Source organism: Dendrobates tinctorius, unplaced genomic scaffold, assembly GCF_039654945.1.
Source record: "Dendrobates tinctorius isolate UK_male_01 unplaced genomic scaffold, ASM3965494v1 ptg000251l, whole genome shotgun sequence".
Classification (NCBI taxonomy): domain Eukaryota; kingdom Metazoa; phylum Chordata; class Amphibia; order Anura; family Dendrobatidae; genus Dendrobates; species Dendrobates tinctorius.
The window spans coordinates 4,936,310-5,074,496 of record NW_027361918.1 but is presented as its reverse complement, the minus strand read 5'-3'; the positions used below and the strand labels follow the sequence as shown (position 1 = coordinate 5,074,496).

Here is a 138,187-nt window from a genome sequence, read left to right as displayed (position 1 = left end):
TTATGCTGCATGACTTGGAGAAGTGGTGTTTATATGACGGGTTTGGTGGATTTATCTGTGACTGTTGCTTGCTTTGTAAGTGCAACAATTCCCTTCACCTCCTCTACTTTGGTTTTCCCCATCCTCCACTCCCCGATGCATTCCTCTGTTATATGTGAGTGAATATTTGTATGCCTAGTATTTTCATTTATCCTTTGTTTGTGTTTCTTTGTTTGTTGGGTTGGCGTACTGTGGTGCACAGTAGCCCCCCTCTTCCCTGGGTGGGGGAAGAGAACAGACAGAGGGCTAACTCAGGAGATAAGGCAAGGGTGGAGGCCCCGGCATCTTCACCTTCAAAATTATCCCAGAGACTATATTCATATACATAAGCTAGCACTGACAGGGGTTTGAATTACATAGGGGATAGAAGTGGCTAACTGAGCTCAGCTGAGAGCCCTGACTCCCAGAGCTCCCAACATGGCCGATTAACCCCTGTCCTGCCAAACGAAATTAACACATTTTAAAAAGAAGGTGAAGTGCTTCTTTTCAGCGCAGGAGTAGGAGCAATCTGACACTGCGATCTTCTGGCTCCTCTCTGTTGCGGTAACCTCGAGACAGGGAAAGTGGGAATTAGAGGACAGAAGAGCCTCAAAGGATGAACGAGGGGTCTGGAGGAAGAGAACAGAGGAGACTGGAATATGGAATATGGGACAGAGGAGTCCAAAGGAGTACAGTGGATTCTACAGGAGGACAAGAGAGTCTAGAGGAGGGGATCGATGAGTCTCTTCTGTAGTAAGACAGTGCTCTGGAGGAGGACAGAGTAGTTTGAAAGAAAGGACAGGATTGTGGAGGGAGTGAAATAAATATTTGAAGGAGGTGTAATAGGAGTGAAGATTATGGGGCAGAAGATTATGGGGAAGGCAACAGAGGAGTCTATAGGAGGGGAAAAACATGAGGGAACAGAAGTCTGGAGGGAGTGAATTGGAAGAGGACATAGGAGATTGAGAGGATGACAGAGTGGTCTGGAGGAAAAGAACAGAGGGAAGAGGAGTCTAATGTAAGGAACACAAGAGTCTAGTGGAAGAAGGAAAAGTCTGGAGGAGTGGACAGAGGAGGACAGAGAATTCTAAAGGAGGACAGATGACTGTGTTCTGGAATGAGATGGTCGTCTTGAGGGTGAGAGGAGTGTGAAGGAAAATACAGGAGTCTAGAAGAGAGCACATACAATTCTAGAAAAGTCTAGTCAGACACAGAGCAGTGTGGCGGGATGGAGTCTGGAGGAGGAGTCATAGTAATCAAGAGGAAGGGACAGAGGAACCTGGAGGAAAATGGAGAGGTCTGGAGAAGGGGCAGAGGAGTCTGGGCCGGTGCAGGAAGATCTAGAGGATGACAGGGAAGGCAGAGGGAGGAGAGGAATAAGTCTGTGTGGGAGAGAGGGTCCCCGCCGAGTGTCCGGGTCGGAACCAAGGGGACCGTCACCTGGGTTCTGGGGGAAACTGTTTCCGGGGAACAGAGTTCAGGGATGGACCGTGGAGACTGACAGGTGGGCTGGAGGAGGAGCCAATATAAAAGGGGCGGGGAACGCGAGTCACAGTGAGTCAGCAGAACGAGACAGAAGGAGCAGGAGACCGTGGGATCGACTGAGAGCCAGAGCGACTCACCGGAGCCAGGAAGGAGGCCAGAGGCAGGAGAGATACCCCCTGGACATCAGTGGGACGGCGCTGAGACGACCGTCCAAGAACCGCTGCCCCACGTCGACCACCGGGATCGCGCCACTGGAGAAAAATTTTACTTAAATGTGGGTCTCTTATTATAAGGAGTATTGCCCCCGCGGCTATTACGCGGTAGCCGTCATCGCCTGCCCTGAGGGGTATAAGCCTCCATGAAAGGATGAGGACTCCTGGGTCTCGAGCATCAGGGACACTGAAGGCCCAGAGGTATTTTTTGGCATCCCAGGGACTCCACAGCTGTGAAGTCCCCCTGTTATGGCGAGACATCGGCCTGCCAGGAGGTGGCCCGGAGTACCTACTATATTGGACTGCCAGGACTGCAGTGCACTGTTGCACTAAGAGGGGACTGTTCCACATCCCCCATGGAAAAGAACACCCTACTCCTGGTGTAGCCGGGATGCCTATCAGAATTGTTGTTCTTAAAGGAAGGGAGAACACCCTTGTTCTCATCTGGTTAACCTTTTGTTAGTGTGTTGTATAAAAAAAAAATCTGTTTTGAAAAAACACGCATTGCAGCAAATATAAAAATGTGTGTAGTGAATTTTAAATGTTAAAGTGTTGTTTATTTTTTTTTTAAAAATGTGTATTCAGCAGGTCCCGGGTATGTGGAGTATGCCGACCCTGACTCAGTTAAGTTGACAGGACAACGGGACAAGAAGAAGACAGACGGACAGGGTACCTGAGTAAGAGTCTGTGTGACCAAGAGTCTGTGTGACAAAGGGGTCTGTGTGACCAAGGGTCTGTGTGACCAAGATTCTGTGCGACAAAGGGTCTGTGTGACAAAGGGGTCTGTGTGACAAAGGGTCTGTGTGACCGAGAGTCTGTGTGACAAAGGGGTCTGTGTGACCAAGGGTCTGTGTGACCGAGAGTCTGTGTGACAAAGGGGTCTGTGTGACCCTGATGACGACCTTGACTTGTTGTTAAAGTGCCAGGCCCCTGACACCACTTATACCCCAGGATGAGATTGTCGAGGACGACAATGGTTAAAGGAAGGGAGAATGTGGGGAGGTTGGCCTGACCGATGTATCTGCTTTCAGTGAGAGGCAGAGGGAATAGCTCAGTGCAGGAATAGAAGCACTGAGATGAAGAAGAATAGGGTGTCGTACTGAGTGTGACCATTAGAGGGCAGTGTGGAGCACAGAAGAGAGTAGTTATGTAACTGCCACAGGTCAAGGTCACTCTCATTGGTCAAAGGTGACTGTCAGGTGACAGTGGGCAGGGCTACCTAGGCTGGTAGTATAAAGGCTGAGGGAAGGTTCCAGAAGAGTCAGTCAGCCAAGGGAGCTCATTGGATAAGAGGTTCTGTTGCACAGGGAAAGGCAGTGGAGAACCTCAGAGAGAGCCTGACAGTAAAGACGGTCACGGGGGGTGACCCAAAAGTACAGTGGCATCAAACGGAGACAGTCTGAGCGAATTAAGGGACAGTGTACTCTGAACGGTGAAGCGCTGTGGTGGAAGTGCCTAGGGCAGCCACAGTGAGGAGAACCGCAGAGGACACCACGACGGTGACACAGAGCAAGTAAAGGTACCCGGGTCTGTGTGAAAAGAAATTGTCAAAAGTCCTGCCATGAACTGTGGAAGTCGTCAGGAGGGTGGTGAATAAACACAGACCTGTTGAATGTAAGCTCCTGTTTCAGTCTCCCGTCTGTTTGCGTCAAGAAGTGGGTCACCCCCCCAATTCTGTGGGATCAGCACACCTCTCCCGCCTATCAGCAGCAGCACCACCGCATCATCGCCTCATCTCCCTCAGCCCTGCCCTAACCCTACAGGAGGACAGAAGGGTCTGCAGATTGACAGAGGAGTCAAGAGGATGGAAGAGGAGTCTGACAGGGGAACATAAGAGTCTGGATGAAGGGACATACGAGTCTAGAGACGGACAGAGTGTTCTTCAGCTTGACAAAGGGGTCTGGAAAAGAGGATAGGAGTATAGAGGAGAGGCAGAAGAGTCTGGAGAGGGACAGCAGAGTGTGGGGTGACAATGGAGTCTGATTTAAGTTTCCAGGTAGCCTCATCACAAAAAGTTGTGCTCTGTCAAACTATGACCCCAGGTGTGAACTAATGATGATATTCATTACTTTAGGAATAGGGGCATCACAATAGTGGGAATGTGATGTAGTTGCACATTGGTCCTGGAGCATAGAGGCCAAAAGTTCCCATTGACCCATATGATTGACCCATATGAGTGGACCAAGACTATTACCTGTGATAATTGGGGCCCTGTAGGAGATTCTGCCAATGAGCTTGTGGGTCGCCCTCACACCCAGGGCTGTGGGGTACTCGGTACCGGGCCCGATGAGCTTCAATGGGAGATGTCACGGCAGCCGGGACCCGGCCCGTGGCCCTGGGCGCCCATTGTAAAAGGGGTTGTTTCAGTGTGCTTATGGTAATGAAAGTTTATAAGTGATTCGTGACGCCACCTGTGGTATTCGGCAATAGAGATGTAAGCCGACGCTGCAGACAGATCCTCTGGGACAGATGGTGTGGTGCAGCAGTGATGTTATAGCCCTCCACAGGCAGGGCTGTAGTCCCAGGGCAGTGTAGGTGAAGTGACACTTAGATGATGTAGTGTCAGGCGCGAGGGATGTAGCGGTGCTGGGCAGGTTGGCGCAGGAATAAGTGGAGGACACCAGGGCATGTAGTTCCAAAGCTTTACTCACAGTCAGTTGTGAAAACAGGTGCCCGCTTCCGTGCCGTGTCCTCCGGGTTAGGGACTCAGTCAACCTCCAGGCCAGATGGAATAATCCTTTCCAACACTCCACCAACATATGTGCCTTTTCTGAACGTCTCTGTGGCATCTGCCTGCGGTCTGGACTGCAGCCAGACAGCACCCCGAGAAACCCTGATACCCTTTACCCCTATACAGGGATCTGGATTTATAGCAGAGCCCAGGAGGCGCTGTCTGAATAGGAGCAATGACCAGAGCAGGACGGTCGCCAGAAAGGTGTTCCAATACAGGACACAGAGGCAATGATATCCGAGACTAAACCAGTCAGGCAGAAATGGTATAAAAACAGTAGACAGTAGCAGAGTCAGATTCCAGGCCGAAGCCAGAGTCATAAACCAGGAGGGCAGCAGAGGTACAGAATCGTTAGGCAGAAGCAGAGTCAGAAGTCCAGGCCAACGTCAGAGTCATAAACCAGGAGGGCAGCAGAAGCACAGAATCGTTAGGCAGAAGCAGAGTCAGAATCCAGGCCGAAGCCAGAGTCATAAACCAGGAGGGCAGCAGAGGTACAGAATCGTTAGGCAGAAGCAGACTCAGAAGTCCAGGCCAACGTCAGAGTCATAAACCAGGAGGGCAGCAGAAGCACAGAATCGTTAGGCAGAAGCAGAGTCAGAATCCAGGCCGAAGCCAGAGTCATAAACCAGGAGGGCAGCAGAGGTACAGAATCGTTAGGCAGAAGCAGACTCAGAAGTCCAGGCCAACGTCAGAGTCATAAACCAGGAGGGCAGCAGAAGCACAGAATCGTTAGGCAGAAGCAGAGTCAGAATCCAGGCCGAAGCCAGAGTCATAAACCAGGAGGGCAGCAGAGGTACAGAATCGTTAGGCAGAAGCAGAGTCAGAATCCAGGCCGAAGTCAGTGTCATAAACCAGGAGGGCAGCAGAGGTACAGAATCGTTAGGCAGAAGCAGAGTCAGAAGTCCAGGCAAAAGTCAGAGTCAGTCAAACAGCAATTCACACAGTAACACGCAGGGGAACCAAGAATATATCCGGCGGCTTGCAAGCCCAGTCCCAAGGTATTTGAGGGATCAGGTCCTCCCTCACAGGCTCCCGGGCTGATGATGTCATCAGGACCACCCCCAGGACCAGACCTGATGATGATGCACCAACCCCTTCATGACTGACAGAGGAGCGGAGTCTGTGTCCACTAGACGCCTGCGCAGAAGCCCTTTCACTGTTGCCGCCATTACTCGGGCGCGAGCCACAGCGCCTCCTAGTGGCTGAGGGCGGAACAGCAGGCCCTGAATTCGACGATGACATGTCAGTCCGGCGCCTCCTGGTAGCCGAGGCCTGGACAGCAGGCCCTGAGCCCGAGGGCGGCGTGACAGTCCATCGCCTCCTAGTGGCTGAGGGCGGAACAGCAGGCCCCGAGTCTGACGGAGATGTGACAGTCTCCTCTTATAGCGCCTTTGAGTGAAGTACTCCATGTCTGAGTTACACTGGAGTTCCTCCTGTCAGATGTTCCTATGAACTCTACTTGTACAACAGACGGCTGTAGCCTGCTTCTGGGACTCCTTGCTAGTAAGTCCCGGCTCACTGATATGTTGCTGTTGTGCCCCCAAGTCTTGTGTGGGAATAAAGCGGTCACTACTTCTATTCCTCCGATGTCTGCTGCAGGACCATTAGTATCCGTACAACCTTGGGTACCGGACCTTGGTCTTGCGCTGCGAACTGTCCTGGGCCTCCCCTGTCTGAACTTCTATGCAACAGCAACATGGCCCACCCCCCGAGGGGTTCGTATACTGGCTTGGTATGGAGGAGTTGGAAGAAGACGCCGCCCCCAGAAGGAGGAGCGAAAGCCAGTGGCGGTAAAAGAGCCGAGGTGGGAAGAAGAACGCCAGAACGCCATATTGGAAGGAGAAGGGAGGAGGCCTGCGGAGCGCAAGGAGGTTGAGCTGAATCTCCCCGGCGCAATGGCTGAAGGCTCTGACCTGGCTTCCAGGATGGACTGTCAACAGCTGGAGGAGGAGATTGCCCGGCTGACTCGCGAACTGCTGCTGAAGCAGACCCAGATCACTGTGGCCTGCTGCAGCACTTCCTTCCTCCATCCCTCTCCCGGGGATCTTCTCTGTCTCACACTCTGTCCTTCTACATCTTCACTCACTGACTGAATGAATGAAAGACTGACTGACTCAACTCTTCCCGCTCTTTTGGTGCGAACTAAACTCCACCCACCTCCCAGCACGTTTCATGTTCCAAGCAGGGAGCCACCAAGGGGTGCTATGCTACACTACTTTGTGGTGAGGGGTGCAGGTGTTGGAGTGTGGTCAGGTGTTTCCACCTTACCTGGATGGTGGGATACCACACCTCAGGAGGAGGTGCAGTACCTCTGTGGCGACTGAGCCTCAGGGGCGCCACACTTGCACCACAGTCTATGCTAGGTGAAGAGGATGGGGCATCAGACTGCGCTGCTCGCCTGTCAGGATGATGGACCAGAGGAGTCCCAGTGGAAGTAATAGAAAATAGACTTTATTTCTACGCGTTTCGTGGTGATCACACCACTTCGAGCAGCGCAGTCTGATGCCCCATTCTCTTCACCTAGCAAAGGATCATCACATCGGGGCTTGCAGCAGCCGCCAATGCTAAGTGCAGTGGTTGTGTCTCACACAGCCATAATAGGTGAGTGAATTTGATTATCCCTCACGAATATTCATTTTATCTCCGATAAGACCCTATGCACGCTCTATATTCCTTCTAGCTACATTATACCACTGCCTAGGAATATACTGCACCCCAGGGCAACGCTGCTCCAGGGCAGATTGTTGGGTGCCAGTGCGGCCCAAGCTAAAAAAAAAAAAGAAGAAAAGCTGAAGAGTGGAGACATTGTGTGAGGAGATAGCGGACACCTCCACAGTCCTTTGTGTCCGTCATCTTCTGGGCTGATCTTGTGATATGTTCCCCCAGACAGTGGAGATGTTCCTGCAGAACTGTGACCCTCTTCACAGAGATGACAACCTTCGGGTCATTCATCCTTTTGCCGTTTTGCTTCATTTTATGAGCTCCTCTGTCTTGACCCGCTGGGATCGAGCCTTCGGTGTTTTCTCCGTATTGGAGGAAATGTGGCGGTAAGGTCAATCTTCTACCACTGACATACAAGAAGAATGGAGGATGGCAGAATCCCTTCCTCACCTTGTGTAATGCCGGCGACTGGAGGCGCGGATGTGAGAAGAGGCAGCTGTGGGAAAAGGAGAAGCAAGGCTAGCTGGGGTCTGCCGAGGAGCCGCTGATAGTGGCGTTGATGGGCTTATAAATATGGATAAGGCCCGGTGCAGATAAGCAAATTTCTTATCATCCAATAAAACCAGATCCATTATGCTAACCACGCACTGGGCAGAGATTGACCAGGCTGTGATCATAGTGTGGTCCGATTCCCACTGATGAGAAGATGGAGAAAAAAAAAAGTCTCCATCTTCTCCATTGTGTCACTGCAGTCAGGTGTGTCATCAGAGTGGGGTCCGATGTTTTCCACACATGGCCGAGTGTGACATGATAACTGGATCAAACTCGGACATGCTGCAATTTTTTCTTGGACAAACACTATCTGAGGATGATATCGGACATGTGCACAAACCCGTAGAAGAATATTGGTCCAAGCGTGATCTGATGTTTTGTCTGATTGCACTCGGACTGTTAATATGGCCGTTTGCATCTGCCCTAGCATTGCATCGTTCATACCATGTGTGCCACCTGCTGGGCAGTGTATAAGGACAACATCAGAGAGAAGAAGAAAGAGCACAAAGACTGCAGAAAAATAGTGAAAAGAGGCAGGAACAACACACAAAGGAGGAGATGCTACCAATAGGTGGGATCAACGGAAAGCAGGGACATTGCAGAGAGGTGGGAACAGCATACAGCCTCCTTCACCCCCCCAGGTTTTAAGAGCCACAAACATGGACACACGCACACCCATTGTATGTAACAGTGGTGCGCACATGTCAAGTTTTACACATGGACCGTGTGTCCATGTGAAAAACCTGCAGACATGTCCTGTTTTTTACATGCACCATGGACGAAATGAGTGCCACACATGTGCACACATACCGGCGCCTGGGAAAAGCCGTACAGTTCGCGCTGTTCCCAGGCGCTAGCGGCTGAAGGCAGCTCTCATCGTTGTCGCCTGATCTCCCCGAGATCAGCGCAACCAGGCGACATTGATGGGAGTCGTATTCAGCTCCCGCTGTGTACATTGTGTATTAAATAATAATAATAATAATAAAAAAATAGTGTGGGCTCCTGCGTAATTTTCATAACCAGCAAAGGTGGTTGATGTTACTATTCTGGGAAAGGGGCCAATATCCCCAAAAGTTCCCAGACTGTTACTAACAGCTCACAGCTGTTTGCTTAGCATTTCCTGGTGAATTTACAGGGAACCCCAGAATAAAAATGACGTTGGGTCCCCCTATAATAACTAACCAGCAAAGGCTAAACAGACAGTTGGGGGTTGATATTAATAGCCAGGGGAAGGCATATGGATATTGACCCCCTCCCACACTAAAAACCATCAGCCCCCTGCCTCCACAGAAATGGCGCATCCATTTGATTCCCCAAAACTAGTGCTTAGCCTCGCTCTTCCCACTTGCCCTGGTACGGGGGCAATTAGGTTAATAGAGTTGGGGTTGATGTCAGCTGTTTTATGGCCGCTGACATTAAGACCAGCGGTTAGTATTGGAGAGGCATCTATTAGAAGCCTCCATTACTAAGCCCACAGTCAAATGCAAAAAAGACAGAGAAAAGTCCTTTATTTGAAATAAACACTCCTCAATCTCTTTTACCCCTTTATTACTGTAAATTAAAAAAATAATAAAGCACCATTTTCCTCACCTGTCCGACAACAATCCATTTGTCCTCTGAAGAGCCCATCCCTCCTACATCATGGTTGCATGGCTGAGCGGAGACAGGATGCGACTGCTCAGCCGTGATTCCAGGAGACACTGAGCATGAGAGCGCAGCTTCAGTGACCTGTGGGTTGGTTCTGACTTCTCTTCACCCCGAAAACTATCTTCTAAACAGGAACCTGACGTGTGTGTAGTGCTGTGGTCTTCGTTCTGTACTCACTTGTCATTCAAGAGTCCTTGTTACCTCCACGTCCTTAGGGCCAGATACAGCTGCACACACAATAGGAGACATTTTGTAGGTTGTAGGTTCCGGAACTTTCTCCGATATACTTCTGGGGTTAGGCTGTATTTCCTGATCAGGGCCTCTTTTATGGCCTCATAGTCCCCTTCTAGCTCTGGTGGGAGACCAGCAAAAACTTCCAGGGCTTTGCCTCTCTACCCTGGAGTTAGATACTGTGCCCACTGCTCACTGGGTAGATGGTATTGCCTGCAGGTTTTTTCAAACCCCACAAAGAAAAGTATCTAAGTCCGTATCCTTCTCCATCACAGGGAAGTTTTCCAGACATGGTTTCCTTGGATTTATATCCTGGAGAGAGGTCAGCTGCGGACTGTTACCCCTTTCTATTTGAGCCATCTGAAGCTTGTGTGAGAACTTGAGCTCCTCCTCACTATGCTCCGTTCCATTGGCCTCAAGGACACCGCTCTCTCCTGGTTCTCCTCCTATCTCTCTGACCGCTCCATTACTGTATCTTTTGCCGGTTCCTCCTCCTTTCACCTTCCCCTTACTGTTGGGGTTCCTCAAGGATCGGTTCTAGGCCCCCTCCTCTTCTCCTTGTATACTGCCCCTATTGGTCAAACAATCAGTAGATTTGGTTTCCAGTACCATCTCTATGCCGATGACACCCAATTATACGCTTCTTCTCCTGACATCACGCCAGCCTTTCTAGAAAACACCGGCGATTGTCTAAACGCTGTGTCTAACGTCATGTCCTCCCTATATCTGAAACTGAACCGGTCAAAGACTGAACTCCTTGTGTTTCCTCCCTCTACTAATGTACCTATGCCCGACATTGCCATTTCTGTGTGTGGTTCCACTATTACTCCCCAGCAACATGCCCGCTGTCTTGGGGTCATACTTGACTTCGAGCTTTCCTTTGCCCCCCACATTCGATCTCTGGCTCGCTGTTGTCATCTGCACCTCAAAAACATTTCTAGAATTCGACCCTTTGACTCTGCAAAAACTCTTACTGTTTCTCTTATTCATTCTCGTCTGGACTATTGTAACTCCCTTCTAATCGGTCTCCCTCTTACCAAACTCTCCCCTCTCCAATCTTTCTTGAATGCTGCAGCCAGGATCATATTCCTCACCAATCGTTACACCGATGCCTCTACCTTGTGCCAGTCATTACACTGGCTACCCATCCACTCCAGAATTCAGTATAAACTTATTACCCTCACCCACAAAGCCCTCCATGGCTCAGCACCACCCTACATCTCCTCCCTTGTTTCAGTATACAATCCTACCTGCACCCTCCGTTCTGCTGATGACCTGAGGTTAGCATCCTCAATAATCAGAACCTCCCACTCTCGTCTCCAAGACTTTACACGTGCTGCAAGATATCTATAAACAGAAAGATAGTGAGGAAACACTTAGCTAACCTAAATGAATTCAAGTCTCCAGGTCCAGATGAATTACACCCCAGAGTACTGAAGGAGATAGCAGAAGAAATTTTTGAACCCCTCTCCATAATCTTTGAAAATTCTTGGAGAACAGGAGAAGTGCCAGAAGACTGGAGAAGAGCAAATGTTGTTCCTATCTTCAAAAAGGGGAAGAAGGTGGACCCAGGCAACTATAGGCCGGTGAGTCTGACTTCTATACCAGGAAAGATCTTTGAACAAATTATTAAACAACATGTATGTCAGTACCTGGATAAGAATGAAGTGATTAAACAGAGTCAGCATGGGTTTGTAACTAATAAGTCATGTCAGACTAACTTAATTTCCTTCTATGACGGTATCACTGATTGGGTGGATCAAGGAAATGCTGTAGATATAGTATATCTTGACTTCAGCAAAGCATTTGACAAAGTCTCTCATACAATCCTTATTGAAAAAATGACTAAGTATGGAATGGACAAGGCAACTGTTAGGTGGATTCATAACTGGCTTAGTGATCGGACCCAAAGAGTGGTCGTAAATGGCTGCACATCCAGTTGGAAGAATGTCTCAAGTGGGGTACCACAGGGCTCTGTCCTGGGCCCTGTATTGTTCAAAATCTTTATCAACGATTTAGATGAAGGAATTGAGGGTAAACTGATTAAATTTGCTGATGACACAAAGCTAGGAGGGATAGCTAATACTAGAGAAGAGAGAGAGAGGATTCAAAAAGATATAAATAAACTGGAGAAGTGGGCAGCAACTAACAGAATGGTTTTTAACAGGGAAAAATGCAAAGTACTACATCTGGGCAATAAAAATGAAAAAAGCATATACAGAATGGGAGGAATAGGGCTAAGCAACAGCACATGTGAAAAAGACTTGGTATACCCAATAGATCACAGACTGAATATGAGTCAACAGTGTGATGCAGCAGCAAAAAAGGCAAATGCAATTCTAGGATGTATTAACAGAAGCCTACAGTCTAGATCACGTGAAGTCATTATTTCCCTCTACTCCTCTTTGGTCAGACCTCATCTGGAATATTGTGTCCAGTTTTGGGCACCACATTTTAAAAAAGACATCAACAAACTGGAGCAAGTTCAGAAAAGAGCGACCAGAATGGTGACCGGTCTGCAAACCCTGTCTTATGAGGAAAGGTTGCAGGATTTGGGAATGTTTAGTTTGCAAAAGAGAAGACTGAGAGGAGACTTAATAGCTGTCTACAAATATCTAAAGGGCTGTCACATTGTAGAAGGATCAACTTTATTCTCATTTGCACAAGGAAAGACTAGAAGCAATGGGATGAAACTGAATGGGAGGAGACACAGATTAGATATTAGAAAAAACTTTTTGACAGTTAGAGTGATCAATGAGTGGAACAGGCTGCCACGAGAGGTGGTGAGTTCTCCTTCAATGGAAGTCTTCAAACAGAGGCTGGACAGACATCTGACTGGGATGATTTAGCGAATCCTGCTTTGAGCAGGGGGTTGGACCAGATGGCCCAGGAGGTCCCTTCCAACTCTACGATTCTATGATTCTATGCACCAATTCTTTGGAATGCACTTCCCAGGTCAATACGATTATTCCCCAATCCCCACAATTTTAAGCTTGCCCTGAAAACGCATTTATTCAGACTGGCCTATCGCCTCAACACATTAACCTAATCTATCCCTGTGTGGCACAGCCAAAAGTTTTACCATAACCAGGTTCCCCGCATCATGTTCCCACATGCTTTATGCCTCCATTAGCCCTCTGCGTCTGTACTGTTACACACTTAACATTATGGTTGGTCCATACAATCAGGGCAACTGTTACCACCCACCTCTCGTGTCTCCCTCTTTCGTCATAGACTGTAAGCTTGCGAGCAGGGCCCTCATTCCTCTTGGTATCTGTTATGATCTGTGTTATTATTGTTATGCTGTAATGTCTATTGTCTGTACAAGTCCCCTCTGAAATGTAAAGTGCTGCGGAATATGTCGGCGCTATAGAAATACAATTTATTATTATTATTACGGACATTTCCATTTCTTTATACACCGTATTGAGCAGTCCGATTCTCAAACAGTATCGGATATCTGGTGTTCTTATTACTGTCACATCTACACAGAGTCAGCGTGTGTCTGTGACATATACGGAGATTGACAGTTTCACCAACAACGTATACAGCTGTACACCTCTGATACAGTACCTTATATCTGCTTGATGGATTACGGTGAAATACATACTGGGTGAGCGTCTGTGACTCACAAAATATATACGGAGATTTCACTTCTTACATACACCTTACAGAGCTGTACGCTACACATACAGTACCATTTCTCTGCTGGTATTTTTGGTACATTTTCCCAAACATGAGGATGTCTGGTGGAAGAGGCCGCGGATGTGAGCGGGGGGCGCAGCTGGTACTGATGGTGATGGTGGTGGTGGTGCATCGGCTGGTTCTGGCAAAAGCACAATAGCAGCTAAGGCAGGAGGTGTTGAGCCTGCATCATCATCTGGCACAAGAAGGCCTTTAAGGCTCCCTTTTCTGGGAGTAGGTAAACCGTTTTTAAAGCCGGAGCATCAGGAACAGGTTTTGGCTTACATTGCCGAAACAGCCTCCAGCTCTATTGCCTCCCCTTCTGAAGTTACAAAAACTGCAAGCACAGAATCGTCAGTGCAGGCCTCTGGTCAGGAACAACACCTTTCATTGTGTCCTTCACCCACAATAAAAGTGAAGGATGCTGCAGCACACACTTCAGATTACTCCATGGAGCTCTTTTCACATACCATTCCTGGGTTATCAAGTCAAATTCTGAATTCCCCAGTCCAAAATGAATATGACATGGAGTGCACTGATGTACAGCCACTGCTAGATGAATCTGCTGGTACATTCACCCACAGCACTACATTGCCCTCGCAGTCTACTGAGCCCGAATCGGACCCTGATGAAACTCAGGTGCCCCTTCCCGCTTACTATACCACCTTACACGGTGACACAGAGGAAGGTGCAGATGACATTGAAGACATGGTCATGGATGACCCAGTTGTTGTCCCGGATTGGCATCCATTGGGGGAAGAGGGTGCTGGTGACAATAGGTCAGAACAGGAGAAGGAGCCGCAGCAGGCATCGTCATCGCAGCAGCGGTTATCCGGCAGGCCCGTAGCTGTCAAAAAACTTGGCAAGAAAACTAAAAGAGTTGCAGGACAGCTTGGCCAGACGGTCAAATTAGCACAGTGTGCAAGCCCTGAAAATTTGTACCATAGTAGGATGAGTGCAGTGTGGCACTTTTTTGAACAAAATCCTACTGATGACGCAAAGGTTATCTGTAAGAAGTGCGCAAAGACCTTTAGCCGAGGGAAAAATCTAAGAAATTTGAATACCAGTTGCATGCTTAGACATTTAACCAACATGCACTTGCAAGCGTGGACGGACTACAAAAGCTCAGGTAGCACATGTGCACCTGCTCCTACTGAAATTAGCCGGCAACGCTCCATCGCTTCCCCCACTGTAAGGCCACCGCTAAGCACACCACCATCAAGAAATGTTGAGGTGTCGTCGCTAGGCCAAACCAGTCAGGCAATCACAATATTTTCGCGAGGAAACACTGAATCTAGGCCATCAACACCCTCACCATCACCAACCCCTTTTCAGTCCGTCATGTCCAATACTAGTTCCCCCATATGCAGCTCTCAAGTCCAGCTCACCCTACCAGACACTCTGAGTAGGACAAGAAAGTACTCATCCTCTCATCCGCGTACACTGGCTTTGAACGCCTACATTGCCAAACTGATCTCATTAGAGATGATGCCCTTCCGTTTGGTAGAAAGCGAAGCTTTCTGAGAGATCATGGCCTACGCTGTCCCATGCTATGACCTACCCAGTCGGCACTTCTTTTCTCGAAAAGCTATCCCTGCCCTCCACCGGCATGTGAAAGACCGCATTGTCCATGCACTAAAACAATCAGTGAGTGGAAAGGTGCACCTCTCAACAGATGCATGGATCAGTAGGCATGGCCAGGGCCGTTACGTGTCCATCACTGCGCACTGGGTTAATGTGGTGGATGCAGGCTCCACAGGGGACAGCAGCGGTGGAACAGTGCTGCCTAGCCCACGGTATAGGAAACAGTTGGCTGTAGGCGTTCGACCCTCTTCCTCCTCCAGAAGCGAAAGCTCGTCCACAGAGCGCAGTCGCACGAGCACTCCATCCACATCTGTCAGTGTTGCACACAAGGTGTCCCACTATCGAACAACTAGTGGTAAGCGGCAGCAGGCTGTTTTAAAAATGATGTCTTTGGGCGACAGTAGACACACCGCGGAGGTACTGGCTGACTACTTGAAATCGACAAACTGAGTCATGGCTGAGCAGTCTACATTTTGAGCCAGGCAAGGTAGTCAGTGATAATGGGTGGAATTTTGTGGCAGCCATAGCCCTTTCAAAACTCAGACACATACCTTGCCTGGCTCATACCTTGAACCTGGTGGTGCAGTGCTTTCTAAATAATTATCCGGAGATAACAGCCCTGCTCCATAAGGTGCGAAGACTGTGCTCACACATCCGTCGCTCAAACGTCCACTCCAGTCGTATGCAGAAGCTGCAGCGATTGCTCCACCTTCCCAAGCACCGCCTAATCATAGACGTTGCTACAAGATGGAACTCCACCATGCACATGGTTGAGAGGCTGTGCGAACAGAGGCAGGCTCTAATGCATTTGTGGGAGGATACATGGGCAGGCAGTTTGAGGGCAGACATGGAATTGTCGGGTGTGCAGTGGTCAAAGCTGAACGACCCTTGTAAAGTCCTTCAGTGTTTTGAGGAATGCACACGGCTGGTAAGCGCAGACGACGCCATCATAAGCATGAGCATCCCACTTATGCGTCTGCTCATGCAAACTTTGACGCACATCAAGGATCAGGCGTCTGCAGCTGAGGAGCAACTGGAGGAGGAGGAGGAGGGAAGCCTTGATGACAGTCAGCCATTGCCTGGTCAGGGAACTGTCGTGGACGAGGTGGAGGAAGAAGAGGAAGATGAGGAGGAGGATGAGGGGGATGATTATTTTGGGGAGGAGGATGCTTCTCAGGGGGCAAGAGAACATGTGGGCGTGCCAAGGTCAGGTACAGGGTGTGGGCGTACCAAGGTCAGGTACAGGGTTTGTACGTGACTGGAGGGATGTGGATTTGCTAGAAAGTGCTCCTCCACCCAACACTGGCAGTGCAGCATTGACACCTGGAATATTGGCCCACATGTGTGATTATGCCTTGCGGATCCTAAAAAGGGACCCCTGCATTGCCAAAATGATGAGGGATGACGACTACTGGTTGGCCAGCATCCTCGATACACACTATAAAGGCAAATTACACAACATCATGCCACAGGAGAACCTAGAGCTAATATTGGCTAACAAACAAGCAGCTCTGGTAAACAGGTTGTTTGAGGCATTCCCAGCACACAGCAGCGGAGCTGGTTCTCACACGAGCCGTAGTTGGCACAATGGAAGAAGTGTTTGTGGTGCACACAGCCGAAGTGGCGTTGGAGACAGGGGTTTCCTGACCATGTTGTGGTCTGATTTCTCAAGTCCCACGCACACGACAGCTAATACAGAATCGATTGCAAGTGACAGGAGACAGCAGTTGTCAACTATGGTTATAAACTACTTCTCCCATATCGAGGTTCTCCCACACAGGTCATTCCCCTTTGACTATTGGGCCAGTAAACTGGACACCTGGCCTGAATTGGCACAATATGCCTTACAGGAGCTCGCTTGCCCTGCTGGTAGTGTGCTATCCGAAAGAGTCTTCAGTGCTGCTGGATCAATCCTGACAGAAAAAAGGACCCGTCTGTCGACCCAAAATGTTGATGATCAAACCTTCATTAAAATGAACCACGCATGGGTTTCAAAAGATTTTGTCCCACCCTCCCCTGATAACACATAGGTTGCCAGAAAAAAGGCTCGCTTTTGTCCTCCTCTTCCTCTGGCTTCTCCAATTCCTCCATTTGCAGCAGCTGAAAGTCCAGCCTACACATCAACATATGCCATTTTTTAAACCACCCGAAATGGGCGGCCCCCACCCCAGCCCCGGGGTCAACACCTGCTGCACCCGGGCAAGTGCTGTTGCCCTGAACAGGTGTGTGGCCTCACCCTTGGGCGACGGCACTGGCACAGGGCCTCTCATAGTACAATAAAGTGTCTCTGACGGTGGGAGGGCCCACTCGCCGTCAGACACACTGGCGTACTATGAGGGGCCCTGTGCCAGTACCGGCGCCCACGAGTGGGTCCCCCCTGCTTGCTCACGGACACAGCACTTGCAATACTTACCTCTCCCTGCTCCACCACTGTGTAGTCTGGCCAGTTAAATCCGTCACAGGGACGGCCACGACAAATTTGGTGTACTGATCGATGATGGTTAGGATGTAGCTATGGCCTGTCCTTCTGGCCTGTACCTTCAGATTACCAATGGCTACCATTTGTAATGGACGTCAACTCCCAATCGGATGCAGTGGTGCTTTATGATCACCTTTCACATTTTTCATAGTCACAGACGTGTGACATTCCTGCCACCATTTTTCAATGTCTCCTCTCATGGCAATCCAATAGAATCGCCTACGGCCTGTGGCTTCTGTGTTTTGCACTCCAAAATGACCAGACAGATCATGATAGGCAGTGAGGACCATGTCTACAGCTCTCCCTGTGATCACAATTTGACGGAGACGAGTTACGGTGATGGGATCGACGCTACTGCGATACAGCAACCCTCTCTTCACTAATTTGCATTTTAGCTGTATCCACAGTAAAAGTTATTGAGGGTCAGCATCGCCTCTGCGAATTCTCCCGCATTCTCCCGTAAAAGCCACCAAGGACACAGTTGGGTGCAGTTTCTGAGTTTTTCCTAAAAAGTTTTGTGCACAAGATGACCCGATTGGTACGGTGTCATCCGAGGGAGGTGTCCGGCGAACTCCAAGGTAGATCAGGAACACCTGTTCAAGACTCCTCCTTGTGTATCCTTTCTAGGCCGTGTCTCTGCGCTGATCTCTCCCTTCCTTCCTGCTGTGCGCCTTCGCAAACAGTGTCCCAAGCCGGCAGCCACGGATTACACCGGGCGACGTGGGTCAGGTTCCTGGGTCCTTTATTCCAACTGCTGACTTTTTGACTATTGAATGTGGCTGCGACTGAAGCACTTAACCCCTTAACTCCCAAGGTTGGTTTGCACGTTCATGCCCGGGCCAATTTTTACAATTCTGACCACTGTCCCTTTATGAGGTAATAACTCTGGAGCTTCCATGGATCCCGGTGATTCTGACATTGTTTTCTCGTGACATATTGTACTTCATGTTAGTGGTAAAATTTCATTCATATAACTTGCGTTTATTTGAGAAAAAAGCGAAAATTTGGCGAAAATTTTGAAAATTTTGCAATTTTTGAACTTTGAATTTTTATGCCCTTAATTCACAGAGATACGGCACACAAAAAACTTAATAAATAACATTTCCCACATGTTTACTTTACATCAGCACAATTTTGGAACCCAATTTTTTTTTCTTATGAAGTTATAAGGGTTAAAAGTTGATTAGCGATTTCTCATTTTTACAACACCATTTTATTTTTACGGACCACATCACATTTGAAGCCACTTTGAGGGGTCTATATGATAGAAAATACCCAAAAGTGACACCATTCTAAAAACTGCACCCCTTAAGGTGCTCAAAACCAGATTCAAGAAGTTTATTAACCCTTTAGGTGCGTCACAGGAATTTTTTGAATATTTAAAAAAAAAAATGAACATTTAAATTTTTTTCACAAAAAAAATACTTCAGGTTCAATTTTTTTCATTTTACCAAGGGTAACAGGAGAAATTGGACTGCAAAAATTATTGTGCCGTTTGTCCTGAGTACGCTGATACCTGATATGTGGGGGTAAACCACTATTTGGGCGCATGGCAGAGCTCAGCAGGGAAGCAGCGCCATTTGACTTTTTTGGCTGGAATTGAGATCGGACACCATGTCGCGATTGGAAAACCCCTGATGTACCAAAACAGTGGAAACCCCCCACAAATGACACAGTTTTGGAAACTAGACCCCCCAAGGAACTTATCTAGATGTGTGGTGAGCACTTTGAACCCCCAAGGGCTTCACAGAAGTTTATAACGCCCGGGCGTGAATATAAAAAGATCATTTTTTTCCACAAAAATGATATTTTTGCCCCCAATTTTTTATTTTCCTATGGGTAACAGGAGAAATTGGACCCCAAAAGTTGTTTTGCAATTTGTCCTGAGTAGACTGACACCCCATATGTGGGGGTAAAACACTGTTTGGGCTCATGGCAGAGCTTGGATGGGAAGGAGCACCATTTGACTTTTTCAACGCAGAATTGGCTGGAATTGAGATCAGACGCCATGTTGCGTTTGGAGAGCCCCTGATGTGCCCAAACAGTGGAAACCCCCAATTCTAACTCCAACCCGAACCCCAACACACCCCTAGCCCTAATCTCAGCCCTAACCCTAACCCTTACCCTAATGGGAAAATGGAAATAAATACATTTTCTTTTAATTTTATTATTTTTCCCCTAACTAAGGGGGTGATAACGGGGGGTTTGATTTGCTATTTATGGCGGTTTTTATGTTTGGCGGCTGTCGCACGCTAAAAGACGCTTTTTATTGTAAAAATAGTTTTTGCATCACCACATATTGAGAGCTATAATTTTTCCATATTTTGACCCACCGAGTCATGTGTGGTCTTATTTTTTGCGGGACGAGTTGACGTTTTTATTGGTACCATTTTCGGGCACGTGACATCTTTTGATCGCTTTTTATTCCGATTTTTGGGACACAGAATGAACAAAAACCAGCGTTTCATGAATTTCTTTTGGGGGGGTGCGTTTACACCGTTCCACGTGCGGTAAAATTGATAAAGCGGTTTTATTCTTCGGGTCAGTACGGTTACAGCGATACCTCATTTGTAATTTTTTTATGTTTTGTCGGTTTTATGCAATGAAAACAATTTTATATAAAAAATAATTATTTTTGCATCGCTTTATTCTGCGAGCTATAACTTTTTTATTTTTTTGCTGATGACGCTGTGTGGTGGCTCGTTTTTTGCAGGACAAGATGACATTTTCAGCGGTACCATGGATATTTATATGCGTCTTTTTGATCGCACGTTATTGCACTTTTTGTTCTGCGGTATGATAATAAATCATTATTTTTTGCTTCGTTTTTTATTTTTTAAGGGGTTCGCTAAAGGGGTTAACTAATGGGACAGTGGGTGGGTCATTACGGACGCGGCAATACCAAATATGTGTACTATTGTTTGTTTTTATTTCCAAAAAATGAATTTATTGGGGGAATATTTATTTTTTTTAATTTATTTAGCGATTTTTTTAAAAATTATTTTTACACTTTTTTTTTATTAACTTTATTACATTGTCCCAGGTGGGACATCACTGTCACATCACAGATCAGCGATCTGTCACAGGCAGTGCAGAAGGCTTCCTCATGCCTGCGCTTTGCAGGCAGTGAGAAAGCCAGCTTCCTGCAGGCCGCCGAAGGTCCCAGTCGCCATCTTGGATCCGGGGAAAGAGCCCCCCGCAGCAGCGCTGCACATTGCGCTGCCGTGGGGGGCTCAGGGAAGCACAGAGGGAGCCCCCTCCCTGCCGATGCTTCCCTTTAACCCCTGGCACACCGCGATCGTGTTTGATCGCGGTGTGAAAGGGGTTAACGTGTTGGGGGCGGTCCGTGACCACCCCTAACACATTGTGCCGGGTGTCAGCTGTGATAATTAGCTGACACCCGGCCGCGATCAGTGGTGCTCCCCACGTGGGCGCCGCTGATCGCTGTGACGTACTATCCCGTCTCTGGGAATTAAGTCCCAGGGCACATGGACGGGATAGTACGTCACATGACAGAAAGGGGTTAAAGTTACCTCAGCCTCCGTCTTTCTAGCTGAGCCCTGTATTTCTCCACTACCTTCAGGAGCCACCTTCCCCGAGGCCTGGTCCTTCGTTCTCCAGAAACGGGCTTCACAGGTGGCTTATTGCACTTCCCGTGCCCCAAGGACCCCTTCCTTCCAGTCTAGGAGCTTGGACAAGATTTTTCTCTCTTCTCTGAGCCTCAGCCCTCTCACAGCAATCCTGCTCTTACTCTGTCCTGTCACCGACTGACAATTCTCTAGAAAGATCCATTTACCTCAGACTAGCTCCACCCATCAAATGTCAGCTTGCTCTCTCTGATTGGATGCCCACAATCACTCCACTACCTAAGCTCCTCCCACTGTACCTACCTTCCACACTAACCCCCAACACCCTTTCCTAGTCAGTCTGGGATGAGGCCATCCTCCCGCCGGGTACACCCAGAAAGCACTAACTAGTGTGTGTGTTGAGTGCAGGGTTAGGAGTCCTGAGTGGTGATCCCTCCTTACCTGAGGATGAGGTGCAGTACCTCTGTGGCGACTGTACCCTCAGGGGCGCCATAGTACCCTTTCTCAACTTTCAATATTGTTGTCGGCTCCATACTGGGCCTGAGAGCGTCTGTGTTTGCCTCCTGAAATGTATACGGAGATTCAGTATGTTTAAACTATACTATATATACCTTGTATCTAGTGATACTGTACCCTTTTGCAAATTTTTATATTATTGTCTAATCCATACTGAGCCTGTGACCATCTGTGTCTGACTCATGAAATATATACGGAGATTTACAATTATCTCTAGACTGTATAGAGCCCCGTTTCCAATGCGGAAATATTATGAAGTAAATTAAGGTTTCCAAGCTTCAGTAATAAGAATTGATGTTGTTGGCATTGAAATGGGCACTGTAGGTGAGTTTCCTGTCCTCCACTCCCTGCCGGCTTTGCTTCTCCATTGACTTGCATTTGGTTTCGCGTTTCAGTCGGCCTCCGACTTTTCCCTATAGTCGGCCGATTTCGTTCAACCCGACTCGACCCGAAAAAAGGCAAAGTCGCTCATCTCTAGTTGTAAGTCCTATTGTAAAGTAGAGTCCATAGGCTCCTCAGCACTGGCACCTCCAGAAGGTATCTACGGTGTAAGAGCTGGCATTGCTGGGTCTCTCTGAGGTGGACTCTCTCTTGGCCAGATGTTTCAGTACTTTGCTCCATGTCCTGCTCGACCAAGGCGCGTATCAGCAGTTCCTTGGATTTGTCGGCTGCCTCTATTCCTCTCTGCTCACAGAGGTCGGTCACAGCCTCTCTGCTCTGCTTCTTGTACTGGGCTGCCATATCGATGAACAGCCCCTTGCCAAATAAAAGATAGAAAAACGGGGAAGGGAAACTGTTTGCAAGTATGTCTAAGCACCGAGCTGGACCTTGTAGAACTGGTGCACTCCTCGTAAGGATACCAGTTCTTTAGTACAGGGAATAATTGCTGACACCATGCACTAATGCTCTAATAGAAATACATTCTATCCCACCGCTGCCACCAATTTGTCACGTACCCGCTTCTAGCACGAGACTTGTTGTTGCGCCTGCAAGGGTTAATCCATCTCCTCTCAGTCCAGCATTCAACCTCTGTCCTATGCTGCAGTGGGAGCATAAATCACACCCCGACACAGACCACACACCCCACCCATACACGCTGCCACCACTCACCGAACACACGGCCGATGAGTCCCGGAAATACCACTACTGGCTGCCAATCACCAGGAGCGCACACTCTAAGGCCATGGATTTTTTAGAGCAACAAGGTTCAGACTTATTAAAGTTTTAAACTTTAATAGAAAAGGTACAGTGCTTACCATACAAGGATATAAAAAATATGGAAATAAAAAGTGACATACAAATATGCAAAACAGTTGTAAAAATAAAAGGGAGAAACTTACAGAAAGGTCTACACTTTGTAGTCTGGCTTCTGCTCCCCGGGGGGGGGATATGAAATGGATCACATCAGCTTGGCTGCCCCTCAGCTGTGAACAGGTTTCTATGGGTAAAGGCCTAATTTATAGATTAACCTGCAGATCAGATTTCTAGACCAGCCTCTCATGTTAATATTCTAATCCTTGGTTTGTGACTGGATCCTGGCTATTTTACCCATGAATACATTGTCTTTCTTTGAACTCTATTAGTGTGACCTTTCTCATAGATATAGTGTCAGGCTGCAATTGGCGTCTCTCTTCAAAAGAGTCAGGTGTGAAATGTTTCCACTTGTGTGCTCTCAGGAAGCCCCCTGGGGTTGGAACCAGAAAGACTGTCTCTTTCTCAGGGTAACATAGGTCATGACCTTTGTGAGCTGCAGCCTAGAACAGATGCTAAGTTACTGCTGGTCATACATCCACACATTTCACTACAGACCCTGTGATCAGGACTGTGCTCTGTGGCTACAGACAGTGTCAGGTCGGCGCCGTTATACTGATTACACTGATACCTGTCAGCAGGATTGTGCTCAGTGACTACAGGAAGTGTCAGATCAGTGCTGTTATACTGATTACACGGATACCTGTCAGCAGGATTGTGCTCCGTGACTACAGGCAGTGTCAGGTCGGCGCCGTTATACTGATTACACTGATACCTGTCAGCAGGATTGTGCTCCGTGACTACAGACAGTGTCAGGTCAGCGCCGTTATACTGATTACACGGATACCTGTCAGCAGGATTGTGCTCAGTGACTACAGACAGTGTCAGGTCAGTGCTGTTATACTGATTACACTGATACCTGTCAGCAGGATTGTGCTCCGTGACTACAGGCAGTGTCAGGTCGGCGCCGTTATACTGATTACACTGATACATGGTGATGAAATCCGTCTTGTGGTTGTTGTGTGATCTTTATTTTCAGTTTTGAGTTAATGATACGCTCATGCTCCAGGGCGAGGCTGTGGGCAGGACTTCATGTGATGCTCTGATTAGGTATTCATCAGTATGGCTTGACAGGTGACTGATCACTCACTGCCCCGCCCCCTATTTTACATAATATATATACAGTACATACTGAAAAAAGAAACCTTCTGCAGGCGGCGCTGGCTGTGGCTCCTGATCTGCAGCATAATCACGTTGTGTGTATAGAATTAATATGTTTGAGGTTATCCTGAGATTCCAAACAAAAAATCCATTTGATAACTGTGCCGGCCGCGCCTGCACAGTAGCAGCTATCCGAGTATATAGAGGTGATCCTACAGCCGATACTGTGCAGGTGCCATCTTGCTAGAGAGAAAAAAATATTTCCTCCTCCAAGATGGCGCCTGTACTGTAGCAGCTGTAGGATCACCTCTATATACTCGGATAGCTGCTACTGTGCAGGCGCGGCCGGCGCCATCAAATGGATTTACTTTTTGGAATATCAGGATAACCTCAAACATATTAATTCTATACACACGACACGTGATTATGCTGCAGATCAGGGGCCACCACCTGTCTGCAGAAGATTTTTTTATGTACATATAATATTCATTATGTTACCTAGGGGGCGGGGCAGTGAGGGATCAGTGACCAGTCAGCAGACTGCATTACGAATACCTAATCAGAGCACCACATGAACACCCCCCCCATAGGCCACCCACAGCCCACCCCAGGGCACGAGCATATCATTAACTCAAAACTGAAAATAAAGATTACACAACCACAAAACGGATTTCATCACCAGGTATCCGTGTAATCCGTATAATGGCGCTGACCTGACACTGCCTGTAGTCACTGAGCACAATCCTGCTGACAGCTATCAGTATAATGGTGCTGACCTGACACTGTCTGTAGTCACGGAGCACAATCCTGCTGACAGGTATGAGTGTAATCAGTATAATGTTGCTGACCTGACACTGTCTGTAGTCACTGAGCACAATCCTGCTGACAGGTATCAATGTAATCAGTATAATGGTGCTGACCTGACACTGTCTGTAGTCACTGAGCACAATCCTGCTGACAGGTATCAATGTAATCAGTATAATGGTGCTGACCTGACACTGCCTGTAGTCACTGAGCACAATCCTGCCGACAGGTATCAGTGTAATCAGTATAATGGTGCTGACCTGACACTGTCTGTAGTCACTGAGCACAATCCTGCTGACAGGTATCAATGTAATCAGTATAATGGTGCTGACCTGACACTGTCTGTAGTCACTGAGCACAATCCTGCTGACAGGTATCAATGTAATCAGTATAATGGTGCTGACCTGACACTGCCTGTAGTCACTGAGCACAATCCTGCCGACAGGTATCAGTGTAATCAGTATAATGGCGCTGACCTGACACTGTCTGTAGTCACTGAGCACAATCCTGCTGACAGGTATCAATGTAATCAGTATAATGGTGCTGACCTAACACTGTCTGTAGTCACTGAGCACAATCCTGCCGACAGGTATCAGTGTAATCAGTATAACAGCGCTGACCTGACACTAGTCACTGAGCACAATCCTGCTGACAGGTATCAATGTAATCAGTATAATGGTGCTGACCTGACACTGTCTGTAGTCACTGAGCACAATCCTGCTGACAGGTATCAGTGTAATCAGTATAATGGTGCTGACCTGACACTGTCTGTAGTCACTGAGCACAATCCTTCTGACAGGTATCAATGTAATCAGTATAATGGTGCTGACCTGACACTGTCTGTAGTCACTGAGCACAATCCTGCTGACAGGTATCAATGTAATCAGTATAATGGTGCTGACCTGACACTGCCTGTAGTCACTGAGCACAATCCTGCTGACAGCTATCAGTGTAATCAGTATAATGGTGCTGACCTGACACGGTCTGTAGTCACGGAGCACAATCCTGCTGACAGGTATGAGTGTAATCAGTATAATGGTGCTGACCTGACACTGTCTGTAGTCACTGAGCACAATCCTGCTGACAGGTATCAATGTAATCAGTATAATGGTGCTGACCTGACACTGTCTGTAGTCACTGAGCACAATCCTGATCACAGGTATCAGTGTAATCAGTATAACGGTGCCAACCTGACACTGCCTGTAGTCACTGAGCACAATCCTGATCACAGGGCATTTTAAAAGCTTTTTTTAAACACTGTTGGGTAACACTGGCGTCATCTTTCCTGAATATCTTGAGTATACTCCCAAGTTGTGGCCATTTTGGCTTAGTCTGATGACGTACTCCTGGGTCGTGGCCATTTTGGCTTAGGCTGTGTGCGCACACAGCGTTTTTAGCAGTTTTTTTAAGCGGATTTGCCAAAAAATCCGCTCAAAAACGCTAAAATAAGCTTCCCATTCATTTCTATGCATTTTGCACTTTTTGATGCGTTTTTTTTACTGCGAAAAAAACGCTTCATGGTAAAAAACGCATCATGCTCATTAATTTTGCGGATTTTTCCGCATTTCTGGCTATTTCTGTGTGTCAGGAGCCGCGCGGAAAAAAAACGCATAAAAAACGCGCGGTTTCTGGGAAGGGAGTCCGGTTTTTAAGCAGAAATTTTCTGCTACGGTGTGCACATAGCCTTAGTCTGTTTGATGACGTACTTCTGGGTTGCAGCCATTTTGGCTTAGTCGTGTGTAGCTGGATTTGTCTTTTCGAGCCTTCAGGTACCTTATTACAGAATAACAGGGCAAATTTAGGGTAGCGACCTCTGCTGCTCAGATAGGGGCATCGATTAGGGTTTTATAGGGATACTGCAAGTGCCCTTATTACTCTGTTCAATCCTCTTGTTCTCCCTCTTCACACGTCTTGCTTTGTGGTGTTATTTGGGTATTTTTAGTGAGTCTGTATAATATCTACAGATTTTTAGAGGTAATTTCCTGTTACACATACGAGAGGTGTTCAATGATGTATCTCCTTGAATATGAAAACATTTTTCAGAGAACATTGACCTCCCTACTTTTCAGTGTAATCCTTCTCCCACTTTGCCTGCAGTGATCGGATGGCCTCAGACTAGGAGACTATTCCCCGGGTCTGGCCTGTAGGGTAGATGGTGAAGCTCGATGAAGCCACATTCCCGGAGAGCATCTTGTGGTTTGTGAGTCGGCACACTGTCGTGAAGCAGCAACACCTGCTGACAACTTCCCACGGCATTTCTCTCTGCCTCACGTAATGCCTTCACTGTTGAAGCAGACGTGTCTACAGTAATTGTCTTATGTGGCGTGAATTCTAGTAACACGCCTTCTGTATCTCAAATGTTCCCATGATCTTTCCAGGTGACTGCTGGACAGAAGATTTCTTTAGAGTTGGTGACCCCGTGTGCCTCCATAGCTGGATTCTTGTTTGGTCTCAGGATCATGGTGGTGGAGTCACCTAAAATAATTTGAGAATAGAAGTCTCCTGGATTTTTTTTAAGCAGGTCTAAATTCTCTTGGCTAAATTGCTGACATTTTTTTCTCAGGCGTCAACATTGGTGGCACTGCCCAGAACCTGACCTCAGACATCAAAACATCATGAATGATAGCGGAAACCGTGCCAACTGCAATGCCCAAATCATGAGCGATAACACTAAATATGACGATGATCTTCCAAAATCACGTCCTCCACCTTACGGCACATTTCCCCCAAAGATGCTTCAACAGGTCGCCCTGAACTTGGGGTCATTGGTAACTGATTCTCTACCCCATTGAAACGGCTTGGCACAAAAGTTTATTTGGCAGGAGGAAGGTGCATCGTCACCACATACAGCAATCAGCCCTCCATGGATGTCTTTACATTTCTTACAAAGGCAGAAATGTAATCAAGGAACGAAGCTCCAGATCGCTCACGTTCTTGTAGAGCCGCAGTGTACTACACTTTCCATCCTGTCACTTCCATCAGACTGAAGTTCCAGTGTCGGTTACTTGTCCGGATGTGTCCCAAGATGTACAGAGAAGCTGATAGGACCCGCTGGGGTACATAACTCATGAACACCCCTCGTGCGTGTATATATCCCATACCCTTATATCGCTTATCCTATTATCTCTGTGAATTCTTCTTTAGAGATCCTGCTCACGCTTAGAGGCCACTCGTCCTCCTTTTCTTGATGTTCGAGAACAAGTTGGACTCCATGGACTTGTGTGCTAATTATTACCATAAATAGGGTCCAGCGTTCCGTATTGGCATCGTCACCATTTGTAAAGCACTGTAAGTTGGACAATGCGCAGAACGCCGTCTCCTCCACCCCTGCGTGGATTTTCATGGAAACTCTGACAATTTTCAGCAGGTAAATAGAACAAACGTCAACTTTATTTACAGGGAAAAAAAAAAAAAAATAAAAAGTTATTAGTTACACATAAAAATGACGACACAAAGAAATACAGGTTAGGTTCATAGTGTGCAAAGCTATAGAGCGCCGTCTCCACCGCATGGCTAGCCTGGGGTCCAGCAGATATCACCGTCGTGTGCCCTCTCTGCACTAGAACCGCCGCTCCGACGGTGGACACTGCTGACCCCAGAGACAAAACCACATAATACGATCCGTGTCCTCCCATGGAGAGGTCTCAGCCACACAGACAACTCAGACCTCCGCCAGTCACCAGCGACTTTACACAGCGGTACAACGCTGGACCCGTCACGGCTGTAAACACTACACATGAAGCTCGAGCACTAGGAGGCTGCAGCCAGTGAGAGCGGCTGCATGAAAAGCATGACAAGGCAGGAAGCCATGGTCCCCCGTCCTCTGCTGCGCAGCAAAATATGATTGTCCCACCACCCACAGAGAGAAGACAGCAGAGTGCGGCTAACCCTCCAGAACATGGTACTTCCACCATCAGATACATTACTCACACACCGCCAAATCCGCAAGGACGGCCATTCTGTACGACTAACAGACTACTACTGCGTAAACCGTGTCTAGCCAGGACATGCCAGAGAGCTCAGTCGCACCACTCTCGACCTCTACAACCAGCCCAGGCAGTTCAAGGATCTTAACCAATCTGACATCTGCCAAGTTTGTCCTAAAACTGCAGAAACGCTGCTGTGACACTCTGTTTGTAGCCACGATAGCCCCATGTCTGCGATCAGTCCACCATTGATCTCTACGTCCATCCAGAAGAGTCCAGAGCCGGCAACCAGATGAACTGCTGTGTCTGGCTAGGACAGTCCAGAGACCTCTAGATTGGGGTTTGACATCTTCCTGCGTCCCGCACAGTTCCTGGCCGCAGGGAGGTGGAAATGTTGACAGAGGAGGATGATATTCCAGCTGCAGCACGGTTTGGGTAGCTGTCCAGCCGGCTGAAGCTACTAATTGCTATGACGACACCGTAACAGCCATCACATTCCCATTCCGAGCAAAGAAGAATTTACTGAAGGCTTCTTCAAGTAGACCAGCGAGTCGGCTCTGGTCGGCCTGAAAGGTGAAGACAAGATTAGCACCGGGAGCGTTGCACAGTCCTGTGCCGACTCCATAGACGGGGCTCTCACCTCACTGACAAAACCCAGCTGCACCAGCTCCATGGCCAGGTCTGGGATGTGCTCATCTAAAAAGAAACGGGAAAAACATGATGACAGCGGCCAACCCTACAGAACAACCCTGCCCTCAGCTCCATACTCACTAGGTAGCACGTCACAGCTTAAGTGTCTGTTCAGCTTATCCTCCAGCTTTAGTAACAACGTCACCTGAGGAGCAAAACCAGATAACACTGAATATAAAAGAAGATGGAGGAGGAAGCGGGAAGAACAGAGTGAGAGGAGGGAAGATCATCAGAGGAGATGGAGGAGGAAGCGTGCAGAACAGAGTGAGAGGGAAGGTCTGCAGAGGAGATGGAGGAGGAAGCGTGCAGAACAGAGTGAGAGGAGGACGACGCGGGAAGAACAGAGAGAGAGGAGGGAAGGTCTGCAGAGGAGATGGAGGAGGAAGCATGCAGAACAGAGTGAGAGGAGGAGGACGGGGGAAGAACAGAGAGTGAGAGGAAGGAAGGTCTGCAGAGGAGATGGAGGAGGAAGCGTGCAGAACAGAGTGAGAGGAGGACGACGCGGGAAGAACAGAGAGAGAGGAGGGAAGGTCTGCAGAGGAGATGGAGGAGGAAGCGTGCAGAACAAAGTGAGAGGAGGACGACGCGGGAAGAACAGAGAGAGGAGGGAAGGTCTGCAGAGGAGATGGAGGAGGAAGCATGCAAAACAGAGTGAGAGGAGGAGGATGCGGGAAGAACAGAGAGTGAGAGGAAGGAAGGTCTGCAGAGGAGATGGAGGAGGAAGCGTGCAGAACAGAGTGAGAGGAGGAGGACGCGGGAAGAACAGAGTGAGAGGAAGGAAGGTCTGCAGAGGAGATGGAGGAGGAAGCGTGCAGAGTGAGAGGAGGAGGATGCGGGAAGAACAGAGAGTGAGAGGAAGGAAGGTCTGCAGAGTAGGTGGAGGAGGAAGCGTGCAGAACAGAGTGAGAGGAGGAGGACGCGGGAAGAACAGAGTGAGAGGAAGGAAGGTCTGCAGAGGAGATGGAGGAGGAAGCGTGCAGAACAGAGTGAGAGGAGGAGGACGCGGGAAGAACAGAGAGTGAGAGGAAGGAAGGTCTGCAGAGGAGATGGAGGAGGAAGCGTGCAGAACAGAGTGAGAGGAGGAGGATGCGGGAAGAACAGAGAGAGTGAAAGGAGGGAAGGTCTGCAGAGGAAATAGAGGAAGACGCGGGCATAACAGAGAGAGTGAAAGGAGGGAAGGTCTGCAGAGGAGATGGAGGAGGAAGCGTGCAGAACAGAGAGTGAGAGGAAGGAAGGTCTGCAGAGGAGATGGAGGAGGACTCGGGAAGAACAGAGAGTGAGAGGAGGGAAGGTCTGCAGAGATGGAGGAGGAAGCGTGCAGAACAGAGTAAGAGGAAGAGGACGCGGGAAGAACAGAGTGAGAGGAAGGAAGGTCGGCAGTGGAGATGGAGGAGGAAGCATGCAGAACAGAGAGTGAGAGGAAGGAAGGTCTGCAGAGGAAATGGAGGAGGACGCGGGCATAACAGAGTGAAAGGAGGGAAGGTCTGAGGAGGAGATGGAGGAGGAAGTGTGCAGAACAGAGAGTGAGAGGAAGGAAGGTCTGCAGAGGAGATGGAGGAGGACACGGGAAGAACAGAGTGAGAGGAGGGAAGGTCTGCAGAGATGGAGGAGGAAGCGTGCAGAGCAGAGTGAGAGGGAAGGTCTGCAGAGGAGATGGAGGAGGAAGCGTGCAGAGCAGAGTGAGAGGAGGAGGACGCGGGAAGAACAGAGAGTGAGAGGAGGGAAGGTCTGCAGAGATGGAAGAGGAAGCATGCAGAACAGAGTGAGAGGGAAGGTCTGCAGAGGAGAAGGAGGAGGAAGCGTGCAGAACAGAGTAAGAGGAGGGAAGGTCTGCAGAGGAGATGGAGGAGGAAAGGTCTGCAGAGGAGATGGAGGAGGACGCGGGCAGAACAGAGAGTGAAAGGAGTGAAGGTCAGCAGAGGAGATGGAGGAGGATGCAAGCAGAATAGAGAGTGAGGAAGGAAGTTCTGCAGAGGAGATAGCGTGTAGAACAGAGTGAGAGGAGGGAAAGTCTGCAGAGGAGATGGAGGAGGAAGTGTGCAGAACAGAGAGTGAGAGGAGGGAAGGTCTGCAGAGGAGATGGAGGAGGAAGCGTGCAGAACAGAGTGAGAGGAGAGAAGGTCTGCAGAGGAGATGGAGGAGGAAGAGTGCAGAACAGAGAGTGAGGTGGGAAGGTCTGCAGAGGAGATGGAGGAGAAAGCGTGCAGAACACAGGGTGAGAGGAGGGAAGGTCTGCAGAGGAGATGGAGGAGGAAGCGTGCAGAACACAGGGTGAGAGGAGGGAAGGTCTGCAGAGGAGATGGAGGAGGAAGCGGGCAGAACACAGAGGTGAGAGGAAGGAAGCGGGCAGAACAGAAAGTGAGAGGAGGGAAGGTCTGCAGAGGAGATGGAGGAGGGGAGCGTGCAGAACAGAGAGTGAGAGGAGGGAAGGTCTGCAGAGGAGATGGAGGAGGAAGAGTGCAGAACAGAGAGTGAGGTGGGAAGGTCTGCAGAGGAGACGGAGGAGGAAGCGGGCAGAACAGAGTGAAAGGAGTGAAGGTCTGCAGAGGAGATGGAGGAGGACGCAAGCAGAATAGAGAGTGAGGAAGGAAGGTCTGCAGAGGAGATGGAGGAGGAAGCGTGCAGAACAGAGTGAGAGGAGGGAAGGTCTGCAGAGGAGATGGAGGAGGAAGAGTGCAGAACAGAGTGTTAGAGGAGGGAAGGTCTGCAGAGGAGATGGAGGAGGAAGCGTGCAGAACAGAGTGAGAGGAGGGAAGGTCTGCAGAGGAGATGGAGGCGGAAGAGTGCAGAACAGAGAGTGAGGTGGGAAGGTCTGCAGAGGAGATGGAGGAGAAAGCGTGCAGAACAGAGTGTTAGAGGAGGGAAGGTCTGCAGAGGAGATGGAGGAGGAAGCGTGCAGAACACAGGGTGAGAGGAGGGAAGGTCTGCAGAGGAGATGGAGGAGGAAGCGGGCAGAACACAGGTGAGAGGAAGGAAGCGGGCAGAACAGAAAGTGAGAGGAGGGAAGGTCTGCAGAGGAGATGGAGGAGGGGAGCGTGCAGAACAGAGTGAGAGGAGGGAAGGTCTGCAGAGGAGATGGAGGAGGAAGAGTGCAGAACAGAGAGTGAGGTGGGAAGGTCTGCAGAGGAGATGGAGGAGAAAGCGTGCAGAACACAGGGTGAGAGGAGGGAAGGTCTGCAGAGGAGATGGAGGAGGAAGCGGGCAGAACAGAAAGTGAGAGGAGGGAAGGTCTGCAGAGGAGATGGAGGAGGGGAGCGTGCAGAACAGAGAGTGAGAGGAGGGAAGGTCTGCAGAGGAGATGGAGGAGGAAAGGTCTGCAGAGGAGACGGAGGAGGACGCAGGCAGAACAGAGTGAAAGGAGTGAAGGTCTGCAGAGGAGATGGAGGAGGACGCAAGCAGAATAGAGAGTGAGGAAGGAAGGTCTGCAGAGGAGATGGAGGAGGAAGCGTGCAGAACAAAGTGAGAGGAGGAGGATGCGGGAAGAACAGAGTGAGAGGAAGGAAGGTCTGCAGAGGAGGTGGAGGAGGAAGCGTGCAGAACAGAGTGAAAGGAGGAGGACGCGGGAAGAACAGAGTGAGAGGAAGGAAGGTCTGCAGAGGAGATGGAGGAGGAAGCGTGCAGAACAGAGTGAGAGGAGGAGGACGCGGAAAGAACAGAGAGTGAGAGGAAGGAAGGTCTGCAGAGGAGATGGAGGAGGAAGCGTGCAGAACAGAGTGAGAGGAGGAGGATGCGGGAAGAACAGAGAGAGTGAAAGGAGGGAAGGTCTGCAGAGGAAATAGAGGAGGACGCGGGCATAACAGAGAGAGTGAAAGGAGGGAAGGTCTGCAGAGGAGATGGAGGAGGAAGCGTGCAGAACAGAGAGTGAGAGGAAGGAAGGTCTGCAGAGGAGATGGAGGAGGACACGGGAAGAACAGAGAGTGAGAGGAGGGAAGGTCTGCAGAGATGGAGGAGGAAGCGTGCAGAACAGAGTGAGAGGAGGAGGACGCGGGAAGAACAGAGTGAGAGGAAGGAAGGTCTGCAGTGGAGATGGAGGAGGAAGCATGCAGAACAGAGAGTGAGAGGAAGGAAGGTCTGCAGAGGAAATGGAGGAGGACGCGGGCATAACAGAGTGAAAGGAGGGAAGGTCTGCAGAGGAGATGGAGGAGGAAGTGTGCAGAACAGAGAGTGAGAGGAAGGAAGGTCTGCAGAGGAGATGGAGGAGGACACGGGAAGAACAGAGTGAGAGGAGGGAAGGTCTGCAGAGATGGAGGAGGAAGCGTGCAGAGCAGAGTGAGAGGGAAGGTCTGCAGAGGAGATGGAGGAGGAAGCGTGCAGAGTGAGAGGAGGAGGACGCGGGAAGAACAGAGAGTGAGAGGAGGGAAGGTCTGCAGAGATGGAAGAGGAAGCATGCAGAACAGAGTGAGAGGGAAGGTCTGCAGAGGAGAAGGAGGAGGAAGCGTGCAGAACAGAGTGAGAGGAGGGAAGGTCTGCAGAGGAGATGGAGGAGGAAAGGTCTGCAGAGGAGATGGAGGAGGACGCGGGCAGAACAGAGAGTGAAAGGAGTGAAGGTCAGCAGAGGAGATGGAGGAGGACGCAAGCAGAATACAGAGTGAGGAAGGAAGTTCTGAAGAGGAGATAGCGTGTAGAACAGAGTGAGAGGAGGGAAAGTCTGCAGAGGAGATGGAGGAGGAAGTGTGCAGAACAGAGAGTGAGAGGAGGGAAGGTCTGCAGAGGAGATGGAGGAGGAAGCGTGCAGAACAGAGTGAGAGGAGGGAAGGTCTGCAGAGGAGATGGAGGAAGAGTGCAGAACAGAGAGTGAGGTGGGAAGGTCTGCAGAGGAGATGGAGGAGAAAGCGTGCAGAACACAGGGTGAGAGGAGGGAAGGTCTGCAGAGGAGATGGAGGAGGAAGCGTGCAGAACACAGGGTGAGAGGAGGGAAGGTCTGCAGAGGAGATGGAGGAGGAAGCGGGCAGAACACAGGGTGAGAGGAGGGAAGGTCTGCAGAGGAGATGGAGGAGGAAGCGGGCAGAACAGAGACTGAGAGGAGGGAAGGTCTGCAGAGGAGATGGAGGAGGAAGCATGCAGAACACAGAGGTGAGAGGAAGGAAGCGGGCAGAACAGAAAGTGAGAGGAGGGAAGGTCTGCAGAGGAGATGGAGGAGGGGAGCGTGCAGAACAGAGAGTGAGAGGAGGGAAGGTCTGCAGAGGAGATGGAGGAGGAAGCGTGCAGAACAGAGAGTGAGGTGGGAAGGTCTGCAGAGGAGACGGAGGAGGAAGCGGGCAGAACAGAGTAAGAGGAGGGAAGGTCTGCAGAGGAGATGGAGGAGGAAGAGTGCAGAACAGAGAGTGAGAGGAAGGAAGGTCTGCAGAGGAGATGGAGGAGGACACGGGAAGAACAGAGAGTGAGAGGAGGGAAGGTCTGCAGAGATGGAGGAGGAAGCGTGCAGAACAGAGTGAGAGGAGGAGGACGCGGGAAGAACAGAGAGTGAGAGGAAGGAAGGTCTGCAGAGGAGATGGAGGAGGAAGCATGCAGAACAGAGAGAGAGGAAGGAAGGTCTGCAGAGGAAATGGAGGAGGACACGGGAAGAACAGAGTGAGAGGAGGGAAGGTCTGCAGAGATGGAGGAGGAAGCGTGCAGAGCAGAGTGAGAGGGAAGGTCTGCAGAGGAGATTGAGGAGGAAGCGTGCAGAGCAGAGTGAGAGGAGGAGGATGCGGGAAGAACAGAGAGTGAGAGGAGGGAAGGTCTGCAGAGGAGATGGAGGAGGAAGCATGCAGAACAGAGTGAGGAGGAGGAGGACGCGGGAAGAACAGAGAGTGAGAGGAGGGAAGGTCTGCAGAGATGGAGGAGGAAGCATGCAGAACAGAGTGAGAGGGAAGGTCTGCAGAGGAGATGGAGGAGGAAGTGTGCAGAACAGAGAGTGAGAGGAGGGAAGGTTTGCAGAGGAGATGGAGGAGGAAGCGTGCAGAACAGAGAGTGAGAGGAGGGAAGGTCTGCAGAGGAGATGGAGGAGGAAAGGACTGCAGAGGAGATGGAGGAGGACGCGGGCAGAACAGAGAGTGAAAGGAGTGAAGGTCAGCAGAGGAGATGGAGGAGGACGCAAGCAGAATAGAGAGTGAGGAAGGAAGGTCTGCAGAGGAGATAGCGTGTAGAACAGAGTGAGAGGAGGGAAAGTCTGCAGAGGAGATGGAGGAGGAAGTGTGCAGAACAGAGAGTGAGAGGAGGGAAGGTCTGCAGAGGAGATGGAGGAGGAAGCGTGCAGAACAGAGTGAGAGGAGGGAAGGTCTGCAGAGGAGATGGAGGAGGAAGAGTGCAGAACAGAGAGTGAGGTGGGAAGGTCTGCAGAGGAGATGGAGGAGAAAGCGTGCAGAACACAGGGTGAGAGGAGGGAAGGTCTGCAGAGGAGATGGAGGAGGAAGCGTGCAGAACACAGGGTGAGAGGAGGGAAGGTCTGCAGAGGAGATGGAGGAGGAAGCGGGCAGAACAGAGAGTGAGAGGAGGGAAGGTCTGCAGAGGAGATGGAGGAGGAAGCGGGCAGAACAGAGAGTGAGAGGAGGGAAGGTCTGCAGAGGAGATGGAGGAGGAAGCGGGCAGAACAGAAAGTGAGAGGAGGGAAGGTCTGCAGAGGAGATGGAGGAGGGGAGCGTGCAGAACAGAGTGAGAGGAGGGAAGGTCTGCAGAGGAGATGGAGGAGGAAGCGTGCAGAACAGAGAGTGAGGTGGGAAGGTCTGCAGAGGAGACGGAGGAGGAAGCGGGCAGAACAGAGTAAGAGGAGGGAAGGTCTGCAGAGGAGATGGAGGAGGAAAGGTCTGCAGAAGAGATGGAGGAGGACGCAGGCAGAACAGAGTGAAAGGAGTGAAGGTCTGCAGAGGAGATAGCATGTAGAACAGAGTGAGAGGAGGGAAGGTCTGGAGAGGAGATGGAGGAGGAAGCGTGCAGAACAGAGTGTTAGAGGAGGGAAGGTCTGCAGAGGAGATGGAGGAGGAAGCGTGCAGAACAGAGTGAGAGGAGGGAAGGTCTGCAGAGGAGATGGAGGAGGAAGAGTGCAGAACAGAGAGTGAGGTGGGAAGGTCTGCAGAGGAGATGGAGGAGAAAGCGTGCAGAACACAGGGTGAGAGGAGGGAAGGTCTGCAGAGGAGATGGAGGAGGAAGCGTGCAGAACACAGGGTGAGAGGAGGGAAGGTCTGCAGAGGAGATGGAGGAGGAAGCGGGCAGAACACAGGGTGAGAGGAGGGAAGGTCTGCAGAGGAGAAGGAGGAGGAAGCGGGCAGAACAGAGAGTGAGGTGGGAAGGTCTGCAGAGGAGATGGAGGAGAAAGCGTGCAGAACACAGGGTGAGAGGAGGGAAGGTCTGCAGAGGAGATGGAGGAGGAAGCGTGCAGAACACAGGGTGAGAGGAGGGAAGGTCTGCAGAGGAGACGGAGGAGGAAGCGGGCAGAGCAGAGTAAGAGGAGGGAAGGTCTGCAGAGGAGATGGAGGAGGAAGCGTGCAGAACAGAGAGTGAGAGGAGGGAAGGTCTGCAGAGGAGATGGAGGAGGAAGCAGGCAGAACAGAGTAAGAGGAGGGAAGGTCTGCAGAGGAGATGGAGGAGGAAGCGTGCAGAACAGAGAGTGAGAGGAGGGAAGGTCTGCAGAGGAGATGGAGGAGGAAAGGTCTGCAGAGGAGATGGAGGAGGAAGCGTGCAGAAAAGTGAGAGGAGGGAAGGTCTGCAGAGGAGATGGAGGAGGAAAGGTCTGCAGAGGAGATGGAGGAGGAAGCGTGCAGAACAGAGAGTGAGAGGGGGGAAGGTCTGCAGAGGAGATCGAGGAAGCGTGCAGAACACAGGGCGAGAGGAGGGAAGGTCTGCAGAGGAGATCGAGGAAGCGTGCAGAACAGAGAGTGAGAGGAGGGAAGGTCTGCAGAGGAGATGGAGGAAGCGTGCAGAACAGAGGGCGAGAGAAGGGAAGGTCTGCAGAGGAGAAGAACAGGTGGCGTAAAAGGAGGCAAGAGCCAGGAGGAGGAGGAGGAAGCGTGCAGAACAGAGAGTGAGAGGAAGGAAGGTCTGCAGAGGAGATGGAGGAGGACACGGGAAGAACAGAGAGTGAGAGGAGGGAAGGTCTGCAGAGATGGAGGAGGAAGCGTGCAGAACAGAGTGAGAGGAGGGAAGGTCTGCAGAGGAGATGGAGGAAGCGTGCAGAACAAAGGGCGAGAGAAGGGAAGGTCTGCAGAGGAGAAGAACAGATGGCGTAAAAGGAGGCAAGAGCCAGGAGGAGGAGGAGGAGGAGGAGAGTAGGAAGGCTGAACACATGGTAAGAGGAAAGAAGGTCAGCAGAGAAGATGGAGGAAGATGCGAGCAGAAAAGAGGGTGAGAGGAGGGAAAGTCTGTGGAGGAGATGACTGGAAAACAAAATCTGGCGGAAAAGTGTAGAGAGTGAGGGCAGTAGTATATAGAAGTGTAGATATAATCTCTGGAGAGTGAGGGCAGGAGTATATAGAAGTGTAGATATAATCTCTGGAGAGTGAGGGCAGGAGTATATAGGGGTGTAGACATCGCCTGTGGAGGGTGAGGGCAGTAGTATATAGGGGTGTAGACACCTCCTGTGGAGGGTGAGGGCAGGAGTATATAGGGGTGTAGACATCGCCTGTAGAGGGTGAGGGCAGGAGTATATAGGGGTGTAGACACCTCCTGTGGAGGGTGAGGGCAGTAGTATATAGGGGTGTAGACATCGCCTGTGGAGGGTGAGGGCAGGAGTATATAGGGGTGTAGACACCGCCTGTAGAGGGGGAGGGCAGTAGTATATAGGGGTGTAGACATCGCCTGTGGAGGGTGAGGGCAGGAGTATATAGGGGTGTAGACATCGCCTGTGGAGGGGGAGGGCAGTAGTATATAGGGGTGTAGACACCGCCTGTGGAGGGTGAGGGCAGGAGTATATAAGGGTGTAGACACCGCCTGTGGAGGGTGAGGGCAGGAGTATATAGGGGTGTAGACATCGCCTATGGAGGGTGAGGGCAGGAGTATATAGGGGTGTAGACATCGCCTGTAGAGGGTGAGGGCAGGAGTATATAGGGGTGTAGACACCGCCTGTGGAGGGTGAGGGCAGGAGTATATAGGGGTGTAGACATCGCCTGTGGAGGGTGAGAGCAGTAGTATATAGGGGTGTAGACATCGCATGTGGAGGGTGAGGGTAGTATATAGGGGTGTAGACATCGCCTGTGGAGGGTGAGAGCAGTAGTATATAGGGGTGTAGACATCGCATGTGGAGGGTGAGGGTAGTATATAGGGGTGTAGACATCGCCTGTGGAGGGTGAAGGCAGGAGTATATAGGGGTGTAGACATCGCATGTGGAGGGTGAGGGCAGGAGTATATAGGGGTGTAGAGACCGCCTGTGGAGGGTGAGGGCAGGAGTATATAGGGGTGTAGACATTGCCTGTGGAGGGTGAGGGCAGGAGTATATAGGGGTGTAGACATCGCCTGTGGAGGGTGAGGGCAGGAGTATGTAGGGGTGTAGACACCGCCTGTGGAGGGGGAGGGCAGGAGTATATAGGGGTGTAGACATTCCGAGGAGGGTGAGGGCAGGAGTATATAGGGGTGTAGACACCTCCTGTGGAGGGTGAGGGCAGGAGTATATAGGGGTGTAGACATCGCCTGTGGAGGGTGAGGGAAGGAGTATATAGGGGTGCAGACATCGCCTATGGAGGGTGAGGGCAGGAGTATATAGGGGTGTAGATATTCCGAGGAGGGTGAGGGCAGGAGTGTATAGGGGTGTAGACATCGCCTGTGGAGGGTGAGGGAAGGAGTATATAGGGGTGTAGACATCGCCTGTGGAGGGTGAGGGCAGGAGTATATAGGGGTGTAGACACCGCCTGTAGAGGGGGAGGGCAGTAGTATATAGGGGTGTAGACATCGCCTGTGGAGGGTGAGGGCAGGAGTATATAGGGGTGTAGACACCGCCTGTGGAGGGTGAGGGCAGGAGTATATAGGAGTGTAGACATTCCGAGGAGGGTGAGGGCAGGAGTATAAAGGGGTGTAGACATCGCCTGTGGAGGGTGAGGGCAGGAGTATATAGGGGTGTAGACACCGCCTGTGGAGGGTGAGGGCAGGAGTATATAGGGGTGTAGACATTCCGAGGAGGGTGAGGGCAGGAGTATATAGGGGTGTAGACATCGCCTGTGGAGGGTGAGGGAAGGAGTATATAGGGGTGTAGGCATCGCCTGTGGAGGGTGAGGGCAGGAGTATATAGGGGTGTAGACACCGCCTGTGGAGGGTGAGGGCAGGAGTATATAGGGGTGTAGACATTCCGAGGAGGGTGAGGGCAGGAGTATATAGGGGTGTAGACATCGCCTGTAGAGGGTGAGGGCAGGAGTATATAGGGGTGTAGACACCGCCTGTGGAGGGTGAGGGCAGGAGTATATAGGGGTGTAGACATCGCCTGTAGAGGGGGAGGGCAGGAGTATATAGGGGTGTAGACATTCCGAGGAGGGTGTGGGCAGGAGTATATAGGGGTGTAGACACCTCCTGTGGAGGGTGAGGGCAGGAGTATATAGGGGTGTAGACATCGCCTGTGGAGGGTGAGGGCAGTAGTATATAGGGGTGTAGACATCGCCTGTGGAGGGTGAGGGCAGTAGTATATAGGGGTGTAGACATCGCCTGTAGAGGGTGAGGGCAGGAGTATATAGGGGTGTAGACATCGCCTGTGGAGGGTGAGGGCAGGAGTATATAGGGGTGTAGACACCTCCTGTGGAGGGTGAGGGCAGGAGTATATAGGGGTGTAGACATCGCCTGTGGAGGGTGAGGGCAGTAGTATATAGGGGTGTAGACTTCGCCTGTAGAGGGTGAGGGCAGGAGTATATAGGGGTGTAGACATCGCCTGTGGAGGGTGAGGGCAGGAGTATATAGGGGTGTAGACATCGCCTGTGGAGGGTGAGGGCAGTAGTATATAGGGGTGTAGACATCGCCTGTAGAGGGTGAGGGGGTGTAGACATCACCTGTGGAGGGTGAGGGTAGTATATAGGGGTGTAGACATCGCCTGTAGAGGGTGAGGGCAGGATTATATAGGGGTGTAGACACCGCCTGTGGAGGGTGAGGGTAGTATATAGGGGTGTAGACATTGCCTGTAGAGGGTGAGGGCAGGATTATATAGGGGTGTAGACATCGCCTGTGGAGGGTGAAGGCAGGAGTATATAGGGGTGTAGACATCGCCTATGGAGGGTGAGGGGGTGTAGACATCGCCTGTGGAGGGTGAGGGGGTGTAGACATCGCCTGTGGAGGGTGAGGGGGTGTAGACATCGCCTGTGGAGGGTGAGGGGGTGTAGACATCGCCTGTGGAGGGTGAGGGGGTGTAGACATCGCCTGTGGAGGGTGAGGGGGTGTAGACATCGCCTGTGGAGGGTGAGGGGGTGTAGACATCGCCTGTGGAGGGTGAGGGGGTGTAGACATCGCCTGTGGAGGGTGAGGGGGTGTAGACATCGCCTGTGGAGGGTGAGGGGGTGTAGACATCGCCTGTGGAGGGTGAGGGGGTGTAGACATCGCCTGTGGAGGGTGAGGGGGTGTAGACATCGCCTGTGGAGGGTGAGGGGGTGTAGACATCGCCTGTGGAGGGTGAGGGGGTGTAGACATCGCCTGTGGAGGGTGAGGGGGTGTAGACATCGCCTGTGGAGGGTGAGGGGGTGTAGATATCGCCTGTGGAGGGTGAGGGGGTGTAGACATCGCCTGTGGAGGGTGAGGGGGTGTAGACATCGCCTGTGGAGGGTGAGGGGGTGTAGACATCGCCTGTAGAGGGTGAGGGGGTGTAGACATCGCCTGTAGAGGGTGAGGGTAGTATATAGGGGTGTAGACATCGCCTGTAGAGGGTGAGGGGGTGTAGACATCGCCTGTGGAGGGTGAAGGCAGGAGTATATAGGGGTGTAGACACTGCCTGTGGAGGGTGAGGGCAGGAGTATATAGGGGTGTAGACACTGCCTGTGGAGGGTGAGGGTAGTATATAGGGGTGTAGACATCACCTGTAGAGGGTGAGGGCAGGAGTATATAGGGGTGTAGACATCGCCTGTGGAGGGTGAGGGCAGGAGTATATAGGGGTGTAGACACTGCCTGTGGAGGGTGAGGGTAGTATATAGGGGTGTAGACATCACCTGTAGAGGGTGAGGGCAGGAGTATATAGGGGTGTAGACATCGCCTGTGGAGGGTGAGGGCAGTATATAGGGGTGTAGACATCATCTGTGGAGGGTGAGGGCAGTAGTATATAGGGGTGTAGACATCGCCTGTAGAGGGTGAGGGGGTGTAGACATCGCCTGTGGAGGGTGAGGGTAGTATATAGGGGTGTAGACATCGCCTGTAGAGGGTGAGGGGGTGTAGACATCGCCTGTGGAGGGTGAGGGTAGTATATAGGGGTGTAGACACCGCCTGTGGAGGGTGAGGGCAGTAGTATATAGGGGTGTAGACATCGCCTGTGGAGGGTGAGGGCAGTAGTATATAGGGGTGTAGACACCGCCTGTAGAGGGTGAGGGCAGTAGTATATAGGGGTGTAGACACCGCCTGTAGAGGGTGAGGGCAGTAGTATATAGGGGTGTAGACATCGCCTGTGGAGGGTGAGGGCAGGAGTATATAGGGGTGTAGACATCGCCTGTGGAGGGTGAGGGCAGGAGTATATAGGGGTGTAGACACCGCCTGTGGAGGGTGAGGGCAGTAGTATATAGGGGTGTAGACACCGCCTGTGGAGGGTGAGGGTAGTATATAGGGGTGTAGACATCGCCTGTAGAGGGTGAGGGCAGTAGTATATAGGGGTGTAGACATCGCCTGTGGAGGGTGAGGGCAGGAGTATATAGGGGTGTAGACATCGCCTGTAGAGGGGGAGGGCAGTAGTATATAGGGGTGTAGACATCGCCTGTGGAGGGTGAGGGCAGTAGTATATAGGGGTGTAGACACCGCCTGTGGAGGGTGAGGGTAGTATATAGGGGTGTAGACATCGCCTGTAGAGGGTGAGGGCAGTAGTATATAGGGGTGTAGACATCGCCTGTGGAGGGTGAGGGCAGGAGTATATAGGGGTGTAGACATCGCCTGTGGAGGGTGAGGGCAGTAGTATATAGGGGTGTAGACACCGCCTGTGGAGGGTGAGGGCAGTAGTATATAGGGGTGTAGACATCGCCTGTAGAGGGTGAGGGCAGTAGTATATAGGGGTGTAGACATCGCCTGTGGAGGGTGAGGGCAGGAGTATATAGGGGTGTAGACATCGCCTGTGGAGGGTGAGGGCAGGAGTATGTAGGGGTGTAGACACCGCCTGTGGAGGGTGAGGGCAGGAGTATATAGGGGTGTAGACACCGCCTGTGGAGGGTGAGGGTAGTATATAGGGGTGTAGACATCGCCTGTAGAGGGTGAGGGCAGTAGTATATAGGGGTGTAGACATCGCCTGTGGAGGGTGAGGGCAGGAGTATATAGGGGTGTAGACACCGCCTGTAGAGGGGGGGAGGGCAGTAGTATATAGGGGTGTAGACATCGCCTGTGGAGGGTGAGGGCAGTAGTATATAGGGGTGTAGACACCGCCTGTGGAGGGTGAGGGTAGTATATAGGGGTGTAGACATCGCCTGTGGAGGGTGAGGGCAGTAGTATATAGGGGTGTAGACATCGCCTGTGGAGGGTGAGGGCAGTAGTATATAGGGGTGTAGACACCGCCTGTGGAGGGTGAGGGCAGTAGTATATAGGGGTGTAGACACCGCCTGTAGAGGGTGAGGGCAGTAGTATATAGGGGTGTAGACATCGCCTGTGGAGGGTGAGGGCAGTAGTATATAGGGGTGTAGACATCGCCTGTGGAGGGTGAGGGCAGTAGTATATAGGGGTGTAGACATCGCCTGTGGAGGGTGAGGGCAGGAGTATATAGGGGTGTAGACATCGCCTGTAGAGGGTGAGGGCAGGAGTATATAGGGGTGTAGACATCGCCTGTAGAGGGTGAGGGGGTGTAGACATCGCCTGTGGAGGGTGAGGGTAGTATATAGGGGTGTAGACATCGCCTGTAGAGGGTGAGGGGGTGTAGACATCGCCTGTGGAGGGTGAGGGCAGTATATAGGGGTGTAGACATCATCTGTGGAGGGTGAGGGCAGTAGTATATAGGGGTGTAGACATCGCCTGTAGAGGGTGAGGGGGTGTAGACATCGCCTGTGGAGGGTGAGGGTAGTATATAGGGGTGTAGACATCGCCTGTAGAGGGTGAGGGGGTGTAGACATCGCCTGTGGAGGGTGAGGGTAGTATATAGGGGTGTAGACATCGCCTGTAGAGGGTGAGGGGGTGTAGACATCGCCTGTGGAGGGTGAGGGTAGTATATAGGGGTGTAGACACCGCCTGTGGAGGGTGAGGGCAGTAGTATATAGGGGTGTAGACATCGCCTGTGGAGGGTGAGGGCAGTAGTATATAGGGGTGTAGACACCGCCTGTAGAGGGTGAGGGCAGTAGTATATAGGGGTGTAGACATCGCCTGTGGAGGGTGAGGGCAGTAGTATATAGGGGTGTAGACATCGCCTGTGGAGGGTGAGGGCAGGAGTATATAGGGGTGTAGACATCGCCTGTGGAGGGTGAGGGCAGGAGTATATAGGGGTGTAGACACCGCCTGTGGAGGGTGAGGGCAGTAGTATATAGGGGTGTAGACACCGCCTGTGGAGGGTGAGGGTAGTATATAGGGGTGTAGACATCGCCTGTAGAGGGTGAGGGCAGTAGTATATAGGGGTGTAGACATCGCCTGTGGAGGGTGAGGGCAGGAGTATATAGGGGTGTAGACACCGCCTGTAGAGGGGGAGGGCAGTAGTATATAGGGGTGTAGACATCGCCTGTGGAGGGTGAGGGCAGTAGTATATAGGGGTGTAGACACCGCCTGTGGAGGGTGAGGGTAGTATATAGGGGTGTAGACATCGCCTGTGGAGGGTGAGGGCAGTAGTATATAGGGGTGTAGACATCGCCTGTGGAGGGTGAGGGCAGTAGTATATAGGGGTGTAGACACCGCCTGTGGAGGGTGAGGGCAGTAGTATATAGGGGTGTAGACACCGCCTGTAGAGGGTGAGGGCAGTAGTATATAGGGGTGTAGACATCGCCTGTGGAGGGTGAGGGCAGTAGTATATAGGGGTGTAGACATCGCCTGTGGAGGGTGAGGGCAGTAGTATATAGGGGTGTAGACATCGCCTGTGGAGGGTGAGGGCAGGAGTATATAGGGGTGTAGACATCGCCTGTAGAGGGTGAGGGCAGGAGTATATAGGGGTGTAGACATCGCCTGTAGAGGGTGAGGGCAGGAGTATATAGGGGTGTAGACACCGCCTGTGGAGGGTGAGGGCAGGAGTATATAGGGGTGTAGACATCGCCTGTGGAGGGTGAGGGCAGTAGTATATAGGGGTGTAGACATCGCCTGTAGAGGGTGAGGGCAGGAGTATATAGGGGTGTAGACACCGCCTGTAGAGGGTGAGGGCAGGAGTATATAGGGGTGTAGACACCGCCTGTAGAGGGTGAGGGCAGTAGTATATAGGGGTGTAGACATCGCCTGTGGAGGGTGAGGGCAGTAGTATATAGGGGTGTAGACATCGCCTGTAGAGGGTGAGGGCAGGAGTATATAGGGGTGTAGACACCGCCTGTAGATGGTGAGGGCAGGAGTATATAGGGGTGTAGACACCGCCTGTGGAGGGTGAGGGCAGTAGTATATAGGGGTGTAGACATCGCCTGTGGAGGGTGAGGGCAGTAGTATATAGGGGTGTAGACATCGCCTGTAGAGGGTGAGGGCAGGAGTATATAGGGGTGTAGACATCGCCTGTAGATGGTGAGGGCAGGAGTATATAGGGGTGTAGACATCGCCTGTGGAGGGTGAGGGCAGGAGTATATAGGGGTGTAGACACCGCCTGTGGAGGGTGAGGGGGTGTAGACATCGCCTGTGGAGGGTGAGGGGGTGTAGACATCGCCTGTGGAGGGTGAGGGGGTGTAGACATCGCCTGTGGAGGGTGAGGGGGTGTAGACATCGCCTGTGGAGGGTGAGGGGGTGTAGACATCGCCTGTGGAGGGTGAGGGGGTGTAGACATCGCCTGTAGAGGGTGAGGGGGTGTAGACATCGCCTGTGGAGGGTGAGGGTAGTATATAGGGGTGTAGACATCGCCTGTAGAGGGTGAGGGCAGGAGTATATAGGGGTGTAGACATCGCCTGTGGAGGGTGAGGGGGTGTAGACATCGCCTGTAGAGGGTGAGGGGGTGTAGACATCGCCTGTAGAGGGTGAGGGCAGGAGTATATAGGGGTGTAGACACCGCCTGTGGAGGGTGAGGGGGTGTAGACATCGCCTGTAGAGGGTGAGGGGGTGTAGACATCGCCTGTAGAGGGTGAGGGGGTGTAGACATCGCCTGTGGAGGGTATTGAGAAGGCTACGGTGGGGGTAGTAGTCGCACTGCACACATGCAGTCTTACATGGGTCTTTGCTCCTTCGTCCACAGACTCGATGTTGCACTGCATCTGCACCACCTGCACAGCACACAGATAGAGTGTCAGCTCTGCGGATCAGGGCGACGACGGCTCTAACTATGAAACCTACAACTCGCCTTCCGTGTCTCCAACTCAGCCGGTTCGGGAGTTGGGGTCTTCACAGAGGGAGGAATGACGGGGGATTTAACCACTTCCTGTTGTGGCTGCTGAGGTCGAGGAATTCCAAATGCGGTCAGGGGGTAAATGCCATTTCTACAGGACAGGAAATAAATCTGTGACCTACTACAACTCCCAGCCGTCTCTCCCCGGTTCTCCATCAGCATACATAGCCTTCCCTGGCTGAGACAGACTACTACACCCAGCTGGCATATGGATAATATACGCTTGCGTTCCTCCTATCGATGACGTGACCCCAGCTGTGATGGACTACAACACCCAGCTAACCCCCGATCTTCTCTGAGTGATTAACTTCTCACCTGACGTCTTCTAGAAACTTGTCCAGCTCCAGAGCCGGGGACTGCGAGAACCTGAGGAACAGAGAGAAGTGACACCTAGCGGCCTGGAGGACGGGTAGCAGACATTATGGCTGACTATACTCACATCATCTGAACGCCAACCCGGTCACAGTGATTGATTTCAGCCAAGACGGCGCTCATATCACGGTTCTTCGTCATTTCTTCTAAGGCATTTTCAGGAATCATGTCTGTAGAAGGAGAGGGCATTGCAGACACGAACACCAGAAAAATGGCGGGCACAGGGCAGACGAGAAAGCCACAACTCAGACAGCGTGAGGGAAGACGAGCAAGCCATGGTAGAAGGGGGAACAGAAAAGACAAAGACAGGGCTAAGGGGAGGGGAGACGGGCGAGCCATGGTAGAAGGGGGAACAGAAAAGACAGACAGGGCTAAGGGGAGGAAAGACGAGCGAGCCATGGTAGAAGGGGGAACAGAAAAGACTAAGACAGGGCTAAGGGGAGGGAAGACGAGCGAGCCATGGTAGAAGGGGGAACAGGAAAGACTAAGACAGGGCTAAGGGGAGGGAAGACGAGCGAGCCATGGTAGAAGGGGGAACAGAAAAGACTAAGACAGGGCTAAGGGGAGGGAAGACGAGCGAGCCATGGTAGAAGGGGGAACAGAAAAGACAGACAGGGCTAAGGGGAGGAAAGACGAGCGAGCCATGGTAGAAGGGGGAACAGAAAAGACAGACAGGGCTAAGGGGAGGAAAGACGAGCGAGCCATGGTAGAAGGGGGAACAGAAAAGACAGACAGGGCTAAGGGGAGGAAAGACGAGCGAGCCATGGTAGAAGGGGGAACAGAAAAGACTAAGACAGGGCTAAGGGGAGGGAAGACGAGCGAGCCATGGTAGAAGGGGGAACAGAAAAGACAGACAGGGCTAAGGGGAGGAAAGACGAGCGAGCCATGGTAGAAGGGGGAACAGAAAAGACTAAGACAGGGCTAAGGGGAGGGAAGACGAGCGAGCCATGGTAGAAGGGGGAACAGGAAAGACTAAGACAGGGCTAAGGGGAGGGGAGACGAGCGAGCCATGGTAGAAGGGGGAACAGAAAAGACAGACAGGGCTAAGGGGAGGAAAGACGAGCGAGCCATGGTAGAAGGGGGAACAGGAAAGACTAAGACAGGGCTAAGGGGAGGGAAGACGAGCGAGCCATGGTAGAAGGGGGAACAGGAAAGACTAAGACAGGGCTAAGGGGAGGGAAGACGAGCGAGCCATGGTAGAAGGGGGAACAGAAAAGACAGACAGGGCTAAGGGGAGGGAAGACGAGCGAGCCATGGTAAAAGGGGGAACAGAAAAGACTAAGACAGGGCTAAGGGGAGGGAAGACGAGCGAGCCATGGTAAAAGGGGGAACAGAAAAGACTAAGACAGGGCTAAGGGGAGGGAAGACGAGCGAGCCATGGTAGAAGGGGGAACAGGAAAGACTAAGACAGGGCTAAGGGGAGGGAAGATGAGCGAGCCATGGTAGAAGGGGGAACAGGAAAGACTAAGACAGGGCTAAGGGGAGGGAAGACGAGCGAGCCATGGTAGAAGGGGGAACAGAAAAGACTAACACAGGGCTAAGGGGAGGGAAGACGAGCGAGCCATGGTAGAAGGGGGAACAGAAAAGACTAAGACAGGGCTAAGGGGAGGGAAGACGAGCGAGCCATGGTAGAAGGGGGAACAGGAAAGACTAAGACAGGGCTAAGGGGAGGGAAGACGAGCGAGCCATGGTAAAAGGGGGAACAGAAAAGACTAAGACAGGGCTAAGGGGAGGGAAGACGAGCGAGCCATGGTAGAAGGGGGAACAGAAAAGACTAACACAGGGCTAAGGGGAGGGAAGACGAGCGAGCAATGGTAGAAGGGGGAACAGGAAAGACAAAGACAGGGCTAATGGGAGGGAAGACGAGCGAGCCATGGTAGAAGGGGGAACAGAAAAGACTAAGACAGGGCTAAGGGGAGGGAAGACGAGCGAGCCATGGTAGAAGGGGGAACAGAAAAGACTAAGACAGGGCTAAGGGGAGGGAAGACGAGCGAGCCATGGTAGAAGGGGGAACAGAAAAGACTAAGACAGGGCTAAGGGGAGGGAAGACGAGCGAGCCATGGTAGAAGGGGGAACAGGAAAGACTAAGACAGGGCTAAGGGGAGGGAAGACGAGCGAGCCATGGTAGAAGGGGGAACAGGAAAGACTAAGACAGGGCTAAGGGGAGGGAAGACGAGCGAGCCATGGTAGAAGGGGGAACAGAAAAGACTAACACAGGGCTAAGGGGAGGGAAGATGAGCGAGCCATGGTAGAAGGGGAAACAGGAAAGACAAAGACAGGGCTAAGGGGAGGGGAGACGAGCGAGCCATGGTAGAAGGGGGAACAGAAAAGACTAACACAGGGCTGAGGGGAGGGAAGACGAGCGAGCCATGGTAGAAGGGGAAACAGGAAAGACAAAGACAGGGCGAGGGGAGGGGAGAAGAGTGAGCCATGGTAGAAGGGGGAACAGAAAAGAGTAAGACAGGGCTAAGGGGAGGGAAGACGAGCGAGCCATGGTAAAAGGGGGAACAGAAAAGAGTAAGACAGGGCTAAGGGGAGGGGAGACGAGCGAGCCATGGTAGAAGGGGGAACAGGAAAGACAAAGACAGGGCTAAGGGGAGGGAAGACGAGCAAGCCATGGTAGAAGGGGGAACAGAAAAGACTAACACAGGGCTGAGGGGAGGGAAGACGAGCGAGCCATGGTAGAAGGGGGAACAGGAACGACTAAGATCAGCCGAAGGGGAGGAAAGACGAGCGAGCCATGGTAAAAGGGGGAACATGAAAGACAAAGACAGGGCTAAGGGGAGGGAAGACGAGCGAGCCATGGTAGAAGGGGGAACAGGAAAGACAAAGACAGGGCTAAGGGGAGGGGAGACGAGCGAGCCATGGTAGAAGGGGGAACAGGAAAGACAAAGACAGGGCTAAGGGGAGGGAAGATGAGCGAGCCATGGTAAAAGGGGGAACAGAAAAGAGTAAGACAGGGCTAAGGGAAGGGGAGACGAGCGAGCCATGGTAGAAGGGGGAACAGAAAAGACTAAGACAGGGCTAAGGGGAGGGGAGACGAGCGAGCCATGGTAGAAGGGGGAACAGAAAAGAGTAAGACAGGGCTAAGGGGAGGGAAGACGAGCGAGCCATGGTAGAAGGGGGAACAGGAAAGACAAAGACAGGGCTAAGGGGAGGGAAGACGAGCGAGCCATGGTAGAAGGGGGAACAGGAAAGACAAAGAGAGGGCTAAGGGGAGGGAAGATGAGCGAGCCATGGTAAAAGGGGGAACAGAAAAGAGTAAGACAGGGCTAAGGGAAGGGGAGACGAGCGAGCCATGGTAGAAGGGGGAACAGGAAAGACAAAGAGAAGGCTAAGGGGAGGGAAGACGAGCGAGCCATGGTAGAAGGGGGGACAGAAAAGACTAAGATCAGCCGAAGGGGAGGGAAGACGAGCGAGACACAAATCAGACAGTGTGAAGGGGAGGGAAGATAAACAAGCCACAACTTAGAAAGGGTGAGGGAAGACGAGCGAGCCAAGGAAGAAGGGTGAAAAGTGAAGACGAGTAAGCCACGACTAAGACAGGGCTAAAGGGAGGGAGACGAGTGATAGCTCATAGTGAGAAAAGAAAAGCAAGTGACGGCTCACAAGGGAGTGACAGAAGACTAGCAAGACACGAATCAGACATGGCGAAGGGGAGGGAATACAAGCGAGCTATGACTCAGAGGGAGAAAAGACGAGCAAACCACGGCACACAAAGGAGTGATAGAAGATGAGCGAGCCACGACTCACAGGAGAGAAAAGGCAAGTAAGCGGATCACGAGGGGGGGACGAGTGAGCCACAACTCGCACAGAGGGGTGGGGGGAGGGAGGACCAGTGAGCCATGACACACAAGAGGGAGAGGGAAGATAAGTGCTCCATGACTATGAGGGAGGGAAGGCAAGCAAGCCATGGTATAAGGGAAGGGGGGGCAAGAGAAGATGAGCAATCCACGAGTCAGGGGAATTGAAAACAAGTGATTTCAAGCTTAGACAAAGAAGACTGAGTGATCCACGATGGATGGGGGTAGGGTCTAGGAAAATGAACATGCCATGGCGCTCAGACAGGGGGCGAGAAATGAGTCATGGCTGATGGGGAGTGAAGGCAAACAAATCATAGTAAAAGAGGAGGATGAAATATAAGCAAGCCATGACTCATGGGGGAGGGAGGGGAAGATGAGCGATCCATAAAGGACAGAAGTAGGGCAGGTGAGCGGGCCATGGTTCAGATTTAGCAAGCCACAGTTCATATGGGGGGATGAGACATACGTGCCACGGTTCAGACAGTGGTATGGAGGAGGAGATGCAGGAACCTTGGCTCAGACGGGGCTCGGGGGAGGTGACGCAGGAGCCACAGCTCAGACGGGGCTCGGGGGAGGAGACGCAGGAGCCACAGCTCAGACGGGGCTCGGGGGAGGAGACGAAGGAGCCACAGCTCAGACGGGGCTCGGGGGAGGAGACGAAGGAGCCACAGCTCAGACGGGGCTCGGGGGAGGAGACGCAGGAGCCACAGCTCAGACGGGGCTCGGGGGAGGAGACGCAGGAGCCACAGCTCAGACGGGGCTCGGGGGAGGAGACGCAGGAGCCACAGCTCAGACGGGGCTCGGGGGAGGAGACGCAGGAGCCACAGCTCAGACGGGGCTCGGGGGAGGAGACGCAGGAGCCACAGCTCAGACGGGGCTCGGGGGAGGAGACGCAGGAGCCACAGCTCAGACGGGGCTCGGGGGAGGAGACGCAGGAGCCACAGCTCAGACGGGGCTCGGGGGAGGAGACGCAGGAGCCACAGCTCAGACGGGGCTCGGGGGAGGAGACGCAGGAGCCACAGCTCAGACGGGGCTCGGGGGAGGAGACGCAGGAGCCACAGCTCAGACGGGGCTCGGGGGAGGAGACGCAGGAGCCACAGCTCAGACGGGGCTCGGGGGAGGAGACGCAGGAGCCACAGCTCAGACGGGGCTCGGGGGAGGAGACGCAGGAGCCACAGCTCAGACGGGGCTCGGGGGAGGAGACGCAGGAGCCACAGCTCAGACGGGGCTCGGGGGAGGAGACGCAGGAGCCACAGCTCAGACGGGGCTCGGGGGAGGAGACGCAAGAACCACAGCTCAGACGGGGCTCGGGGTGGAGACGCAGGAACCACAGTTCAGACGGGGCTCGGGGGAGGAGACGCAGGAACCACAGCTCAGATGGGGCTCGGGGGAGGAGACGTATAGGCCACGATTCAAGGTGGCAGTCTACTCACGCTGATGAGCCACAATACAATGAGCTGCCAGTAGCTTCAGAGACGGCACCTCAAAGAGAGCCTGGTGGAAGAGCAGCTCCCGGGCGGTAGGACGTTTACTGGGGTCCATCTCCAAACACTTTTGGATGAATTCCTACAATACAGTGACACAAGTATATGAGGCCACAGTGCCAACAAGGCGCCTCGTAGATCTCAACATGCACACAGCGGCTAAGGTTGTCATCTTCCAGTTACCGTACATCCACCACATGGAAGAATGGATTACTGTCACTGAAGCCGGCGGCTGTCCCATGTAACACCCCCATAAACCCTACGGAACTCCAAATTCATAAGACCACGCAGGGGAACATGTTTACACTCGTGGGGATACTCACCCTCTGTAGGGGGTCCTCCAAAGACTGGATCGCATTATTTATAGCCTCCTGGGGGACGAATGACGACTCTCCGTTTCCTTGGATCTCTAGAACTGCCATCTGCAGACACACAGGCCACAGTTATGAGTAGCACAGCACACACACACAGTATCACTGGAGATTATATCTACAGCAGCACCTATCAGACCGCTCAGGATACCCGCATCTCTGCCCCCCCAGCCGTCATCTCACCTCCAGGGCACACATCCCAAATGAGTAGATGTCCACAGCGGTTGTCACATTTGCCACCTCTGTAACAAAAGAGACATCAGTCACAAAGCTGAAAACGACCTCACTGACCTGATATCCCAGAACCGGACCGAGTCCCAAACTCCCATTGCAATATCACATGCTGAGCCTGCCCAATTACCTCCATATTCAGGTGCAAAGAAGTGCAGGTTTTTCTGTTCCTCCCGACAGGTCTTCACGTGATTGTTAATGGTGTCTGGTGCCACTAGAAAAAGTAATAAAAGATCTCAAACACCACCCATAACTAGCAGCATAGAAGAAACGCAAAGGCATCAAGGAATGAGAACCCAGATGAGTCTGTGCGAGTGACTGATATCATCACTGCCCCCACGCAACTAAATCAATGTCCACATACATACGCTACCCCACCAGAGGGCAAAAATCACCGAACAACAAGGTAACCAAAGGGGAACTACAAGCAGCTAAGCATCACAGCTGTCAGGAAGGCCATAAGGTCACTGTGTGGCCAACTTAAGCCATGTGAAGACCACTTGTGTCAATTGTGCTTATGAGGTCACCAGATGGGGTCACCACATAGACTTGAATCCCTAAATGGTCACTGACATTTTCTATAGATTATATGTGGTCACTGATGATCCCATAACCACAGATATGAGGCCCTTAATGGTAACTGACGTCACCTAAAGACAACTCGTGCTCATTATGGCCTTGAGAAACTGCTGGTTGGTGCAGGTCCTGTAGGCAATCAATCCAGGGTCACCGCCTGCTGATAATTGGGACTGTAAAGTTACAGAAAATCTTGGGTCTGTCACAAAGTCAGACTTTTATATTAAAGTTTTCAATAAATTCAAGTGCTTAACATGGGTCATCCGCATCTCCGAGCAGAACCCTTCCCCAGTAACCACCTCGGAGCAGAACTCGTATACAGAGAAAGAACAATAGTAGACTAAGACGACGAGAGGTGACCGCTACATAGCATTACTGTCCTGCCTGCTGGAGCAGACACATGCGAATGACACGCAGGTGCCTTGTAATGCTGAGAGGAGGTGACCTGAGGAGAAAGGAACGAGAAATCCTGAGCAAAACTAAGCGCAGAGAGATTCCGGATCAACGTAAAGCTCGCTACATCTCACCGAACAAGTGTATGTGACCAGGGGAGAAGCACTGACGGCACAGCACCGTGAGGTGACACCAGGCAGTAGGTCCTCTACATCATGATCGTCAGCAACGGCTTTACAGCCAAACCTTATTCTCCATGAACTAAGGTCTTCTGTACTCCAAAATACATCTACTCAGAACTCAATGTCAGAAGAATTCACACCCCAACCCGGCGAACGAAATAATGGGGCCGGAAAACCTCCAGTCACATCACAGAAGAACTAACCACTGCTCCAATCATCAGGAGAGTCTCAACCTGAGCAACCCCTAAAGTACAAACTCGATGAACTAATGCTTCGCTTCCATGTCTCCTAACAGTTGTCGCTCTGGAGGCCTGATCACCGTCCATACATTGAAGGTGCCAGTGCACAATATGGAGGCCACAGCAATGCCCCATGCACACTATGCGATACAAACCAGTCCCATCATAGAGCTGAAATCCGTCATTCAACCCACTGTACATGCGGCTCATCAGTAACATTTCTAAACTTTCTGCAATAAACCAATGAACAGCAATGTAAATATCTGATCACAAGTAATAGAAGAGAGGGGTCTCCAAAGTCACCACAAATGCCAGCATTACTGACTGATGAGGCCTCAGGATTATCCTTTCATAACCAACCCTTTTGGCTATGCATCACATTTGCAGCAGGTTATAACAGCCAGATTCTTAAGGATAACTAATATTATTGGGTTTGCTGCAGCCTTCTTCATCACATCTCGAAGATTTTCTATGAGAGTCATTCAGATGACCGATGGCCCCTCCAGAATCTTCCACTATCATGCCTTTGTGGACTGGGAGCTGCTGGGATCATTGTCTAATTGGAAGGCCTAATGAGGCCTGAGCTTCAACGCCACACAGAAGGCAAGACATTCTCCTAGGATTTCACTGAAAACATCGCTAAGCCCCCGTCATACTTCACTGTAGACATCATCGAGCCCCGGTCATGCTTCACTGTATACATCACTGAGCCCCGGTCATGCTTCACTGTATACATCACTGAGCCCCGGTCATGCTTTACTGTAGACATCACCGAGCCCCGGTCATGCTTCACTGTAGACATCACTGAGCCCCAGTCATGCTTCACTGTATACATCACTGAGCCCCGGTCATGCTTTACTGTAGACATCACTGAGCCCCAGTCATGCTTTACTGTATACATCACTGAGCCCCGGTCATGCTTTACTGTAGACATCACTGAGCCCCAGTCATGCTTCACTGTATACATCACTGAGCCCCGGTCATGCTTTACTGTAGACATCACCGAGCCCCGGTCATGCTTCACTGTAGACATCACTGAGCCCCGGTCATGCTTCACTGTATACATCACTGAGCCCCGGTCATGCTTTACTGTAGACATCACCGAGCCCCGGTCATGCTTCACTGTATACATCACTGAGCCCCAGTCATGCTTTACTGTATACATCACTGAGCCCCGGTCATGCTTTACTGTAGACATCACTGAGCCCCGGTCATGCTTCACTGTATACATCACTGAGCCCCGGTCATGCTTTACTGTAGACATCACCGAGCCCCGGTCATGCTTCACTGTAGACATCACTGAGCCCCAGTCATGCTTCACTGTATACATCACTGAGCCCCGGTCATGCTTTACTGTATACATCACTGAGCCCCGGTCATGCTTCACTGTATACATCACTGAGCCCCGGTCATGCTTTACTGTAGACATCACTGAGCCCCAGTCATGCTTTACTGTAGACATCACCGAGCCCCGGTCATGCTTCACTGTATACATCACTGAGCCCCGGTCATGCTTCACTGTATACATCACTGAGCCCCGGTCATGCTTTACTGTAGACATCACTGAGCCCCGGTCATGCTTCACTGTAGACATCACTGAGCCCCGGTCATGCTTTACTGTAGACATCACTGAGCCCCGGTCATGCTTTACTGTAGACATCACTGAGCCCCGGTCATGCTTTACTGTAGACATCACTGAGCCCCGGTCATGCTTTACTGTAGACATCACTGAGCCCCGGTCATGCTTTACTGTAGACATCACTGAGCCCCGGTCATGCTTTACTGTAGACATCACTGAGCCCCGGTCATGCTTCACTGTAGACATCACTGAGCCCCGGTCATGCTTTACTGTAGACATCACTGAGCCCCGGTCATGCTTTACTGTAGACATCACTGAGCCCCGGTCATGCTTCACTGTAGACATCACTGAGCCCCGGTCATGCTTTACTGTAGACATCACTGAGCCCCAGTCATGCTTTACTGTAGACATCACTGAGCCCCGGTCATGCTTCACTGTAGACATCACTGAGCCCCGGTCATGCTTTACTGTAGACATCACTGAGCCCCGGTCATGCTTTACTGTAGACATCACTGAGCCCCGGTCATGCTTTACTGTAGACATCACTGAGCCCCGGTCATGCTTTACTGTAGACATCACTGAGCCCCGGTCATCCTTCGCTGTATACATCACTGAGCCCCAGTCATGCTTTACTGTAGACATCACTGAGCCCCGGTCATGCTTCACTGTATACATCACTGAGCCCCGGTCATGCTTCACTGTATACATCACTGAGCCCCGGTCATGCTTTACTGTAGACATCACTGAGCCCCAGTCATGCTTTACTGTAGACATCACTGAGCCCCGGTCATGCTTTACTGTAGACATCACTGAGCCCCGGTCATCCTTCGCTGTATACATCACTGAGCCCCAGTCATGCTTTACTGTAGACATCACCGAAACCCGGTCATGCTTCGCTGTATACATCACTGAGCCCCGGTCATGCTTTACTGTAGACATCACTGAGCCCCGGTCATGCTTTACTGTAGACATCACTGAGCCCCAGTCATGCTTTACTGTAGACATCACTGAGCCCCGGTCATGCTTTACTGTAGACATCACTGAGCCCCGGTCATGCTTTACTGTAGACATCACTGAGCCCCGGTCATGCTTTACTGTAGACATCACTGAGCCCCGGTCATGCTTTACTGTAGACATCACTGAGCCCCGGTCATGCTTTACTGTAGACATCACTGAGCCCCGGTCATGCTTTACTGTAGACATCACTGAGCCCCGGTCATGCTTTACTGTAGACATCACTGAGCCCCGGTCATGCTTTACTGTAGACATCACTGAGCCCCGGTCATGCTTCACTGTATACATCACTGAGCCCCGGTCATGCTTTACTGTAGACATCACTGAGCCCCGGTCATGCTTTACTGTAGACATCACTGAGCCCCGGTCATCCTTCGCTGTATACATCACTGAGCCCCAGTCATGCTTTACTGTAGACATCACCGAAACCCGGTCATGCTTCGCTGTATACATCACTGAGCCCCGGTCATGCTTCACTGTAGACATCACTGAGCCCCGGTCATGCTTTACTGTAGACATCACTGAGCCCCGGTCATGCTTTACTGTAGACATCACCGAAACCCGGTCATGCTTCGCTGTATACATCACTGAGCCCCGGTCATGCTTTACTGTAGACATCACTGAGCCCCGGTCATGCTTTACTGTAGACATCACTGAGCCCCGGTCATGCTTCACTGTATACATCACTGAGCCCCAGTCATGCTTTACTGTAGACATCACTGAGCCCCGGTCATGCTTCACTGTATACATCACTGAGCCCCAGTCATGCTTTACTGTAGACATCACTGAGCCCCGGTCATGCTTTACTGTAGACATCACTGAGCCCCGGTCATCCTTCGCTGTATACATCACTGAGCCCCAGTCATGCTTTACTGTAGACATCACCGAAACCCGGTCATGCTTTACTGTAGACATCACTGAGCCCCGGTCATGCTTTACTGTAGACATCACTGACCCCCGGTCATGCTTCACTGTATACATCACTGAGCCCCAGTCATGCTTTACTGTAGACATCACTGAGCCCCGGTCATGCTTTACTGTAGACATCACTGAGCCCCGGTCATCCTTCGCTGTATACATCACTGAGCCCCAGTCATGCTTTACTGTAGACATCACCGAAACCCGGTCATGCTTCGCTGTATACATCACTGAGCCCCGGTCATGCTTTACTGTAGACATCACTGAGCCCCGGTCATGCTTTACTGTAGACATCACCGAAACCCGGTCATGCTTCGCTGTAGACATCACTGAGCCCCGGTCATGCTTTACTGTAGACATCACTGAGCCCCGGTCATGCTTTACTGTAGACATCACTGAGCCCCGGTCATGCTTCACTGTATACATCACTGAGCCCCAGTCATGCTTTACTGTATACATCACTGAGCCCCAGTCATGCTTCACTGTATACATCACTGAGCCCCAGTCATGCTTTACTGTAGACATCACTGAGCCCCGGTCATGCTTTACTGTAGACATCACTGAGCCCCGGTCATCCTTCGCTGTATACATCACTGAGCCCCAGTCATGCTTTACTGTAGACATCACCGAAACCCGGTCATGCTTTACTGTATACATCACTGAGCCCCGGTCATGCTTTACTGTAGACATCACTGAGCCCCGGTCATGCTTCACTGTATACATCACTGAGCCCCAGTCATGCTTTACTGTAGACATCACTGAGCCCCGGTCATGCTTCACTGTAGACATCACTGAGCCCCAGTCATGCTTTACTGTAGACATCACTGAGCCCCGGTCATGCTTTACTGTAGACATCACTGAGCCCCGGTCATCCTTCGCTGTATACATCACTGAGCCCCAGTCATGCTTTACTGTAGACATCACCGAAACCCGGTCATGCTTCGCTGTAGACATCACTGAGCCCCGGTCATGCTTTACTGTAGACATCACTGAGCCCCGGTCATGCTTCACTGTATACATCACTGAGCCCCAGTCATGCTTTACTGTAGACATCACTGAGCCCCGGTCATGCTTCACTGTATACATCACTGAGCCCCAGTCATGCTTTACTGTAGACATCACTGAGCCCCGGTCATGCTTTACTGTAGACATCACTGAGCCCCGGTCATCCTTCGCTGTATACATCACTGAGCCCCAGTCATGCTTTACTGTAGACATCACCGAGACCCGGTCATGCTTTACTGAAGACATCACCGAGACCCGGTCATGCTTCGCTGTATACATCACTGAGCCCCGGTCATGCTTTACTGTAGACATCACCGAGACCCGGTCATGCTTCGCTGTATACATCACTGAGCCCCGGTCATGCTTTACTGTAGACATCACTGAGCCCCGGTCATGCTTTACTGTATACATCACTGAGCCCCGGTCATGCTTCACTGTATACATCACTGAGCCCCAGTCATGCTTTACTGTAGACATCACCGAGACCCGGTCATGCTTTACTGAAGACATCACCGAAACCCGGTCATGCTTCGCTGTATACATCACTGAGCCCCGGTCATGCTTTACTGTAGACATCACCGAGACCCGGTCATGCTTCGCTGTAGACATCACTGAGCCCCGGTCATGCTTTACTGTAGACATCACTGAGCCCCGGTCATGCTTCACTGTATACATCACTGAGCCCCGGTCATGCTTCACTGTATACATCACTGAGCCCCAGTCATGCTTTACTGTATACATCACTGAGCCCCGGTCATCCTTCGCTGTATACATCACTGAGCCCCAGTCATGCTTTACTGTAGACATCACTGAGCCCCGGTCATCCTTCGCTGTATACATCACTGAGCCCCAGTCATGCTTTACTGTAGACATCACTGAGTCCCGGTCATGCTTTACTGTAGACATCACCGAAACCCGGTCATGCTTCGCTGTATACATCACTGAGCCCCGGTCATGCTTTACTGTAGACATCACCGAGACCCGGTCATGCTTCGCTGTATACATCACTGAGCCCCGGTCATGCTTTACTGTAGACATCACCGAGACCCGGTCATCCTTCGCTGTATACATCACTGAGCCCCAGTCATGCTTCACTGTAGACATCGCCGAGCCTCCGTCGTGCTTCACTGTATACATCACCGAGACCCGGTCATCCTTCGCTGTATACATCACTGAGCCCCAGTCATGCTTTACTGTAGACATCACCGAGACCCGGTCATGCTTTACTGTAGACATCGCCGAGCCTCCGTCATGCTTCACTGTAGACATCGCCGAACCCTCATCGTGCTTCACTGTAGACATCACAGAGCCCCCGCCAAGATTCACTAAAAACATTGCTAAGTTCATACTGGACTGCACTATAGACATCACCCAGGCCCCATTGTACTTCACTATAGACATCACCGAGCCCCACCATATTTGACTGTAGACACCACCCAAGCCTCGCCAGGCTTCACTGTAGACATCATCAAGTCCATGCCGGATTTCACTGTAGACTTCACCCAGGCCCCACCTTGCTTCCCTGAAGACGTCAGAGAATCCCCACCATGCTTTACTAGACATCACCGTGTCCCCACCGTGCTTCACTGTAGTCATTACCAAGTCCCCGCCGTGCTTCACTGTAAACATCACTGATACTGAGCTCCGGCCATATGTCTGGAAAGTTCAAGTCTTTTCAATTCTCTACAGAACAGAATCTCAGAACTTCTGTGGTTATTTGTAGTATTTGAGCACTTTGGAGGTGATTTCTTTTGAGCTTTTGGGTCAGAAGGGGAGTATGTTTTGGAGTTCGCTGCCACCAAATCATCACCAGGTCTTCAGAGGTCCCAGAAAGGTTTTTGAGCACCTGGCTTCTTCAGGAATCTGGTGGCAGCCAATGACCGCTTCCGCTCTACCAGATCCAGGTAGTCTAGCCGGTGTTCCTGTGTGATCTCTGCCTACTACTGAATATGAAGGAAAGTCACTACGGCTTTGTGCAAGGAGCTCTTCTCTTAAAAGCTGGGAGTTTCTGGAGATCATCATCCATGAGGAGGAGAGTAAGGTTCCACAAGCTGGTGTCTTGCGATGCATCAGGTCAGCAAGTCCCAAAAGCCAACGTGGTCTACTAAGTACTAAATATGCTGGTCATGAAGGGGAAAATCATGGTGAGACGGCCGCAGTCAGTAAAGAGGCATCTTGTGGAGATTTGTGATCAGCCATTTACATTAATTGTGTTTTATTTCAAACAGCAGAAAGATTGTAAATGTTAGTAATAAACCAAAATGACAACTTAATTCTGATTGCAGCCATAGATCGCGGGACTCAGAAATAATCAATGATATTCGGACATGGTGGCCGTCTGGACATCATTTACTGAGGACTCCCTTGTGCTCTGTTAATGTGCAGCCATGAGGTCACCACCATTACCTGAGAGCGAGCCTTCAGCCGGGACCGCAGAGATCTCACCCCCCACCCATTCCGTCCCCAGCACAGAGCATCGATAAGCAAGCAGCGGAGGGTGAACATCAGAGCCCCCCACCCACGATCCCTGCAGCAGGAGGTGGAAATGCAATGAAGATGAGAAAGGGTTAAAGAGAAGCCATCTATGGGGACAGGGACATGCACACATGGAGGGGCTCCTACATGCTACGGAGCTACAAAATCCAGCAGCAAACAAACCCGTAAAGGCGGCCGAGCTCCTGACCGGCCAAGCCAGAGAGAGGAGAAACAAGCGATCCCACTGACCCCGGAGCTGCAATCACCCATGTAACCAGGATTGTCAGGAGCCGCACTCCAGAAAGGGCCCATAATGCTTCAGGAGGTCACATGGGCGAGTGCCACAAGCTGAACACAGATACGATGCAACAACAGAAACATCACAGAGCTGAAGAGTCGTCTCACCATTAGCAAAAATCCTATGAAAGACTGGTGTGGAGACAGAGCGGCCGAAGCAGGAGATAAAACGAGACAAGTCAATGAGTGGATGGAACGGCTGGGGGTGGAGGGAGCACGTCATAAATACAAGAGGTGGGACATGCATCGCCGCGCTCACACCAAACCGCCAGTGCACCTGTGCCCGCGCGCACACGCGGGGACCGCCGCACCTACACACACACGCGCGGGGACCACCGCACCTGCGCCCACACAGACACATGCCCACACACACACACACACGAGGGGACTGCAGCACCAGTGCCCACACACACACGCGGGGACCGCCGCACCTGCGCCCACACAGGGACCGCCGCACCTACACACACACGCGCGGGGACCACCGCACCTGCGCCCACACAGACACACACACAAACACACGAGGGGACTGCAGCACCAGCGCCCACACAGACACACGCCCACACACACACACGAGGGGACTGCAGCACCAGCGCCCACACACACACACACAAACACACGAGGGGACTGCAGCACCTGCGCCCACACAGGGACCGCCGCACCTACACACACACGCGCGGGGACCACTGCACCTGCGCCCGCCCCCACACCCACACACACACACACACACACACACGAGGGAACTGCAGCACCAGCGCCCACACACACACGCGGGGACCGCCGCACCTGCGCCCGCACACACACACACACACGCGGGGACCGCCGCACCTGCGCCCGCACACACACACGCGGGGACCGCCGCACCTGCGCCCACACCGCACGCGGGGACCGCCGCACCTGCGCCCGCCCACACACGCGGGGACCGCCGCACCTGCGCCCACACACACACGGGGACCGCCGCACCTGCGCCCACACACACACACACACACACACACACACACGAGGGGGGACCGCCACACCTGCTCCCACACACACGCTCGGACCGCCGCGCCTGCACACACACACACGCGGGGACCGCTGCACCTGCGCCCGCACACACACGCGGGGACCGCCGCACCTGCGCCCACACACACACATGCGGGAACTGCCGCGCCCACACACACACACACGTGGGAACCGCCGCACCTGCGCCCGCGCACACACACACACACACACACGCGCGGGGACCGCCTCACCTGCGCCCACACACACACACGCGGGGACCGTCGCACCTGCGCCCGCACACACACACACACGCAGGGACCGCTGCACCTCTGGACACACACACACAAGGACTGCTGCACCTGTGCTCACACACGGAGACCGCTGCACCTGTGCTCACACACACACACACGCGGGGACCGCCGCACCTGCGCCCGCACACACACACGCGGGGACCGCTGCACCTCCGGACACACACACACAAGGACTGCTGCACCTGTGCTCACGCACATGTGGACTGCTGCACCTCTGGACACACACACGGGGACCGCTGCACCTGTGCTCACACACACGGAGACCGCTGCACCTCTGGACACACACAAGGACTGCTGCACCTATGCTCAAACACATGTGGACCGCTGCACCTATGCACACACACGGGGACCACTGCACCTATGCGCGCACACACACACGGGGACCATTGCACCTGCACACACAGTCACAGGAGCTGAGGACCATTGCACAAACGCACAGGGCTGCTACACTCCTTCCAATCAACCTAGATGTGGCAGCAGCACACACTCCTTCCCCTATTAGGGGTCAGTATTGGGACCTCATCTTTTTAGCATATTAATGACCTTGTAGGGGGCAGAGAGAGCAGAATTTCAATATTTGCAGATGACACTAAACTCTGCAGGGTAATCAATACTGAGGAGGACAATTTTATATTGCAGGAGGATTTATGTAAACTAGAAGCTTGGGCTGATAAATGGAAAATGAGCTTTAATGGGGATAAATGTAAGGTCATGCACTTGGGTAGAACGAACAAGATGTATATTTATGTGCTTAATTGTAAAACACTGGGCAAAACCGTCACTGAAAAAGACCTGGGTGTATGGGTGGACGACAAACTCCCATTTAGTGGCCAGTGTCAGGCAGCTGCTGCAAAGGCAAATAAAATAAAGGGATGCATTAAAAGAGGCATAGATGCTCATGAGGAGAACATAATTTTACCTCTATATAAGTCACTAGTGCGACCACACTTAGAATACTGTGTACAGTTCTGGTCTCCGGTGTATAAGAAAGACATAGCTGAACTGGAGCGGGGGCAGAGAAGAGCGACCAAGGTTATTAGGGAACTGGGGGGTCTGCAATACAATGTATATATATATTACAATGTATAAATATATGCGGAGACAATACAAAGACCTTTCTAATGATCTTTTTACTCTTAGACCTGTGACGGGGACAAGGGGGCATCCTCTACGTCTGGAGGAAAGAAGGTTTACGCATACTCACAGATGCGGATTCTTTACTGTAAGAGCAGTGAGACTATGGAACTCTCTGCCATATGATGGTGTAATGAGTGATTCCTTACTAAAATTTAAGAAGGGACTGGATGCCTTTCTTGAAAAGTATAATATTACAGGGTATATACACTAGTTTCCTTAATATTGCGTTGATCCAGGGAGCTAGTCTGATTGCCGTATGTGGAGTCGGGAAGGAATTTTTTTCCCCAATGTGAAGCTTTCTGTTTGCCACATGGGTTTTTTGCCTTCCTCTGGATCAACATGTTAGGGCAAGTTAGGATAGGATATGGGATGAGCTAGATGGACTCAAAGTCTCCCTTCAACCTTAATAACTATGTTACTTCCCCCAGGTGATGCAGCAGCAACACAGACATTCCTTCCCCCAGGTGATGCAGCAGCAACACACACATTCCTTCCCCCAGGTGATGCAGCAGCAACACAGACATTCCTTCCCCCAGGTGATGCAGCAGCAACACACACATTCCTTCCCAAAGGTGATGCAGCAGCAACACACACATTCCTTCCCCCAGGTGATGCAGCAGTACACACATATTCCTTCCCCCACGTGATGCAGCAGTACACACACATTCCTTCCCCCAGGTGAGGCAGCAGTACACACACACACATTCCTTCCCCCAGGTGATGCAGCAGTACACACACATTCCTTCCCCCAGGTGATGCAGCAGTAGACACATTACTTCCCCCAGGTGATGCAGCTGTAGACACACATTACTTCCCCCAGGTGAGGCAGCAGTACACACACATTCCTTCCCCCAGGTGAGGCAGCAGCAACACAGACATTCCTTCCCCCAGGTGATGCAGCAGCAACACACACATTCCTTCCCAAAGGTGATGCAGCAGCAACACACACATTCCTTCCCCCAGGTGATGCAGCAGTACACACATATTCCTTCCCCCACGTGATGCAGCAGTACACACACATTCCTTCCCCCAGGTGAGGCAGCAGTACACACACACACATTCCTTCCCCCAGGTGATGCAGCAGTACACACACATTCCTTCCCCCAGGTGATGCAGCAGTAGACACATTCCTTCCCCCAGGTGATGCAGCAGTAGACACACATTACTTCCCCCAGGTGAGGCAGCAGTACACACACATTCCTTCCCCCAGGTGAGGCAGCAGTACACACACACACATTCCTTCCCCCAGGTGATGCAGCAGTACACACACACACATTCCTTCCCCCAGGTGATGCAGCAGTACACACACATTCCTTCCCCCAGGTGATGCAGCAGTACACACACATTACTTCCCCCAGGTGATGCAGCAGTACACACACATTCCTTCCCCCAGGTGATGCAGCAGTAGACACACATTCCTTCCCCCAGGTGATGCAGCAGTAGACACACATTCCTTCCCCCAGGTGATGCAGCAGTAGACACACATTCCTTCCCCAGGTGATGCAGCAGTAGACACACATTCCTTCCCCCAGGTGATGCAGCAGTAGACACACATTCCTTCCCCCAGGTGATGCAGCAGTATACACATATTCCTTCCCAAAGGTGATGCAGCAGTACACACACATTCCTTCCCCCAGTGTGAAGGGTTAAAACTAAAATCAAAGCTGAAGGTTTCGTTTCTCCATTTTTGTTGTTTTAAGATAAATTTTTGTAATTGGATTAAAAGTTCAGGCTGTTATGAAACCAGACTGTTCCTCATCAGGTGCAAGATAAGGGACCCGGGGGGGGGTGTATTACTGTGAAGAATATGCCATTATACTACTTTCTATGCTATGTAGTTTCCGGTTTTCTTGCAATATTATTGGCTTATAAAGTGAAATGATGCTATTGGTAGTTGAGAACTTTGCATAATTAAGCAAAATATTATAAAAGAAGTGACGAAAATAAACGGGCTTAGCGATCTCCTTGGATCGTCCCATACAGAGACACATCTCCGTTTGGTCATTTGAGTTGCTAGCAACACTCTGTGGAATAATTAGGAAATCACTGGATCAACCGTGAAGGGTTAATTTAATCCTCCCCCTATCAGCAGGTGATGCAGCAGTACACACACATTCCTTCCAGCAGGTGATGCAGCTGTACACACACATTCCTTCCCGCAGGTGATGCAGCAGTACACACACATTCCTTCCCGCAGGTGATGCAGCAGTACACACACATTCCTTCCCGCAGGTGATGCAGCAGTACACACACATTCCTTCCCGCAGGTGATGCAGCAGTACACACACATTCCTTCCCAAAGGTGATGCAGCAGTACACACACATTCCTTCCCGCAGGTGATGCAGCAGTACACACACATTCCTTCCCGCAGGTGATGCAGCAGTACACACACATTCCTTCCCAAAGGTGATGCAGCAGTACACACACATTCCTTCCCAAAGGTGATGCAGCAGTACACACACATTCCTTCCCAAAGGTGATGCAGCAGTACACACACATTCCTTCCCAAAGGTGATGCAGCAGTACACACACATTCCTTCCCAAAGGTGATGCAGCAGTACACACACATTCCTTCCCAAAGGTGATGCAGCAGTACACACACATTCCTTCCCAAAGGTGATGCAGTAGTACACACACATTCCATCCCAAAGGTGATGCAGTAGTACATACTTCACACCCCCACCCCAAAGAGCAGAAGCAGTACACACTCCTTCCCCCCATCCCCCCAGTCAGCAGCGACGGCGGCACACGCTCCACCCTCCCGACGGCGGCACACGCTCCACCCTCCCGACGGCGGCACACTCTGGCAGGTGCGGACATACACGAGTTTGGAGGAGCTCAGGTTAGTGTCTTTGTTCTCAGTGCCCTGCTCTGGTTTTTCCTTCTATCACCCATTTATTGCAACATACAAGTGTTGTTAATACCGGCAGCTAGAAAGCGGACATTAGTATTACTGCCTGACAGATGGACAACATGTGTGAGCTGCCACCAGAGAGAGAGTGGAGACTTACCAGAGCCAATCTTGATGAGTCCATTGTGCTGAATGAAGATGGTGTCACAGGTCAGGTTTCCATGGATGATTGGAGGGTCACACGAGTGGAGGTAACTGTGGGAAAGAGACAAAAGCTTACCACCGATACACCTCACAGCCGAGTATAGGGGGGTACACAGTGCCCGACACCTCTAACAGGATAATACTACCCCTATACACCACTATAACCTATACACCCTCACAGCCGAGTATAGGGGGTACACAGTGACGGACACCTCTAACAGGATAATACTACCCCTATATACTACTATAACCTATACACCCTCACAGACGAGTATAGGGGGTACACAGTGACGGACACCTCTAACAGGATAATACTACCCTTATACACCACTATAACCTATACACCCTCACAGCCGAGTATAGGGGGTACACAGTGACCGACACCTCTAACAGGATAATACTACCCCTATATACTACTATAACCTATATACCCTCACAGCTGAGTACAGGTGGTACACAGTGACGGACACCTCTAACAGGATAATACTACCCCTATACACCACTATAACCTATACACCCTCACAGCCGAGTATAGGGGGTACACAGTGACGGACACCTCTAACAGGATAATACTACCCCTATATACCACTATAACCTATACACCTCACAGCTGAGTACAGGGGGTACACAGTGACCGACACCTCTAACAGTATAATACTACCCCTATATACTACTATAACCTATATACCCTCACAGCTGAGTACAGGGGGTACACAGTGACGGACACCTCTAACAGGATAATACTACCCCTATACACCACTATAACCTATACACCCTCACAGCCGAGTATAGGGGGTACACAGTGACCGACACCTCTAACAGGATAATACTACCCCTATACACTACTATAACCTATACACCCTCACAGCCGAGTATAGGGGGTACACAGTGACGGACACCTCTAACAGGATAATACTACCCCTATATACCACGATAACCTATACACCTCACAGCTGAGTACAGGGGGTACACAGTGACCGACACCTCTAACAGGATAATACTACCCCTATATACTACTATAACCTATATACCCTCACAGCTGAGTACAGGGGGTACACAGTGACGGACACCTCTAACAGGATAATACTACCCCTATATACCACTATAACCTATACACCTCACAGCTGAGTACAGGGGGTACACAGTGACCGACACCTCTAACAGGATAATACTACCCCTATACACTACTATAACCTATACACCCTCACAGCCGAGTATAGGGGGTACACAGTGACGGACACCTCTAACAGGATAATACTACCCCTATATACCACTATAACCTATACACCCTCACAGCCGAGTACAGGGGGTACACAGTGACCGACACCTCTAACAGGATACTACCCCTATACACTACTATAACCTATACACCCTCACAGCCGAGTACAGGGGGTACACAGTGACCGACACCTCTAACAGGATAATACTACCCCTATATACTACTATAACCTATATACCCTCACAACCGAGTATAGGGGGTACACAGTGACCGACACCTCTAACAGGATAATACTACCCCTATATACCACTATAACCTATACACCCTCACAGACGAGTACAGGGGGTACACAGTGACCGACACCTCTAACAGGATAATACTACCCCTATATACTACTATAACCTATATACCCTCACAACCGAGTATAGGGGGTACACAGTGACCGACACCTCTAACAGGATAATACTACCCCTATACACTACTATAACCTATACACCCTCACAGACGAGTATAGGGGGTACACAGTGACGGACACCTCTAACAGGATAATACTACCCCTATATACCACTATAACCTATACACCCTCACAGCCGAGTACAGGGGGTACACAGTGACCGACACCTCTAACAGGATACTACCCCTATACACTACTATAACCTATACACCCTCACAGCCGAGTACAGGGGGTACACAGTGACCGACACCTCTAACAGGATAATACTACCCCTATATACTACTATAACCTATATACCCTCACAACCGAGTATAGGGGGTACACAGTGACCGACACCTCTAACAGGATAATACTACCCCTATATATTACTATAACCTATACACCCTCACAGCCGAGTATAGGGGGTACACAGTGACAGACACCTCTAACAGGATAATACTACCCCTATATACCACTATAACCTATACACCCTCACAGACGAGTATAGGGGGTACACAGTGACCGACACCTCTAACAGGATAATACTACCCCTATACACTACTATAACCTATACACCCTCACAGCCGAGTACAGGGGGTACACAGTGACGGACACCTCTAACAGGATAATACTACCCCTATATACCACGATAACCTATACACCTCACAGCTGAGTACAGGGGGTACACAGTGACCGACACCTCTAACAGGATAATACTACCCCTATACACTACTATAACCTATACACCCTCACAGCCGAGTATAGGGGGTACACAGTGACGGACACCTCTAACAGGATAATACTACCCCTATATACCACTATAACCTATACACCCTCACAGCCGAGTACAGGGGGTACACAGTGACCGACACCTCTAACAGGATACTACCCCTATACACTACTATAACCTATACACCCTCACAGCCGAGTACAGGGGGTACACAGTGACCGACACCTCTAACAGGATAATACTACCCCTATATACTACTATAACCTATATACCCTCACAACCGAGTATAGGGGGTACACAGTGACCGACACCTCTAACAGGATAATACTACCCCTATATACTACTATAACCTATACACCCTCACAGCCGAGTATAGGGGGTACACAGTGACAGACACCTCTAACAGGATAATACTACCCCTATATACCACTATAACCTATACACCCTCACAGACGAGTATAGGGGGTACACAGTGATGGACACCTCTAACAGGATAATACTACCCCTATATACTACTATAACCTATACACCCTCACAGCTGAGTACAGGGGGTACACAGTGACAGACACCTCTAACAGGATAATACTACCCCTATACACTACTATAACCTATACACCCTCACAGCCGAGTATAGGGGGTACACAGTGACAGACACCTCTAACAGGATAATACTACCCCTATACACTACTATAACCTATACACCCTCACAGCCGAGTATAGGGGGTACACAGTGACGGACACCTCTAACAGGATAATACTACCCCTATATACTACTATAACCTATATACCCTCACAACCGAGTATAGGGGGTACACAGTGACCGACACCTCTAACAGGATAATACTACCCCTATATACTACTATAACCTATACACCCTCACAGCCGAGTATAGGGGGTACACAGTGACCGACACCTCTAACAGGATAATACTACCCCTATATACTACTATAACCTATACACCCTCACAGCTGAGTACAGGGGGTACACAGTGACAGACACCTCTAACAGGATAATACTACCCCTATACACTACTATAACCTATACACCCTCACAGCCGAGTATAGGGGGTACACAGTGACAGACACCTCTAACAGGATAATACTACCCCTATACACTACTATAACCTATACACCCTCACAGCCGAGTATAGGGGGTACACAGTGACCGACACCTCTAACAGGATAATACTACCCCTATATACTACTATAACCTATACACCCTCACAGCTGAGTACAGGGGGTACACAGTGACAGACACCTCTAACAGGATAATACTACCCCTATACACTACTATAACCTATACACCCTCACAGCCGAGTATAGGGGGTACACAGTGACCGACACCTCTAACAGGATAATACTACCCCTATATACTACTATAACCTATACACCCTCACAGCCGAGTATAGGGGGTACACAGTGACAGACACCTCTAACAGGATAATACTACCCCTATACACTACTATAACCTATACACCCTCACAGCCGAGTATAGGGGGTACACAGTGACGGACACCTCTAACAGGATAATACTACCCCTATATACTACTATAACCTATATACCCTCACAACCGAGTATAGGGGGTACACAGTGACCGACACCTCTAACAGGATAATACTACCCCTATATACTACTATAACCTATACACCCTCACAGCCGAGTATAGGGGGTACACAGTGACCGACACCTCTAACAGGATAATACTACCCCTATATACTACTATAACCTATACACCCTCACAGCTGAGTACAGGGGGTACACAGTGACAGACACCTCTAACAGGATAATACTACCCCTATACACTACTATAACCTATACACCCTCACAGCCGAGTATAGGGGGTACACAGTGACAGACACCTCTAACAGGATAATACTACCCCTATACACTACTATAACCTATACACCCTCACAGCCGAGTATAGGGGGTACACAGTGACCGACACCTCTAACAGGATAATACTACCCCTATATACTACTATAACCTATACACCCTCACAGCTGAGTACAGGGGGTACACAGTGACAGACACCTCTAACAGGATAATACTACCCCTATACACTACTATAACCTATACACCCTCACAGCCGAGTATAGGGGGTACACAGTGACCGACACCTCTAACAGGATAATACTACCCCTATATACTACTATAACCTATACACCCTCACAGCCGAGTATAGGGGGTACACAGTGACAGACACCTCTAACAGGATAATACTACCCCTATACACTACTATAACCTATACACCCTCACAGCCGAGTATAGGGGGTACACAGTGACGGACACCTCTAACAGGATAATACTACCCCTATACACTACTATAACCTATACACCCTCACAGCTGAGTACAGGGGGTACACAGTGACCGACACCTCTAACAGGATAATACTACCCCTATATACCACTATAACCTATACACCCTCACAGCTGAGTACAGGGGGTACACAGTGACCGACACCTCTAACAGGATAATAGTACTGACATAAGTCACCATCTACAACTACAGTGGGTACGGAAAGTATTCACACCCCTTTACATTTTTCACTGTTTCCTTGCAGCCATCTGGTAAATTCAAAAAAGTTCATTTTTTTTTTTCTCATTGATGTACACTCTGCACCCCATCCTGACTGAAAAAAACCCAGAAATGTAGAAACTTTTGCAAATATATTAAAAACCGAAATCTCACATAGTCATAAGTCTTCAGCCCCTTTGCTCAGTGTTGAGTAGAAGCACCTTTTGAGCTAGTACAGCCATGAGTCTTCTTGGGAATGATGCCACAAGTTTCTCACCCCTGGATTTGGGGATCCTCGGCCATTCTTCCTTGCAGATCCTCTCCAGTTCCGTCAGGTTGGATGGTGAACGCTGGTGGACAGCCATCTTCAGGTCTCTCCAGAGATGCTCCATTAGGTTTAGGTCAGGTCTCTGGCTGGGCCAGTCAGGAATGGTCACAGAGTTGTTCTGAAGCCACTCCTTTGTTATTTTAGCTGTGTGCTTAGAGTCATTGTCTTGTTGGAAGGTGAACCTTCGGCCACGTCTGAGGTCCAGAGCACTCTGGAAGAGGTTTTCATCCAGGATCTCTCTGTACTTGGCCGCATTCATGTTTCCTTCAATTGCAACCAGTCGTCCTGTCCCTGCAGCTGAAAAACACCCCCATAGCATGATGCTGCCTCCACCATGTTTCACTGCTGGGATTGTATTGGGCAGGTGATGAGCAGTGCCTGGTTTTTACCACACATACAGCTTAGAATTATCACCAAAAAGTTCTATCTTCGCCTCATCAGACCAGAGAATCTTATTTCTCATCGTCTGGGAGTCCTTCATGTGGTCTTTAGCAAACTATGTGGGCATTCATATGTCTGGCACTGAGGAGAGGCTTCCATCAGGCTACTCTGCCTTAAAGGCGCGACTGGTGGAGGGCTGCAGTGATAGATGACTTCGTGGAACTTTCTCCCATCTCCCTGCATCTGTGGAGCTCAGCCACAGTGATCTTGGGGTTCTTCTTTACCTCTCTCACCAAGGTTCTTCTCCCACGATTGCTCAGTTTGGCTGGACGGCCAGGTTTAGGAAGACTTCTGCTGGTCCCAAACTTCTTCCATGTAAGGATTATGGAGGTCACTGTGCTCTTAGGAGCCTTGAGCACTGCAGAAATTCTTTTGTAACCTTGGCCAGATCTGTGCCTTGCCACAATTCTGTCTCTGAGCTCCTTGGCCGGTTCCTTTGGCCTCATGATTCTCATTTGGTCTGACATGCACTGTGAGCTGTGAGGTCTTATATAGACAGGTGTGCGCCTTTACAGATCAAGTCCTATCAGTGTAATTACACACAGCTGGACTCCAATGAAGGAGTAGAACCATCTCAAAGAGGATCACAAGGAAATGGACAGCATGTGACTTACATATGAGTGTCTGAGCAAAGGGGGTGAATACTTATGATCATGTGAGATTTCAGGCTTTTTTTTTTTTTTATAAATTTGCAAAAATTCCTACATTTCTGTTTTTTTCAGTCAAGATGGGGTGCAGAGTGCACATTAATGAGAAAAACAATGAACTTTGTTGAATTTACCAAATGGCTGCAAAGAAACAAAGAGTGAAAAATGTAAAGGGGTGTGAATACTTTCCGTATACACTGTATAACCTATACACCGTCACAGCTGAGCACAGGGTGGTAGACCATGACTGACACCCGATTGTAACAGTACGATAATGCTGCACCATCATCCAGTAACGCCACAATACACGTGGGTGCAGTGTGATGGAGGAGTGCAGGACTTTTCCGTACACCCTAGAATGATTGGAAAGTCTTGACTACTTGGTGGATAAAGCAGAGTTGTTTTCTGACCGGAGACGGCAGACGAGGGTGGAGGGGCAGAGTCTCAGGAGAAATCATTTCTGTCTTTAACGCTTTACTAGATCTTGTGAATTTCTGGGCAGGACGAGGATTTAACAGGAGTCCTGGGTGAGGAGGGGACATGGAGGGGTGCCACCCTGTTCGGAGCCTGTCTATGGGGCACAGTGGACGCCTGCTGCAAGATGTGCCTATGGCAGGGGAGGACTTGGCACATTCGGCGCTTGTAACCATGTTCCCTGGCAGATTACTGCCGATCCTGTGACCTCATCCGATGATGACAACACGCCTGAAAAAGCATCGGCAGAGTTGTCAAGAGGCAGCATCGAGGCCCCACTCACCTGAGTGCAGACAGGATCTGCGTGCACCATCTCTTCCAGGCCTGTGGACATAAGTACAATCATCAGACATGGCGGACGGGGCAGCAGGGTGCGCCATCACACCGCAGGGCGCGCCGTCACACCGCAGGGCTCATCCTCACCTTCTCATTCATCGTCTTATGGTTTTTCTTTGTCTTTTTCAGGAATTGTTTGAGGCTCCCGGATGACATGTATTCTGTGATGAAAATTACCTGTCCGGATAAGAGGCGTGAAAATGGTTGTCAGCAAAGATAATGGGGTTGTCAGGAGTCCAGAGACCAGTACTACAGGTGTAGGTTGGCCACAAGGTTGTACATAGCAGCAACACCTATGGACAGCGCCCCAGAGAGACACATGGGTGCCAATGCGTGCACCATGGAGGTAAACTCACTATATAAGCCAGCAGTGGGCGCTAGCAGTGGGGGGGCAGCAGCGATGGACAGCAGTGGGTGCTAGCAGTGGGGGGCAGCAGCGATGGACAGCAGTGGGCGCTAGCAGTGGGGGGGCAGCAGCGATGGACAGCAGTGGGCGCTAGCAGTGGGGGGGGCAGCAGCGATGGACAGCAGTGGGCGCTAGCAGTGGGGGGGGCAGCAGCGATGGACAGCAGTGGGCACTAGCAGTGGGGGGGCAGCAGCGATGAACAGCAGTGGGCGCTAGCAGTGGGGGGGCAGCAGCGATGGACAGCAGTGGGCGCTAGTAGTGGGGGGGCAGCAGCAAGGGGCAGCAACGATGGACAGCAGTGGGCGCTAGCAGTGGGGGGGGGGGCAGTAGCAAGGGGCAGCAACGATGGACAGCAGTGGGCGCTAGCAGTGGGGGGGGCAGCAGCGATGGACAGCAGTGGGCGCTAGCAGTGGGGGGGGCAGCAGCGATGAACAGCAGTGGGCACTAGCAGTGGGGGGGGGCAGCAGCGATGAACAGCAGTGGGCGCTAGCAGTGGGGGGGCAGCAGCGATGGACAGCAGTGGGCGCTAGTAGTGGGGGGGCAGCAGCAAGGGGCAGCAACGATGGACAGTAGTGGGCGCTAGTAGTGGGGGGGCAGCAACGATGGACAGCAGTGGGCGCTAGCAGTGGGGGGGGGGCAGCAGCAAGGGGCAGCAACGATGGACAGCAGTGGGCGCTAGCAGTGGGGGGGGGGCAGCAGTGCAGACATCAATTACAAGGTAACAATCTTTTTTTCATGCAGATTAATTGCCGGCAGATTGGTGGGGTCCAAGTCCTGTAACAGCCACTGACTGTTTAGCAACTCCCTGAACGGCGCGCACAGCTCCTGTCTGAGTGCGCACATACGAGGCACAGATTCAATAGAAAGCATAGCCTTCCTAGTTGTCGAGGGGTTGGTGGAGGTCTCAGGACCCAGACCACCATGGATCAGCAGGCAACAAATTCAAAATTAAGTTACTTGGCAAATCTAGCGTTCCCAAGGAGCGGACGGCACATGGTGACCGGTGTACAGTGCACACAGGGCGACCCCCGTTCACACACATCGGGGGACACGCGGGCAGGCAACAGGGACTCACCCTCGCTCTGTTCTCCTTCACGTCCGCCCAGTACTTGTGGAACTTGACAATGTTGAGATGTTCCAACTGGATGAGATTATCAAACACGGCCTTCACCTTGTCCTGTAAGAGACCACACCAGAGACCACGTCAACCAACACGGGCCACCCCACCATTACCAGGACGTCCTCACTAGAGACCCCACATCATTACCAGGCCCACCCCACATCATTACCAGGCCCACCCCACATCATTACCAGGCCCACCCCACATCATTACCAGGCCCACCCCACATCATTACCAGGCCCACCCCACATCATTACCAGGCCCACCCCACATCATTACCAGGCCCACCCCACATCATTACCAGGCCCACCCCACATCATTACCAGGCCCACCCCACATCATTACCAGGCCCACCCCACATCATTACCAGGCCCACCCCACATCATTACCAGGCCCACCCCACATCATTACCAGGCCCACCCCACATCATTACCAGGCCCACCCCACATCATTACCAGGCCCACCCCACATCATTACCAGGCCCACCCCACATCATTACCAGGCCCACCCCACATCATTAACAGGCCCACCCCACATCATTACCAGGCCCACCCCACATCATTACCAGGCCCACCCCACCAGAAATCTCCACATCATTACCAGGACCACCCCACCAGAGACCTCCCCACCCACCTCCTGCAGCTTGAAGTTCTTCCTTTCAGAGAACTGCACCTCGTTCCAGACCACCTCCACCCCCTCCTCGGTGTCCATGGCGAGGTAGGCACTGTCGATGCCGGGCACATTTCGCTGGTTCACCTGCAGGGGGAGACACCATTCACACTGTTCAGTTCCTGCCATATGTGATATGATCATACTACAGACAGCAGGTGCTGCCAGAGGGGCGTCCGGCCCCCAAGGGAAACGGAAGAAATAACATACAACGATGGTGGCACTGTGTGATTGGAGGACGCCGCCGTTGGCAGATGTGCGAGGTGTCCTACTGCCCCACAGAAGAGGGGTCCAGAGCCTCTGCGAGACATCAGGGGCGCCCGGCTGGCTAATGACATGTTTATGCGCAGCTTTCTCACCAATATCTGAACCCACCGGGGGCGGCCGGCGTACCTGTAGTGATCACCTACTGGGGGAGTAATCAGAGCGGGGTTCTGGATAACATGGAAGGAAAAACACAAAACAATAACGCCGCAAGGAGCAGAAGGTTCAGCTGCTCCAGACAACGAGCCGCTGCAATACCGGGTTATAAACAGGAGGGGCGCTGTGTCCGCAGATAGCAGCAGAGCCTTCCAGCATAGGCCGCAACTGGCAGTGCCCCTAAAGGGTTACATGTCACACAGCATAAAGTAATGATGAAGAAGCGCTGCAGCAGCCCGCCGACACCTACGGGGTATAGCCTGCGGCACACAGACGTCAACGGGATGGAGAAGCGGCTGCAGGACAGCAGCACAGAGGCCAGAAAACTGCACATCAGAGGCAGAGGCCTGACCGAGGGAGACGGCGGCTGATGAGTCAGGAGGCGATGGAGTGGAGCCAACAGCCAGCCCCGATCACATGACACAGGAGCCAGGAGGAGGCCGCCGCAGCCTGGAGGACCAGGGAGGAGGATGCAGCCAGGAGGACCAGGGAGGAGGAGGCCGCCAGGGAGGAGGAGGCCACCAGGGAGGAGGAGGCCACCAGGGAGGAGGACCAGGGAGGAGAAGGCCACCAGGGAGGAGGAGGCCACCAGGGAGGAGGAGGCCACCAGGGAGGAGGAGGCCACCAGGGAGGAGGAGGCCACCAGGGAGGAGGAGGCCACCAGGGAGGAGGAGGCCACCAGGGAGGAGAAGGCCGCCAGGGAGGAGGACCAGGGAGGAGGAGGCCGCCAGGGAGGAGGACCAGGGAGGAGGAGGCCGCCAGGGAGGAGGAGGCCGCCAGGGAGGAGGAGGCCGCCAGGGAGGAGGAGGCCGCCAGGGAGGAGGAGGCCGCCAGGGAGGAGGAGGCCGCCAGGGAGGAGGAGGCCGCCAGGGAGGAGGAGGCCGCCAGGGAGGAGGACGCAGCCAGGAGGGCCAGGGAGGAGGACGCAGCCAGGGAGGAGGAGGCCACCAGGGAGGAGGAGGCCGCCAGGGAGGAGGAGGCCGCCAGGGAGGAGGAGGCCGCCAGGGAGGAGGAGGCCGCCAGGGAGGAGGAGGCCGCCAGGGAGGAGGAGGCCGCCAGGGAGGAGGACCAGGGAGGAGGACCAGGGAGGAGGAGGCCGCCAGGGAGGAGGACCAGGGAGGAGGTGGCTGCCAGGGAGGAGGACCAGGGAGGAGGAGGCCGCCAGGGAGGAGGACCAGGGAGGAGGTGGCTGCCAGGGAGGAGGACCAGGGAGGAGGAGGCCGCCAGGGAGGAGGACCAGGGAGGAGGTGGCCGCCAGGAGGGCCAGGGAGGAGGACGCAGCCAGGAGGGCCAGGGAGGAGGACGCAGCCAGGAGGGCCAGGGAGGAGGAGGAGCGGGCCGCCGCAGCCAGGAGGGCCAGGGAGGAGGAGGAGCGGGCCGCCGCAGCCAGGAGGGCCAGGGAGGAGGAGGAGCGGGCCGCCGCAGCCAGGAGGGCCAGGGAGGAGGACGCAGCCAGGAGGGCCAGGGAGGAGGACGCAGCGGGCCGCCGCAGCCAGGAGGGCCAGGGAGAAGGAGGAGCGTGCCGCCGCAGCCAGGAGGGCCAGGGAGGAGGAGGAGCGGGCCGCCGCAGCCAGGAGGGCCAGGGAGGAGGAGGAGCGGGCCGCCGCAGCCAGGAGGGCCAGGGAGGAGGAGGAGCGGGCCGCCGCAGCCAGGAGGGCCAGGGAGGAGGAGGAGCAGGCCGCCGCAGCCAGGAGGGCCAGGGAGGAGGAGGAGCGGGCCGCCGCAGCCAGGAGGGCCAGGGAGGAGGAGGAGCGGGCCGCCGCAGCCAGGAGGGCCAGGGAGGAGGAGGAGCGGGCCGCCGCAGCCAGGAGGGCCAGGGAGGAGGAGGAGCGGGCCGCCGCAGCCAGGAGGGCCAGGGAGGAGGAGGACGACACAGCGGCGGCCAGGAGGGCCAGGAAGGAGGAGGACGACGACAGCGGCAGCCAGGAGGGCCAGGGAGGAGGACGACGACAGCGGCAGCCAGGAGGGCCAGGGAGGAGGAGGACGACGACAGCGGCAGCCAGGAGGGCCAGGGAGGAGGAGGACGACGACAGCGGCAGCCAGGAGGGCCAGGGAGGAGGAGGACGACGACAGCGGCAGCCAGGAGGGCCAGGGAGGAGGAGGACGACGACAGCGGCAGCCAGGAGGGCAAGGGAGGAGGACGACGACAGCGGCAGCCAGGAGGGCCAGGGAGGAGGACGACGACAGCGGCAGCCAGGAGGGCCAGGGAGGAGGACGACGACAGCGGCAGCCAGGAGGGCCAGGGAGGAGGAGGACGACGACAGCGGCAGCCAGGAGGGCCAGGGAGGAGGACGACGACAGCAGCAGCCAAGTGGGCCAGGGAGGAGGACGCCGCCGCCAGGAGGGCCAGAGAGGAGGTGGAGGATGCCGTCACCCGGAGGGCCAAGGAGTAGGAGGACACCGCGATCGTCACCCGAAGGGCCAGGGAGGAGGAGGACACCGCTGTCAGCAGGGCCAAGGAAGAGGACCAGAGGTGGGGGTCACATTACAGGGGAGAAAAATGCCAAAAGGAGCTGCCGCCAGGAGGGCCAGGTAGACGGAGAACACCGCCATCAAGAGGGCCAGCGATGAGGTGGTGGAGGACGCCGCCACAAGGGGGGCCAGAGATAAAAAGATACCGCAGCCATGAAGGAGGATGAAGCCGCCAGGGAGGAGGTGGTGGAGAATGCAGTTGCAAGGTGGGCCAGTGAGGGGGTGGTGGAAGATAACGCCAACAGGATGGTCAGGGCTGAGGAGGTGGAGGACGCCACCGACAGGAGGGCGAGGGAGTAGATGGTGGAGGATGCCGCCACGAGGAGGGCAGGGGAGGGAGTCATATGACAAGGCAGGGGGGTGTAAAGAGGATAAAAAGGACCACGGATAGTGAGTGATGGGACAGGGCGCGACGCCCAAGGGGACCGCCGACAGGGCGCGACGCCCAAGGGGACCGCCGACAGGGCGCGACGCCCAAGGGCGCGACGCCCAAGGGGACCGCCGACAGGGCACGACGCCCAAAGGGACCGCCGACAGGGCGCGACGCCCAAAGGGACCGCCGACGATGGAGGGTGGAGTTTGGAATAAAACCAGTGACTTGACTTGAGAAAATTGAGAGGAACATAAGATAAATCTCACCTCTTCTCGCCTCTTCTGCCAGCGGCCACATGGTGACTCCTCCAGGATCTCGGACTCGTCCTCACTCTCCTCTTCCTCCTCCTCTTGAGCCGGCACAGAAGGGGCACTCACTGGGGGCGACATGGACACCACACTGTCCAATTTCGGGTCGGAGCCTGTACTGGGGGCCGCTTTATTATCCCCTTCAGACATTATTGTGGAGTGCAGTCAAAAGAAGGCGGCACCTGAAAACAAGAACAGGAGCACGTCAGCGAAACGCAAGAGGACAGCAACAAACGGGACCACCGGGGGCAAATCACAGAAAGATCTCCACAACGGGCGGGGGGCGCCACAGTACACCACGTACAGGGGGAGGGGGGCGCCACAGTACACCACGTACAGGGGGAGGGGGGCGCCACAGTACACCACGTACAGGGGGAGGGGGGCGCCACAGTACACCACGTACAGGGGGAGGGGGGCGCCACAGTACACCACGTACAGGGGGAGGGGGGCGCCACAGTACACCACGTACAGGGGGAGGGGGGCGCCACAGTACACCACGTACAGGGGGAGGGGGGCGCCACAGTACACCACGTACAGGGGGAGGGGGGCGCCACAGTACACCACGTACAGGGGGAGGGGGGCGCCACAGTACACCACGTACAGGGGGAGGGGGGCGCCACAGTACACCACGTACAGGGGGAGGGGGGCGCCACAGTACACCACGTACAGGGGGAGGGGGGCGCCACAGTACACCACGTACAGGGGGAGGGGGGCGCCACAGTACACCACGTACAGGGGGAGGGGGGCGCCACAGTACACCACGTACAGGGGGAGGGGGGCGCCACAGTACACCACGTACAGGGGGAGGGGGGGCGCCACAGTATACCACGTACAGGGGGAGGGGGGGCGCCACAGTATACCACGTACAGGGGGAGGGGGCGCCACAGTATACCACGTACAGGGGGAGGGGGGCGCCACAGTATACCACGTACAGGGGGCGCCACAGTATACCACGTACAGGGGGAGGGGGCGCCACAGTATACAACCTACAGGGGGAGGGGGGGCACCACAGTATACCACGTACAGGGGGAGGGGGGCGCCACAGTATACAACCTACAGGGGGAGGGGGGCACCACAGTATACAACCTACAGGGGGAGGGGGGCACAACAGTATACAAACTACAGGGGGAGGGGGGCGCCACAGTATACAACCTACAGGGGGAGGGGGGAGCCACAACCTACAGGGGGAGGGGGGCGCCACAGTACACCACGTACAGGGGGCGCCACAGTATACCACGTACAGGGGGAGGGGGGCGCCACAGTATACCACGTACAGGGGGAGGGGGGCGCCACAGTATACCACGTACAGGGGGAGGGGGGCGCCACAGTATACCACGTACAGGGGGAGGGGGCGCCACAGTATACCACGTACAGGGGGAGGGGGGAGGCACAATATACAACGCACAGGGGGAGGGGAGGCACAATATACAACGCACAGGGGGAGGGGCAGCACAGTATACAACGTACAGGGGGAGGGGCGGCACAGTATATAATACACAGGGGGAGGGGCGCCACAGTATACAACGTACAGGGGGAGGGGCGGTATAGTATATAATGTCCAGGGGAGGGAAGGCACAGTATATAATGTACAGGGGGAGGGGCGGTATAGTATATAATGTACAGGGGATGCACAGTATATAATGTACAGGTGGAGGGGCGGTACAGTATATAATGTACAGGGGAGGCACAGTATATAATGTACAGGGGGAGGGGCGGCACAGTATATAATGTACAGGGGCAGTATAGTATATAATGTACAGGGGGAGGGGCGGCATAGTTTATAATGTACAGGGGGAGGGGCGACAGTATACAAAGTACAGGGGGAGGGGCGGCACAGTATACAATGTACAGGGGGAGGGGCGGCACAGTATACAATGTACAGGGGGAGGGGCGGCACAGTATACAATGTACAGGGGGAGGGGCGGCACAGTATACAATGTACAGGGGGAGGGGCGGCACAGTATACAATGTACAGGGGGAGGGGCGGCACAGTATACAATGTACAGGGGGAGGGGCGGCACAGTATACAATGTACAGGGGGAGGGGCGGCACAGTATACAATGTACAGGGGGAGGGGCGGCACAGTATACAATGTACAGGGGGAGGGGCGGCACAGTATACAATGTACAGGGGGAGGGGCGGCACAGTATACAATGTACAGGGGGAGGGGCGGCACAGTATATAATGTACAGGGGGAGGGGCGGCACAGTATATAATGTACAGGGGGAGGGGCGGCACAGTATATAATGTACAGGGGGAGGGGCGGCACAGTATATAATGTACAGGGGGAGGGGCGGCACAGTATATAATGTACAGGGGGAGGGGCGGCACAGTATATAATGTACAGGGGGAGGGGCGGCACAGTATATAATGTACAGGGGGAGGGGCGGCACAGTATATAATGTACAGGGGGAGGGGCGGCACAGTATATAATGTACAGGGGGAGGGGCGGCACAGTATATAATGTACAGGGGGAGGGGCGGCACAGTATATAATGTACAGGGGGAGGGGAGGCACAGTATATAATGTACAGGGGGAGGGGCGGCACAGTATATAATGTACAGGGGGAGGGGCGGCACAGTATATAATGTACAGGGGGAGGGGCGGCACAGTATATAATGTACAGGGGGAGGGGCGGCACAGTATATAATGTGCAGGGGGAGGGGCGGCACAGTATATAATGTACAGGGGGAGGGGCGGCACAGTATATAATGTACAGGGGGAGGGGCGGCACAGTATATAATGTACAGGGGGAGGGGCGGCACAGTATATAATGTACAGGGGAGGGGAGGCACAGTATATAATGTACAGGGGAGGGGCGGCACAGTATATAATGTACAGGGGGAGGGGCGGCACAGTAATGTACAGGAGGAGGGGAGGCACAGTATATAATGTACAGGGGGAGGGGAGGCACAGTATATAATGTACAGGGGGAGGGGAGGCACAGTATATAATGTACAGGGGAGGGGAGGCACAGTATATAATGTACAGGGGGAGGGGCGGCACAGTATATAATGTACAGGGGGAGGGGAGGCACAGTATATAATGTACAGGGGGAGGGGAGGCACAGTATATAATGTACAGGGGGAGGGGAGGCACAGTATATAATGTACAGGGGGAGGGGAGGCACAGTATATAATGTACAGGGGGAGGGGAGGCACAGTATATAATGTACAGGGGGAGGGGAGGCACAGTATATAATGTACAGGGGGAGGGGCGGTACAGTATATAATGTACAGGGGGAGGGGCGGTACAGTATATAATGTACAGGGGGAGGGGAGGCACAGTATATAATGTACAGGGGGAGGGGCGGCACAGTATATAATGTACAGGGGGAGGGGAGGCACAGTATATAATGTACAGGGGAGGGGAGGCACAGTATATAATGTACAGGGGGAGGGGCGGTACAGTATATAATGTACAGGGGGAGGGGCGGCACAGTATATAATGTACAGGGGGAGGGGCGGCACAGTATATAATGTACAGGGGGAGGGGCGGCACAGTATATAATGTACAGGGGGAGGGGCGGCACAGTATATAATGTACAGGGGAGGGGCGGCACAGTATATAATGTACAGGGGGAGGGGAGGCACAGTATATAATGTACAGGGGGAGGGGCGGCACAGTATATAATGTACAGAGGGAGGGGCGGCACGGTATATAATGTACAGGGGGAGGGGAGGCACGGTATATAATGTACAGGGGGAGGGGCGGTACAGTATATAATGTACAGGGGGAGGGGAGGCACAGTATATAATGTACAGGGGGAGGGGCGGCACAGTATATAATGTACAGGGGGAGGGGCGGTACAGTATATAATGTACAGGGGGAGGGGCGGCACGGTATATAATGTACAGGGGGAGGGGCGGCACGGTATATAATGTACAGGGGGAGGGGAGGCACAGTATATAATGTACAGGGGGAGGGGAGGCACAGTATATAATGTACAGGGGGAGGGGAGGCACAGTATATAATGTACAGGGGAGGGGAGGCACAGTATATAATGTACAGGGGGAGGGGAGGCACAGTATATAATGTACAGGGGGAGGGGAGGCACAGTATATAATGTACAGGGGGAGGGGAGGCACAGTATATAATGTACAGGGGGAGGGGCGGCACAGTATATAATGTACAGGGGGAGGGGCGGCACAGTATATAATGTACAGGGGGAGGGGAGGCACAGTATATAATGTACAGGGGGAGGGGAGGCACAGTATATAATGTACAGGGGGAGGGGAGGCACAGTATATAATGTACAGGGGGAGGGGCGGCACAGTATATAATGTACAGGGGGAGGGGCGGCACAGTATATAATGTACAGGGGGAGGGGAGGCACAGTATATAATGTACAGGGGGAGGGGCGGCACAGTATATAATGTACAGGTGGAGGGGCGGCACAGTATATAATGTACAGGGGGAGGGGAGGCACAGTATATAATGTACAGGGGGAGGGGAGGCACAGTATATAATGTACAGGGGGAGGGGAGGCACAGTATATAATGTACAGGGGGAGGGGCGGCACAGTATATAATGTACAGGGGGAGGGGCGGCACAGTATATAATGTACAGGGGGAGGGGAGGCACAGTATATAATGTACAGGGGGAGGGGCGGCACAGTATATAATGTACAGGTGGAGGGGCGGCACAGTATATAATGTACAGGGGGAGGGGCGGCACAGTATATAATGTACAGGTGGAGGGGCGGCACAGTATATAATGTACAGGGGGAGGGGCGGCACAGTATATAATGTACAGGGGGAGGGGAGGCACAGTATATAATGTACAGGGGGAGGGGAGGCACAGTATATAATGTACAGGGGGAGGGGCGGCACAGTATATAATGTACAGGGGGAGGGGCGGCACAGTATATAATGTACAGGGGGAGGGGCGGCACAGTATATAATGTACAGGGGGAGGGGCGGCACAGTATATAATGTACAGGGGGAGGGGCGGCACAGTATATAATGTACAGGGGGAGGGGCGGCACAGTATATAATGTACAGGGGGAGGGGAGGCACAGTATATAATGTACAGGGGGAGGGGCGGCACAGTATATAATGTACAGGGGGAGGGGAGGCACAGTATATAATGTACAGGGGGAGGGGAGGCACAGTATATAATGTACAGGGGGAGGGGAGGCACAGTATATAATGTACAGGGGGAGGGGAGGCACAGTATATAATGTACAGGGGGAGGGGCGGCACAGTATATAATGTACAGGGGGAGGGGAGGCACAGTATATAATGTACAGGGGGAGGGGCGGCACAGTATATAATGTACAGGGGGAGGGGAGGCACAGTATATAATGTACAGGGGGAGGGGAGGCACAGTATATAATGTACAGGGGGAGGGGCGGCACAGTATATAATGTACAGGGGGAGGGGCGGCACAGTATATAATGTACAGGGGGAGGGGAGGCACAGTATATAATGTACAGGGGGAGGGGAGGCACAGTATATAATGTACAGGGGGAGGGGAGGCACAGTATATAATGTACAGGGGGAGGGGCGGCACAGTATATAATGTACAGGGGGAGGGGAGGCACAGTATATAATGTACAGGGGGAGGGGCGGTATACCGGGAATGTGTGGCGGCCGCGCGGCGTCTCTCAGGCTCCGGTCTCAGTCCCCGGTCCCGGGTGTACGGAGACAACCTGCGTCAGCTGAAGTCCCAGCACGGGTGACGTCAGACGCACAGAACGTAAGGAGCAGGGTGAGCTGGGCGGGGCCGGGGTGTCAGCACGTACTTCCAGGTAGACGTATGTGACGTTAGATCGTACGGGGGGGAATACGTCGTGACGTCACAGCGCTACGGCGTCCCGTACGGGTGTAATCCACTCCTTTCTGCTCTTGTGCAGGGCGCGCTGCTTCCTGTAGGGGGCGCGGGCTGACTGCGCGGTTTCTGTGCGGTTATTGGAGCGGCTACAATTGCAAGCGAGACTCTCGTTTACAGCAATGCCAAAAAGTGAAGCGTGTGGTGTCCATAGCGACCAGCTGCATCCGCCAATCACAGGGCGGCTCCCGGTCCCTTTCTGAGGTGATGGCTCCGGAGCTTCCGTGGATCCCGGGGGTTCTGACGCTGTTTCCCGGTGACATCTCGTCCTTCGTGATCGTGGGAACATCGCGTGGATATAACTTGTGTTTATTTGTGAAAAAAATGGAAATTTGGTAAAAATTTTGGAAAATGTCACAATTTTCCAGCTGTGAATGTTCTTTCCCTGAACCCCCGCAGCTTTTTTCCCGCGGAACCGCAGGTAAAGTGACCTGCGGATTTGCGCTGCAGTTTTGCTGCAGTTTTGCTGCGGTTTTGCTGCGGTTTTGCTGCAGTTTTGCTGCGCTTTTGCCCTGCGGTTTCACACCTCTACTATGTTAAAGGTGTGAAACCGCAGCAGAATCCGCAGAAACAATTGACATGCTGCAGAAAAAAAACCGCAGCTTTTCCACAGGTAAAAAACCGCAGCGTGAGCACTGCGGTTTTGAAAACCTATAGGGTTACATGGTACTGTACCATGTCTGCGGCACTGCTGCAGTTCTGCAGGGCCAAAACCGCAGCGTGTGCACATGGCCTAACTCTTATTTTTCCAGCTATGTTTCAGCTTATTTTGGGGGGACGAGTTGTGTTTGTCAATGACACCGGTGGTGTTACCGCGTTGTGCCCTAGAAAACAGGAATGAAACTGAGTGCGGTGAGATGGCGGAGGATCTGCCGCCCGCCCTGGTCTTCTGTGTGGCTCCTGTGCTCGGGTCACTGCATGCCGACACTGCCCTGATGATTCCCCGGGTCATTCCCACCTCACAGACACCGGACAGGTGCAGGGTCTCTCTTATCCAAGTGGTGAGAAAACATCCAAAATTTAATTTAAAAAAAACTGCACCAATTTTCTGAGTCGGTAGCGCCTCCGTTTTCCATGATCTGGGGTAATGTTAGGCAGTGAGTTTCCCTCACTGCACAGGGGGAATCTGAAGCCTCGTCCTCTGCGGCCGCAGAGAGTCCTGCTCAGCCGAGGCGTCGTTCCAGGCGTTGTGCCCAGGCTAACACTAGGCGTCTTATTGCTCCTTCAGGCTCTGCTGTGACACCATGCTTGAATCAGCAGCGAGCAGACACTCCAGGGACTAAGTTCTGAATTTTGCCTGCTGAGCATGCCCATGGGACGACCTCTCATTGGATGTCGGAGGTCACATGCGCAGGTCCAGTTCCTGCTCTGATTTGTCCACCACTGGGAAGGTCCAGGAAGGACGCTGCTATAAGAGTCTCATGGCCGCTCGGCCATACGCTAGTATAGACTTAGTATGTTATTGGCGTGTGTGATGATGGATGCGTGAATCTGGTGACTGACTCATTATATTACTCCCTCCTTTGATACGCATGTGTTAGGGTTTCTGAGTCAGCGCCAATGGGTGGCCATGTTTCCACCACTGTGCTCCCAGCACTATCACACTATCGTCCGGCGGTGTCTGCCTGTCTAGGACACTACCGTACCGCGCTAAGCACCCGCCAGTGCAGCGATATGCACAAGTGCGCTGTTTAGCCCAACCTTGGGCGATTAGTGGCGCATGCCAGTGAGGCGCCGTGCAGACTTGCGCGTCTCTAACCACCATTGCGGCGCCGAGCGCTGCTGGTCTGTGGGGACCCTTTCCCTTGTCTCTGGGGCAGGGTCTTGTCAGCGTATAGCAGCGCTCCCCCAGCCGAGTCCTGTGAGGCGTACAGGCGCTGGCTTCCAGCGGCTCTGTGAAGTAACAGAGTTCGCGCCTGTACACACGGGGTCAGTGGTTACCCGCCGGTGTTGAGGTAGAACGCCGCCATTACCGAGCAGCAGCATACCATCTCTGCACGGTGGACCCCAGGCTGCAAACGCACCTCATTATTATTTTATTATTTGGTGCGTTCCGCCAGCCTAACATGGGGTCGGGTGACGGCTCATTTTTCTGCGCACCGAGCTGATGTTTTTAATGATACCACTTTTGTGCAGATACGATCTTTTGATCGCCCGTTATTCCATTTTAATGCAATGTCGCGGCGACCAATTGATGGATCGGGCGATTCTGAATGCAGTGAAAGGGGGGTGATTTGTACTTTTATATTTTTATAAACATTTTACTTTTGGCACGCTTCAATGGTCTCCATGGGATACTAAAAGCTGCCACAAATCGATCGGCTCTGCTACATAGAGGCAATGATCAGATCACCTATTTGTATCAGAAATGCTCACTTGCTATGAGCACCGACCAACTTGCGGCACTCATAGCAATCCGCCACTGGCAACCATAGAGGTCTCCAGGAAACCTCTGGTTGTCATGCCGACCCATCGGTGACCCACGATCACATGACAGGGGTCACCGATGGGCGGATTTCCGGCGTCATTGCCGGAACTAGAGCATGTTAAATGCCACTGTCAGAGTTTGACAGCAGCATTTAATGGGTTAACAGCCACGGGTGGATCGCAAATCCACCCGCGGCTGTTCCAAGTACATGTCAGCTGTTCAAAACAGCTATGTGCCGGGAAAGATGTGAGCACAAAGGGAGGGAGTCCGATATGGGCATACTATTATGCCCAACATCGGAAAGGGGTTAATGGACACTTATTTTTACTTTCTTCAGTAGGCTCTATATGAGACTTGAGGCCAGTGCTGTGGAGTTGGTAAGCCAAACCTCCCTGTCACGGGGGTCCTTCTCTGGTATCACACAATGAACACAGCAAGCGAAGAGTGAACAATTCCAAGACCTTTATTCAGGCAAAAATACGAAAAGGTCCATATTCAGTCCACCACACAAAGGATAAGATAGTCCAGAATAAGAATGCAGTCCAGTAACAGGATAAAATGTCCAGGGAAACGAGATTCCAAAACTCTAGCACCAGAGGATAAAATGGGTCCTGCTCTCTCTGAAGTGCTGCCTGAACACGATCCTGTCCACTCCAGAACTGACTTGCCCAGCTCCTGTTCTCCCCCGACCCCCTTCCTTGTCCAGGGAAAGTCAAACAAGTTGAGGCGGTTTCCAGGCCTCCCAGAGGAGAACAAAGGGCCTTAGGGATTAATGCACTACAGGGGGTCATCAAGAGACAGATACAGTGAGGCTGTAGACTTACAATGTAATAAGAAAAACACTATGAAAATAACTGAAATAGAAAAATAGGAATATACAAAAAATGATATCCACATAACATCACACCATCACAACCTCTCCCCCCCCCCATAATAAGTGAGCACGCCATGAGGTCTACACAGACCTCTGGCCTGCTCACTTTAGTCCACATTGCTCAGTTATTTATAATTCCTTGTACAGTGGCAGGGGTAGGTCGGCCTGGGGAGCCTATGCTTCTTCTTGTCGAGACAGTCCATCTGCGTTCTGGTGTTGGCTTCCCCGCTTGTATTGGATGGAGAAGCTGTAGGGTTGTAAGGACAAGCTCCACCGCAGCAATCTTCCATTGTCCCCTGATACACGATTCAGCCATGTGAGGGGGTTGTGGTCTGTAACAATTGTAAAGTCTCTGCCATACAAGTATGGCTGCAATTTTTTTAGCGCCCATATGATGGCAAGGCACTCCTTTTCAATAGTGGCATAGGCAACTTCCCGATCCAGTAGTTTCCGACTGGCAAAAGCAACATGATGTTCTTCTCCGGCGGCGTTCACTTGGCTAAGTACTGCCCCAATCCCAAAGGTGGATGCATCTGTCTGCACGAGGAACCTGCGTTTATAATCCGGGGCAGCCAAGACAGGAGCAGTGACGAGGGCAGTCTTTAACGCTGAAAAGGCATCCTCGCATCCCGTCGTCCACGTCACATTCCTAGGCATGTTCTTGTGGGTCAGGTCGGTTAGGGGCTTGGCCAAGGTGCTGAAGTTAGAAACAAATTTGCGATAGTAACCAGCAGTTCCTAAAAATGCAAGGACCTGCTTTTTAGTCTGGGGTCTACACCAGTTGCTAATGGCTTCCACCTTGGCAGGCTCAGGCCTTAGTGTCCCACCCCGTACTCTATGCCCGAGGTACTGCACCTCAGCCATCCCTATTTGGCACTTATCAGGGAGAATGGTCAGTCCTGCAGTAAGGATACAGTCCAGCACTATGCCCAAGTGTTTAAGATGTGCCTCCCAGGTTGTGCTAAAAATGGCGATGTCGTCTAAGTAAGCACAGGCAAAGTCCTGACATTGTTGTAACAGTCGATCCACCAGTCTCTGGAACGTAGCGGGGGCAGTTTTCATCCCAAAGGGCATTCCCAGGAACTCATAAAGCCCAAATGGAGTAATGAAGGCTGAGCGCTCCCGAGCGTCCTCCGTTAGGGGTATCTGCCAGTACCCCTTGCTCAAGTCTAACGTGGTCACAAATTGGGCACTGGCCAGACGATCCAATAGATCATCAATCCTGGGCATGGGATAAGCATCACTCTTGGTGGCATCATTTAGTCGTCTGTAATCAACGCAGAATCGTGTTGTACCATCCTTCTTGGGGACCAGGACAACAGGAGAGGCCCAAGAACTGTGAGATGGCTGAATAACTCCCAGTTGTTTCATCTCCTCCAGTTCGTTCTTTATCATGCCTTGAACAGCCTCTGGAACCCGGTAGGCAGCCTGCTGGATGGGGCGTTGTCTGGGGGTTTCCACATGGTGACTGGTGAGAGTAGTCTTCCCCGGCTTTGAGGAGAAAGCAGCAGCCCTCGGCCTTAGTACGGCGACAATATCGTCCTTTTGTATATCCGATAAATGGGAGCCCAGGGGCACTTGTTCCAGTGATCCTCCCGCTTGGGCAACCTGGAGGAGATCTGGGAGATACTCATCGTCGGCGGTATCACTAGGGGGGTGGCAGACAGCTAGAACAGGCAGAGATCGGTCGTGGTAGTCTTTCAGCATGTTAATGTGGACGGTTTTCTGTCGTCGACCACTAGAGTCCAGGGCAATAACATAGTGTCATTAATTTTCTTGACAACCTGATAAGGGCCTTCCCACACTGCTTGAAGCTTGTTGGCAGGGGAAGCAGTAATCATGAGCACTTGCTGTCCTTCCATAAATTCCCGGTTCCTGGCATTACGGTCATACCAGGTTTTTGTCTGGACTGGGCCATTCACTGATGTTCTTTAGCGAAGGTAGCTAGCTGGGCGAGACGGTCTCTGAGCTCTAGAACATAGGGAACGATGGGCATTCCGGTATCTGAGATATCTCCCTCCAAATGTTCTTTCAGAAGAGTGAGAGGCCCACGGACCTTCCGGCTAAACAGTAGATCGAAGGGAGAGAACCCTGTGGACTCTTGGGGAACCTCCCGATAGGCGAAGAAGAGATGTGGCAGGTACTTTTCCCAGTCTTTCTCAACGTCAACAAAAGCCCTCAGCATATTTTTTAGGGTTCCATTAAAGCGTTCACATAGTCCGTTGGTCTGCGGGTGGTATGGGGTGGTGCGAATGGCTCGAACACCACAGGTATGCCATAGGGACTGGACCAGATCTGACATGAACTGAGTGCCTTGATCCGACAATATTTCACTAGGAAACCCTACCCGGGTAAAGATGGTAACAAGGGCCTCGGCTACCTTTACTGCTGTAATACTGGACAGGGCCACAGCTTCAGGATACCTAGTGGCATAGTCCACCACGGTCAGGATATATTTTTTCCCTGACCTGCTGGGGTGGGCCAGAGGACCTATGATGTCGACGGCTACACGTTGAAATGGTTCCTCAATTATGGGCAGGGATTGCAGGGGTACCTTATGTCGAGCTCCAGGATGCCGCATTCGCTGGCACACATCGCAGGTGCGGCAATAATGGGATACCGACTGCGTGACGCCCGGCCAGTAAAAACTTTGGGTGAGTCTCTTTTCAGTCCTTTTTCTCCCTTGATGCCCAGCCAAGGGGATGTCATGGGCCAGTTGGAGTAGCTGTTACCTGTACTTCTGAGGGACAATGAGTTGCCTGGTCATTGCGTCAGGGTTGCCCTGGTCACTGCCCTTTGTTACACAATAATACAGTCCGTTTTCTCGAGTGAAGCCATCCCCATTATCTCCCAAGTGCCCAGTTTCTGCCTTTCACCTAAGGGCTGCTAAGGTAGTGTCACCCTCTATTTCTCTCCTAAACTCCTCTCTGTCCCAAGACTCTCCCAATGTAGTAGCAGCGAAAGTATTGCTTACCGATTCTGATGCGGTTCGTGGTGGTTGCTCCCCGGTGGGGTCCAGATGACGTAGTGCTTGAAGGGCCTGTCGTCGGGTGACTGCTCCCACAAATTGGCACTGTAACTCCCCAATGTCGTTCCCAAGGAGGATATCTGCAGGAAGTCCTCCCATAACTCCAATACAACACAGTTTTTCTCCACAACCATAATCCAAACTCACAGAAGCTCGCTGTATATATTTGCGGGCACCACCCGCCAGGACACTGGGAATTCCCGGACCCTGGTAAATTGCCTCGGGTCGAACCACACGGGGGTCAGCGATAGTCAAGAATGCCCCCGTGTCTCTAAATCCTGACACTTTGTATCCATCAATAAAGACATCCTGCAGGTGGCGTTGCCGTTGCTCTGAGTAGCTAAAGGACAGAGGCCGGAGTCCGTACACTCCAGGAGGGGTATCTATGGTGCCGTGGTCGGTGGTCCACTCTGGTGGGGGTGGTGGTAGCTGTTCCTCAGGTGTGGTGGAGTGTACAAGATGCACTGGACGAGGTGGGGCTCCCTCCGAATCCTGGAGGGACAGCCAGACTGCAAATGTCCAGGTTGCCCACACCCATAATACCTCCTATCTGTGTTACCCCCACGTCGTGGTCGGAACTGTTGGGGCCTAGGATTGTGAGGCGTGATTGTCATCGGCTTGTGACTAGGTGGAAGGGCAGATATAATTGGAGGGGGACGGGGCGCGGGAGTTCATTGTCCAGAAGCCTCCATTGCGGCCGGATAGTAAGGGCTTCATCGGCCAGGGCTGCAGCTCTATCCACGGTACACGGCGTGCGCTCCCGAACCCATTCCCGTACCTCTGCAGGGCACTTGGCAAGAAATTGTTCTATAAGGAACGCCTGTATAACATCTTCCACAGTAAAGGCGTTTTCTGCTTCCAGCCATCTCCGACATGCCTCGGACATCTTATGTACATACATCCTAAACGATCCCCCCCGTGGTGCATGGGAGGTCTCGGAACTTGGCTCTATATGAGTCTGGGGTGATAGCATGGTAATCCAGGATAGTCCACTTTACAATGTTATAATCCCGATTCCGCAGTGCATCAGTGGTTCGGTAAGCCTCCGCCATGCTTCCGTTCAGGAGCCCCACTAACAAACGCATCCAGCTAGAGTGGGGCACCTCCATCACAGCACACTGCTGCTCAAAGTCTTTGAAGAACCCCTCTACATCTCCAAAAGCCTCATCAAATGGCTTAAACTCTGTCCAGGTGATCCGTACAGGCTCCCGGATTGTTGGGGTTACACTCCACACCACCATCTCTTCTTCGTACCACACCAACCACTGGCTTTTCTGGAAGGGGATCCCTGTCTCCAGTGCTCGTCCTTCAGACATCTGGGAGGAGGTGGCCGGGCTAGCGCCCACCAGTAGATCGATTAAGGCCTCTTTAGTCAGTCCCTGGTAGTTCAGGCCCAGGTCTCTGTCTCTCCTGTAAACTGCATACAGTCCAATTTCTGTACTCACTCTGTGGGTGGTTCTCCATTGGGTTACGCTTTGTTGATCCCACTGCTGCCACCAGTTGTCACGGGGTCCTTCTCTGGTATCACACAATCAACAGAGCAAGCGAAGAGAGAACAATTCCAAGACCTTTATTCAGGCAAAAATACGAAAAGGTCCATATTCAGTCCTCCACACAAAGGATAAGATAGTCCAGAATAAGAATGCAGTCCAGTAACAGGATAAAATGTCCAGGGAAATGAGATTCCAAAACTCTAGCACCAGAGGATAAAATGGGTCCTTCTCTCTGTGAAGTGCTGTCTGAACACGATCCTGTCCACTCCGGAACTGACTTGCCCAGCTCCTGTTCTCCCCCGACCCCTTCTTTGTCCAGGGAAAGTCAAACAAGTTGAGGCGGTTTCCAGGCCTCGCAGAGGAGAACAAAGGGCCTTAGGGATTAATGCACTACAGGGGGTCATCAAGAGACAGATACAGTGAGGCTGTAGACTTACAATGTAATAAGAAAAACACTATGAAAATAACTGGAATTGTTAAAAATATTAATATACATAAAATGACATCCACATAACATATCACACCATCACACTCCCGCTTCACTCCACAGACCCGTCCACTACTGAGCATGTGCATAAAGTGCAGCTCTGGGGTGTAATACATGACCGCCCCAGCCACTACTGAGCATGTGCATAAACTGCAGCTCTGGGGTGTAATACTCCTCAGCCCCGACCACTACTGAGCATGTGCATAAAGTGCAGCTCTGGGGTGTAATACTCCACAGCCCTGACCACTACTGAGCATGTGCATATACTGCAGCTCTGGGGTGTAATACTCCACAGCCACAACCAGTACTGAGCATGTGCATAAACTGCAGCTCTGGGGTGTAATAATCCACAGCCTCAACCAGTACTGAGTGTTGTGAGCTCATTTTTGGGTTTGCCTCTGGCTTCTGGTGAGGGTTATGGAGCTGGCTGTGCTGACAGAGGAGTAGTGAGTTCTCTATCTGGACTCCCTCTGTTGGTGAAGGGAGGTAATGAAGCTGATCTAAATGGCAGAGACCGGCCACCTGAGGAAGAGGACTGCGAATGGACATCAGGAGATTCTGATTGGATTTAAGGCAGCCGACTCCCTAGTTTCTTGCTGGTGATTTTTCCTGACTCTGGCTCCTGGTTTTGAGTTTGGTTCCTGCCTTCCTAAGTGTTCTCTGCTATTGTTCATATGAGTTTTTGTCTGGTTTACTTAGTTTTTGTGTTTAGCCAGCCCTGGCTGGGACTGAGCTGAATCCCCATTTTGTCTCTGATCAGTTGATCTCTTTTGCTCTGTCTTCAGAATATACCTGAGTGCTGATATAGTGATTTGAAGTCTAGCAACTTCAGGGCCTTTTTCTATCAGACGTGTTGAACATTCTTTTTGGCAGGGTTTTTTGCGTGATTGCAGACAGCAGCTTTTCTTTCCTGTCCTTTCTAGTTAGCAAGGGTCCCATCGTTTGCTCAGCCTATCTTTCTACCTGTGTCTGTGTTTTCATCTTGTTTCACCGACAATACATGTTGGGGGCTGTCTATTGCTTTGGTGTCTGCTCTGGGGCAGTTTTGATTTTCCCTTTCTTTCTTTAGGCTTATTTAGTTCTCCGACTGTGACGAGGCGTCTAGGACCACCGTAGGCACGCTCCACGGCTACTGCTAGTTGTTGTGGATAGGATCAGGGGTCTGCAATCCGCTAGTTACCAACCTCTCCGGTTTTCTGGGCGTAGCTTGCTTTTTTGTTTTTTCCTCCTCGGTGACTCATTCATAACAACTGAGCATGTGCATAAACTGCAGCGCTGGGGTGTAATACTCCACAGCCCCAACCAGTACTGAGCATGTGCATAAACTGCAGCTCTGGGGTGTAATACTGCACAGCCCCAACCAGCATTGAGCATGTGCATAAACTGCAGCTATGGGGTGTAATACTCCACAGCCCCAACCAGTACTGAGCATGTGCATAAACTGCAGCTCTGGGGTGTAATACTGCACAGCCCCAACCAGTACTGAGCATGTGCATAAACTGCAGCTATGGGGTGTAATACTCCACAGCCCCAGCCACTACTGAGCATGTGCATAAACTGCAGCTCTGGGGTATAATACTGCACAGCCCGACCACTAATGAGCATCTGCATAAACTGCAGCTCTGGGGTGTAATAATCCACAGCCCCAACCAGTACTGAGCATGTGAATAAACTGCAGCTCTGGGGTATAATACTCCAGAGCCCCAACCAGTACTGAGCATGTGCATAAACTGCAGCTCTGGGGTGTAATACTCCACAGCCCCAACCAGTACTGAGCATGTGCATAAACTGCAGCTCTGGGGTGTAATACTCCACAGTCCCAACCAGTACTGAGCATGTGCATATACTGCAGCTCTGGGGTGTAATACTCCACAGCCACAACCAGTGCTGAGCATGTGCATAAACTGCAGCTATGGGGTGTAATACTGCACAGCCCCAACCAGTACTGAGCATGTGCATAAACTGCAGCTCTGGGGTGTAATACTCCTCAGCCCCAACCAGTACTGAGCATGTGCATAAACTGCAGCTCTGGGGTGTAATACTCCACAGCCCCAACCAGTACTGAGCATGTGCATAAACTGCAGCTCTGGGGTGTAATACTGCACAGCCCCAAACAGTACTGAGCATGTGCATAAACTGCAGCTATGCGGTGTAATACTGCACAGCCCCAACCAGTACTGAGCATGTGCATAAACTGCAGCTATGGGGTGTAATACTGCACAGCCCCAATCAGTACTGAGCATGTGCATAAACTGCAGCTATGGGGTGTAATACTGCACAGCTCCAACCAGTACTGAGCATGTGCATAAACTGCAGCTATGTGGTGTAATACTGCACAGCCCCAACCAGTACTGAGCATGTGCATAAACTGCAGCTCTGGGGTGTAATACTGCACAGCCCCAACCAGTATTGAGCATCTGCTTAAACCGCAGCTCTGGGGTGTAATACTGCACAGCCCCAACCAGTACTGAGCATGTGCATAAACTGCAGCTATGGGGTATAATACTCCACAGCCCCAACCAGTACTGAGCATGTGCATAAACTGCAGCTATGGGGTGTAATACTCCACAGCCCCAAACAGTACTGAGCATGTGCATAACGTGCAGATCTGGGGTATAATACTCCACAGCCCCAACCACTACTGAGCATGTGCATAAACTGCAGCTCTGGGGTGTAATACTTCACAGCCCCAACCAGTACTGAGCATGTGCATAAACTGCAGCTCTGGGTGTAATACTCCACAGCCCCAACTAGTGCTGAGCATGTGCATAAACTGCAGCTCTGGGGTGTAATACTCCACAGCCCCAACCAGTACTGAGCATGTGCATAAACTGCAGCTCTGGGGTGTAATACTCCACAGCCCCAACCAGTACTGAGCATGTGCATCAACTGCAGCTCTGGGGTGTAATACTGCACAGCCCCAACCAGTACTGAGCATGTGCATAAACTGCAGCTATGGGGTATAATACTCCACAGCCCCAACCAGTACTGAGTGTCATGGTTTGAACAGGGTTCTTGCCCTGCACTCACAGGGTTAAGTGTTCATGGCCTCTTTCTGGATCTGGGAGGGGTATTTACACTCACTCTTTACCAGGGTTCTCTGTCAGCTATACTGTTGTTCTTGTGTGTCTGACCCCTGGTGTGCGTGTATTCTGCGTTGCTTGTTTGATTCCCGTGTATGACCCGGCCTGTTCCCTCACTCTGTACTCCGTCTCTCGCTTTGGTACTACTGTCTTCTCCGGTTCTGACCTCCTGGCTTGGCTATCGTTACTCCGTTACAGTTTGTCCCTATTGTACCATCTATTGCCCGTTCTGGTTTTCTGACCTATTGCTACGTCCTGACTATCCTTTCTGCCTAAACCCCGTGGTACTGTATTGCTATCTGGTGCTTTGACCCTGGCTTCGTCTGGTTTCTGTCTCTGTCTATGCCCCTTGGTAACATTGCCCCGTAGTTACCTTTCTAGGAGTTTCCCTGCAGCTCCTAGATCTGTGGAGCTTAGGCCACGCCCCCAGCAGTCATGTGCTTCAGGTCCTGATACTCTGAAGCACGCATCGTCACCGCTGCTGCCCTGCTCCACAGGTATCTGTGAGTACTGTCTTTGTACTCAGGACACCCGCACTGGCACAGTGAGCAAGTGCAGTGCGGTGTTCCTGACATTATAGCTGACCATTTCAGGTTTTTTTTCCCCCCTCTGAGAAAAAAAAAAAAAAAAGTGTGTTATCCTCATGGATCCCATACAAGCCTTGGCTGATCAGGTCAAGCACCTGACCCAAATGTTCCACAAACTTAATGTGGAACAGCGCATGATGGCCCAGACCCAGCAACAGTTGGTGGATACGGTACAGGGGGCTGCCTCTACAGGGAATTCTTGTGCTGGGGATAGAGATGTGTCATTGGCATTCCCAGAATCTCCGGTCAAATTGCCAGACCTTTTCTCAGGGGATAAAAAGGAGTTCAGGTCTTTCAGAGAAGGATGCAAGCTTTTTTTTTTCTCTGAGGCCCCGCTCTTCCGGGGATGAGTTCCAGAGGGTGGGGGTCGTCATTTCCCTACTTCGGGGGGCTCCACAGGCGTGGGCTTTCTCTCTCTCTTCCTCTGCTCCTGAACGCATGTCTGTGAATTTGTTCTTTGAGGCTCTGGGGCACATTTATGATGAGCCTGATAGAGTGCGTCTGGCAGAGGATATGGTGATGAGTGTGACACAGGGAAGGAACTCTGCTGAATGGTTCTGCTCTGAGTTCAGACGCTGGGCAGCGGAGGTCTCCTGGGATGACGCTGCCCTCCGAGGTTTGTTCTGTAGAGGCCTGTCCGATCGTTTGAAAGATGCCCTAGCCCCTCATCCTCCACCGGATTCGTTGGAGGACGCTATGATCCAGGCTGTCCGCATGGACCGTAGGCTGCGGGCAAGAGGGGTCATGCTGCAGGAGACCCCTTTATTCTCCAATCTGAGAGACTCTGCATCTAGTCCTGAGCCCATGGAGGTTGGTGCCACGTCATTGGAGGAAAAAGAGAGGAGACACCGAAGAAACAACCAATTGTGCTTTTACTGTGGATCCGCTGGACATTGGAGAAGGAACTGTCCTTCTTGCCCTTCTTCAGTGAAGCCGTCAGGAAAACGACTGAGTCTGGGTAACAATCGAGGAGGTTGCCCAGACTCCCAGGTACCCTTTTACTCGCTTACTAAAATTCTGCTTCCGGTGGAACTGGAACTTACAGGCGGTCCGGTTGGGACTACCGCCTTTGTTGACTGTGGTTCTTCTATTAATCTGATCGATGCCAAAGTTGTGACTTTTCATAAGATAGGGACAGTCAGGTTAAAAGATCCTGTTAAAATCGTGGCAATTGATTTTTCTCCTATCACCCAGGAGGGAATTTGTTTCATGACTGATACCTTTTCTCTGAAAGTGGGTTCCACTCACGTGGAAAAATTAAGATGTTTTGTCATAAATAATCTGCCGGCTGGACTGATACTGGGTATGCCTTGGCTTCAACGTCACAATCCTACTATTGACTGGGTCACAGGGGAGATCATTCAGTGGGGTTGTATGGCTAATGGTCTATGTTGTAACTTGACAACCCTTGTCACCCTAGTAAAATCTGTGTTAGTGTCGTCTGTCGATCTGGAAGGTATTCCGGAGTACCTGAAAGATTTTCAAGACGTATTTTCTGAAAGTGAGGCTGAGGCGCTACCACCACATAGACCCTTTGATTGTGCCATTAATCTAGTCCCTGGAGCCAAGTTACCCAAGGCTCGCCTGTTCAATTTGTCCGGGCCCAAACGTCTAGCCATGAAGGAGTACATTACTGAGAGTCTCCGCAAAGGGCATAGTAGGCCTTCTGTTTCACCTGTGGCAGCGGGCTTCTTTTTTGTTAAGAAAAAAGATGGTGGTTTGCGGCCGTGCCTCGACTTTCGGGAATTAAACAAAATTACTGTGAAAAATACATACCCTCTCCCCCTAATTCCTGATCTATGTAACCAACTCACCGGGGCCAAGTGGTTCTCTAAACTGGATTTACGTGGGGCATATAACCTTATAAGAGTCCGTGAAGGGGACGAATGGAAAACAGCTTTCCTGACGACTGAAGGGCTGTTTGAAAACTTGGTTATGCCCTTTGGTCTCACCAACGCTCCTGCTGTTTTTCAGAATTTTATTAATGCAATTTTCTCTGATTTAATCGTTCGTTTTGTGGTTATCTATTTGGATGACATTCTGGTGTACTCGGTGGACAGTCAATCTCACTTGCACCATTTGCGGATGGTTCTCATGAGACTGAGGGAGAATCATTTGTATGCCAAGCTGGAAAAATGCTCATTTTTCATGCAAGAAGTATCCTTTCTGGGGTTGATTGTGTCAGGAGAGGGGTTCCGCATGGATCCTAAGAAAGTCCAGGCTGTTACGGAGTGGGTGCAACCTCATGACTTGAAAGGGTTGCAACGATTTTTGGGCTTTGCCAACTTTTATAGGAAATTTATTAAGGGCTTTTCGCAGGTGGTAAAGCCTCTAACGGACCTCACTCTCAAGGGAGCTGATGTAAAAAATTGGTCTGTAGCTGCAAAAAACTCTTCCATGACATTAAAAAAGTGCTTTTCTTCAGCCCCTGTATTGGTACAACCCGACCCGTCAAGACCTTTTGTCGTGGAGGTTGACGCCTCGAAAGTGGGGGTGGGGGCAGTTTTGTCTCAGGGCCCTCCTACCCTTACTAACCTGAGGCCTTGCGCCTTCTTCTCTAAAAATTTTTCCTCTGCTGAGAGAAATTACGATGTCGGCAATAGAGAGTTGTTGGCGGTAAAGTTGGCTTTTGAAGAATGGAGGCATTTCCTGGAGGGGTCTGTTCATCCCATTACAGTCATCACTGATCACAAAAATTTGGCCTATATCGAGTCTGCCAAGAGATTGACCCCCAGACAGGCTCGGTGGGCATTTTTTTTTCTCGTTTTCAGTTTACCATCACATTCCGCCCGGGATCTAAAAACATCAAGGCTGATGCCTTATCCCGAAGCTTTGATTCGGTGTCCCCTCCAGAACCTCCCTCCTCCATTCTTCAGCCAGGAGTAGTGGTGGCCGAAATCTCATCTGAGTTACAGAGAGGGATTTTGGAGGCCCAGGCTCGGGCTCCTGGTGGTAAACCCCCGGGTAAATTGTTTGTACCGGAACGTTTCCGTCTCGGACTTATGCAGGAATTTCATGATTCTGTGTTGAGTGCTCATCCTGGGATTGCAGCTACCCGGGGGGCAATTGCGAGGGATTTCTGGTGGCCCTCTATGGTAACAGATATTAAAAAGTTTGTGACTGCATGTGGGGTGTGCGCTCGTTCTAAAAGTTCTCAGGTCCAGCCGGCCGGGGAATTGGTGCCTTTGCCAATTCCGGATAGACCATGGACACATTTGTCCATGGATTTTATCACAAATCTTCCTCCTTCCAGGGGCAACTCGGTGATATGGGTGGTGGTGGATAGGTTTTCAAAACAAGCTCACTTTGTACCTCTCCCCACGTTACCATCTGCTGAAACCCTGGCCCGCTTATTTATGCAGCATATAATTAGGTTACATGGAGTGCCTATGAATGTGGTGTCAGACAGAGGGGTACAGTTTGTAGCCAGGTTCTGGAGGGCTTTTCGCAAAAAGCTGGGGATTTCGTTGTCCTTCTCCTCTGCCTACCACCCAGAGTCTAATGGACAGACGGAGCGCACGAACCAATCGTTGGAGCAGATTCTGAGATGCTTGGCCTCTTCCAGGCAGGAGGACTCGTGTGAGGTATTGCCCATGGCAGAGTTTGCATTCAACGGTCGTGTAAGTCAGTCTACTGGGAAGTCTCCTTTTCAGGTCAACTATGGCTTTAACCCACATTTTGGAGAGTTTTCCCGTTTGGATTCAGGTTGTCCTGGTGCTGAGGATGTGACACAACGTCTTAGAATTCTTTGGAGGGAGGTTCAGAGGAATATTTCCAAGGCCCAGGAAAACTATAAGCGGTTTGCTGACAGGAGGAGGGGGCCAGGTCCAGCATTTGCAGTAGGGGAGAAGGTGTGGCTATCCACCCGCAATATCAAGCTTAAGATACCTTCTATAAAGCTGGGCCCCAAGTTTATTGGCCCATACAAAGTTGTGGAGGTTGTTAACCCAGTAGCCTACCGACTGCAGCTGCCCACCTCCTTTAAAATTTCTAATGTCTTCCACAGGTCCCTGTTAAAGCCTGTGGGGACGGTGAGAGAGGATCCCTCATCAAATGCTCCGCCAGTGCTGGTAGAGGGGCAGCTGGAGTATGAAGTAGGGCGCATTGTTGACTCCCGGTGGGTGCGCCGGATACTCCAGTATCTGATACACTGGAAGGGGTACTCTCTGGAGGATCGGTCATGGGTTCCGGCCAGTTCGGTGCATGCCGATCGTCTGGTGCTGGCTTTCCACGCCAGATACCCAGACAAGCCTGGGGGTCCAGTGGCCCCCCATTAAGAGGGGGGTACTGTCATGGTTTGAACAGGGTTCTTGCCCTGCACTCACAGGGTTAAGTGTTCGTGGCCTCTTTCTGGATCTGGGAGGGGTATTTATACTCACTCTTTACCAGGGTTCTCTGTCAGCTATACTGTTGTTCTGGTGTGTCTGACCCCTGGTGTGCGTGTATTCTGCGTTGCTTGTTTGATTCCCGTGTATGACCCGGCCTGTTCCCTCACTCTGTACTCCGTCTCTCGCTTTGGTACTACTGTCTTCTCCGGTTCTGACCTCCTGGCTTGGCTATCGTTACTCCGTTACAGTTTGTCCCTATTGTACCGTCTATTGCCCGTTCTGGTTTTCTGACCTATTGCTACGTCCTGACTATCCTTTCTGTCTAAACCCCGTGGTACTGTATTGCTATCTGGTGCTTTGACCCTGGCTTCGTCTGGTTTCTGTCTCTGTCTATGCCCCTTGGTAACATTCCCCCCTAGTTACCTTTCTAGGAGTTTCCCTGCAGCTCCTAGATCTGTGGAGCTTAGGCCACGCCCCCAGCAGTCATGTGCTTCAGGTCCTGATACTCTCAAGCACGCATCGTCACCACTGCTGCCCTGCTCCACAGGTATCTGTGAGTACTGTCTTTGTACTCAGGACACCGCACTGGCACAGTGAGCAAGTGCAGTGCGGTGTTCCTGACACTGAGCATGTGCATAAACTGCAGCTCTGGGGTGTAATACTGCACAGCCCCAACCAGTACTGAGCATGTGCATAAACTGCAGCTATGGGGTATAATACTCCACAGCCACAACTAGTACTGAGCATGTGCATAACATGCAGCTCTGGGGTGTAATACTCCACAACCACAACCAGTACTGAGAATGTGCATAAACTGCAGCTCTGGGGTGTAATACTCCACAACCCCAACCTGTACTGAGCATGTGCATAACGTGCAGCTATGGGGTGTAATACTCCACAGCCCCAACCAGTACTGAGCATGTGCATGACGTGTAGCTCTGGGGTATAATACTGCACAGCCTGACCACTACTGAGCATCTTCTTAAACTGAAGCTCTGGTGTGTAATACTGCACTGCCCCAACCACTACTGAGCATGTGCATAAACTGCAGCTCTGGGGTGTAATACTCCACAGCCCCAACCAGTACTGAGCATGTGCATAAACTGCAGCTATGGGGTGTAACACTCCACAGCCCCAACCAGTACTGAGCATGTGCATAACGTGCAGCTCTGGGGTATAATACTGCACAGCCCGACCACTACTGAGCATGTGCATAAACTGCAGCTATGCGGTGTAATACTCCACAGCCCCAACCAGTACTGAGCATGTGCATAACGTGCAGCTCTAGGGTATAATACTCCACAGCCCCAACCAGTACTGAGCATGTGCATAACGTGCAGCTCTGGGGTATAATACTGCACAGCCCGACCACTACTGAGCATCTGCTTAAACTGCAGCTCTGGGGTGTAATACTCCCTAGCCACAACCAGTAATGAGCATGTGCATAAACTGCAGCTATGCGGTGTAATACTGCACAGCCCCGACCACTACTGAGCATGTGCATAAACTGCAGCTATGGGGTGTAATACTCCACAGCCCCAACCAGTACTGAGCATGTGCATAAACTGCAGCTATGCGGTGTAATACTGCACAGCCCCGACCACTACTGAGCATGTGCATAAACTGCAGCTATGGGGTGTAATACTCCACAGCCCCAACCAGTACTGAGCATGTGCATAAACTGCAGCTGTGGGGTGTAATACTCCACAGCCCCAACCAGTGCTGAGCATGTGCATAAACTGCAGCTATGCGGTGTAATACTTGACAGCCCCAACCAGTACTGAGCATGTGCATAAACTGCAGCTCTGGGGTGTATTACTGCACAGCCCCAACCAGTATTGAGCATCTGATTAAACTGCAGCTCTGGGGTGTAATACTGCACAGCCCCAACCAGTACTGAGCATGTGCATAAACTGCAGCTCTGGGGTGTAATACTCCACAGCCCCAACCAGTACTGAGCATGTGCATAAACTGCAGCTCTGGGGTGTAATACTCCACAGCCCCAACCAGTACTGAGCATGTGCATAACGTGCAGCTCTGGGGTATAATACTCCACAGCCCCAACCAGTACTGAGCATGTGCATAAACAGCTCTGGGGTGTAATACTCCACAGCCCCAACCAGTACTGAGCATGTGCATAACGTGCAGCTCTGGGGTATAATACTGCATAGCCCGACCACTACTGAGCATCTGCTTAAACTGCAGCTCTGGGGTGTAATACTCCCTAGCCACAACCAGTACTGAGCATGTGCATAAACTGCAGCTATGCGGTGTAATACTGCACAGCCCCGACCACTACTGAGCATGTGCATAAACTGCAGCTATGGGGTGTAATACTCCACAGCCCCAACCAGTACTGAGCATGTGCATAAACTGCAGCTCTGGGGTGTAATACTCCACAGCCCCAACCAGTACTGAGCATGTGCATAACGTGCAGCTCGGGGGTATAATACTCCACAGCCCCAACCACTACTGAGCATGTGCATAAACTGCAGCTCTGGGGTGTAATACTGCACAGCCCCAACCAGTACTGAGCATGTGCATAAACTGCAGCTGTGGGGTGTAATACTCCACAGCCCCAACCAGTGCTGAGCATGTGCATAAACTGCAGCTATGCGGTGTAATACTTCACAGCCCCAACCAGTACTGAGCATGTGCATAAACTGCAGCTCTGGGGTGTATTACTGCACAGCCCCAACCAGTATTGAGCATCTGATTAAACTGCAGCTCTGGGGTGTAATACTGCACAGCCCCAACCAGTACTGAGCATGTGCATAAACTGCAGCTCTGGGGTGTAATACTCCACAGCCCCAACCAGTACTGAGCATGTGCATAACGTGCAGCTCTGGGGTATAATACTCCACAGCCCCAACCACTACTGAGCATGTGCATAAACTGCAGCTCTGGGGTGTAATACTCCACAGCCCCAACCAGTGCTGAGCATGTGCATAAACTGCAGCTCTGGGGTGTAATACTCCACAGCCCCAACCAGTACTGAGCATGTGCATAAACTGCAGCTCTGGGGTGTAATACTCCACAGCCACAGCTAGTACTAAGCATGTGCATAACGTGCAGCTCTGGGATGTAATACTGCACAGCCCCAACCAGTACTGAGCATGTGCATAAACTGCAGTTCTGGGGTGTAATACTCCACAGCCCCAACCAGTACTAAGCATGTGCATAAACTGCAGCTCTGGGGTGTAATACTCCACAGCCCCAACCTGTACTGAGCATGTGCATAACGTGCAGCTATGGGGTGTAATACTCCACAGCCCCAACCAGTACTGAGCATGTGCATAGCGTGCAGCTCTGAGCTGTAATACTCCAGAGCCCCAACCAGTACTGAGCATGTGCATAACGTGCAGCTCTGGGGTGTAATACTCCAGAGCCCCAACCAGTACTGAGCATGTGCATAACGTGCAGCTCTGGGGTTTAATACTCCAGAGCCCCAACCAGTACTGAGCATGTGCATAAACTGCAGCTCTGAGGTGTAATACTCCACAGCCCCAACCAGTACTGAGCATGTGCATAACGTGCAGCTCTGGGGTGTAATACTCCAGAGCCCCAACCAGTACTGAGCATGTGCATAAACTGCAGCTCTGGGGTGTAATACTGCACAGCCCCAACCAGTACTGAGCATGTGCATAACGTGCAGCTCTGGGGTGTAATACTTCACAGCCCCAACCAGTACTGAGCATGTGCATAAACTGCAGCTCTGGGGTGAAATACTCCACAGCCGCAACCAGTACTGAGCATGTGCACAACGTGCAGCTCTGGGGTGTAATACTTCACAGCCCCAACCAGTACTGAGCATGTGCATAAACTGCAGCTCTGGGGTGTAATACTCCACAGCCCCAACCAGTACTGAGCATGTGCATAAACTGCTGCTCTGGGGTGTAATACTCCAGAGCCCCAACCAGTACTGAGCATGTGCATAACGTGCAGCTCTGGGTTGTAATACTTCACAGCCCCAACCAGTACTGAGCATGTGCATAAACTGCAGCTCTGGGGTGAAATACTCCACAGCCCCAACCAGTACTGAGCATGTGCATATAACGTGCAGCTCTGGGATGTAATACTCCACAGCCCCAACCAGCACTGAGCATGTGCATAAACTGCAGCTATGGGCTATAATACTGCACTGCCCCAACCAGTACTGAGCATGTGCATAAACTGCAGCTCTGGGGTGTAATACTCCAGAGCCCCAACCAGTACTGAGCATGTGCATAAACTGCAGCTCTGGGGTGTAATACTCCACAGCCCCAACCAGTACTGAACATGTGCATAAACTGCAGCTCTGGGGTGTAATACTGTACAGCCCCAACCAGTACTGAACATGTGCATAAACTGCAGCTATGGGGTATAATACTCCACAGCCCCAACCAGTACTGAGCATGTGCATATCTGCAGCTCTGGGGTGTAATACTCCACAGCCCCAACCAGTACTGAGCATGTGCATAAACTGCAGTTCTGGGGTGTAATACTCCACAGCCCCAACCAGTACTGAGCATGTGCATAAACTGCAGCTCTGGGGTGTAATACTCCACAGCCCCAACCTGTACTGAGCATGTGCATAAACTGCAGCTATGGGGTATAATACTCCACAACCCCAACCAGTACTGAGCATGTGCATAACTGCAGCTTTGGGGTGTAATACTCCACAGCCCCAACCAGTACTGAGCATGTGCATGAACTGCAGTTCTGGGGTGTAATACTCCACAGCCCCAACCAGTACTGAGCATGTGGATAAACTGCAGCTCTGGGGTGTAATACTCCACAGCCCCAACCTGTACTGAGCATGTGCATAACGTGCAGCTATGGGGTGTAATACTCCACAGCCCCAACCAGTACTGAGCATGTGCATAACGTGCAGCTCTGGGGTATAATACTGCACAGCCCGACCACTACTGAGCATCTGCTTAAACTGCAGCTCTGGGGTGTAATACTGCACAGCCCCAACCACTACTGAGTATGTGCATAAACTGCAGCTCTGGGGTGTAATACTCCACAGCCCCAACCAGTACTGAGCATGTGCATAAACTGCAGCTATGGGGTGTAATACTCCACAGCCCCAACCAGTACTGAGCATGTGCATAAACTGCAGTTCTGGGGTGTAATACTCCACAGCCCCAACCAGTACTGAGCATGTGCATAAACTGCAGCTCTGGGGTGTAATACTCCACAGCCCCAACCTGTACTGAGCATGTGCATAACGTGCAGCTATGGGGTGTAATACTGCACAGCCCCAACCAGTACTGAGCATGTGCATAACGTGCAGCCCTGGGGTATAATACTGCACAGCCCGACCACTACTGAGCATCTGCTTAAACTGCAGCTCTGGGGTGTAATACTTCACAGCCCCAACCAGTACTGAGCATGTGCATAAACTGCAGCTCTGGGGTGTAATACTCCACAGCCCCAACCAGTACTGAGCATGTGCATAAACTGCTGCTCTGGGGTGTAATACTCCAGAGCCCCAACCAGTACTGAGCATGTGCATAACGTGCAGCTCTGGGGTGTAATACTTCACAGCCCCAACCAGTACTGAGCATGTGCATAAACTGCAGCTCTGGGGTGAAATACTCCACAGCCCCAACTAGTACTGAGCATGTGCATATAACGTGCAGCTCTGGGATGTAATACTCCACAGCCCCAACCAGCACTGAGCATGTGCATAAACTGCAGCTATGGGCTATAATACTGCACTGCCCCAACCAGTACTGAGCATGTGCATAAACTGCAGCTCTGGGGTGTAATACTCCACAGCCCCAACCAGTACTGAGCATGTGCATAAACTGCAGCTCTGGGGTGTAATACTCCACAGCCCCAACCAGTACTGAACATGTGCATAAACTGCAGCTCTGGGGTGTAATACTGTACAGCCCCAACCAGTACTGAACATGTGCATAAACTGCAGCTATGGGGTATAATACTCCACAGCCCCAACCAGTACTGAGCATGTGCATAACTGCAGCTCTGGGGTGTAATACTCCACAGCCCCAACCAGTACTGAGCATGTGCATAAACTGCAGTTCTGGGGTGTAATACTCCACAGCCCCAACCAGTACTGAGCATGTGCATAAACTGCAGCTCTGGGGTGTAATACTCCACAGCCCCAACCTGTACTGAGCATGTGCATAAACTGCAGCTATGGGGTATAATACTCCACAACCCCAACCAGTACTGAGCATGTGCATAACTGCAGCTTTGGGGTGTAATACTCCACAGCCCCAACCAGTACTGAGCATGTGCATAAACTGCAGTTCTGGGGTGTAATACTCCACAGCCCCAACCAGTACTGAGCATGTGCATAAACTGCAGCTCTGGGGTGTAATACTCCACAGCCCCAACCTGTACTGAGCATGTGCATAACGTGCAGCTATGGGGTGTAATACGCCACAGCCCCAACCAGTACTGAGCATGTGCATAACGTGCAGCTCTGGGGTATAATACTGCACAGCCCGACCACTACTGAGCATCTGCTTAAACTGCAGCTCTGGGGTGTAATACTGCACAGCCCCAACCACTACTGAGTATGTGCATAAACTGCAGCTCTGGGGTGTAATACTCCACAGCCCCAACCAGTACTGAGCATGTGCATAAACTGCAGCTATGGGGTGTAATACTCCACAGCCCCAACCAGTACTGAGCATGTGCATAAACTGCAGTTCTGGGGTGTAATACTCCACAGCCCCAACCAGTACTGAGCATGTGCATAAACTGCAGCTCTGGGGTGTAATACTCCACAGCCCCAACCTGTACTGAGCATGTGCATAACGTGCAGCTATGGGGTGTAATACTCCACAGCCCCAACCAGTACTGAGCATGTGCATAACGTGCAGCTCTGGGGTATAATACTGCACAGCCCGACCACTACTGAGCATCTGCTTAAACTGCAGCTCTGGGGTGTAATACTGCACAGCCCCAACCACTACTCAGTATGTGCATAAACTGCAGCTCTGGGGTGTAATACTCCACAGCCCCAACCAGTACTAAGCATGTGCATAAACTGCAGCTATGGGGTGTAATACTCCACAGCCCCAACCAGTACTGAGCATGTGCATAAACTGCAGCTATGGGGTGTAATACTCCACAGCCCCAACCTGTACTGAGCATGTGCATAACGTGCAGCTCTGGGGTGTAATACTGCACTGCCCCAACCAGTACTGAGCATGTGCATAAACTGCAGCTCTGGGGTGTAATACTGCACTGCCCCAACCAGTACTGAGCATGTGCATAACGTGCAGCTCTGGGGTGTAATACTGCACTGCCCCAACCAGTACTGAGCATGTGCATAAACTGCAGCTCTGGGGTGTAATACTGCACTGCCCCAACCAGTACTGAGCATGTGCATAACGTGCAGCTCTGGGGTGTAATACTGCACTGCCCCAACCAGTACTGAGCATGTGCATAAACTGCAGCTATGGGGTATAATACTCCACAGCCACAACTAGTACTGAGCATGTGCATAACATGCAGCTCTGGGGTGTAATACTCCACAACCACAACCAGTACTGAGAATGTGCATAAACTGCAGCTCTGGGGTGTAATACTCCACAACCCCAACCTGTACTGAGCATGTGCATAACGTGCAGCTATGGGGTGTAATACTCCACAGCCCCAACCAGTACTGAGCATGTGCATGACGTGTAGCTCTGGGGTATAATACTGCACAGCCTGACCACTACTGAGCATCTTCTTAAACTGCAGCTCTGGTATGTAATACTGCACTGCCCCAACCACTACTGAGCATGTGCATAAACTGCAGCTCTGGGGTGTAATACTCCACAGCCCCAACCAGTACTGAGCATGTGCATAAACTGCAGCTATGGGGTGTAACACTCCACAGCCCCAACCAGTACTGAGCATGTGCATAACGTGCAGCTCTGGGGTATAATACTGCACAGCCCGACCACTACTGAGCATGTGCATAAACTGCAGCTATGCGGTGTAATACTCCACAGCCCCAACCAGTACTGAGCATGTGCATAACGTGCAGCTCTAGGGTATAATACTCCACAGCCCCAACCAGTACTGAGCATGTGCATAACGTGCAGCTCTGGGGTATAATACTGCACAGCCCGACCACTACTGAGCATCTGCTTAAACTGCAGCTCTGGGGTGTAATACTCCGTAGCCACAACCAGTAATGAGCATGTGCATAAACTGCAGCTATGCGGTGTAATACTGCACAGCCCCGACCACTACTGAGCATGTGCATAAACTGCAGCTATGGGGTGTAATACTCCACAGCCCCAACCAGTACTGAGCATGTGCATAAACTGCAGCTGTGGGGTGTAATACTCCACAGCCCCAACCAGTACTGAGCATGTGCATAACGTGCAGCTCGGGGGTATAATACTCCACAGCCCCAACCACTACTGAGCATGTGCATAAACTGCAGCTCTGGGGTGTAATACTGCACAGCCCCAACCAGTACTGAGCATGTGCATAAACTGCAGCTGTGGGGTGTAATACTCCACAGCCCCAACCAGTGCTGAGCATGTGCATAAACTGCAGCTATGCGGTGTAATACTTGACAGCCCCAACCAGTACTGAGCATGTGCATAAACTGCAGCTCTGGGGTGTATTACTGCACAGCCCCAACCAGTATTGAGCATCTGATTAAACTGCAGCTCTGGGGTGTAATACTGCACAGCCCCAACCAGTACTGAGCATGTGCATAAACTGCAGCTCTGGGGTGTAATACTCCACAGCCCCAACCAGTACTGAGCATGTGCATAAACTGCAGCTCTGGGGTGTAATACTCCACAGCCCCAACCAGTACTGAGCATGTGCATAACGTGCAGCTCTGGGGTATAATACTCCACAGCCCCAACCACTACTGAGCATGTGCATAAACTGCAGCTCTGGGGTGTAATACTCCACAGCCCCAACCAGTGCTGAGCATGTGCATAAACTGCAGCTCTGGGGTATAATACTCCACAGCCCCAACCAGTACTGAGCATGTGCATAAACAGCTCTGGGGTGTAATACTCCACAGCCCCAACCAGTACTGAGCATGTGCATAACGTGCAGCTCTGGGGTATAATACTGCATAGCCCGACCACTTCTGAGCATCTGCTTAAACTGCAGCTCTGGGGTGTAATACTCCCTAGCCACAACCAGTACTGAGCATGTGCATAAACTGCAGCTATGCGGTGTAATACTGCACAGCCCCGACCACTACTGAGCATGTGCATAAACTGCAGCTATGGGGTGTAATACTCCACAGCCCCAACCAGTACTGAGCATGTGCATAAACTGCAGCTCTGGGTTGTAATACTCCACAGCCCCAACCAGTACTGAGCATGTGCATAACGTGCAGCTCGGGGGTATAATACTCCACAGCCCCAACCACTACTGAGCATGTGCATAAACTGCAGCTCTGGGGTGTAATACTGCACAGCCCCAACCAGTACTGAGCATGTGCATAAACTGCAGCTGTGGGGTGTAATACTCCACAGCCCCAACCAGTGCTGAGCATGTGCATAAACTGCAGCTATGCGGTGTAATACTTCACAGCCCCAACCAGTACTGAGCATGTGCATAAACTGCAGCTCTGGGGTGTATTACTGCACAGCCCCAACCAGTATTGAGCATCTGATTAAACTGCAGCTCTGGGGTGTAATACTGCACAGCCCCAACCAGTACTGAGCATGTGCATAAACTGCAGCTCTGGGGTGTAATACTCCACAGCCCCAACCAGTACTGAGCATGTGCATAACGTGCAGCTCTGGGGTATAATACTCCACAGCCCCAACCACTACTGAGCATGTGCATAAACTGCAGCTCTGGGGTGTAATACTCCACAGCCCCAACCAGTGCTGAGCATGTGCATAAACTGCAGCTCTGGGGTGTAATACTCCACAGCCCCAACCAGTACTGAGCATGTGCATAAACTGCAGCTCTGGGGTGTAATACTCCACAGCCACAGCTAGTACTAAGCATGTGCATAACGTGCAGCTCTGGGATGTAATACTGCACAGCCCCAACCAGTACTGAGCATGTGCATAAACTGCAGTTCTGGGGTGTAATACTCCACAGCCCCAACCAGTACTAAGCATGTGCATAAACTGCAGCTCTGGGGTGTAATACTCCACAGCCCCAACCTGTACTGAGCATGTGCATAACGTGCAGCTATGGGGTGTAATACTCCACAGCCCCAACCAGTACTGAGCATGTGCATAGCGTGCAGCTCTGAGCTGTAATACTCCAGAGCCCCAACCAGTACTGAGCATGTGCATAACGTGCAGCTCTGGGGTGTAATACTCCAGAGCCCCAACCAGTACTGAGCATGTGCATAACGTGCAGCTCTGGGGTTTAATACTCCAGAGCCCCAACCAGTACTGAGCATGTGCATAAACTGCAGCTCTGAGGTGTAATACTCCACAGCCCCAACCAGTACTGAGCATGTGCATAACGTGCAGCTCTGGGGTGTAATACTCCAGAGCCCCAACCAGTACTGAGCATGTGCATAAACTGCAGCTCTGGGGTGTAATACTGCACAGCCCCAACCAGTACTGAGCATGTGCATAACGTGCAGCTCTGGGGTGTAATACTTCACAGCCCCAACCAGTACTGAGCATGTGCATAAACTGCAGCTCTGGGGTGAAATACTCCACAGCCCCAACCAGTACTGAGCATGTGCATAACGTGCAGCTCTGGGGTGTAATACTTCACAGCCCCAACCAGTACTGAGCATGTGCATAAACTGCAGCTCTGGGGTGTAATACTCCACAGCCCCAACCAGTACTGACCATGTGCATAAACTGCTGCTCTGGGGTGTAATACTCCAGAGCCCCGACCAGTACTGAGCATGTGCATAACGTGCAGCTCTGGGGTGTAATACTTCACAGCCCCAACCAGTACTGAGCATATGCATAAACTGCAGCTCTGGGGTGAAATACTCCACAGCCCCAACCAGTACTGAGCATGTGCATATAATGTGCAGCTCTGGGATGTAATACTCCACAGCCCCAACCAGCACTGAGCATGTGCATAAACTGCAGTTATGGGCTATAATACTGCACTGCCCCAACCAGTACTGAGCATGTGCATAAACTGCAGCTCTGGGGTGTAATACTCCACAGCCCCAACAAGTACTGAGCATGTGCATAAACTGCAGCTCTGAGGTGTAATACTCCACAGCCCCAACCAGTACTGAGCATGTGCATAACGTGCAGCTCTGGGGTGTAATACTCCAGAGCCCCAACCAGTACTGAGCATGTGCATAAACTGCAGCTCTGGGGTGTAATACTGCACAGCCCCAACCAGTACTGAGCATGTGCATAACGTGCAGCTCTGGGGTGTAATACTTCACAGCCCCAACCAGTACTGAGCATGTGCATAAACTGCAGCTCTGGGGTGAAATACTCCACAGCCCCAACCAGTACTGAGCATGTGCATAACGTGCAGCTCTGGGGTGTAATACTTCACAGCCCCAACCAGTACTGAGCATGTGCATAAACTGCAGCTCTGGGGTGTAATACTCCACAGCCCCAACCAGTACTGACCATGTGCATAAACTGCTGCTCTGGGGTGTAATACTCCAGAGCCCCGACCAGTACTGAGCATGTGCATAACGTGCAGCTCTGGGGTGTAATACTTCACAGCCCCAACCAGTACTGAGCATATGCATAAACTGCAGCTCTGGGGTGAAATACTCCACAGCCCCAACCAGTACTGAGCATGTGCATATAATGTGCAGCTCTGGGATGTAATACTCCACAGCCCCAACCAGCACTGAGCATGTGCATAAACTGCAGTTATGGGCTATAATACTGCACTGCCCCAACCAGTACTGAGCATGTGCATAAACTGCAGCTCTGGGGTGTAATACTCCACAGCCCCAACAAGTACTGAGCATGTGCATAAACTGCAGCTCTGGGGTGTAATACTCCACAGCCCCAACCAGTACTGAACATGTGCATAAACTGCAGCTCTGGGGTGTAATACTGTACAGCCCCAACCAGTACTGAACATGTGCATAAACTGCAGCTATGGGGTATAATACTCCACAGCCCCAACCAGTACTGAGCATGTGCATAACTGCAGCTCTGGGGTGTAATACTCCACAGCCCCAACCAGTACTGAGCATGTGCATAAACTGCAGTTCTGGGGTGTAATACTCCACAGCCCCAACCAGTACTGAGCATGTGCATAAACTGCAGCTCTGGGGTGTAATACTCCACAGCCCCAACCTGTACTGAGCATGTGCATAAACTGCAGCTATGGGGTATAATACTCCACAACCCCAACCAGTACTGAGCATGTGCATAACTGTAGCTTTGGGGTGTAATACTCCACAGCCCCAACCAGTACTGAGCATGTGCATAAACTGCAGTTCTGGGGTGTAATACTCCACAGCCCCAACCAGTACTGAGCATGTGCATAAACTGCAGCTCTGGGGTGTAATACTCCACAGCCCCAACCTGTACTGAGCATGTGCATAACGTGCAGCTATGGGGTGTAATACTCCACAGCCCCAACCAGTACTGAGCATGTGCATAACGTGCAGCTCTGGGGTATAATACTGCACAGCCAGACCACTACTGAGCATCTGCTTAAACTGCAGCTCTGGGGTGTAATACTGCACAGCCCCAACCACTACTGAGTATGTGCATAAACTGCAGCTCTGGGGTGTAATACTCCACAGCCCCAACCAGTACTGAGCATGTGCATAAACTGCAGCTATGGGGTGTAATACTCCACAGCCCCAACCAGTACTGAGCATGTGCATAAACTGCAGTTCTGGGGTGTAATACTCCACAGCCCCAACCAGTACTGAGCATGTGCATAAACTGCAGCTCTGGGGTGTAATACTCCACAGCCCCAACCTGTACTGAGCATGTGCATAACGTGCAGCTATGGGGTGTAATACTCCACAGCCCCAACCAGTACTGAGCATGTGCATAACGTGCAGCTCTGGGGTATAATACTGCACAGCCCGACCACTACTGAGCATCTGCTTAAACTGCAGCTCTGGGGTGTAATACTTCACAGCCCCAACCAGTACTGAGCATGTGCATAAACTGCAGCTCTGGGGTGTAATACTCCACAGCCCCAACCAGTACTGAGCATGTGCATAAACTGCTGCTCTGGGGTGTAATACTCCAGAGCCCCAACCAGTACTGAGCATGTGCATAACGTGCAGCTCTGGGGTGTAATACTTCACAGCCCCAACCAGTACTGAGCATGTGCATAAACTGCAGCTCTGGGGTGAAATACTCCACAGCCCCAACCAGTACTGAGCATGTGCATATAACGTGCAGCTCTGGGATGTAATACTCCACAGCCCCAACCAGCACTGAGCATGTGCATAAACTGCAGCTATGGGCTATAATACTGCACTGCCCCAACCAGTACTGAGCATGTGCATAAACTGCAGCTCTGGGGTGTAATACTCCACAGCCCCAACCAGTACTGAGCATGTGCATAAACTGCAGCTCTGGGGTGTAATACTCCACAGCCCCAACCAGTACTGAACATGTGCATAAACTGCAGCTCTGGGGTGTAATACTGTACAGCCCCAACCAGTACTGAACATGTGCATAAACTGCAGCTATGGGGTATAATACTCCACAGCCCCAACCAGTACTGAGCATGTGCATAACTGCAGCTCTGGGGTGTAATACTCCACAGCCCCAACCAGTACTGAGCATGTGCATAAACTGCAGTTCTGGGGTGTAATACTCCACAGCCCCAACCAGTACTGAGCATGTGCATAAACTGCAGCTCTGGGGTGTAATACTCCACAGCCCCAACCTGTACTGAGCATGTGCATAAACTGCAGCTATGGGGTATAATACTCCACAACCCCAACCAGTACTGAGCATGTGCATAACTGCAGCTTTGGGGTGTAATACTCCACAGCCCCAACCAGTACTGAGCATGTGCATAAACTGCAGCTCTGGGGTGTAATACTCCACAGCCCCAACCTGTACTGAGCATGTGCATAACGTGCAGCTATGGGGTGTAATACTCCACAGCCCCAACCAGTACTGAGCATGTGCATAACGTGCAGCTCTGGGGTATAATACTGCACAGCCCGACCACTACTGAGCGTCTGCTTAAACTGCAGCTCTGGGGTGTAATACTGCACAGCCCCAACCACTACTGAGTATGTGCATAAACTGCAGCTCTGGGGTGTAATACTCCACAGCCCCAACCAGTACTGAGCATGTGCATAAACTGCAGCTATGGGGTGTAATACTCCACAGCCCCAACCAGTACTGAGCATGTGCATAAACTGCAGTTCTGGGGTGTAATACTCCACAGCCCCAACCAGTACTGAGCATGTGCATAAACTGCAGCTCTGGGGTGTAATACTCCACAGCCCCAACCTGTACTGAGCATGTGCATAACGTGCAGCTATGGGGTGTAATACTCCACAGCCCCAACCAGTACTGAGCATGTGCATAACGTGCAGCTCTGGGGTATAATACTGCACAGCCCGACCACTACTGAGCATCTGCTTAAACTGCAGCTCTGGGGTGTAATACTGCACAGCCCCAACCACTACTCAGTATGTGCATAAACTGCAGCTCTGGGGTGTAATACTCCACAGCCCCAACCAGTACTGAGCATGTGCATAAACTGCAGCTATGGGGTGTAATACTCCACAGCCCCAACCAGTACTGAGCATGTGCATAAACTGCAGCTATGGGGTGTAATACTCCACAGCCCCAACCTGTACTGAGCATGTGCATAACGTGCAGCTCTGGGGTGTAATACTGCACTGCCCCAACCAGTACTGAGCATGTGCATAAACTGCAGCTCTGGGGTGTAATACTGCACTGCCCCAACCAGTACTGAGCATGTGCATAACGTGCAGCTCTGGGGTGTAATACTGCACTGCCCCAACCAGTACTGAGCATGTGCATAAACTGCAGCTCTGGGGTGTAATACTGCACTGCCCCAACCAGTACTGAGCATGTGCATAACGTGCAGCTCTGGGGTGTAATACTGCACTGCCCCAACCAGTACTGAGCATGTGCATAAACTGCAGCTATGGGGTATAATACTCCACAGCCACAACTAGTACTGAGCATGTGCATAACATGCAGCTCTGGGGTGTAATACTCCACAACCACAACCAGTACTGAGAATGTGCATAAACTGCAGCTCTGGGGTGTAATACTCCACAACCCCAACCTGTACTGAGCATGTGCATAACGTGCAGCTATGGGGTGTAATACTCCACAGCCCCAACCAGTACTGAGCATGTGCATGACGTGTAGCTCTGGGGTATAATACTGCACAGCCTGACCACTACTGAGCATCTTCTTAAACTCCAGCTCTGGTGTGTAATACTGCACTGCCCCAACCACTACTGAGCATGTGCATAAACTGCAGCTCTGGGGTGTAATACTCCACAGCCTCAACCAGTACTGAGCATGTGCATAAACTGCAGCTATGGGGTGTAACACTCCACAGCCCCAACCAGTACTGAGCATGTGCATAACGTGCAGCTCTGGGGTATAATACTGCACAGCCCGACCACTACTGAGCATGTGCATAAACTGCAGCTATGCGGTGTAATACTCCACAGCCCCAACCAGTACTGAGCATGTGCATAACGTGCAGCTCTAGGGTATAATACTCCACAGCCCCAACCAGTACTGAGCATGTGCATAACGTGCAGCTCTGGGGTATAATACTGCACAGCCCGACCACTACTGAGCATCTGCTTAAACTACAGCTCTGGGGTGTAATACTCCCTAGCCACAACCAGTAATGAGCATGTGCATAAACTGCAGCTATGCGGTGTAATACTGCACAGCCCCGACCACTACTGAGCATGTGCATAAACTGCAGCTATGGGGTGTAATACTCCACAGCCCCAACCAGTACTGAGCATGTGCATAAACTGCAGCTCTGGGGTGTAATACTCCACAGCCCCAACCAGTACTGAGCATGTGCATAACGTGCAGCTCGGGGGTATAATACTCCACAGCCCCAACCACTACTGAGCATGTGCATAAACTGCAGCTCTGGGGTGTAATACTGCACAGCCCCAACCAGTACTGAGCATGTGCATAAACTGCAGCTGTGGGGTGTAATACTCCACAGCCCCAACCAGTGCTGAGCATGTGCATAAACTGCAGCTATGCGGTGTAATACTTGACAGCCCCAACCAGTACTGAGCATGTGCATAAACTGCAGCTCTGGGGTGTATTACTGTACAGCCCCAACCAGTATTGAGCATCTGATTAAACTGCAGCTCTGGGGTGTAATACTGCACAGCCCCAACCAGTACTGAGCATGTGCATAAACTGCAGCTCTGGGGTGTAATACTCCACAGCCCCAACCAGTACTGAGCATGTGCATAAACTGCAGCTCTGGGGTGTAATACTCCACAGCCCCAACCAGTACTGAGCATGTGCATAACGTGCAGCTCTGGGGTATAATACTCCACAGCCCCAACCACTACTGAGCATGTGCATAAACTGCAGCTCTGGGGTGTAATACTCCACAGCCCCAACCAGTGCTGAGCATGTGCATAAACTGCAGCTCTGGGGTATAATACTCCACAGCCCCAACCAGTACTGAGCATGTGCATAAACAGCTCTGGGGTGTAATACTCCACAGCCCCAACCAGTACTGAGCATGTGCATAACGTGCAGCTCTGGGGTATAATACTGCATAGCCCGACCACTACTGAGCATCTGCTTAAACTGCAGCTCTGGGGTGTAATACTCCCTAGCCACAACCAGTACTGAGCATGTGCATAAACTGCAGCTATGCGGTGTAATACTGCACAGCCCCGACCACTACTGAGCATGTGCATAAACTGCAGCTATGGGGTGTAATACTCCACAGCCCCAACCAGTACTGAGCATGTGCATAAACTGCAGCTCTGGGGTGTAATACTCCACAGCCCCAACCAGTACTGAGCATGTGCATAACGTGCAGCTCGGGGGTATAATACTCCACAGCCCCAACCACTACTGAGCATGTGCATAAACTGCAGCTCTGGGGTGTAATACTGCACAGCCCCAACCAGTACTGAGCATGTGCATAAACTGCAGCTGTGGGGTGTAATACTCCACAGCCCCAACCAGTGCTGAGCATGTGCATAAACTGCAGCTATGCGGTGTAATACTTCACAGCCCCAACCAGTACTGAGCATGTGCATAAACTGCAGCTCTGGGGTGTATTACTGCACAGCCCCAACCAGTATTGAGCATCTGATTAAACTGCAGCTCTGGGGTGTAATACTGCACAGCCCCAACCAGTACTGAGCATGTGCATAAACTGCAGCTCTGGGGTGTAATACTCCACAGCCCCAACCAGTACTGAGCATGTGCATAACGTGCAGCTCTGGGGTATAATACTCCACAGCCCCAACCACTACTGAGCATGTGCATAAACTGCAGCTCTGGGGTGTAATACTCCACAGCCCCAACTAGTGCTGAGCATGTGCATAAACTGCAGCTCTGGGGTGTAATACTCCACAGCCCCAACCAGTACTGAGCATGTGCATAAACTGCAGCTCTGGGGTGTAATACTCCACAGCCACAGCTAGTACTAAGCATGTGCATAACGTGCAGCTCTGGGATGTAATACTGCACAGCCCCAACCAGTACTGAGCATGTGCATAAACTGCAGTTCTGGGGTGTAATACTCCACAGCCCCAACCAGTACTAAGCATGTGCATAAACTGCAGCTCTGGGGTGTAATACTCCACAGCCCCAACCTGTACGGAGCATGTGCATAACGTGCAGCTATGGGGTGTAATACTCCACAGCCCCAACCAGTACTGAGCATGTGCATAGCGTGCAGCTCTGAGCTGTAATACTCCAGAGCCCCAACCAGTACTGAGCATGTGCATAACGTGCAGCTCTGGGGTGTAATACTCCAGAGCCCCAACCAGTACTGAGCATGTGCATAACGTGCAGCTCTGGGGTTTAATACTCCAGAGCCCCAACCAGTACTGAGCATGTGCATAAACTGCAGCTCTGAGGTGTAATACTCCACAGCCCCAACCAGTACTGAGCATGTGCATAACGTGCAGCTCTGGGGTGTAATACTCCAGAGCCCCAACCAGTACTGAGCATGTGCATAAACTGCAGCTCTGGGGTGTAATACTGCACAGCCCCAACCAGTACTGAGCATGTGCATAACGTGCAGCTCTGGGGTGTAATACTTCACAGCCCCAACCAGTACTGAGCATGTGCATAAACTGCAGCTCTGGGGTGAAATACTCCACAGCCCCAACCAGTACTGAGCATGTGCATAACGTGCAGCTCTGGGGTGTAATACTTCACAGCCCCAACCAGTACTGAGCATGTGCATAAACTGCTGCTCTGGGGTGTAATACTCCAGAGCCCCAACCAGTACTGAGCATGTGCATAACGTGCAGCTCTGGGGTGTAATACTTCACAGCCCCAACCAGTACTGAGCATGTGCATAAACTGCAGCTCTGGGGTGAAATACTCCACAGCCCCAACCAGTACTGAGCATGTGCATATAACGTGCAGCTCTGGGATGTAATACTCCACAGCCCCAACCAGCACTGAGCATGTGCATAAACTGCAGCTATGGGCTATAATACTGCACTGCCCCAACCAGTACTGAGCATGTGCATAAACTGCAGCTCTGGGGTGTAATACTCCAGAGCCCCAACCAGTACTGAGCATGTGCATAAACTGCAGCTCTGGGGTGTAATACTCCACAGCCCCAACCAGTACTGAACATGTGCATAAACTGCAGCTCTGGGGTGTAATACTGTACAGCCCCAACCAGTACTGAACATGTGCATAAACTGCAGCTATGGGGTATAATACTCCACAGCCCCAACCAGTACTGAGCATGTGCATATCTGCAGCTCTGGGGTGTAATACTCCACAGCCCCAACCAGTACTGAGCATGTGCATAAACTGCAGTTCTGGGGTGTAATACTCCACAGCCCCAACCAGTACTGAGCATGTGCATAAACTGCAGCTCTGGGGTGTAATACTCCACAGCCCCAACCTGTACTGAGCATGTGCATAAACTGCAGCTATGGGGTATAATACTCCACAACCCCAACCAGTACTGAGCATGTGCATAACTGCAGCTTTGGGGTGTAATACTCCACAGCCCCAACCAGTACTGAGCATGTGCATGAACTGCAGTTCTGGGGTGTAATACTCCACAGCCCCAACCAGTACTGAGCATGTGCATAAACTGCAGCTCTGGGGTGTAATACTCCACAGCCCCAACCTGTACTGAGCATGTGCATAACGTGCAGCTATGGGGTGTAATACTCCACAGCCCCAACCAGTACTGAGCATGTGCATAACGTGCAGCTCTGGGGTATAATACTGCACAGCCCGACCACTACTGAGCATCTGCTTAAACTGCAGCTCTGGGGTGTAATACTGCACAGCCCCAACCACTACTGAGTATGTGCATAAACTGCAGCTCTGGGGTGTAATACTCCACAGCCCCAACCAGTACTGAGCATGTGCATAAACTGCAGCTATGGGGTGTAATACTCCACAGCCCCAACCAGTACTGAGCATGTGCATAAACTGCAGTTCTGGGGTGTAATACTCCACAGCCCCAACCAGTACTGAGCATGTGCATAAACTGCAGCTCTGGGGTGTAATACTCCACAGCCCCAACCTGTACTGAGCATGTGCATAACGTGCAGCTATGGGGTGTAATACTGCACAGCCCCAACCAGTACTGAGCATGTGCATAACGTGCAGCCCTGGGGTATAATACTGCACAGCCCGACCACTACTGAGCATCTGCTTAAACTGCAGCTCTGGGGTGTAATACTTCACAGCCCCAACCAGTACTGAGCATGTGCATAAACTGCAGCTCTGGGGTGTAATACTCCACAGCCCCAACCAGTACTGAGCATGTGCATAAACTGCTGCTCTGGGGTGTAATACTCCAGAGCCCCAACCAGTACTGAGCATGTGCATAACGTGCAGCTCTGGGGTGTAATACTTCACAGCCCCAACCAGTACTGAGCATGTGCATAAACTGCAGCTCTGGGGTGAAATACTCCACAGCCCCAACTAGTACTGAGCATGTGCATATAACGTGCAGCTCTGGGATGTAATACTCCACAGCCCCAACCAGCACTGAGCATGTGCATAAACTGCAGCTATGGGCTATAATACTGCACTGCCCCAACCAGTACTGAGCATGTGCATAAACTGCAGCTCTGGGGTGTAATACTCCACAGCCCCAACCAGTACTGAGCATGTGCATAAACTGCAGCTCTGGGGTGTAATACTCCACAGCCCCAACCAGTACTGAACATGTGCATAAACTGCAGCTCTGGGGTGTAATACTGTACAGCCCCAACCAGTACTGAACATGTGCATAAACTGCAGCTATGGGGTATAATACTCCACAGCCCCAACCAGTACTGAGCATGTGCATAACTGCAGCTCTGGGGTGTAATACTCCACAGCCCCAACCAGTACTGAGCATGTGCATAAACTGCAGTTCTGGGGTGTAATACTCCACAGCCCCAACCAGTACTGAGCATGTGCATAAACTGCAGCTCTGGGGTGTAATACTCCACAGCCCCAACCTGTACTGAGCATGTGCATAAACTGCAGCTATGGGGTATAATACTCCACAACCCCAACCAGTACTGAGCATGTGCATAACTGCAGCTTTGGGGTGTAATACTCCACAGCCCCAACCAGTACTGAGCATGTGCATAAACTGCAGTTCTGGGGTGTAATACTCCACAGCCCCAACCAGTACTGAGCATGTGCATAAACTGCAGCTCTGGGGTGTAATACTCCACAGCCCCAACCTGTACTGAGCATGTGCATAACGTGCAGCTATGGGGTGTAATACGCCACAGCCCCAACCAGTACTGAGCATGTGCATAACGTGCAGCTCTGGGGTATAATACTGCACAGCCCGACCACTACTGAGCATCTGCTTAAACTGCAGCTCTGGGGTGTAATACTGCACAGCCCCAACCACTACTGAGTATGTGCATAAACTGCAGCTCTGGGGTGTAATACTCCACAGCCCCAACCAGTACTGAGCATGTGCATAAACTGCAGCTATGGGGTGTAATACTCCACAGCCCCAACCAGTACTGAGCATGTGCATAAACTGCAGTTCTGGGGTGTAATACTCCACAGCCCCAACCAGTACTGAGCATGTGCATAAACTGCAGCTCTGGGGTGTAATACTCCACAGCCCCAACCTGTACTGAGCATGTGCATAACGTGCAGCTATGGGGTGTAATACTCCACAGCCCCAACCAGTACTGAGCATGTGCATAACGTGCAGCTCTGGGGTATAATACTGCACAGCCCGACCACTACTGAGCATCTGCTTAAACTGCAGCTCTGGGGTGTAATACTGCACAGCCCCAACCACTACTCAGTATGTGCATAAACTGCAGCTCTGGGGTGTAATACTCCACAGCCCCAACCAGTACTAAGCATGTGCATAAACTGCAGCTATGGGGTGTAATACTCCACAGCCCCAACCAGTACTGAGCATGTGCATAAACTGCAGCTATGGGGTGTAATACTCCACAGCCCCAACCTGTACTGAGCATGTGCATAACGTGCAGCTCTGGGGTGTAATACTGCACTGCCCCAACCAGTACTGAGCATGTGCATAAACTGCAGCTCTGGGGTGTAATACTGCACTGCCCCAACCAGTACTGAGCATGTGCATAACGTGCAGCTCTGGGGTGTAATACTGCACTGCCCCAACCAGTACTGAGCATGTGCATAAACTGCAGCTCTGGGGTGTAATACTGCACTGCCCCAACCAGTACTGAGCATGTGCATAACGTGCAGCTCTGGGGTGTAATACTGCACTGCCCCAACCAGTACTGAGCATGTGCATAAACTGCAGCTATGGGGTATAATACTCCACAGCCACAACTAGTACTGAGCATGTGCATAACATGCAGCTCTGGGGTGTAATACTCCACAACCACAACCAGTACTGAGAATGTGCATAAACTGCAGCTCTGGGGTGTAATACTCCACAACCCCAACCTGTACTGAGCATGTGCATAACGTGCAGCTATGGGGTGTAATACTCCACAGCCCCAACCAGTACTGAGCATGTGCATGACGTGTAGCTCTGGGGTATAATACTGCACAGCCTGACCACTACTGAGCATCTTCTTAAACTGCAGCTCTGGTGTGTAATACTGCACTGCCCCAACCACTACTGAGCATGTGCATAAACTGCAGCTCTGGGGTGTAATACTCCACAGCCCCAACCAGTACTGAGCATGTGCATAAACTGCAGCTATGGGGTGTAACACTCCACAGCCCCAACCAGTACTGAGCATGTGCATAACGTGCAGCTCTGGGGTATAATACTGCACAGCCCGACCACTACTGAGCATGTGCATAAACTGCAGCTATGCGGTGTAATACTCCACAGCCCCAACCAGTACTGAGCATGTGCATAACGTGCAGCTCTAGGGTATAATACTCCACAGCCCCAACCAGTACTGAGCATGTGCATAACGTGCAGCTCTGGGGTATAATACTGCACAGCCCGACCACTACTGAGCATCTGCTTAAACTGCAGCTCTGGGGTGTAATACTCCGTAGCCACAACCAGTAATGAGCATGTGCATAAAGTGCAGCTATGCGGTGTAATACTGCACAGCCCCGACCACTACTGAGCATGTGCATAAACTGCAGCTATGGGGTGTAATACTCCACAGCCCCAACCAGTACTGAGCATGTGCATAAACTGCAGCTCTGGGGTGTAATACTCCACAGCCCCAACCAGTACTGAGCATGTGCATAACGTGCAGCTCGGGGGTATAATACTCCACAGCCCCAACCACTACTGAGCATGTGCATAAACTGCAGCTCTGGGGTGTAATACTGCACAGCCCCAACCAGTACTGAGCATGTGCATAAACTGCAGCTGTGGGGTGTAATACTCCACAGCCCCAACCAGTGCTGAGCATGTGCATAAACTGCAGCTATGCGGTGTAATACTTGACAGCCCCAACCAGTACTGAGCATGTGCATAAACTGCAGCTCTGGGGTGTATTACTGCACAGCCCCAACCAGTATTGAGCATCTGATTAAACTGCAGCTCTGGGGTGTAATACTGCACAGCCCCAACCAGTACTGAGCATGTGCATAAACTGCAGCTCTGGGGTGTAATACTCCACAGCCCCAACCAGTACTGAGCATGTGCATAAACTGCAGCTCTGGGGTGTAATACTCCACAGCCCCAACCAGTACTGAGCATGTGCATAACGTGCAGCTCTGGGGTATAATACTCCACAGCCCCAACCACTACTGAGCATGTGCATAAACTGCAGCTCTGGGGTGTAATACTCCACAGCCCCAACCAGTGCTGAGCATGTGCATAAACTGCAGCTCTGGGGTATAATACTCCACAGCCCCAACCAGTACTGAGCATGTGCATAAACAGCTCTGGGGTGTAATACTCCACAGCCCCAACCAGTACTGAGCATGTGCATAACGTGCAGCTCTGGGGTATAATACTGCATAGCCCGACCACTTCTGAGCATCTGCTTAAACTGCAGCTCTGGGGTGTAATACTCCCTAGCCACAACCAGTACTGAGCATGTGCATAAACTGCAGCTATGCGGTGTAATACTGCACAGCCCCGACCACTACTGAGCATGTGCATAAACTGCAGCTATGGGGTGTAATACTCCACAGCCCCAACCAGTACTGAGCATGTGCATAAACTGCAGCTCTGGGTTGTAATACTCCACAGCCCCAACCAGTACTGAGCATGTGCATAACGTGCAGCTCGGGGGTATAATACTCCACAGCCCCAACCACTACTGAGCAGGTGCATAAACTGCAGCTCTGGGGTGTAATACTGCACAGCCCCAACCAGTACTGAGCATGTGCATAAACTGCAGCTGTGGGGTGTAATACTCCACAGCCCCAACCAGTGCTGAGCATGTGCATAAACTGCAGCTATGCGGTGTAATACTTCACAGCCCCAACCAGTACTGAGCATGTGCATAAACTGCAGCTCTGGGGTGTATTACTGCACAGCCCCAACCAGTATTGAGCATCTGATTAAACTGCAGCTCTGGGGTGTAATACTGCACAGCCCCAACCAGTACTGAGCATGTGCATAAACTGCAGCTCTGGGGTGTAATACTCCACAGCCCCAACCAGTACTGAGCATGTGCATAACGTGCAGCTCTGGGGTATAATACTCCACAGCCCCAACCACTACTGAGCATGTGCATAAACTGCAGCTCTGGGGTGTAATACTCCACAGCCCCAACCAGTGCTGAGCATGTGCATAAACTGCAGCTCTGGGGTGTAATACTCCACAGCCCCAACCAGTACTGAGCATGTGCATAAACTGCAGCTCTGGGGTGTAATACTCCACAGCCACAGCTAGTACTAAGCATGTGCATAACGTGCAGCTCTGGGATGTAATACTGCACAGCCCCAACCAGTACTGAGCATGTGCATAAACTGCAGTTCTGGGGTGTAATACTCCACAGCCCCAACCAGTACTAAGCATGTGCATAAACTGCAGCTCTGGGGTGTAATACTCCACAGCCCCAACCTGTACTGAGCATGTGCATAACGTGCAGCTATGGGGTGTAATACTCCACAGCCCCAACCAGTACTGAGCATGTGCATAGCGTGCAGCTCTGAGCTGTAATACTCCAGAGCCCCAACCAGTACTGAGCATGTGCATAACGTGCAGCTCTGGGGTGTAATACTCCAGAGCCCCAACCAGTACTGAGCATGTGCATAACGTGCAGCTCTGGGGTTTAATACTCCAGAGCCCCAACCAGTACTGAGCATGTGCATAAACTGCAGCTCTGAGGTGTAATACTCCACAGCCCCAACCAGTACTGAGCATGTGCATAACGTGCAGCTCTGGGGTGTAATACTCCAGAGCCCCAACCAGTACTGAGCATGTGCATAAACTGCAGCTCTGGGGTGTAATACTGCACAGCCCCAACCAGTACTGAGCATGTGCATAACGTGCAGCTCTGGGGTGTAATACTTCACAGCCCCAACCAGTACTGAGCATGTGCATAAACTGCAGCTCTGGGGTGAAATACTCCACAGCCCCAACCAGTACTGAGCATGTGCATAACGTGCAGCTCTGGGGTGTAATACTTCACAGCCCCAACCAGTACTGAGCATGTGCATAAACTGCAGCTCTGGGGTGTAATACTCCACAGCCCCAACCAGTACTGACCATGTGCATAAACTGCTGCTCTGGGGTGTAATACTCCAGAGCCCCGACCAGTACTGAGCATGTGCATAACGTGCAGCTCTGGGGTGTAATACTTCACAGCCCCAACCAGTACTGAGCATATGCATAAACTGCAGCTCTGGGGTGAAATACTCCACAGCCCCAACCAGTACTGAGCATGTGCATATAATGTGCAGCTCTGGGATGTAATACTCCACAGCCCCAACCAGCACTGAGCATGTGCATAAACTGCAGTTATGGGCTATAATACTGCACTGCCCCAACCAGTACTGAGCATGTGCATAAACTGCAGCTCTGGGGTGTAATACTCCACAGCCCCAACAAGTACTGAGCATGTGCATAAACTGCAGCTCTGGGGTGTAATACTCCACAGCCCCAACCAGTACTGAACATGTGCATAAACTGCAGCTCTGGGGTGTAATACTGTACAGCCCCAACCAGTACTGAACATGTGCATAAACTGCAGCTATGGGGTATAATACTCCACAGCCCCAACCAGTACTGAGCATGTGCATAACTGCAGCTCTGGGGTGTAATACTCCACAGCCCCAACCAGTACTGAGCATGTGCATAAACTGCAGTTCTGGGGTGTAATACTCCACAGCCCCAACCAGTACTGAGCATGTGCATAAACTGCAGCTCTGGGGTGTAATACTCCACAGCCCCAACCTGTACTGAGCATGTGCATAAACTGCAGCTATGGGGTATAATACTCCACAACCCCAACCAGTACTGAGCATGTGCATAACTGTAGCTTTGGGGTGTAATACTCCACAGCCCCAACCAGTACTGAGCATGTGCATAAACTGCAGTTCTGGGGTGTAATACTCCACAGCCCCAACCAGTACTGAGCATGTGCATAAACTGCAGCTCTGGGGTGTAATACTCCACAGCCCCAACCTGTACTGAGCATGTGCATAACGTGCAGCTATGGGGTGTAATACTCCACAGCCCCAACCAGTACTGAGCATGTGCATAACGTGCAGCTCTGGGGTATAATACTGCACAGCCAGACCACTACTGAGCATCTGCTTAAACTGCAGCTCTGGGGTGTAATACTGCACAGCCCCAACCACTACTGAGTATGTGCATAAACTGCAGCTCTGGGGTGTAATACTCCACAGCCCCAACCAGTACTGAGCATGTGCATAAACTGCAGCTATGGGGTGTAATACTCCACAGCCCCAACCAGTACTGAGCATGTGCATAAACTGCAGTTCTGGGGTGTAATACTCCACAGCCCCAACCAGTACTGAGCATGTGCATAAACTGCAGCTCTGGGGTGTAATACTCCACAGCCCCAACCTGTACTGAGCATGTGCATAACGTGCAGCTATGGGGTGTAATACTCCACAGCCCCAACCAGTACTGAGCATGTGCATAACGTGCAGCTCTGGGGTATAATACTGCACAGCCCGACCACTACTGAGCATCTGCTTAAACTGCAGCTCTGGGGTGTAATACTTCACAGCCCCAACCAGTACTGAGCATGTGCATAAACTGCAGCTCTGGGGTGTAATACTCCACAGCCCCAACCAGTACTGAGCATGTGCATAAACTGCTGCTCTGGGGTGTAATACTCCAGAGCCCCAACCAGTACTGAGCATGTGCATAACGTGCAGCTCTGGGGTGTAATACTTCACAGCCCCAACCAGTACTGAGCATGTGCATAAACTGCAGCTCTGGGGTGAAATACTCCACAGCCCCAACCAGTACTGAGCATGTGCATATAACGTGCAGCTCTGGGATGTAATACTCCACAGCCCCAACCAGCACTGAGCATGTGCATAAACTGCAGCTATGGGCTATAATACTGCACTGCCCCAACCAGTACTGAGCATGTGCATAAACTGCAGCTCTGGGGTGTAATACTCCACAGCCCCAACCAGTACTGAGCATGTGCATAAACTGCAGCTCTGGGGTGTAATACTCCACAGCCCCAACCAGTACTGAACATGTGCATAAACTGCAGCTCTGGGGTGTAATACTGTACAGCCCCAACCAGTACTGAACATGTGCATAAACTGCAGCTATGGGGTATAATACTCCACAGCCCCAACCAGTACTGAGCATGTGCATAACTGCAGCTCTGGGGTGTAATACTCCACAGCCCCAACCAGTACTGAGCATGTGCATAAACTGCAGTTCTGGGGTGTAATACTCCACAGCCCCAACCAGTACTGAGCATGTGCATAAACTGCAGCTCTGGGGTGTAATACTCCACAGCCCCAACCTGTACTGAGCATGTGCATAAACTGCAGCTATGGGGTATAATACTCCACAACCCCAACCAGTACTGAGCATGTGCATAACTGCAGCTTTGGGGTGTAATACTCCACAGCCCCAACCAGTACTGAGCATGTGCATAAACTGCAGCTCTGGGGTGTAATACTCCACAGCCCCAACCTGTACTGAGCATGTGCATAACGTGCAGCTATGGGGTGTAATACTCCACAGCCCCAACCAGTACTGAGCATGTGCATAACGTGCAGCTCTGGGGTATAATACTGCACAGCCCGACCACTACTGAGCGTCTGCTTAAACTGCAGCTCTGGGGTGTAATACTGCACAGCCCCAACCACTACTGAGTATGTGCATAAACTGCAGCTCTGGGGTGTAATACTCCACAGCCCCAACCAGTACTGAGCATGTGCATAAACTGCAGCTATGGGGTGTAATACTCCACAGCCCCAACCAGTACTGAGCATGTGCATAAACTGCAGTTCTGGGGTGTAATACTCCACAGCCCCAACCAGTACTGAGCATGTGCATAAACTGCAGCTCTGGGGTGTAATACTCCACAGCCCCAACCTGTACTGAGCATGTGCATAACGTGCAGCTATGGGGTGTAATACTCCACAGCCCCAACCAGTACTGAGCATGTGCATAACGTGCAGCTCTGGGGTATAATACTGCACAGCCCGACCACTACTGAGCATCTGCTTAAACTGCAGCTCTGGGGTGTAATACTGCACAGCCCCAACCACTACTCAGTATGTGCATAAACTGCAGCTCTGGGGTGTAATACTCCACAGCCCCAACCAGTACTGAGCATGTGCATAAACTGCAGCTATGGGGTGTAATACTCCACAGCCCCAACCAGTACTGAGCATGTGCATAAACTGCAGCTATGGGGTGTAATACTCCACAGCCCCAACCTGTACTGAGCATGTGCATAACGTGCAGCTCTGGGGTGTAATACTGCACTGCCCCAACCAGTACTGAGCATGTGCATAAACTGCAGCTCTGGGGTGTAATACTGCACTGCCCCAACCAGTACTGAGCATGTGCATAACGTGCAGCTCTGGGGTGTAATACTGCACTGCCCCAACCAGTACTGAGCATGTGCATAAACTGCAGCTCTGGGGTGTAATACTGCACTGCCCCAACCAGTACTGAGCATGTGCATAACGTGCAGCTCTGGGGTGTAATACTGCACTGCCCCAACCAGTACTGAGCATGTGCATAAACTGCAGCTATGGGGTATAATACTCCACAGCCACAACTAGTACTGAGCATGTGCATAACATGCAGCTCTGGGGTGTAATACTCCACAACCACAACCAGTACTGAGAATGTGCATAAACTGCAGCTCTGGGGTGTAATACTCCACAACCCCAACCTGTACTGAGCATGTGCATAACGTGCAGCTATGGGGTGTAATACTCCACAGCCCCAACCAGTACTGAGCATGTGCATGACGTGTAGCTCTGGGGTATAATACTGCACAGCCTGACCACTACTGAGCATCTTCTTAAACTCCAGCTCTGGTGTGTAATACTGCACTGCCCCAACCACTACTGAGCATGTGCATAAACTGCAGCTCTGGGGTGTAATACTCCACAGCCTCAACCAGTACTGAGCATGTGCATAAACTGCAGCTATGGGGTGTAACACTCCACAGCCCCAACCAGTACTGAGCATGTGCATAACGTGCAGCTCTGGGGTATAATACTGCACAGCCCGACCACTACTGAGCATGTGCATAAACTGCAGCTATGCGGTGTAATACTCCACAGCCCCAACCAGTACTGAGCATGTGCATAACGTGCAGCTCTAGGGTATAATACTCCACAGCCCCAACCAGTACTGAGCATGTGCATAACGTGCAGCTCTGGGGTATAATACTGCACAGCCCGACCACTACTGAGCATCTGCTTAAACTACAGCTCTGGGGTGTAATACTCCCTAGCCACAACCAGTAATGAGCATGTGCATAAACTGCAGCTATGCGGTGTAATACTGCACAGCCCCGACCACTACTGAGCATGTGCATAAACTGCAGCTATGGGGTGTAATACTCCACAGCCCCAACCAGTACTGAGCATGTGCATAAACTGCAGCTCTGGGGTGTAATACTCCACAGCCCCAACCAGTAGTGAGCATGTGCATAACGTGCAGCTCGGGGGTATAATACTCCACAGCCCCAACCACTACTGAGCATGTGCATAAACTGCAGCTCTGGGGTGTAATACTGCACAGCCCCAACCAGTACTGAGCATGTGCATAAACTGCAGCTGTGGGGTGTAATACTCCACAGCCCCAACCAGTGCTGAGCATGTGCATAAACTGCAGCTATGCGGTGTAATACTTGACAGCCCCAACCAGTACTGAGCATGTGCATAAACTGCAGCTCTGGGGTGTATTACTGTACAGCCCCAACCAGTATTGAGCATCTGATTAAACTGCAGCTCTGGGGTGTAATACTGCACAGCCCCAACCAGTACTGAGCATGTGCATAAACTGCAGCTCTGGGGTGTAATACTCCACAGCCCCAACCAGTACTGAGCATGTGCATAAACTGCAGCTCTGGGGTGTAATACTCCACAGCCCCAACCAGTACTGAGCATGTGCATAACGTGCAGCTCTGGGGTATAATACTCCACAGCCCCAACCACTACTGAGCATGTGCATAAACTGCAGCTCTGGGGTGTAATACTCCACAGCCCCAACCAGTGCTGAGCATGTGCATAAACTGCAGCTCTGGGGTATAATACTCCACAGCCCCAACCAGTACTGAGCATGTGCATAAACAGCTCTGGGGTGTAATACTCCACAGCCCCAACCAGTACTGAGCATGTGCATAACGTGCAGCTCTGGGGTATAATACTGCATAGCCCGACCACTACTGAGCATCTGCTTAAACTGCAGCTCTGGGGTGTAATACTCCCTAGCCACAACCAGTACTGAGCATGTGCATAAACTGCAGCTATGCGGTGTAATACTGCACAGCCCCGACCACTACTGAGCATGTGCATAAACTGCAGCTATGGGGTGTAATACTCCACAGCCCCAACCAGTACTGAGCATGTGCATAAACTGCAGCTCTGGGGTGTAATACTCCACAGCCCCAACCAGTACTGAGCATGTGCATAACGTGCAGCTCGGGGGTATAATACTCCACAGCCCCAACCACTACTGAGCATGTGCATAAACTGCAGCTCTGGGGTGTAATACTGCACAGCCCCAACCAGTACTGAGCATGTGCATAAACTGCAGCTGTGGGGTGTAATACTCCACAGCCCCAACCAGTGCTGAGCATGTGCATAAACTGCAGCTATGCGGTGTAATACTTCACAGCCCCAACCAGTACTGAGCATGTGCATAAACTGCAGCTCTGGGGTGTATTACTGCACAGCCCCAACCAGTATTGAGCATCTGATTAAACTGCAGCTCTGGGGTGTAATACTGCACAGCCCCAACCAGTACTGAGCATGTGCATAAACTGCAGCTCTGGGGTGTAATACTCCACAGCCCCAACCAGTACTGAGCATGTGCATAACGTGCAGCTCTGGGGTATAATACTCCACAGCCCCAACCACTACTGAGCATGTGCATAAACTGCAGCTCTGGGGTGTAATACTCCACAGCCCCAACTAGTGCTGAGCATGTGCATAAACTGCAGCTCTGGGGTGTAATACTCCACAGCCCCAACCAGTACTGAGCATGTGCATAAACTGCAGCTCTGGGGTGTAATACTCCACAGCCACAGCTAGTACTAAGCATGTGCATAACGTGCAGCTCTGGGATGTAATACTGCACAGCCCCAACCAGTACTGAGCATGTGCATAAACTGCAGTTCTGGGGTGTAATACTCCACAGCCCCAACCAGTACTAAGCATGTGCATAAACTGCAGCTCTGGGGTGTAATACTCCACAGCCCCAACCTGTACGGAGCATGTGCATAACGTGCAGCTATGGGGTGTAATACTCCACAGCCCCAACCAGTACTGAGCATGTGCATAGCGTGCAGCTCTGAGCTGTAATACTCCAGAGCCCCAACCAGTACTGAGCATGTGCATAACGTGCAGCTCTGGGGTGTAATACTCCAGAGCCCCAACCAGTACTGAGCATGTGCATAACGTGCAGCTCTGGGGTTTAATACTCCAGAGCCCCAACCAGTACTGAGCATGTGCATAAACTGCAGCTCTGAGGTGTAATACTCCACAGCCCCAACCAGTACTGAGCATGTGCATAACGTGCAGCTCTGGGGTGTAATACTCCAGAGCCCCAACCAGTACTGAGCATGTGCATAAACTGCAGCTCTGGGGTGTAATACTGCACAGCCCCAACCAGTACTGAGCATGTGCATAACGTGCAGCTCTGGGGTGTAATACTTCACAGCCCCAACCAGTACTGAGCATGTGCATAAACTGCAGCTCTGGGGTGAAATACTCCACAGCCCCAACCAGTACTGAGCATGTGCATAACGTGCAGCTCTGGGGTGTAATACTTCACAGCCCCAACCAGTACTGAGCATGTGCATAAACTGCAGCTCTGGGGTGTAATACTCCACAGCCCCAACCAGTACTGAGCATGTGCATAAACTGCTGCTCTGGGGTGTAATACTCCAGAGCCCCAACCAGTACTGAGCATGTGCATAACGTGCAGCTCTGGGGTGTAATACTTCACAGCCCCAACCAGTACTGAGCATGTGCATAAACTGCAGCTCTGGGGTGAAATACTCCACAGCCCCAACCAGTACTGAGCATGTGCATATAACGTGCAGCTCTGGGATGTAATACTCCACAGCCCCAACCAGCACTGAGCATGTGCATAAACTGCAGCTATGGGCTATAATACTGCACTGCCCCAACCAGTACTGAGCATGTGCATAAACTGCAGCTCTGGGGTGTAATACTCCACAGCCCCAACCAGTACTGAGCATGTGCATAAACTGCAGCTCTGGGGTGTAATACTCCACAGCCCCAACCAGTACTGAACATGTGCATAAACTGCAGCTCTGGGGTGTAATACTGTACAGCCCCAACCAGTACTGAACATGTGCATAAACTGCAGCTATGGGGTATAATACTCCACAGCCCCAACCAGTACTGAGCATGTGCATAACTGCAGCTCTGGGGTGTAATACTCCACAGCCCCAACCAGTACTGAGCATGTGCATAAACTGCAGTTCTGGGGTGTAATACTCCACAGCCCCAACCAGTACTGAGCATGTGCATAAACTGCAGCTCTGGGGTGTAATACTCCACAGCCCCAACCTGTACTGAGCATGTGCATAACGTGCAGCTATGGGGTGTAATACTCCACAGCCCCAACCAGTACTGAGCATGTGCATAACGTGCAGCTCTGGGGTATAATACTGCACAGCCCGACCACTACTGAGCATCTGCTTAAACTGCAGCTCTGGGGTGTAATACTTCACAGCCCCAACCAGTACTGAGCATGTGCATAAACTGCAGCTCTGGGGTGTAATACTCCACAGCCCCAACCAGTACTGAGCATGTGCATAAACTGCTGCTCTGGGGTGTAATACTCCAGAGCCCCAACCAGTACTGAGCATGTGCATAACGTGCAGCTCTGGGGTGTAATACTTCACAGCCCCAACCAGTACTGAGCATGTGCATAAACTGCAGCTCTGGCGTGAAATACTCCACAGCCCCAACCAGTACTGAGCATGTGCATATAACGTGCAGCTCTGGGATGTAATACTCCACAGCCCCAACCAGCACTGAGCATGTGCATAAACTGCAGCTATGGGCTATAATACTGCACTGCCCCAACCAGTACTGAGCATGTGCATAAACTGCAGCTCTGGGGTGTGATACTCCACAGCCCCAACCAGTACTGAGCATGTGCATAAACTGCAGCTCTGGGGTGTAATACTCCACAGCCCCAACCAGTACTGAACATGTGCATAAACTGCAGCTCTGGGGTGTAATACTGTACAGCCCCAACCAGTACTGAACATGTGCATAAACTGCAGCTATGGGGTATAATACTCCACAGCCCCAACCAGTACTGAGCATGTGCATAACTGCAGCTCTGGGGTGTAATACTCCACAGCCCCAACCAGTACTGAGCATGTGCATAAACTGCAGTTCTGGGGTGTAATACTCCACAGCCCCAACCAGTACTGAGCATGTGCATAAACTGCAGCTCTGGGGTGTAATACTCCACAGCCCCAACCTGTACTGAGCATGTGCATAAACTGCAGCTATGGGGTATAATACTCCACAACCCCAACCAGTACTGAGCATGTGCATAACTGCAGCTTTGGGGTGTAATACTCCACAGCCCCAACCAGTACTGAGCATGTGCATAAACTGCAGTTCTGGGGTGTAATACTCCACAGCCCCAACCAGTACTGAGCATGTGCATGAACTGCAGCTCTGGGGTGTAATACTCCACAGCCCCAACCTGTACTGAGCATGTGCATAACGTGCAGCTATGGGGTGTAATACTCCACAGCCCCAACCAGTACTGAGCATGTGCATAACGTGCAGCTCTGGGGTATAATACTGCACAGCCCGACCACTACTGAGCATCTGCTTAAACTGCAGCTCTGGGGTGTAATACTGCACAGCCCCAACCACTACTGAGTATGTGCATAAACTGCAGCTCTGGGGTGTAATACTCCACAGCCCCAACCAGTACTGAGCATGTGCATAAACTGCAGCTATGGGGTGTAATACTCCACAGCCCCAACCAGTACTGAGCATGTGCATAAACTGCAGTTCTGGGGTGTAATACTCCACAGCCCCAACCAGTACTGAGCATGTGCATAAACTGCAGCTCTGGGGTGTAATACTCCACAGCCCCAACCTGTACTGAGCATGTGCATAACGTGCAGCTATGGGGTGTAATACTCCACAGCCCCAACCAGTACTGAGCATGTGCATAACGTGCAGCTCTGGGGTATAATACTGCACAGCCCGACCACTACTGAGCATCTGCTTAAACTGCAGCTCTGGGGTGTAATACTGCACAGCCCCAACCACTACTCAGTATGTGCATAAACTGCTGCTCTGGGGTGTAATACTCCACAGCCCCAACCAGTACTGAGCATGTGCATAAACTGCAGCTATGGGGTGTAATACTCCACAGCCCCAACCAGTACTGAGCATGTGCATAAACTGCAGCTATGGGGTGTAATACTCCACAGCCCCAACCTGTACTGAGCATGTGCATAACGTGCAGCTCTGGGGTGTAATACTGCACTGCCCCAACCAGTACTGAGCATGTGCATAAACTGCAGCTCTGGGGTGTAATACTGCACTGCCCCAACCAGTACTGAGCATGTGCATAACGTGCAGCTCTGGGGTGTAATACTGCACTGCCCCAACCAGTACTGAGCATGTGCATAAACTGCAGCTCTGGGGTGTAATACTGCACTGCCCCAACCAGTACTGAGCATGTGCATAACGTGCAGCTCTGGGGTGTAATACTGCACTGCCCCAACCAGTACTGAGCATGTGCATAAACTGCAGCTATGGGGTGTAATACTGCACAGCCCCAACCAGTACTGAGCATGTGCATAACGTGCAGCTCTGGGGTGTAATACTGCACTGCCCCAACCAGTACTGAGCATGTGCATAAACTGCAGCTATGGGGTGTAATACTCCTCAGCCCCAACCAGTACTGAGCATGTGCATAAACTGCAGCTCTGGGGTGTAATACTGCACTGCCCCAACCAGTACTGAGCATGTGCATAACGTGCAGCTCTGGGGTGTAATACTGCACTGCCCCAACCAGTACTGAGCATGTGCATAAACTGCAGCTATGGGGTGTAATACTGCACAGCCCCAACCAGTACTGAGCATGTGCATAACGTGCAGCTCTGGGGTGTAATACTGCACTGCCCCAACCAGTACTGAGCATGTGCATAAACTGCAGCTCTGGGGTGTAATACTCCTCAGCCCCAACCAGTACTGAGCATGTGCATAAACTGCAGCTATGGGGTGTAATACTCCACAGCCCCAACCAGTACTGAGCATGTGCATAAACTGCAGCTATGGGGTGTAATACTCCACAGCCCCAACCTGTACTGAGCATGTGCATAACGTGCAGCTCTGGGGTGTAATACTGCACTGCCCCAACCAGTACTGAGCATGTGCATAAACTGTAGCTCTGGGGTGTAATACTGCACAGCCCCAACCAGTACTGAGCATGTGCATAACGTGCAGCTCTGGGGTGTAATACTGCACAGCCCCAACCAGTACTGAGCATGTGCATAAACTGCAGCTCTGGGGTGTAATACTGCACAGCCCCAACCAGTACTGAGCATGTGCATAACGTGCAGCTCTGGGGTGTAATACTGCACTGCCCCAACCAGTACTGAGCATGTGCATAACGTGCAGCTCTGGGGTGTAATACTGCACTGCCCCAACCAGTACTGAGCATGTGCATAAACTGCAGCTATGGGGTGTAATACTGCACAGCCCCAACCAGTACTGAGCATGTGCATAACGTGCAGCTCTGGGGTGTAATACTGCACTGCCCCAACCAGTACTGAGCATGTGCATAAACTGCAGCTCTGGGGTGTAATACTGCACTGCCCCAACCAGTACTGAGCATGTGCATAAACTGCAGCTGTGGGGTGTAATACTCCACAGCCCCAACCAGTACTGAGCATGTGCATAACGTGGGGTCTGCTTATACTGTGGGGTGTAATACTGCACAGCATCGGTCACTATTGACATGGACAAAAACTGCAGCTCTGGGGTGTAATAGTCCACATCCCCGGGCACTACTGAGTATGTGCATAGAGTGCAGTGCTGGGGTGTAATAATGCACAGCCCTGACCACTACTGAGCATGTGTATAAAGTGCAGCTCTGGGGTATAATACTGCACAGCCCCGGTCACTACTGACATGGACATTAAGTGCAGCACAGATTCATCTCCAATAACAGCCGAGATCCTGAGATCCTGTGGAGGGCTGTAACATCATTGCTGCACCACACCATCTGTCCCGGAGGATCTGTCTGCAGCGTCGGCTTAACACCTCCCTTGCCGAACACCACAGGTGGCGTCACAAACTATTCATTTAACTACATTCCACCATTCACATTTTCCTATTACTTGGGCGCCCAGGGCCACGGTCCGGGTCACCGCTGCTGTGACATATCCCGCTGATACCGGCCCGGTACCGAGTACCCCGCAGCCCTGGGAGGGCGACCCAATTTTGGCGTCACGAACAGGATGACGAGACCCGATGCCATCGGGTTCTGTGCGCCTAGGATTTGTTGGACTTAAAACTTTTGAGAATGTGCAGAAGACCCAATTTAATAGAATGTGAAATGAACATCGAAAATGGCCGTTGGCGTGGAGAAGGGCGTGACGAGAAGGGAGGTCCTAGGAAAAGACCGCGAACAGTCTTGGGCCTCCCCTGCCTGAATTACTATGTAACAGCAACATGGCCCACCCCCCGAGGGGTTCGTATACTGGCTTGGTATGGAGGCGCTGGAAGAAGACGCCGCCCCAAGAAGGAGGGGCAGAAGCCAGTGGCGGGAAAGGGGCCGAGAG

At 51.7% G+C, this 138,187-nt stretch overlaps 1 protein-coding gene across 2 annotated transcripts; it reads right to left on the bottom strand.

Annotated features, from left to right (window-relative positions):
* Window positions 1-27,971: 27,971 nt before the first annotated feature.
* Window positions 27,972-84,837, bottom strand: NRBP1 (nuclear receptor binding protein 1). 2 transcript variants are annotated; one of them, XM_073557771.1, is made up of 19 exons: window positions 84,659-84,837; window positions 79,039-79,262; window positions 75,472-75,594; window positions 74,794-74,895; window positions 73,400-73,489; window positions 73,260-73,300; window positions 66,146-66,240; window positions 60,813-60,836; window positions 52,157-52,240; window positions 51,979-52,037; window positions 51,748-51,846; window positions 51,374-51,506; window positions 46,205-46,307; window positions 46,081-46,131; window positions 45,721-45,856; window positions 45,590-45,643; window positions 29,301-29,364; window positions 29,170-29,225; window positions 27,972-29,095 (listed from the first exon to the last, which is right to left on the bottom strand). In XM_073557771.1, exons 2-19 carry the CDS (start codon window positions 79,228-79,230, stop codon window positions 28,997-28,999), a joined length of 1,605 nt encoding a protein of 534 aa, XP_073413872.1. In that variant the 5' UTR covers window positions 79,231-79,262; window positions 84,659-84,837; the 3' UTR covers window positions 27,972-28,996. The 2 variants fall into 2 exon arrangements, with proteins under 2 accessions (XP_073413872.1, XP_073413873.1); XM_073557772.1 differs by lacking the exon at window positions 60,813-60,836 and having other exon boundaries at window positions 84,659-84,834.
* Between the last annotated feature and the right edge of the window lie 53,350 nt (window positions 84,838-138,187).

Coding starts and splice junctions, on each gene's coding strand:
- NRBP1 (XM_073557771.1), bottom strand. CDS start 79,230: ATGTCTGAAGGGGATAATAAAGCGGCCCCCAGTACAGGCTCCGACCCG. Junction 74,896..75,471: donor AGAACTTCAAGCTGCAGGAG/GTGGGTGGGGAG, acceptor GGTCTCTTACAG/GACAAGGTGAAGGCCGTGTT. Junction 60,837..66,145: donor ACTCATCAAGATTGGCTCTG/GTAAGTCTCCAC, acceptor TCTCCACACCAG/TCTTTCATAGGATTTTTGCT.